Source organism: Bubalus bubalis, chromosome 16, assembly GCF_019923935.1.
Source record: "Bubalus bubalis isolate 160015118507 breed Murrah chromosome 16, NDDB_SH_1, whole genome shotgun sequence".
NCBI classification, from domain to species: Eukaryota; Metazoa; Chordata; class Mammalia; order Artiodactyla; family Bovidae; genus Bubalus; species Bubalus bubalis.
In genome coordinates this window covers 6534267-6678445 of record NC_059172.1, presented here as the reverse complement: position 1 = coordinate 6678445, position 144179 = coordinate 6534267, and the positions used below count along the sequence as shown (strand labels likewise).

General features: G+C 37.2%; 4 protein-coding genes, 1 non-coding gene and 8 pseudogenes across 5 annotated transcripts; 12 read left to right on the top strand and 1 right to left on the bottom strand.

Annotated features, from left to right (window-relative positions):
* The first annotated feature begins 13410 nt into the window (after window positions 1–13410).
* LOC102391653 (olfactory receptor 4A47-like) lies at window positions 13411–14358 on the top strand. The gene has a single exon (XM_006057418.4). It carries the CDS (start codon window positions 13411–13413, stop codon window positions 14356–14358), a length of 948 nt encoding a protein of 315 aa, XP_006057480.3.
* A 3447-nt stretch (window positions 14359–17805) lies between these two features.
* LOC102414112 lies at window positions 17806–23452 on the top strand (annotated as a pseudogene).
* Window positions 23453–33119: 9667 nt separating this feature from the next.
* Window positions 33120–34049, top strand: LOC123464971 (olfactory receptor 4A47-like). The gene has a single exon (XM_045162858.1). It carries the CDS (start codon window positions 33120–33122, stop codon window positions 34047–34049), a length of 930 nt encoding a protein of 309 aa, XP_045018793.1.
* A 9716-nt stretch (window positions 34050–43765) lies between these two features.
* LOC102414444 lies at window positions 43766–44694 on the top strand (annotated as a pseudogene).
* Window positions 44695–56620: 11926 nt separating this feature from the next.
* LOC112579436 lies at window positions 56621–57586 on the top strand (annotated as a pseudogene).
* An 11085-nt stretch (window positions 57587–68671) lies between these two features.
* Window positions 68672–69600, top strand: LOC123464970 (annotated as a pseudogene).
* Window positions 69601–75744: 6144 nt separating this feature from the next.
* Window positions 75745–76673, top strand: LOC112579435 (annotated as a pseudogene).
* Window positions 76674–83566: 6893 nt separating this feature from the next.
* On the top strand, window positions 83567–84415 carry LOC102392317 (annotated as a pseudogene).
* Window positions 84416–96173: 11758 nt separating this feature from the next.
* LOC102392631 lies at window positions 96174–96948 on the top strand (annotated as a pseudogene).
* A 5584-nt stretch (window positions 96949–102532) lies between these two features.
* Window positions 102533–103439, top strand: LOC102392957 (annotated as a pseudogene).
* Window positions 103440–116781: 13342 nt separating this feature from the next.
* On the top strand, window positions 116782–117855 carry LOC102393271 (olfactory receptor 4A47-like). The gene has a single exon (XM_045162857.1). It carries the CDS (start codon window positions 116782–116784, stop codon window positions 117697–117699), a length of 918 nt encoding a protein of 305 aa, XP_045018792.1. The 3' UTR covers window positions 117700–117855.
* Window positions 117856–122090: 4235 nt separating this feature from the next.
* Window positions 122091–122197, bottom strand: LOC112579769. The gene has a single exon (XR_003104103.1). It is a non-coding gene; the product is annotated as a U6 spliceosomal RNA (small nuclear RNA).
* A 10512-nt stretch (window positions 122198–132709) lies between these two features.
* Window positions 132710–133633, top strand: LOC102393598 (olfactory receptor 4A15-like). The gene has a single exon (XM_006057421.4). The coding sequence runs from the start codon at window positions 132710–132712 to the stop codon at window positions 133631–133633; it is 924 nt and encodes a 307-aa protein (XP_006057483.3).
* The last annotated feature ends 10546 nt before the right edge of the window (window positions 133634–144179 follow it).

The window sequence follows — 144179 nt, the reverse complement described above, 5'->3', positions numbered from 1 at the left end:
TCCTTCTGGCCACCTCTGTCTCCTTCCTCCTTCTTCTCTTCTCTGTATAACTCCGTGAACATCTCTGAGCGGTCCAGTTGTGGAGTGCACATAAGGAAGTGATTACTGGCTAGCCCACTCTCTCCTCTATTGATTCCACCTCATCTAATTCGGGTCACCTCTAACTCCCTCCTCCCTCTTTTCTTTTCCATGTAACGCTGTGAACCTCTCTGGGTGACCCTCACGGTTGAGAAACTTTTCATCTTTAATGTAGATGTTTTATCAATTGTGCTGTATAGAAGGAGAAGTTTTGAAACTACTGTAAAAATAAGACCAATAACTGGAAGCAGGAAGCTTAAGTACAAACCCTGACTCCAGGGAACTCCTGACTCCAGGGATCATTAATTGACAGGAGCTCATCAAACGCCTCCATACCTACACTGAAACCAAGCACCACACAAGAGCCAACAAGTTCCAGGGCAAGACATACCAAGCAAATTCTCCAGCAACACAGGAACACAGCCCTGAGCTCCAAGACACAGGCTGCCCAAAGTCACCCCAAAACCATAGACATGTCATAACTCACTACTGGACACTTCATTGCACTCCAGAGAGAAGAAATCCAGCTCCACCCACCAGAACACCGACACAAGCTTCCCTAACCAAGAAACCTTGACAAGCCACCTGTACAAACCCGCACACACCAAGGAAATGCCACAATAAAGAGAACTCCACAAACTGCCAGAATACAGAAAGGACACCCCAAACTCAGCAATTTAAACAACATGAAGAGACAGAGGAATACCCAGCAGATAAAGGAACAGGATAAATGCCCACCAAATCAAACAAAAGAGGAAGAGATAGGGAATCTACCTGATAAAGAATTCTGAATAATGATAGTGAAATTGATCCAAAATCTTGAAATCAAAATGGAATCACAGATAAATAGCCTGGAGACAAGGATTGAGAAGATGCAAGAAAGGTTTAACAAGGACCTAGAAGAAATAAAAAAGAGTCAATATATAATGAATAATGCAATAAATGAGATCAAAAACACTCTGGAGGCAACAAATAGTAGAATAACAGAGGCAGAAGATAGGATTAGTGAATTAGAAGATAGAATGTTGGAAATAAATGAATCAGAGAGGAAAAAAGAAAAATGAATTAAAAGAAATGAGGACAATCTCAGAGACCTCCAGGACAATATTAAACGCTACAACATTCGAATAATAGGGGTCCCAGAAGAAGAAGACAAAAAGAAAGACCATGACAAAATACTTGAGGAGATAATAGTTGAAGACTTCCCTAAAATAGGGAAGGAAAAAATCCTCAAGTCCAAGAAACCCAGAGAGTCCCAAACAGGATAAACCCAAGGCGAAACACCCAAGACACATATTAATCAAATTAACAAAGATCAAACACAAAGAACAAATATTAAAAGCAGCAAGGGAAAAACAACAAATAACACACAAGGGAATACCCATAAAGATAACAGCTGATCTTTCAATAGAAACTCTTCAAGCCAGGAGGGAATAGCAAGACATACTTAAAGTGATGAAAGAAAATAACCTACAGCCCAGATTATTGTACCCAGGAAGGATCTCATTCAAATATGAAGGAGAAATCAAAAGCTTTACAGAGAAGCAAAAGCTGAGAGAATTCAGCACCACCAAACCAGCTCTCCAACAAATACTAAAGGATATTCTCTAGACAGGAAACACAAAAAGAGTATATAAATTCGAACCCAAAACAATAAAGTAAATGGCAATGGGATCATATTTATCAATAATTACATTAAACGTAAATGTGTTGAATGCCCCAACCAAAAGTCAAAGACTGGCTGAGTGGATACAAAAACAAGACCCCTACCTATGCTGTCTACAAGAGACCCACCTCAAAACAGGGGACACATACAGACTGAAAGTGAAGGGCTAGAAAAAGTTTTTCCATGCAAATAGGGACCAAAAGAAAGCAGGAGTAGCAACACTCATATCAGATAAAATAGACTTTAAAACAAAGGCTGTGAAAAGAGACAAAGAAGGTAACTACATAATGATCAAAGGATCAATCCAAGAAGAAGATATAACCATTATAAATATATATGCACCCAACAGGGGAGCACCGCAATATGTAAGACAATGCTAACAAGTATGAAAGGAGAAATTAACAATAACACAGTAATAGTGGGAGACTTTAATACTCCACTCACACCTATGGATAGATCAACTAAACAGAAAATTAACAAGGAAACACAAACTTTAAACCATACAATAACCAGTTAGACCTAATTGATATCTATAGGACATTTCATCCCAAAACAATGAATTTCACCTTTTCTAAAGTGCACATGGAACCTGCTCCAGGATAGATCACATTCTGGGCCATAAATCTAGCCTTGGTAAATTCAAAAAAATAGAAATCATTCCAAGCATCTTTTCTGACCACAATGCAGTAAGATTAGATTTCAATTACAGAAGAAAAACTGTTAAAAATTCCAACATATGGAGGCTGAACAACACGCTGCTGAATAACCAACAAATCACAGAAGAAATCAAAAAAGAAATCAAAATTTGCATAGAAACGAATGAAAATGAAAACACAACAACCCAAAACCTGTGGGACAGTGTAAAAGCAGTCCTAAGGGGAAAGTTCATAGCAATACAGGCACGCCTCAAGAAACTAGAAAAAAGTCAAATAAATAACCTAACTCTACACCTAAAGCAACTAGAAAAGAAAGAAATGAAGAACCCCAGGGTTAGTAGAAGGAAAGAAAGCTTAAAAATTAGGGCAGAAATAAATGCAAAAGAAACAAAAGAGACCATAGCAAAAATCAACAAAGCCAAAAGCTGGTTCTTTGAAAGGATAAATAAAATTGACAAACCATTAGCCAAACTCATCAAGAAACAAAGGGAGAAAAATCAAATCCATAAAATTAGAAATGAAAATGGAGAGATCACAACAGACAACACAGAAATACAAAGGATCATAAGAGACTACTATCAACAATTAGATGCCAATAAAATGGACAACGTGGAAGAAATGGACAAATTCTTAGAAAAGTACAACTTTCCAAAACTCGACCAGGGAGAAATAGAAAATCTTAACAGACCCATCACAAGCACGGAAATTGAAACTGTAATCAAAAATCTTCCAGCAAACAAAAGCCCAGGTCCAGACAGCTTCACAGCTGAATTCTACCAAAAATTTAGAGAAGAGCTAACACCTATCCTGCTCAAACTCTTCCAGAAAATTACAGAGGAAGGTAAACTTCCAAACTCATTCTATGAGGCCACCATCACCCTAATACCAAAACCTGACAAAGATCCCACAAAAAAAGAGAAAACTACAGGCCAATATCACTGATGAACACAGATGCAAAAGTCCTTAACAAAATTCTAGCAATCAGAATCCAACAACACATTAGAAAGATCATACACCATGACCAAGTGGGCTTTATCCCAGGGATGCAAGGATTCTTCAATATCCGCAAATCAATCAATGTAATACACCACATTAACAAATTGAAAAATAAAAACCATATGATTATCTCAATAGATGCAGAGAAAGCCTTTGACAAAATTCAACATCCATTTATGATAAAAACTCTCCAGAAAGCAGGAATAGAAGGAACATACCTCAACATAATCAAAGCTATATATGACAAACCCACAGCAAACATTATTCTCAATGCTGAAAAATTGAAAGCATTTCCTCTAAAGTCAGGAACAAGACAAGGGTGCCCACTTTCACCATTGTTATTCAACATAGTTTTGGAAGTTTTGGCCACAGCAATCAGAGCAGAAAAAGAAATAAAAGGAATCCAAATTGGAAAAGAAGAAGTAAAACTCTCACTGTTTGCAGATGACACGATCCTCTACATAGAAAACCCTAAAGACTCCACCAGAAATTTACTAGAACTAATCAATGACTATAGTAAAGTTGCAGGATATAAAATCAACACACAGAAATCCCTTGCATTCCTATACACTAATAATGAGAAAACAGAAAGAGAAATTAAGGAAACAATTCCATTCACCATTGCAACGGAAAGAATACATTTCTTATGAATATATCTGCCTAATGAAACTAACGAGCTATATATAGAAAACTATAAAACACTGGTGAAAGAAATCAAAGAGGATATTAATAGATGGAGAAATATACCATGTTCATGGATTGGAAGAATCAATATAGTGAAAATGAGTATACTACCCAAAGCAATTTATAGATTCAATGTAATCCCTATCAAGCTACCAACGGTATTCTTCACAGAGCCAGAACAAATAATTTCACAATTTGTATGGAAATACAAAAAACCTCGAATAGCCAAAGCTATCTTGAGAAAGAAGAATGGAACTGGAGGAATCAACCTACCTGATTTCAGGCTCTACTACAAAGCCACTATGGTACTGGCACAAAGACAGAAATATAGATCAATGGAACAAAATAGAAAGCCCAGAGATAAATCTACGCACCTATGGACACCTTATCTTTGACAAAGGAGGCAAGATTATACAATGGATTAAAGACAATCTCTTTAACAAGTGGTGCTGGGAAAACTGGTCAACCACTTGTAAAAGAATGAAACTAGAGCACTTTCTAACACCATACACAAAAATAAACTGAACATGGATTAAAGATCTAAATGTAAGACCAGAAACTCTAAAACTCCTAGAGGAGAACATAGGCAAAACACTCTCCGACATACATCACAGCAGGATCCTCTATGACCCACCTCCCAGAATATTGGAAATAAAAGCAAAAATAAACAAATGGGACCTAATTAAACTTAAAAGCTTCTGCACAACAAAGGAAACTATAAGGAGGTGAAAAGACACCCTTCAGAATGGGAGAAAATAATAGCAAATGAAGCAACTGACAAACAACTAATCTCAAAAATATACAAGCAACTCCTACAGCTCAATTCCAGAAAAATAAACGACCCAATCAAAAAATGGGCCAAAGAACTAAATAGACATTTCTCCAAAGAACATACAGAAGGCTAACAAACACATGAAAAGAGGCTCAACATCACTCATTATCAGAGAAATGCAAATCAAAACCACAATGAGGTACCATTTCATGCCAGTCAGAATGGCTGCGATCCAAAAGTCTACAAGCAATAAATGCTGGAGAGGGTGTGTAGAAAAGGGAACCCTCTTACACTGTTGGTGGGAATGCAAACTAGTACAGCCACTATGGAGAACAGTGTGGAGATTCCTTAAAAAACTGGAAATAGAACTGCCTTATGGTCCAGCAATCCCACTGCTGGGCATACACACTGAGGAAACCAGAATTGAAAGAGATACGTGTACCCCAATGTTCATCGCAGCATTGTTTATAATAGCCAGGACATGGAAGCAAGCTAGATGTCCATCAACAGATGAATGTATAAGAAAGCTGTGATACATATACACAATGGAGTACTACTCAGCCATTAAAAAGGATATATTTGAATCAGTTTTAATGAGGTGGATGAAACTGCAGCCTATTATACAGAGTGAAGTAAGCCAGAAAGAAAAACACCAATACAGTACACTAACGCATATATATGGAATTTAGAAAGATGGTAACAATAACCCTGTGTACGAGACAGCAAAAGAGACACTGATGTATAGAACATTCTTTTGGACTCTGTGGGAGAAGGAGAGGGTGGGATGATTTGGGAGAATGGCATTGAAATACGTAAAATATTATGTATGAAAGGAGTCACCAGTCCAGGTTCGATGCACAATACTGGATGCTTGGGGCTGGTGCGCTGGGATGACCCAGAGGGATGGTATGGGGAGGGAGGAGGGTTCAGGATGGGGAACACATGTATACCTGTGGCGGATTTATTTTAAATTTTTAAAAATAAAATAATAATAATAAAAAAAGAAGAGAAAAGCAAAGATGAAAAGTAAAGATATAAACAACTGAATGCAGAGTTCCAACGAATAGCCAGAAGAGATAAGAAAGCCTTCTTTAGCAATCAGTGCAAAGAAATAGAGGAAAACAACAGAATGGGAAAGACTAGGGATCTCTTCAAGAAATTCAGAGATACCAAAGGAAAATTTCATGCAAAGATGGGCTCGATAAAGGACAGAAATGGTATGGACCTAACAGAAGCAGAAGACATTAAGAAGAGATGGCAAGAACACAGAAGAACTGTACAAAAAAGATCTTCACGACTCAGATAATCACGATGGTGTGATCACTGACCTAGAGCCAGACATCCTGGAATGTGAAGTCAAGTGGGCCTTAGAAAGCATCTCTATGAACAAAGCTAGTGGAGGTGATGGAATTGAAGTTGAGCTATTCCAAATTCTGAAAGATGATGCTGTGAAAGTGCTGCACTCAATATGCCAGCAAATTTGAAAAACTCAGCAGTGGCCACAGGACTGGAAAAGGTCAGTTTTCATTCCAATCCCTAAAAAGGCAATGCCAAAAAATGCACAAACTACTGCACAATTGCACTCATCTCACATGCTAGTAAAGTAATGCTCAAAAATCTCCAAGCCAGGCTTCAGCAATATGTGAACCGGGAACTTCCTGATGTTCAGGCTGGTTTTTCCAAAAGACAGAGGAACCAGAGTTCAAATTGCCAACATTCGCTGGATCATGGAAAAAGCAAGAGAGTTTCAGAAAAACATCTATTTCTGCTTTATTGACTATGCCAAAGCATTTGACCGTGTGGATCACAAAAAACTGTGGAAAAATCTGAAAGAGATGGGAATACCAGACCACCTGACCTGCCTCTTGAGAAATTTGTATGCAGGTCAGGAAGCAACAGTTAGAACTGGACATGGAACAACAGACTGGTTCCAAATAGTAAAAGGAGTACGTCAAGGCTGTATATTGTCATCCTGTTTATTTAACTTCTATGCAGAGTACATCATGAGAAATGCTGGACTGGAAGAAACAAAAACTGGAATCAAGATTGCCAGGAGAAATATCAATAACCTCAGATATGCAGATGACACCACCCTTATGGCAGAAAGTGAAGTGGAACTCAAAAGCCTCTTGATGAAAGTGAAAGTGGAGACTGAAAAATTTGGCTTAAAGCTCAACATTCAGAAAACGAAGATCATGGCATCTTGTCCCATCACCTCATGGGAAATAGATGGGGAAACAGTGGAAACAGTGTCAGACTTTATTTTTTTGGGCTCCCAGATCACTGCAGATGGTGACTGCAGCCATGAAATTAAAAGACGCTTACTCCTTGGAAGGAAGGTTATTACCAACCTAGATAGCATATTCAAAAGCAGAGGCATTACTTTGCCAACAAAGGTTTGTCTAGTCAAGGCTATGGTTTTTCCAGTGGTCATATATGGATGTGAAAGTTGGACTGTGAAGAAGGCTGAGCGCTGAATAATTGATGCTTTTGAACTGTGGTGTTGGAGATGACTCTCGAGAGTCCCTTGGAGTGCCAGGAGATGCAACCAGTCCATTCTGAGGGAGATCAGCCCTGGGATTTCTTTGGAAGGAATGATGCTAAAGCTGAAACTCCAGTACTTTGCCTACCTCATGTGAAGTGTTGACTCATTGGAAAAGACTCTATGCTGGGAAGGATTGGGGGGCAGGAGGAGAAGTGGATGACAGAGGATGAGATAGCTGGATGACATCACTGACTTGATGGACATGATTTGAGTGAATTCCGGGAGTTGGTGATGGACAGGGAGGTCTGGCGTGCTGTGATTCATGTGGTTGCAAAGAGTCGGACACGAGTGAGCGACTGATCTGATCTGGTCTGATCAGCCTCTGCCCAATTTGAATCCTTCCACTCCCTTCAAACACACATCTCTTTGAACTTGTCCTGTATCATTCTTTACCTTGTTCACTAGCTCCAGCTGCAATGGCCTTGCTTTTGCCCATGAACCTTTGAACTAAATCTCTTTATTCTCCCAATACTCTTCCTCAAGACCTCCATCTGGTTGCATCATGGACCCCACTCAGACTGCAGTTCACCTGTCACCTCCTTAGAAGTATTCTTCAGCCCCCACTATAAAATAATTGTCTATCTCCCCAAATTGGTGTCTATCACATCAGTCTATTACCTTTTCTCTACAGCATCTTCATCATCTGATTACTTCATTTACTTGTTTATTATCTCTCTCTTCTAATTAGTATGTAAACTCCATGTAGTAGAGGTATTGGCTGTTTTAGTCACTACTGGATTTCCAGTACATAGAATAGACTTGGAATACAGTAAATGCTTAATAAATATTTCCCGAATAAAAGGCTATCACTTCTAGTTACCCCTTTTAAGAGTAAATGCAGGACTTCCCTGATGGTACAGTGGATAAGAATCTGCCTGCCAATGCAGGGGACATAGGTTTGATCCCAGGTCTGGGAAGGTGCCACATCTACTGAGCCTGTGCCCTAGAGCCTGCAACCCGCCACGACTGAGCTTGCATGCTGCCATCATTGATGCCCCCATGTGCCTAGAGCATGTGCTCTACAACAGGAGACGCCACTGCAATGAGAAGCTGTGCACCGCAGCGATGTGTAGCCTTCGCTCCTCACAGCTAGAGAAAGCCTGCAAGCAGCAAGGAACACCCAGCACAGCCTAAACAAATAAATAAAGAGTAAATGCATTTTTAAAAGGGACACTTGTTAACTGGTTGCTTCTGAAATTGATGATGGTGACTTTTATTCTTATTGATAAATTGAAATGGAGAAGTTTAGATCAGTTTAGTATATCAGTTAGGATTCCTAGCTGATGATGGAATCTCCATAGGGAGTTTAAGTAGAAAAGGTACATGATACTGTACAAAGAATCTTTGAAAGGGTTAGCTCCTGCTTGGAAGAATGTGTATCCTGCTGTTGTTGGATGAAGTAGTCTATAGATGTCAATTATATCCAGTCGATTGAAGCTGTTGAGTTTAGCTATGCCCTTACTGGTTTTATGCCTACAGGATCTGTCCATTTCTAATAGTGGATTTTTTATAGTTAGAAGTCTCAAACTCTAATTACCTTCCTAAGTTGTTCCATTTTTTGTTGTCTGACTTTATTATTAGAGTTTTATGTGAATGCAAGCTGAGTTTATCCTGCTTTTTTTTGTTTTATTAACTATTATATCCATAGCTCATAGAATAAAACCTGGAAAAAATAGATGTTTAATTTTTTAAAAAATAATGAATGATTAGATAGCTATTGCAACTACATTGGAGGTAAGAATTTCATGTGTTCAACTTCACACTTCTACAGAAAAAAGTTGATTAGGTAAAAGAAAACAAAAAGTCTTGCTATGGCAAAGTAGAGAAAGTGTCAAACTCATCTTCACTGGAACAAAATGATAGGCCAATATTTCATTTTCAGCTGGCAATATTTCCATAATGGTTCTGAGGTTGTTTGTTTGCTTGTTTGTTTTTCTCTTGTTACATATTCCTTGCCCTAGTTATGTGATGCGATTGGTTTAACAGGGTTTTGTTTGTTTTTAATATGTAGATGTTCTTTTAAGATTTGGTGGAAAATCCCATTGAATTTAATTAAACACCAATCAGATTTGGATACATTCCAATTGCAGGACTCCATGATTAACATCATGAGAAGGTACAGTACCATCATGACATTTTCTTGTTTAAGTAGACGATGTTGTCCTTTTAAGAGCTAATGAATGAAGGAGATGCTTTAGTAGGCTTCAACCATGATATAAAAAAGAACACAAGAATGCCATCTCCAAATCTAAAGTAGAACTATTTGGCCATACCAATACAATAGAACGAGACTGGTTAAACATCGGAAAGGTAGTTATTCTTTATTGATATTACTAGAACAGAATGAATAAGATAAAAAGCTCCCTGGTAGAATAGCTACTGTTATCTTCATATGTAGACACAGGATGACTCAGGAATTTTTTTTTAGTTTCTGAGAAACTTTTCTAATGGGAAATTTTTAGTTTTTCTTGTATCATGATTCCTCTGAAATGAAGCTACAATGTAGGTAATAATTTTCTGAGATACTTGGAAGACCATGGAGAAAATGAACAGACAAAGGCATATGCAATCAAATATGCTTTCAAAGAACAATGCAGCTTTTTGCCCTCGATGAGTAAAGCAGATGGCCCAGAGACTTCTAGGTCTTCATGAGTGGGAAAAAAATCCTCCTTCAAATTGTGAGCAAGTTTCCAAAAGGTAAGACTTAAGTTAATAGTGGAAACCAGGCTTTGCATTTGTATAAATTTCTGTATTACAGTATATAGGAAATCATATCGCTTGAGTTTCTAAGAACTGAAATTAAAAAAATAAAAACCAACTGCTGACCATAGAGAAAATGAAATAAATTAGAGTTAGATTCCAATTCCAGGCCTGTCATTTAAAAGCAGGTAACTTTGGGAAAGTTAATTTAAAATTCTGAGCCTCAATTTTTTTAAAACTCTAAATTGGAGATTTTTTTTTTTTTCATTGTGAACATAAAGTGTGATACTTTACATTACATTACATTACATAGGAAATCACATGGCTTGAGTTTCTAAGACCTGAGAATGAAAAAAATAAAACTGCTGGCCATAGACACAATGAAATATAATTATATATTACATAAATATAATTATATATACTTACATGAGTATACTTGGGCTTCCCCAGTGGCTCAGTGGTAAAGAATCCACCTGCAATGAAGGAGAAACAGGACACATAGGTTTGATCCCTAGGTCAGGAAGATCCCCTGAAGGAGGGTATAGCAACCCACTCCAGTATTCTTGCCTGGGAAATCCTATGGACAAAGGAGCTTGGCAGGCTACAGTCCATAGGGTCACAAAGAGTTGGACATGACTAAAGTGACTGAGCGCATGTTTATATATATGCATGTGTATATCTGATGTTGTAAATATATATGGATGTAACATTTGAACATACTTTTGCATAACAAGTGAAATTATAGATGTTCTTCTAGTCTTGGTATTTCTTTTCATTAAGATATTTTGGTCTATATTAATGAAAACAGTTGAATAAAAATGATTGTTTTCTCATCATGTTTTACATTTAAGAGAGGTATAAGCTTGCTGATATGCTTAAATTGAATTTCTGATATTTTGGAAAAAAAAAGTGAAGATTGATTATCCATATTGGTTCAAGAACTCTGTTACATACATACATGTAGCCCACTAGATACTCACAAAAACTCAGTTAAGTATTTATGACTCAGAGTGGTTACCCACTTACTTAAAGTATTACACCTAGATTTATAAAAGTATATATTACAGGCTTTGAAATATCTTTCATGATAAAAATGATATATATTTTCCAAAAGAAGAGTTGTACAGACATTTGATTTACACATATTAATGATGAAGTTTATCTAAAACCCAGTTTCATAAGGCTTTTGGCTCTCATGTCATATAAACTGGCCTCTGGAGTAGAAAGAGACATTTATGATCAAATATAATAGTCAGTTTGCTAAATGGAAACCTCCTCAAGGGATGTTCAATATCACTGAGTATCAAGTGGAACAAGATTAGAACGTGGCTGGTTAAGACTTATATGCTATTTGTCATGAAAAGGTTGAAAAATGAAGTCAGGAGCCATCTTTGAACCTCAAGAGATATCCTTTTTTTTTTTTTTAATTTTATTTTATTTTTAAACTTTACATAACTGTATTAGTTTTGCCAAATATCAAAATGAATCCGCCACAGGTATACATGTGTTCCCCATCCTGATCCCTCCTCCCTCCTCCCTCCCCATTCCATCCCTCTGGGTCGTCCCAGTGCACCAGCCCCAAGCATCCAGTATCGTGCATCGAACCTGGACTGGCAACTCATTTCATACATGATATTTTACATGTTTCAATGCCATTCTCCCAAATCTTCCCACCCTCTCCCTCTCCCACAGAGTCCATAAGACTCAAGAGATATCCTTATCTGGAAAAGAAGGAGAGTGTTAATGAAAAGATGCTTCCACATTTACACTCCTATTTTCATCCTCTGATAGCATCACTCCTGGTATAGGGCCTGACCATTAATGAATTAGTAGACACTATGAGATGTCTCTGAGTTTACGTTACCTGAAAAATGTGACTCAAGGTTAAGTAGCCGGTAAACGGTAAATAGTTGTACCGTTCTACAATATGTTCCATCATTTTAGAGGTAAAATGTTTCTGATCTCTGAAATTACATTCTACAAAAGAATAAATGGAACTATAGAGATGGAAAAGCACTTTGCCTATGTGAGGGCTAATGTAAAGTCTTAGCCGAGTGAACATAGAGAATTGTAATACATAGGCTTGGGGAGGCAATATCTGGAACAGTGATTATTATGGCTTATATGATATAGCTGGATTGAAGACATTTCTATGTCTTTACGAGATAGTTGAAAAGGCTACTTGCTGGCTGTGAACAGGAATCCAAAAGGTAAATTTATAATAGTTAATAGTAGATGCAGATGTTTCAGTTGTGTAAATTTATTTACTATGTATGAAATTGCAAACTTGGATTTATAAGAGTTGAAAAGTTGAAAACCTTTTCCTGGAATCACAAGATTTTTGAAGTGAACTAGTTTAAAATTCAATTTCTCTCACTGAAAAATGTATGATTTTGAGAAAATCAAACATTATAAGCCTGTTTCTTTAAAAAATTAAGTTAATATTTCTTACTGTGAAGACTAAATTTTATACATTAATGTGATTTTATAGGAGACGGCAACGGCACCCCACTCTAGTACTCTTGCTTGGGAAACCCCATGGATGGAGGAGCCTGGTAGGCTGCAGTCCATGGGGTCGCTAAGAGTTGGGCACGACTGAACGATTTCACTTTCACTTTTCACTTTCCTGCATTGGAGAAGGAAATGGCAACCCGGTCCAGTGTTCTTGCTTGGAGAATCCCAGGGACAGAGGAGCCTAGTGGGCTGCCGTCTATGGGGTCGTACAGAGTCGGACACGACTGAAGCGACTTAGCAGCAGTAGCAGCAGTGATTTTATAAGTGCAGAGAGTACATGCATTTATATATATGGAGATATGAAACATCAGTGTAAGCATGGAGATTTGTGTATCCCTACTGCTACTGCTAGGGCTATGGATGGAGGAGCCTGGTAGGCTGTAATCCATGGGGTCGCTCAGAGTCGGACATGACTGAGCGACTTCACTTTCACTTTTCCACATCCGTGGAATTCCCTATTTATTTCCTATAAAACTCAGCTGAAGTATTGTTTTCGTTGAGAAACCTTCCCAGATCCAGAGTTGACTATAGATATTCTGGCAATGTGAGCCCTTATCCATGAATATATGTAGTGACACTTATAAAATGAGTTGGTGTGGCCTGACCCCTCATTATACGTCTAATCACTGAGAATAGGGGAACATTCTGGTTTGACTTCATGATCCTAATGTCAGGTTTAACACACTGAATGAATAAAGTACATTAAGCTTATAAGCCATGTAAAGGTGTTTTTAATTTTTTGATTTGATTGATAGGTAAACTGTTCCTCATATCTGAAGTCAGCACCTATAAGGAATAGATGGAACCAAGAAGCAATGTGACTCACTTTGTCCTCCTGGGCCTCACACAGAATCCCAAGGAGCAGAAAGTCCTTTTGGTTCTGTTCTTGTTCTTCTACATTTTGACCATGTTGGGCAACATGCTTATTGTGGTGACTGTAACATTTAGTAAGACCCTGAACTCACCGATGTACTTTTTCCTTGCTAGCTTATCATTTATGGATGTCATTTATTCCTCATCTATTTCTCCCAAACTGATTTCAAGCTTGTTCGTGGGGAAAAATACCATATCCTTCGAATCCTGTATGACCCAGCTGTTTACAGAGCATTTCTTTGGTGGATCAGAGGTCTTCCTTCTGCTGGTGATGGCCTATGACCGCTATGTGGCCATCTGCAAGCCCTTGCATTACTTGCTGATCATGAGGCAATGGGTGTGTGTTGTGCTGCTGGTGCTGTCCTGGGTTGGAGGTTTTCTGCACTCAATTGTTCAACTTAGCACTATTTTTGGGCTCCCATTTTGTGGCCCCAATATCATTGATCACTATATGTGTGACATGTACCCCTTATTGGAACTCGTCTGTACTGACACTTATGTCATTGGCCTCTTAGTAGCAGCGAATGGAGGACTGATCTGCACTATAGTGTTTCTGCTCTTGCTCGTCTCCTATGGAGTCATCCTGCACTCTCTGAAGAACCTGAGTCAGGAAGGGAGGCGGAAAGCCCTCCAGACCTGTGGTTCCCACATCACTGTGGTTGTCTGCTTCTTCGTTCCCTGCATTTTCATGTATGTGAGACCTGCTAAGACCTTCCCTATTGACAAATCATTAAGTGTGTTTTATACAGTCATAACCCCCATGCTGAATCCATTAATCTACACTCTGAGAAACTCAGAGATGACAAATGCCATGAATAAGCTTTGGAGAAGGAACATGGCATTTTATGGTAAAAAAGTGCATCATCCACCATGAAGGGGGTCATTTGACATCAGAGACCACTTCCTCGGAATTCAGTAGCTTTCTCAAATCTGCAGCTGATTTCTTTTTCTTCAAAGAATTTATAATTATAATATAAAAAGTTATACTATAACTATGCAACTGTGCTGTTAATAACATGAATAGTTCTTCTCCATAGTCGAATGTAAGGTCAGTAATATTTTGTTATCACTATACCTAGAAAGATGTAAAAGGCTTATATTGAAGGAGCCAATATCATGTAACAGATTAGTGAGGAAATTTTATATAGTTACACCGATTTTTAACCAATTTATGCATTTTTTCTTTTTAATTTTTCCAGACAGTATTTATTTTTAGTTAGATTCTTGTCTTTTAAGTTATTTTTATTATGCTGTTTAAAGTATTTAATGCTCTATACTCTGTGTTCTTTATAAAATTTCAGTTGCATTATACACAAAACTTTTCATGTAACCCTAAGTTTTTTAAACAATTGAAGTGAAATAGATAATAATAAATAGTAAAAGTGCAAATCATACAACATGGGAGAAAGTGTAGAATACATTTCCTATTTATCTCTCAATATATTTTCTAGTCCACTTCTGCAGGGACACTCTATTTCTTAAGATCCATCTGGTAATAATCTATGTAAAAGCAATTATATTTAAAGACATGTATTTTTTTTCCTGTGTAGGTAAACTTTGCTTTTTTAGTAACATCTGTGAAGTATTTTCCTAGCAGTCCATTTAGATCTAATCCTTAATTTTTCCCATACTACATCATACTCCTTTATAGAGACACACTGAAATAGTTTCCATTCTTTTTCATGTTGTTCCTAAACTTTTTCTATGAAAAGTAATTTTGCAATAAAAATATGTTTTTGAATGTGTGCAAGTATGAGCTCCTGGAAGTGAAGTTGTTGATATATGTGTTGTGTCTGAATCAATGCTCAGGTAATACATTTATTTAAAATATTGATGGTCATAGCTACTGCCATCTTTGAAGTTGTACAAAGAGCTACACTCCTGTCCACAGTCTGTGAGAATATTTTTGTCCACATTCTCAAAATCAGTCCTGATAAATACTGATGGCATATGATAATCAGATGAAATTTAATTGAAATTTGGTTTTATAATTTACCACAAGTCCTTTTGATATAATTGGGTTTGGACATCTTTTCACTTCTTTGATATAATTTGTATTTTTTTCCCCCTAGAATTGTCTGTTACTCTCTTTTATCTATTCATTTAATTGTTGATCCTTTCCATGCTGATTTTTATGAAATAATTGTCTAATAAAGAAATGACACTTTTGGCTATTGTACACATAATTGATATCTTTCTGGCTAGTCACAGAGCAAGGTGTCCTGGAGCTGGTGTCATTTTGCTGGTTGGTAGAATGGTCAGGCCAGGGTGTCCTGGGTGGAGCTGGCCTGCTGGTGAGTGGGCTGGGATTGACTGGGCTGGCATCAGGGCCATGGTCTGGTGGGTGGGGCTTTGGCTCAGTGGGTCCTGGGCTGATGCTTGCCCACTGGTGGGTGAGACCAGGATCTCGGGCTAGGGCTAGCCCACTGGTGGTAGAGCCAAGTCCCAGCGTCCCTGGCTGCGGGCCCAGGGGCCCCAGAGCTTGTGTTGTCTGAGTGGTTAAAGGTCCCAGAGTTTCTGGGCTGGTGTCCTTGTTACTACCCAGGGTTCTTGACCTCCTTAATCAATAGAAATTGATTAGAGACCAGACAAGAAATTCAGGCAAGACTTTGTTGGGGTCCCCACTGCAGCGGCGGGTAGGAAGGACAAACAACTCCTTTGGTGGTATTGTGTGCAGGGGGCATGCACAGTACCCTACTTTTCTCCAGACTCTGCTTTTTTGCTCCAGGATCCTCAGAAGTGGTGTATGTTCATGCCAAGTCTCTTCAGTGTAGTCTGAGTCTTTGTGGACAGTTGCCCACCAGACTCTTCTGTCCATGGGGTTCTCCAGGCAAGAATACTGGAGTAGGTTGCCACGCCCTCCTCCAGGGGATCTTCCCAACCCAGAAATTGAGCCCGTGTCTCCTGAGTCTCCTGCATTGCAGGCAGATTCTTTACCACCGAGCCACCGGGAAATCTCCTATTACCTTAGTTCTTAAACTTATTTTAAAAATTGTGGTCAAATATACATAACAAAATTTTTAATTTTAACCATATTAAAGTGGCATTAATTCACCCTGTTATGCAAATGATATCACTGTCTATCATTGGCAGAACATTTCCAGCTTCCCAAACTGAAATTCCACAGCTATTAAATAAGATTTCCCTTTTCCACGCAGTGAGCCCCAGGCAATCACCATTCTACTTTCTGTGAACTTGACTACTTTAAGTGCCTCATGTAAAGTGGAATCATTTTTTTTTTTTTTGATTGCCTTTTTTCACTCAGTGTAATATCCTTTCCCCATTAAATGCCATTGGCACCCTTGTTGAAAATTATCTAAGCACATATAAAAGGTGTACTTCTAGACTCTCTTAATTCCATTGGTTTGTTGTCTGTCTTTATTCCAAAACTGGTGCTGTGACTACCATTGTTTTGTGTAATATTGCAGAATCAGGAAATACCAGACTGACCACTTTTTCTTTTCTTTTCAAGATTGACTTGGAAAATCCTTGAGATTCCATATGAGTCTTGGCATGAATTTTTCTATTTCTGCCAAAAACATTTTAGGGTTTTGATAAGGATTGCACTGAATCTGTAGGTCACTTACAGTCATATTAACATCTTAATGCTATTAAATAACCCAATTCATAAAATTCTTTCCATATATGGGTGTGTGTTCTCTGAGTAACATATTGCAATTTTCAGTTTACACGATTTTTGTCTCTTTGGTTATGTTTTTTCTTAACTATTTTATTCTTTATGACATGCTTGTAGGTGGAATTATTTTCTTTATTTCTCCTGGGTTGTTCATGATGGTATAGATATTTGACACCATTTCACATAAAATCTCAACAAATTGGAAATAGAAGGAGTGTACCTTGACATAATAAAGTTCATATATTTAAAGATCACAGCTAACATCATCCTCAACTTTGAAAGATTGAAAACTTCCCCATTAAAATATGGATGAAGAGGGCACTCTCACAAGCCCCTTTTACCATAGTATTGCCATACAAATTCTTGTGAAAATTGTAGAGTTTTCTAAGTATAGCTCCTGTCAACTCTGAGAGTAAGATAATATTATTATCTCACTTTTTAAATTTAGTTTTACTTTCTGTAATAGTGCTTCTTTATGAAAACCTTTCTATTTTATATTGGTGTATAGCCAATTAATGAGTGTCACCAGTGACTCAGTGGTAAAGAATGCACCTGCAATGCAGGGGACTCAGAAGACAAGGGTTCAATGCCTGGGTTAGGAAGATTCCTTGACGACATGGCAACCCATTCTAGTATCTTGCCTGGATAATGCCGTGGACAGAGGAGCCTGGTGGGCTATAGTCCATGGTTCTTAAGAAACTGGACGTGACTGAAGTGACTGAAAATGAAGGCACAGCCGTGAGCAGTGCTGTGATGGCTTCAGGTGGACAGCAAGCGGACCCCCTCATGGAACCACGCATCCATTCTCCCCTAACTCCTTTCCCTTTTGGGCTGCCACATAACACTGAACAGAGCTTCCCGTGCTGTACAGTGGGACCCTGTTGGTTATCCACTTTAAATGAAGTGGTTTGAACATGTAGATCTCAGTCTTCCCAACTATCTCTCCCACATTGTTCTCCACTGACAACCATAAGTTTGTTCTCTGTGTCTCTGAATCTGTTCTGCTTTGTTCCTTGGTATCATTTCTGTAACAGTGCTTCTGATGGTATTTGTTTTCTATCCTTTCAATCTCATCTTAAACATATCCTTTTAAGAAAAATCATCTCTGGTTGCATTATCCATAGTAGAATTTTCCCTCTTATTTTCTGTCACACTACCCTACTTCTTAACTTATAAGTAGTGAAAAGAATAAAACTACTTTATTAAACCGTTTCTTTCTTTATTATCTGAATCATAAATAAATAACATCCATGCAGGAGAAAAATTTTGCATGATTTTCCAACCGATTTTAGAAATTGCTGGGCCCTCACTCAATGTACAATGCTGGCATAATACAGGTGTACTAACCTTTTAAAAATTAATAATTGGATAAATAATTAGCTGTTATCTCTAAAATGCTAACACATTTAGTTGTGTTTTCTGATATAATTTTATATCTCTAACAAAATTTTAAGCTGAGAATAAGTTCAGTTCAGTTCAGTTATTCAGTCATGTCCAACTCATTGCCACCCCGTGGACTGTAGCAATCCAGCCTTCATTGTCCATCAACATATCCCAAAGCTCACTCAAATTCATGTCTGTCAAGTTGGTGATACCATTCAACCATCTCATCCTCTGTCCCCTTCTCCTCCCGCCTTGAATATTTCCCAGCATCAGGATCATTTCAAATGAGTCAGTTCTTCACATCAGGTGGCCAAAGTACTGGAGCTTCAGCCTCAGTCCTTCCAATTAATATTCAGGATTTATTTCCTTTAGGATGGACTGGATCTCTGTGCAGTTCAAGGAACTCTCAAGAGTCTTCTCTAACACCATAGTTCAAAGGCATCAGTTCTTCTGCGCTCAGCTTTCTTTATAGTCCAACTCTCACATCCATATATGACTATTGGAAAAACCATAGCTTTGACTGGGTGGACCTTTGCAAAGTAATGTCTCTGCTTTTTAATATGCTGTCTAGGTTGGTCATAGTTTTTCTTCCAAGAAGCAAGTGTCTTTTGATTTCATGGCTGCAGTCACCATCTGCAGTGATTTTGGAGCCCAGGAAAATAAAGTCTGTCATTGTTTCCATTGTTTCCTAATATATTTGCCATGAAGTGATGTGACCGAATGCCATGACCTTTGTTTTCTGAATGTTGAGCTATAGCCAGCTTTTTCCCTTTTCTCTTTCACTATCATCAAGAGGCTCTTTAATTTTTTGCTTTCTGCCATAAGGGTGGTGTCATCTACATATCTGAGGTTACTGATATTTCTCCCGGCAATCTTGATTCCAGCTTGTGCTTCATCCAACCCAGCATTTCGCATGGTGTACTCTGCATTTAAGGTAAATAAACAGAGTGACAATATACAGCCTTGACTCACTACTTTTGCAGTTTGACCCAGTTCATTGTTCCGTGTCCGGTTTCAGCTGTTACTTCTTGAGCTGCATACAGATTTCTAAGGAGACCCGTAAGATGGTCTGGCATTCCCATCTGTTAAGAATTTCCCACAGTTTGTTGTGCCCACTTGACTTCGCATTCCAGGATGTCTGGCTCTAGGTGAGTGATCACAAAATCATCATGATTATCTGGGTCATGAAGATCATTTTTGTATAGTTCTTCTGTGTATTCTTGCCACCTCTTCTTAATCTCTTCTGACTCTGTTAGGTCCATACCATTTCTGTCCTTTATTGTGCCCATCTTTGCATGAAATACTCCCTTGGTATCTCTAATTTTCTTGAAGAGATCTCTAGTCTTTCCCATTCTATTGCTTTCTTCTACTTCTTTGCTTTGATCACTGAAGAAGGCTTTCTTATCTCTCCTTGCTATCCTTTGGAACTCTGCATTCTAATAGGTATATCTTTCCTTTTCTCCTTTGCTTTTAGCTGCTCTTCTTTACTCAGTTATTTGTAAGGCCTCCTTAGACAACCATTTTGCCTTTTTTTTTTTTTGCATTTCTTTTTCTTGGGGATGGTCTTGATCACTGCCTCCTGTACAGTGTCATGAACCTCTGTCCATAATTCTTCAGGCACTCTATCAGATCTAATCCTTTGAATCTATTTTTCATGTCCACTGTATAATCATAAGCGATTTGATTTAGGTCATAACTGAGTGATCCTGTGGTTTCCTTACCTTCTTCTATTTAAGAATTTTTAAAATTAAAATTTAATTTAAATTTAAAATTTAAGAATTTTTTTTTCTCTATACAGTCAGAAAAAGCAAGACTGGGAGCTTAATGTGGCTTGGATCATGAAGTACTTATTTCCAAGCTGAGAATATTGAGTAGTAAATAGAAGAATGGAAAATCTTCCTCTGAGAGGTGCAGGAAATATATAACAAAGAAGTTCACTGGGACAAAATGATTGGGGTGATTTTATTCTTGATTGGCAGTTGTCTCATAATGATTCTAAAGCTATTTTTCCATGTTGCACCATTATGATATTTAGTATGAAATTTGGTCTAATAATATCTTTACCTATAGATGTTCTTTAACAACTTTGTGGAAAATTCCAGTGTATTAATTAAAGCAAGAATCAGTCTTGGACACATTCCAATTCCAAGACTCCATGATAAATTCAGCTGGAAGGGATGAAATATTCCATAATCTCACCCTTAACAGGGAGAAGATGCTATCCACTTAGTGACTGTCATGCATTTTTCAGGAGGTCATTTCTTACACTTAAAGCATGACAGAAAAATCGCATCAGTCTTTCGAAATCTGAAGTCAACTAGTCTGTCCATGTTAACATGAGGGTGAGAAGAGCTAAACATCCAAATGCTATTTTTCGTTTTTATGTTAGTAGGAAATAAGTTGTGAAAAACTTCCCTAGGAAATGGCTAGTTGATATCTATGTTTTCTATGAATACGGAGGATTTGCTGGTCATTTTGATACATTTCCTGATAAACTATTTTTTTCTGTGTGCCATGGAACTCCTTTCAAATAATCTATATTTTATATAAAAATGAACTTCTGAATAATCAGAAGACTCAGTGGAGAAAAAGGACAGACTGCCAAATGAAATAAACTCAAGTAATAAGGCAGCATTTGGCCTCTGTCATCAAACTGGATGAAAAACAATTTCAAGTGCTTATGAATAACTTCAAATCATCCTTAGATTCTGAACAAACCTCCACAAGGTAAGACTAACAGAAAATAATGAGAACCAGGCTCACAGTTGTATGACTTTCTTTATGTAAGAAACCAAATTACTTTGAAGTCAAACAAATGTACATTCAGTTCTAGATATATCACTTAGAAATGTGTGATTTTGGGAAAATAAATGATATGTTCTGAGTATTAGATTCTTCAATTATAAAATGGCAATTGCATTTCTTATTATTGTAAATATTAAATGTGATACATTAGACTATGAGTGCATAATTGGAATATACTGTAGCAGTTTTGAGCAATAGAGTGATATCATCAGAATAAAACTTAAAAAGACAATTTGAGCTGCTTTAGGAGAATCAATTTTTGGAGAATAAACACAAACAAACTTGGTAGGAGGGTACTGCAGCAGACCAGGAAAAAATTAAGAAGGGAATGAAAAATTAGTGATATATTTTGAAAGTAGAGACAACAGGATTTAATAAAGCTTTATGACAGTATCAAGTGCAGAGGACGGCAATTTTTTTGTCAGGACAATAGCATGGAAAATGATAGTATTTAATGAGATAAATAGGGAACGCCTCTTTAAATTTTGTATAGGAACTGCTTATGTTTTTCATGGAAAATTTAAAAGCTAGTTTTATAAATACTAAATTGCCAGTCAACTGGATGTCAAAAACTAGAGATGTTGCACATACAAATTTGAAAATTAAGCGAGAGAGAAGGGCTGGAGACACAAAATTAGACTGCTGCAGCATTTATTGGTCGGGAAAAGGGAAATATCCACCTGAAGACCTAAGACGTATCAATGAGGTCTGAGACAATTCAAGACAGGGATCTTGTATTCATAGTTTTGTCTACTCACATTGATTATGCAAATTACCTTAAGAGGTGTTACACATTTGTGACTTTATAAACGATGCTCCTTTTCATACAATTCTCTTCCCATCTTTTTTTATCCTCTCATTAAAACAAAAAACAAAAAAACAAAACTCAGCTGAAGCATTGACTCCGTTGGGAAGTCTTCTCTGATTCTAGTTTGATATGCACCTATGCTGTGACTCTTAGCACTGTGTGAATATTCACGCAATGGCTGGAATTGCCTGATTCCTTATTATGTGTCACATCACTGAGGGTAGGGTTCTATGGCTTTTTCAAGCTGGTAATTAGAATGTCCTTGACATATTGGACCCAAAATGTATGCCATTCACATTCTTCTCTTGAATGGATAAATTTAAAAATTAAACATTTAATTCTCCCTGCCCCCCACCTTGTTTTATATGCAAACTGCTTCTAATACACAAACTCAGCTCTTGTAAGGACTAGATGGAACCAAGGAGCAATATGTCCTCTTGGGCCTCACAAAGAATCCAAAGGAGAAAAAGACCTTTTTGTTATGTTCCTGGTCTTTCACATTTTGACTGAACTGGGCAACTTTCTCATTATCATTACTGTGACTGTCATTAAGACCCTGAACTCACCGACGTACTTTTTTCTTGCTAGCTTATCATTTATGGATGTCACTTATTCTTCTTCTATTACCCCCAGATTGATTTCAGACTTATTCTTTGGGGCAGGGGGGGAAACATATCCTTTGAATCTTGCATGACCCAGCTGTTTGCAGAGCACCTTTTTGCTGGATCAGGGGTCTTCCTTCTGCTGGTGATGGCCTATGACTGCTATGTGGCCATCTGTAAGTCCTTGCATTACTTGGTGATCATGAGGCAGAGGGTGTGTGTTGTGCTGCTGGTGATGTCCTGGTTTGGAGGTTTTCTGCACTCAATAATTCCACTTAGCACTATTTATGGGCTCCCATTCTGTGGCCCAAATGTCATTGATTACTATACGTGTGACATGTACCCTTTATTGAAACTCGCCTGTACTGACACCTGTGTCACTGACCTCTTAGTTGCATCCAATGGGGGGCTGATCTGCACTATAGTGTTTCTGTTCTTGCTTGTCTCCTATGGAGTCATCCTGCACTCTCTGAAGAACCTGAGTCAGGAAGGGAGGCGGAAAGCCCTCCAGACCTGTGGTTCCCACATCACTGTGGTTGTCTGCTTCTTTGTTCCCTGTATTTTCATTAAGGCAAGACCTGCTAAGACCTTCCCCATTGACAAATCTGTGAGTGTGTTCTATACAGTCATAGCCCCCATGATGAACCCATTAATCTACAGTCTAAGAAATTCTGAGTTGACTACTGCTATGAAGAAGCTCTGGAAAAGGAACACCATATCTGATAGTAAATAAGTGCATCATCTACCATGAAGGGAGCCATTTGACATTGGGGTTCATTTACTTAGATTACAAAAGTAATTTTAAAATTTGATTCTGATTTTCCTTTCTTCAGAGACTTTATGATAATTATATGAATGTTTGCAATTAATACAGCCATGCTGTTATTAACAGTTTACCTACCTATTAGGATATAAGGTCTATAATTTCTTGTTTATTACTGTACCTAGAAAGAGGTAATGCCTATATATCTAGGAATTAGTAATATATATTAAAAAATAGAGACATCACTTTGCCAAAAGAAGTCCATAGGTCAATGCATAGTTTTTCCGATAGTCATATCTGGATGTGAGACATGGACCATACAGAAGGCTGAACACAGAAGAATTGATGCTTTTAAACTGTGGTGCTGCAGAAGACTCTTGAGAGTCCTTTGAAATGGGAGGAGGTCATACTAGTCAATCCTAAGAGAAGTCAACCCTGACTATTCATTGGAATGACTGATGCTAAAGCTGAAGCTCCAATAGTTTGGCCACCTGATGGGAAGAGTTGACTCATTGGAAAAATCCCTGATGCTGGGAAAGATTGAGCACAGGTGGAGAAGGGGGTGACAGAGGATGAGATGGCTGGATGGCATCACCAGCTCAATGGCCATGAATTTGAGCAAAGTCTGGGAGATAGTGAAGGACAAGGAAGCTTGGTGCACTGCAGTGCATGGGTTCATGAAGAGCTGGATATGACTAAATATCAAGAACAGTATTTAACAGAAAAGCTTTGTTATACAGTAGAAATTAATACAATATTGTAAATAAGTAATATTTCAATAAAATAATTTTTAGAAAAAAATAAAAGTTAAAAAATTTATTAAATTATATCATTAAAAAATGAATTAAGAAATTATTATGAGTTTTACTGATTTTTAGGTTTATATATAGTTAACTTTTAAACTTTTTATATAGAATTTTAACTATTATATAGTCACTCTGAAATTTAATAAATTCATGTATTTATCTTTTTTAGTCTCTTTTAGAGACAGGATACTTTTTATATAGATTTGTGTCATTTAATTGGAACATTTTTATGTATACAATTTTTTATATTTAATTCTATATAAGTTGCTTTCTTTACTATATTTAAGTTGAATTATTTACAAAATGTTTAACTTAATGCTTTAACTTTATAAGAAAAATTGAAATTGAAAAAAGATATTAATAAATAGTATAAAGGAAAACCAAGTAAACTGGGATGCAATGTCAAATAAATTTCCTATTTTTCTCTCAGTATTTTCTAGTCCTCATGCTCAGAATTTAGCCCTAAATTTGTTTCTTAATTGATGGCTTAATTGTTGGCTCAGTCAGTAAAGAACCTGCCTGCAACATGGGAGACCTGGTTTCGATCTCTGATTCCGATCCCTGATTCAAGATCTCCTGCAGGAGGAAATGGCAACCCACTCTAGTATTCTTGCTTGGGAAATCACATGGAGAGAGGAACCTGGTGGGTTATAGTTCATGGGGTTGCACAGAGTCAGATAAGACTTAGCGACTAAACCACTACCACCAATAATCTTTGAAACACAATATATTAACCAATGTATATTTGCTTCTTTCTATATATGTAACACTTGCTTTTGGTATCTGACATATGAAAAATATTTCTATTATCAATTCATAATATCTCTTAACTTTTCTTAAGCTACACAATACTCTGTATAGATTTATACTAAAATTGACATGTCCATTCCTCTTCATTTGGTTCCTAAACATCTCTATGAGAAATAGTTTTCCAATAAATATGCTTTTGAATTGTGCAATTATGAGTTCCTAGGCATAGAATTTTTTTTTGCTATTTCTTTTTTTAATTTTAATTATTTTATTTTTTTTACTTGACTATATTGTATTGGTTTGCCATACATCAACATGAATCTGCCACAGGTGTACATGTGTTCCCAATCCTCCCCATACCATCCCTCTGGGTCATCCCAGTGCACCAGCCCCAAGCATCCTATATCCTGCATCAAACCTGGACTGGCGATTCATTTCTTATATGATATTATACATATTTCAATGCTATTCTCCCAAATCATCCCCCCCCAACAGAGTCCAAAAGACTGTTCTATGTGTCTCTTTTGCTGTCTCGCATACAGGGTTGTTGTTACCATCTTTCTAAATTCCATATATATATGTGTTAGTATACTGTATTGGTGTTTTTCTTTCTGGCTTACTTCACTCTGTATAATAGGCTCCAGTTTCATCACCCAGAGGGATGGTATTGGAGGGAGTTCAGGATGGGGAAACACGTGCACACCTGTGGCGGATGCATGTTGATGTATGGCAAAACCAATACAATATTGTAAAGTAAAAATAATAATAATAATAAATAAAAAAATATATAAAAAAGAAATCAAGCAGATAATATCCATCCCAGGAAGGGAGTCTTAAAAAGAGAAAAGTTTCCAAACACCAGGAAACACTCTCACTGCCGAGTCTGTGGCGAGCCTTGGAAGCATAGAGGGCAACATAATAGGGAGGAAAAATAAGTAAATAATTAAAAGCCACAGATTACGAGCCCAATGGTAACTCCTCCAGCGGAGAAGCAGCTTAGTGGCTGGCCATTGGAAGTTGACAGAGATCAATTGAAAGCAATCATCAAAGCTGATCCTCTTATAATTACACAAGAAGTTGTGGAAGAATCAAAATCAACCATTCTGTTGTCATTCAGTGTTTAAAGCAAACTGGAAAGGTGAAAAACTTCAATACTTGGGTGCTTTATCAACTGACCAATAATAAAAAATTGTTGCTTCAAAGTGTCATCTTCTCTTACTCTGTACAACAACAATGAACCATTTCTCCATCAAATTGTGACCTGTGACAAAAAGTGAATTTTATATGACAACTGGCAACAACCAGCTCAGTGGCTGGACTAAAAAGAAGCTCCAAAGCACTTCCCAAAGCCAAACTTGCACCAAAAAAAAAAAAAAAAAAAAAAAAAAAAAATCATGGTCACTGTTGGTCTGCTTCTGCTCTGATTCACTACAGCTTTCTGAATCCCAGTGAAATCATTACATCTGAGAAGTATGCTCAGCAAATCAATGAAGTGAAGTGAAATGAAATGAAAGTCGCTCAGCTCTGTCCAACTCTGCAATCCCAAGGACTGTAGCCTGCCAGGTTCCCCTGTCCATGGGATTCTTGAGGCAAGAATACTGGAGTGGGTTGCTATTCCCTTCTCCAGGGTATCTTCTCAACCCAGGGATTGAACCTGGGTCTTCTGCATTGCAGGCAGATTCTTTACTGTCTGAACCACTAGAGAAGTCCCAGCAAATCAATGGGATGCACCAAAAACTGCAATGCCTACAGCTGGTATTGGTCAACAGAAGGGTCCCAGTTCTTCTCCAGGATAATGACCGAGTGCACCTCACACATACAATTTTTCAAAAGTTGAATGAACTGGTCTAAGTTTTACCTCATCTGCCATATTCAGCCTGACCTCTTGCCAACTGACTACCACTTCTTCAAGCATATCCCTTCAACGACTTTTGCAGGAAAAACACTTCCACAACCAGTAGGAGGCAGAAAATGCTTTCCAAGAGTTTATGGACTCCCCAAGTCCAGATTTTTACATACAGGAATAAATAAATGTATTTCTCATTGGCAAAAATGTGTTGATTGCAATGGTTCCTATTTTGATTAATAAAGATGTTTGAGCCTACTTATTAATATGTTGATTTAATAGTCACAGTCTGAAACCACAATAATGTTTGCACCAACCTGTTTTATTATGACTCACTGCAACTTCTATTTAAGATATCGCTGATCCATGTAGCATAAATTATTTCCTGTCACTTTGAGGGTAAACCCATCCCACTCAGTGTTTCATCAGTAACTTTGGTACCTCTATTTGCAAGGTGGAGTTTTGGTCTAATCTGTAGTGCAAATTCTCATTGCTTTGTAGGCAAGGAAGTTTCCTATTGTAAAATCTCATCTTTCCTCTGCAAAACCAGACAATCTGAAGTCCGGAGGAGCACAAAATCCTTCAACAGTGTTTGCTAACTTGCTTTTAAAATCTGAGTTTGAAACTCCAAAATAAAGAGTTTGTGTTTTTGTTCCTTCTTTCTCCTTCTTTCTTTCTTTTTCTTCTTTTTTGTCTACTTTCTTTATTGATTCATCCTGAGAACTTAAACAATGCCTGGCCCACAGGAGGTACTCAATATTTGTTGCATTAATCAGATAAAACTTCAGAATTAGCATATACAGACTACTATATTTAAAATTGACATCAAGCAAGGACCTACTGTGTAGTACAGGAAGCTCTGCTCAACATCCTGTAGTAACCTAAACGGGAAAAGAATTTGGAAAAGGATAGATACATATACGTGTATACCTGAATCACCTTGCTGTACACCTGAACTAACACATTGTTAATCAACTATATTCCAATACAAAGTAAATATTAAAAATAGAGATTTTAATTTAGTAGTTTTACTATTGATTGACTATTTGTCAATTTGCTATTGATTAGAAAGATTACCTTGGTTTATTTGAAGCCAATGATCTTTGCATATACTTTGGGCTATTGTGCTATAGTTTATGTTCACATCATAAACCAGTTAATGAGGTCACCTTAATTCTTATATTTACTTTAAAAATTGTGGTGAAATATGCATAACAAAATTTACAATTTTTACCATTTCAGAGTAGCACTAAGTTAATTTGCATTGTTATGCAAACATCACCACCATCCATCTCCAAAACTTTTTCAACTTTCCAAACTGAAATTCCACAGCCATTAAACAAAATCCTTCATTTTCGCTCACTGCTATTTTCTGCCTATGAATTTTACTGCTTTAAGTGCCTCATGTAAGTGGAATCATACCATTTCTGTTTTTTGGTGATTGCCTTTTAAACACTTATTATAATTTCTTTTCCCCATAAAATGCTTGGGACACTTGTTGAAAATTATCTAAATACATATAGGAAGATTTATTTCTAAACTATCTGTTTTACTCCATTAGTCCATCATCCATCTTTATTTCAATGCTGGGGCTGTCATTACCATAGATTTGCATAATATTTTTTATAATCAGGAGGTATGAGACTCCCAATCTTCTTTTCTAGATTGTTTTGACAATTTAGAGTCCTTGAGATTCCTTATGAATTTTAGCATGGATTTTTCTGTTACTGCAAAAAAGATTTTTTGGTTATGATAGGAATTGCACTGAATCACGAGGTATTATTAAGTAATGCTCAAAATATTCCAAGTCAGGCTTCAGCAATACATGACCTATGAACCAGATGTTCAAGCTGGTTTCAGAAAAGGCAGAGGAACAAGAGATCAAATTGCCAGCATCTACTGGATCATTGAAAAAGCAAGAGAGTGTCAGAAAAGCATCTATTTCTGCTTTATTGACTATGCCAAAGCCTTTGACTGTATGGATCACAATAAATTGTGGAAAATTCTATAAGAGATGGGAATACCAGACCACCTGACCTGCCTCTTGAGAAACCTATATGCAAGTCAGGAAGCAACAGTTAGAACTGGACATGAAACAACAGACTGGTTCCAAATAGGAAAAGGAGTATGTCAAGGCTGTATATTGTCACCCTGCTTATTGAACTTATATGCAGAGTACATCATGAGAAATGCTGGGCTGGAAGAAGCACAAGCTGGAATCAAGATTTCTGGGAGAAATATCAATAATCTAAGATATTCAGATGACACTACCCTTATGGCAGAAAATAAAGAAGAACTAAAAAGCCTATTGATGAAAATAAAGAGAGTGAAAAAGTTGGCTTAAAGCTCAAATTCAGAAAACTAAGATCATGGCATCTGGTCCCATCCCTTCATGGCAAATAGATGGCGAAACAGTGGAAAGAGTGGCTGACTTTATTTTTGGGGGCTCCCAAATCACTGCAGATGGTGATTGCAGCCATGAAATTAAAAGACGCTTACTCCTTGGAAGGAAAGTTATGACCAACATAGACAACATATTAAAAAGTAGAGGAATTACTTTGTCAACAAAGGTCTGTCTAGTCAAGGCTATGGTTTTTCCAGTAGTCATGTATGGATGTGAGAGTTGGATGTGAAGAAAGCTGAGCACCGAAAAATTGATGCTTTTGAACTGTGGTGTTGGAGAAGACTCGTGAGAGTTTCTTGGACTGCAGGAGATCCAACCAGTCCATCCTAAAGGAGATCAGTTCTGGGTGTTCATTGAAAGGACTGATGTTGAAGCTGAAACTCCAATCCTTTGGCGCCTGATGTGAAGAGCTGACTCATTTGAGAAGACCCTGATGCTGGGAGGGATTAGGAGCAGGAGGAGAAGGGGATGACAGAGGATGAGATGGCTGGATGGCATCACCAACTCAATGAACATGGGTTTGGGTAGACTCCGGCAGTTGTTGATGGACAGGGAGGCCTGGCGTGCTGCGATTCATGGGGTTGCAAAGAGTTGGACACGACTGAGTGACTGAACTGAACTGAATTGTTGAATAGCCCAGCTTATAAACGTCTTCTCGTATATGTGTGTTCTCGTATATGTGTGTGTGTTCTATATATCTCTCAGCAATATTTTGTAGTTTTCAGAGTGTAAGACTTTATTTTATTCTTTTTTTGATACTTTTGTAAGTGAAATTATTTTCTTAAAGTCTCCTTGGGTTGTCCATGATCAGATAGAAATTCAGTTATCATTTCATAGAAATCTCTCAACAAGTTGGAAATAGAAAGTACCTTGACTTAATAAAATCCATATATTACAGATCCACGGCTGATACCTTTCTCTACATGAAAGGTTGAAAGCTTTTCCATTATAATATGGAATAAGACAAGAGGGCATATATTCTCTGGTCCTTTTTAACATAGTACTGCCATAAAAATTCCTGTGAAAATTTTAGAGTTTTCTAAGTATAGCTCTTGTTTTCTCTGAAGTGAGATAGTTTTATTCATTAATTTCATTTAGTTTTAGTTTCTGTAACAGTGCTTCTGATGGTAGCCACTCGCTATCCTTTTAATCTCAGCTTAAACATCACCTTTGAAGAAAGGTCATCTGTACGCTTTCCACAGTAGAACTCTACCTCTTATCTTTTTTCACAGTATTCTATTTCTTATAAGCAGTGAATAAGACTGCAGCTACTTTGTCAAGTTGTCTCATTCTTTATTGTCTGGCTCTAAGAAAGAAGATCCAGGCAGGAAGAAACCTTCATGTGCTCTCCCAGGTTTCACTCATCCCTGTGTCCTCACTCAGAGGACAGTTGCTGACATGACAGAGGTGCCCAGACTTCAAAAAAAATGATAATAATTGAATAATTAGCTATTATATCTAAAATTTTAATACATTTAATTGTGTTTTTTTTGATATGATTTTCATATATCTAACCAAATTAAGGTGATTAAATTGAGTACTAAACAAAAGGAAAGAAAATCTTGCAATGGCAGGTGGGGAAAGAAATAACAAAAAAGTTCACTGGGACAGATTTTTTATTATTTTTGATTGACTTAAGCCTCTTAAAGATTCTAAAGCTGTTTTGTTTTGGGTATTGTACTTTTTTGATATTATTTTTGTGACTTTGCCTATAGATTAAAAAAAAAAAACTCTAGGGGAAATCCAAGTGATTAATTAAACAAGAATCAGTCTTGGACACATTCCAATTCTAAGACTCAATGATGATTGTGGCTGAAAGGGATGAAATATCCCATGATCTTCCCCCCTAATAAGAAGAAGAGGTTATCTACTTAGTAACTGGAATCAATTTTTCAGGTGGCCCTTTTATAGACTTAAAGCATGACAAAAAAAATAAAAATATGAGAATGTCTTTCAAAATCTCAGTCAACGAGTCTGATCATGTTAATATGACAGAATGAAAAGGGCTAGACAGTCAAATATTATTTTTCTTGTTGAAGTTAGTAGGAAAGATGTTACTTGTGACAAACTTCCTTGCCAAATAACCAGTTGATTTATTCTATGTATATGTAAGATTTGCTGGTCATTTTGATAAATTTCCTAATGTGGTAAGCTTTTGTTTTTCTAGGTGTGCACCATGGAATTCTTTTGCAAAAATCAACACAGCACATAAAAATGTGCCTCTGAATAATCAGAAGACTCCATGGAGAAAATGGACTGAGAGTCAAATAAAATGAAATGCATCCTCAAGTAATAAGGTGGCCTTTTGTCCTCTGTTGTTAAATTGGATGAAAAATAATTTCAAGTGTTTGTGTGTAATTTTAAGTCACCCTTAGATTCTGAACAAGCCTCCACAAGGTAAGATCAGCAGTAAATAGTGGGAACCAGGCTCACAATTGGGGACTGTCTTTATTATGTAAGAAATTTAATTACTTTGAAATCAATCAAACTTAGATTCAGTTCTAGGTATGTCCCTTAGAAATGTGTGATTTCGGGAAAATGAATGAGATCTTCTAGCATTAGTTTGTTCAACTATAAAAAGAGGATTACAGTTCTTGTTACTTTCAAAATTAAAAGGAGGAGAAAGTACTTTTGTTTATGTTCCTGTTTGTCTACGTTTTGACTGTGGTGGGCAATTTTCTAATTATAGTCACTGTAGCTGTCAGTAAGACCCTGAACACACCAATGTACTTTTTTCTTGCTTGCTTATCATGTATGGATATTGCTTATTCCTCTTCTATGAGTATGATTAGATTATAGTCTAGGATTTTTGAGCAGTAGCGTGATGTCATTTGGGCTGCTTCAGGAGAACTGATTCTTGGAGGCTAGAATAAACATGGAGAGACTTGATAGGCGTCTATTGCAGTGGACCAGGAAGAAATTAAGAAGTAGGGCATGATCAAATTTCTGATATATTTTCATAGTAGAGTGAATAGCATTTATTAAAGTTTTATGAGAGTAACAAATGAATGAAGAGTACAGCAATTTTTTGTCTGAAGGGTAGTATGATAAAAGATAGCACTTAATGAGATAAATAGGGAACACCTCTTTAAATTTTGTATAGAAAATGCTTATGGTTATTACAGACATTTTAAAAGTTTTTAAATACTAAATTGCCATTCACTTGGATGTCAAAATTAGAGATGTTGCATATCCAAGTTTTCAAATTAAGAGGAGGAGTAGGGGTTGGGGACACAAAATTACTGCTGTAGAATTTAATTGTCAGGAAAAGGGAAATAACCATCTAAAAACCTAAGAAGTGTCAGTGAGGTCTGAGACAGTTCAGTACAGGGAACTTCCTCACAGTTTGATCTACCCACATTGATTATGTAAATTACCTCAAGTGGGCCTCAAGTATTAGACTTTTGTGGCTTTATAAATGTACTTTTTGGATTTCTCCTCCTTATTTTCTTTATTCATTCATTTCTTTTTTACACTCAGCTGAAGCTTTGCTTCCTCTGGAAAGTCTTCTGTTATACCTGTTTAATATACTCCTGTACTATGACTCTTAGCACTGTTTGAATGTTCATTTAATGGCACTAATAGGGTGGGTCTGGAGTTGGTTGATTTCTCGTTATGTCATAGCACTGAAGGAAAGAAACTCTGCCTTCAACCCGATAATAAAAATGTCCATGACACATTAGACACAGATAGTTGTTCTATACTCATTCTTCCAACAAATGGAAAATAAAAAATTCTCATACATTTTAGCATTTTACCCCTTTAACTTCCCCTCCTTGTTTTGTAGGTAAGTTGCTTCTACTGTATGAAGTCAGCTCCTGTTCAGATTAGATGGAATCAAGAAACAATGTAACCTACTTTGTTCTCCTGGGACTCACACAGAATCCAAAGGAGGAGAAAGTACTTTTGTTTATGTTCCTGTTTGTCTACCTTTTGACCGTGGTGGGCAATTTTCTAATTATAGTCACTGTAACTGTCAGTAAGACCCTGAACACACCAATGTACTTTTTTCTTGCTTGCTTATCATGTATGGATATTGCTTATTCCTCTTCTATTACCCCCAGATTGATCTCAGACTTGTTCTTTGGAGAAAAAACCATAACCTTTAAATCTTGCATGACCCAGCTATTTATAGAGCACCTTTTTTCTGGATCAGGGGTTTTCCTTCTGCTGGTGATGGCCTATGACCGCTATGTGGCCATCTGTAAGCCCTTGCATTACTTGGTGATCATGAAGCAGAGGGTGTGTGTTGGGTTGCTAGTGGTGGCCTGGGTTGGAGGTTTTCTGCACTCAGTAATTCAACTTAGCACTATTTATTGGCTCCCATTCTGTGGCCCAAATGTCATTGATCACTATATGTGTGACATGTACCCCTTATTGAAACTCGTCTGTACTGACATCTATGTCACTGGCATCTTAGTTGTGGCCAATGGGGGACTGATCTGCACTATAGTGTTTCTGCTCTTGCTCGTCTCCTATGGAGTCGTCCTGCACTCTCTGAAGAACCTGAGTCAGGAAGGGAGGCGGAAAGCCCTCCAGACCTGTGGTTCCCACATCACTGTGGTTGTCTGCTTCTTTGTTCCCTGTATTTTCATATATGTAAGACCTGCTAAGACCTTCGACATTGATAAATCATTGAGCGTGTTCTATACAGTCATAACCCCCATGCTGAACCCATTAATCTACAGTCTAAGAAATTCTGAGTTAATTTATGCTATGAAGAAGCTCTGGAAAAGAAACATCATATCCCATATTAAATAAATGCATCATCCATCATGAAGGGAGTCATTTGACATCAAGGTTCATTTTCTTGGAACGCAGAAGTCATATTAAAATTTGTTCTGATTTCTCTTTCTTCGAAGAGTTTATGGTAATTATAATTAAAGATTACAATTAAACAACCAGGGTATAATAACAGTTTACCTACCTACTAGAATTAATTATCTTGTTTATCAGTGTACCTAGAATGGTGTAATGCCTATATAGCAAGGAATTAATATGTAATGAATTAGCGAGTAAATTGTTCATAGTTATACTGAGTTTTCACCAACTTATGCATTTATATTTTTTATTCTTTTTCAGAGACAGTGTAATTTTTATTTAGCATCTTGTCATTTAAGCTAACATTTTTACTTATACAGTTTAAAGTACATAATTATATATGGCTTGCCTTTACTGTATTTCATTTGTATTATACAGCACTTTTACTTTTGTACTTTCAGTGTTTACAATGAAGCTGAAGTAAAATAGATAATAATAAATAGCATAAGTGAAAACTAAATGCTACGAAAGTGTAGTCACTCAGTAGTGTCTGACTCTTTGCAACCCCATGGACTCTAGTCCACCAGGCTCTTCTGCCCATGGAATTCTATAGGCAAGAATACTGGAGTGGATTGCCACTCCCTTTTCCAGGGGATCCTCCCAACCCACGGGTGAAACCCCGGTCTCCCGTATTGCAGGCAGTTTCTTTACCATCTGAGCCACAAGGAAATCCAAACAATATGAGGTGAAATGTAAAATGAATTTTCTATTTTTCTCTCAGCTTCTTTCAGTCCTCATTCTCAGAGGCTGACCCTAAATTTGTTTCTTAATTTTCATCTAGTAATAATCTTTGCAGATGCAAGTGTATTCTCTATATGTATATGTATTTGTTTCTTTCTATATATGTATCACTTGCTTTTGCTATGCAATATCTTGAAGATATTTCCATGCCAGTCCCTATATATTTCTTAAATTTTCTCATTTTGCAAAACACTCTTCATAAATTTATATCAAAATTAATATGTCCATTCCTTTCATGAGATTCCCAAACTTTTCTATGACAGTTATATTTCCAATAAATGTATGTTTTAGAATATGTGCAAATATAAGTTCCTAGGTGTAGAATTGTTGATATTACATTTGATTCAATGGTCAAGTAGTATATGCATTTAAAATGCTGATATTGATATTTATTGCCAAACTATAATCCTCTTTTTTAAAATTAATTTTTAATTGGAGGAAAATTGCTTTGTAATATTGTGTTGGTTTCTGCCATACAACAGCCCAAATCAGATTTAATTATACATATGTCACCTTCCCTCCTAGCTCAGTCAGTAAAGAATCTGCCTGCAATGCAGGAGACCTGGGTTTGATTCCTGGGTTGGGAAGATCCCCTGGAGAAGGAAATGGCAACCCACTCCAGAATTCTTGCCTGGAGAGTCCCATGAACAGAGGAGCCTGACAGGCTACAGACCATGGAGTCGCAAGAGTCGGACATGACTTAGTGGCTGAACCAGCACCACCTCCATCTTGAGCCTCCCTCTCCTTCCCCAACTCAGCCCCTGTAGATCACCACAGAGTGCCAAGCTAGGCTCCCTGTGTTATATAGAAACTTCTCACATTATCTCTTTTACACAAGGAAGTGTATATATGCCGATGCTACTTTCTCTGTTTATCTCACTCTTTCCTTCCCCTACTGTGTCCACGACTCCCATCTCTATATCTGCGTCTCCATTTCTTTCCTGCAAATAGGTTCATCAACACCATTTTTCTAGATTCCATATAGATACATTAATATACTATATTTGTTTTTCTCTTTCTGACTTACTTCACTCCGAACTACTGCTCTTGAGGTTGTACTAACAGCTACTGTGTCTGTGCTTAGCTGTGTCCTTCTCTTTGTGACTCCATGGACTGTATGTAGCCTGCCAGGCTTCTCTGTTCTTGGGATTTTTCAGGCAAGAATACTGGAATGGGTTGCCATTGCCTCCTCCAGAGGATCTTCACTCAGGAATCGAACCTGTATCCTTTGTGTCTTCTTTATTCACTGAACCATCGAGAAAGCAGCACTAACAACTACTGTCCTGCCCATGCTGCTGCTGCTGCTAAGTCGCTTCAGTCGTGTCCGACTCTGCGACCCCATAGTCCATGTAATGACCAGTACTTGATAAACATTTATCACATCTGATTAAAGTTACTTTTTACTTTAACTGCAAATCTTTTGATATAATTGAGTTTGAGTATCTTCCTACATTTTTAATTTGATTTGTATTTATTTGTGTTATATATATATATATGTTTTTAATCTGATTCAATTTTTGATTTTTATGAGAGAATTTTAATTAAAAAAAATTATCTCTTTACATTGTATATACAGTTAATGTTTTCTGGCTATATGTTTTTAACTTTTTATCCTATGTAGAATTATTTTTGCATGTAAAATTTTTTGTAGCTTACATTAAATTAAAAAAATTATATCTTGCTTAGGAAGAATTTTCTCATTTCATTTGCACCAAAAGTTCTTCAATTTTTTTTGCATTTAATTTTTCAAGCATTTTTCATATCTTACATCTTATAACATTTGATTCATCTTGAATTTATTTAGGAGTTTAAATAGGGGTTGATTTTATTTGTTCTGTAAATTTTAGAATTTTTAAAAAATATTCACATATTATCTTTTTGCCATTGATTTGAAATTCTGACTATTGTATTTTGAACTCCCAATGTATTTGGGTCCAATTCAAAACTTTAATCTTTTTCACTGATCTCTTTATTCATGTACACACTGGCACATAATTGTTATGATATCTAAGATATTTTGACGTGAAGACTCTAGCAGTCACTTATTAGTATTCTTTCTCAGAATTTTGCCTTAGCCTGTATATTTCTATTTCAAAATTATTAAAACTTAAATAATAAATTAAGTATAGCTAAGATAAAGCTGTTTAAATTAAAGTTAGCTTAAAATTGTGAAAATAAATTTAAAATATGTTCAAAACTATTATTTTCATTAAGATTCCCATTAAGAAGGTTAAGAAGAGCTTATGCCTTTAGAGTATAAAAAAACTGTTATCCAGATAAGAATTGGTGTCTTCAGTTAACAAGCCACCTATTGTAACGTTGGGTTGAACTTGCAGTTCCTGCCCGTGTTTCTAATCCCTTGTAGACAGCTGCTGTGCTTTAGCTATGACACCTAAAATGCTACCTGACACTTGCTTTAGGAAAAAATCATCTCTTTCAAGGAAGTTCAGGACTTAAATCACTGCTGAGCATCTTGTGCTGCTGAGATCTTTTTTCTATGTGCTGTGCTGTCACCTCAGTCCTGTCTGACTCTTTGCAACTGTGTGGATCGTGGCCCGCCAGGATTCTCTGTCCATGGGCTTTGCCAGGAAGAATATAGCCACAAAAAAAATAAAGAAGGAAAGAAAGAATAAGAAAAATAAACTAAAAAAAATGTGTTAGGATGCAGTTTTAGAGATTTTTTTTCTGAAATGAGACCATGTTTATTTTATTATGACTTATTACAACCCCAGGTGGCGCTAGTGGTAAGAAATCCACCTGCCAATGCAAGAGATGCAAGAGACTTGGGTTTGCTCCCTGGATTGGGAAGATTCTCTGGAGCAGAAAGTGGCAACCCACTCCAGTATTCTTGGCTGAAAAATTCCATGGACAGAGGAGCCTGGCAGGCTACTCAAGTAGATTACATAATCCTTGGATATTGACAATACACACTAGTATATTTAAAATAGATAATCAACAAGGACCTACTCTATAACACAGGTAACTCAATATTTTGTAATAACCTAAATGGAAAAAGAATTTGATAAAATAGATACATATATATGTATAACTCAGACCCTTTGAATTAGACCTGACACTAACACATTGTTGATCAACTGTACTCTACTATAAAATAAAAATAAAAAATAAAGAATTTAATTTACTGGTTTTGCCATTGGATTGACATATTTACCTCTTAAATAAGTTACCCAAGTTTATCTGAAGCCAATGATATTTGCATATACTTTGGGCTATCGAGGTACAGTTTATGTTCCCCTCATATTTCAACTAATGAAGTCACCTTAGATTTTTTTTCTTTTCTTTTTCCTTTTAAGAAACCAACTTCATTTTTTTTTTTTTTGACATGGAATGCAACCCACTCCAGTATTCTTGCCTGGGAAATCCCATGGACAGAGGAGCCCGGCGGCCTACAGTCCATGGGGATGCAAAGAGTTGGACATGACTGAGCAACTAACACATACACTGTTTTATTTATTTATTGGTTGCACTGGGTCTTCGTTGCTGCACACGGGATTTCTATAGTTGTGGAGAGTGGCGGCTGCTCTCTAGTTGTGGTGCGTGGGCTTCTCATTTCTGTGGCTTCTCTTGTTGAGGAGCACAGGCTGTTGGTGCACGGGCTTCAATAGTTGCAGCATGAAGCCTCAGTAGTTGTGACTTGCTGCCTCTAGGGTGCCTGGGCTTCAGTAATTGCAGCACCGGGGCTCATTCGTTGTGGCTAGAGGACCCTGGAGTATGCAGACTTCGGTAGTTGTGGCGTGCGGGCTCTCTAGTTGTACCTCTCAGGCTCTAGAGCGTGTGCTCAGTGGTTACGGAGCATGGGCTTAATCGTTCTGCAGCATGTGGAATCTTCCCGGACCAGGGATTGAACCTATGTCCCCTTCACTGGCAGGTGGATTCCCATCACTGCACCACCAGGGAAGTCCCTTAGTTCTTACATTTATTTGGAAAATTGTGCTCATATATACATAAAGAAGGCTGAGTGTCAAAGAATTGATGCTTTTGAATTGTGTTGCTGGAGAAGACTCTTGGGAGTCCCTTGGGCAGCAAAGAGATCAAACTAACCAATCTGAAAGGAAATCAACCCTGACTATTCATTGGAAGGGCTGATGCTGAAGCTGAAGCTCCAATACTTTGGCCACCTGATACAAAGAGCCAACCCATTAGAAAAGACCCTGATTTTGGGAAAGATTGAAGGCAGGAGAAGGGGACGACAGAGGATGAGACAGTTAGATAGAAGCACGAACTCAGTGAGCATGCCTTTGAGCAGACTCTGGGAGATTAACAAAGGACAGGGAAGCCCAGTGTGCTGCAGTCCATGGGGTCAGCAAAGAGTTGGACATGGCTTAGTAAAACATACATAACAAAATTTACAATTTTAATCATTTTAAAGTGACACCTACTTGTTATGCAAACATTACTGCTGTCCATCTGTAAACTTTTGCAACTTCCCAAACTAAAATTTCAGTCATTAAACAAAGTTCTCCATATAAGCTCATGGAGCCCCAGGCAACCCACCATTCTACTTTCTGTTTATGAATTTGACTGCTTTAAGTGCTTCATGTAAGTGAAATCATATGATAATTGCTTTTTTGTGATTGCCTTTTTATAACTTGTTATATTTTCCCCACTCTTGGTACCAAGAGTTACCCAAATACTCTTGATGCCCTTTTTGAAAATTATCTAAAGACATATACAAAGGTTTATTTCTAGGCTTTCTATTTTATTCCATTAGTCCATCATCCATCTTTATTTGAATACTGGTGCTATGATTACCATCGCTTTGTATAATATGTTTTAGAGTCAAGAAGTATGAGACCCCCAGCTTTCTTTCTTTTCAAGATTGTTTTGGCAATTTCGAGTCCCTGAGATTTCATATGAATTTTAGCATGAATTTTTCTGTTTCTGCAAAATCAGTTTTGCTATTTCAATCTGTAGATCACTTGAAGTAGTATTAACAACTTAATACTTTTAAGTGTCCCACATCATAAATGTCCTTTCACATTTGTGTGTGTTCCATAATATCTCTCAGTAACCTTTTGTAATTTTCAGTTTACAGGACTTATCTCTTTGGTTAAGTTTATTTAAATATTTTATTCTTTTTTGATGTTTTTGTACATGGAATTACTGTCTTAATTTTTCCTTGAGTTGCTAATTACACATAGAAATTCAACATCATTTCATAAAAAAACTCTCAACAATTGGAAATAGAAGGAAGGCACCTTGGCATAAAAAAGTCCATATATAACAGATCTATAGCTAACATCATCCCCAACATAGAAAGGTTGAAATCTGCCCAAATAAAATCTAGAATAAGACAAGTCCTTTTATAACAAGTCCTTTTATAACAGCACTGCTATAAAAATTCCTTTGAAAAGTTTATATTTTTCTAGATACAGGTCTTGTCATCTCTGATGACAGGAGATAATTTTATTAATTTTTATTTAGTATTACTTTCTGGAACAGTGCTTCTAATGGCAGTCACTTCATACCTTTCAATCACAGCTTAAATATAACCTTTTAAGGGTCTTCTTTGATTATATTATCCACAGTAGAATTCTCCCTCTTCTCTTCTGTCTCATTATTCTATTTCTTACCTTATAAGCCCTGATTAAGACTATAACTACTTTATTAAATGTCTCCTTCTTTATTGTCTGACCTATTATAATATCCATGCAGGAAAAAAATTTTTTTTACGTGATTTTCCCTCTGGTTTTATTAAGTGCTGTGTCCTAGCTCATAGCACAGTTGCTGGCATAAAAGATATGCCCTAACTTTTAAAAACAACTAAAAATTGGATAAATCATTAGTTGTTACATCTAAAACTGCCAGAAAGAAAAACACCAATACAGTATACTAACACATATATATGGAATTTAGAAAGATGGTAATGATAACCCTGTATGCGAGACAGCAAAAGAGACACAGATGTATAGAACAGTCTTTTGGACTCTGTGGGAGAGGGAGAGGGTGGGATGATTTGGGAGAATGGCATTGAAACATGTATAATATCATATATGAAATGAATCGCCAGTCCAGGCTCGATGCATGATACAGGATGCTTGGGGCTGGTGCACTGGGATGGCCCAGAGGGATGGTATGGGGAGGGAGGTGGGAGGGGGGTTCAGGATGGGGAACACGTGTACACCCGTGGCAGATTCATGTTGATGTATGGCAAAACCAATACAATATTGTAAAGTAATTAGCCTCCAATTAAAATAAATGAATTTATATTAATAATAAAATAAAACAAAACATTTTGAAAAAAAATAAAACATTTAATTTTATTTTTAGTATAGTTTTATTTATTTAAAGGGAACGACAGAGGATGAAATGGCTGGATGGCATCACCGACTCGATGGACGTGAGTTTGAGTGAACTCTGGGAGTTGGTGATGGACAGGGAGGCCTGGCGTGCTGCAATTCATGGGGTTGTAAAGAGTTGGACACGACTGAGCGACTGAACTGAACTGACTGAACTGAACCAAATTATAAGGTGATTAAATCTAGTATTGAATAACAGGAAAGATATTCTTTTTATGGCAGGGGAGAATATATTAATAAGTCCAGTATATCAAAATGAGTGCATCTATATTTTATCTCATTGGCAGCAGCCTCATAATGATTCTAAAGCTACTTTTTTTGCATGTTATACCTTTCTAATATTAATTATGTGATTTGCCCTAGTAATATCTTCACATATTTTTCATTGTTGTTTAGTTCCTAGGTCATGTCCAATTCTTTTGCCACCCCACGGACTGTAGCTTGCCAGGCTCCTCTGTCCATGAGATTTCCCAGGCAAGGATACTGGAATGGTTTGCTATTTCCTTTTCCAAGGGATCTTCCCAACCCAGGGCTCAAACCTGCATCTTATGCATTGGCAAGTGAATTCTTTACCACTGAGCCATCAGGAAAGCCCCTACAGATGTTCCTTAAAACCTTTGTGGAAAATCCCAGTGAATTAATTAAACAAGAATTAGCCTTGGACACATTCCAAGATTCAGTGATAATTGCAGCTGGAAGGGATGAAATAGCCCACGATCTTCACCCCTAATAGAAAGAACATGCTATTTGCTTAGTACCTGGCATAACAATTTCAGGAGGTCCATTCTTAGACTTATAGCATGATTTAAAAAGTATCATGGGAATGTCTTTCAAAATTTCAGTCAACAAGTCTAGTTATGTTAATATGACAGAGTGAAAAGAACTGAACAGTCAAATGCTATTTTTCTTTTTGCAGTTAGTAGGAAAGAAGTTGCTTGTGAAAAATTTCCCTGCCAAATAACTAGTTAATTTCTCCTATGTATATGTAGGATTTGCTTGGCATTTCAATATATTTCCTAATGCAATAAACGTGTTTTTCAGTGTGTGCACCATGGTATTCCTTTCAAATAATCTACACTGCACATAAAAATCTGAATAATCAGAAGACTCCATGAAGCAAATGGACAGACAGTCAAATAAACTATATGCTCAAGTCATAAGGTGGCCTTTTGCCCTCTTTGTCAAACTGGATGAAAAATAATTCCAAGTGTTTATAAGTAACTTCAAGTTATTCTTCAGGTTCTGAACAAGCGTCCAGAAGGTAAGACTGATATTAAGTACTGGGAACCAGGCTCATAGTTGTGAGACTTTCTTTGTTATATGAGAGAGTAAATTACTTAGTGTAAATCAAATTTAGATTCAATTCTAGGTATATGACTTAAAAATGTGTACTTGAGAAAATGAATTAGGTATTCTGAGCCTTAATTTCTTCACTTCTGAAACAAGGATTACAGTTCTTTCTACTGTAAATATTAAGTGGGTTGCATCAAACTATGAGTGAGTTATTGGAATATACTGTAGGAGTTTGGAGAAGTAGAGTGATGCTATCAGAATAAGATTAAAAAGGACAGTTTGGGCTGCTTTAGGAGAACCAGCTTTTGAGGCCGATATCAATGTGAAGAGACGTAGTAGGAGGCTATTATGGTGGACCTGGAAGAAATTAAGTAGGGAATGATCAAATCTGTGATATATTTTGAAAGTAGAGTTAGTAGGATTTATTTAAATTTTATGAGAGTAACAAATGAGTAAAGAACACTAAAATTTTGTCTCTGAACAATAACATGGAAAATTATAGTATTTAATGAGATAAATAAGGAATGCCTCTTTAAATTTTGTTTAGAAAACGCTCATGTTTATTGTGGAAAATTCAGAAGTTAGTTTTACAAATAGTAAATTGCTATTCGATTTGATATCAAAATTAGAGATCTTGCAAATAAACGTTTGAAATTTAGGGGTTGGAGATGCAAAATTAGACTGCTGCAGTCTAACTTATTGGTCAGAAAAGGGAAATATGCACCTAAAGACCTAAGACGTGTCAGTGAGGTTAGAGACAATTCAGGACAAGGATCTTCTTTTCACACATTCATCTACCCATTGATTACGTGTATTACCTTAAGTGTGTCTCATATATTATACTTTGTGTCTATAAATGCTGCACCTTTTCATGGCTTTCTCTTCCTATTTCTTTATACTTTCAATTATTTTATACACTCAGCTCAAGTACTGCTTCCTCTTGAAAGTCTTCTGTGATACTCATTTGATATATTCCTATATTATGACTCTTCAGCACTGTGTGAATTTAATGGAACTTAATACATGTGTCTGGAATTGCTTGCTTTTTCATTCTGTGTGATATCACTGAGGTTAAAACAAACAAACAAACAAAAAACAGAAAACAAAAAAACTATGCCTTATTCAATTTGGTAATCAAAATGTCTATGACACATTAGACACAAATACATGTTCTTCCAATGAATGGATAAATTAAAAGTTATTTTTATACATTTGAGCACCTTTTTACCTTTAAGTGTTCCCCTCCTTGTTTTTCTTAGGTAAACTGCTTTAATATGTGAAGTCAGCTCCTGTCTGGATCAGATGGAATCAAGAAATAATGTAACCTACTTTGTCCTTCTGGGCCTCACACAGAATCCAAAGGAGCAGAAAGTGCTTTCTCTTTTGTTCCTGTTCATCTACCTTTTGACTCTGGTGGGCGACCTTCTTATTATAGTGACTATAGCTGTCAGTGAGACCCTGAACTCACCATGTACGTTTTTCTTGCTAGCTTATCCTGTATGGATGTCACTTACTCCACTTCTATCACCCCCAGATTGATTTCAGAGCTGTTATTTGGGGGAAAAAACACATCCTTTGAATCTTGCATGACCCAGCTGTTTACAGAGCACTTTTTAGGTGGTTCAGAGATCATCCTTCTGCTGGTGATGGCCTATGACCACTTTGTGGCCATCTGTAAGCCCTTGCATTACTTGGTGATCATGAGGCAGAGAGTGTGTGTTGTGTTGCTGGTGCTGTCCTGGGTTGGAGGTTTTCTGCACTCAATTATTCAACTTAGCACTATTTATTGGCTCCCATTCTGTGGCCCCAATATCATTGATCACTATATGTGTGACATGTACCCCTTATTGGAACTCGTCTGCACTGACACCTATGTCACTGGCATCTTAGTGCTGGCCAATGGAGGACTGATCTGCACTATAGTGTTTCTGCTCTTGCTCGTCTCCTATGGAGTCATCCTGCACTTTCTGAAGAACCTGAGTCAGGAAGGGAGGCGGAAAGCCCTGCAGACCTGTGGTTCCCACATCACTGTGGTTGTCTGCTTCTTTGTTCCCTGTATTTTCATGTATGCAAGACCTGCTAAAACATTCCCCATAGACAAATCTGTGAGTGTGTTTTGTACAGTCATAAGCCCCATGCTGAACCCATTTATCTAGAGTCTAAGAAATTCTGAGTTGACTAATGCTATGAAGAAGCTCTGGAGAAGAAACATCATATCTCATAATAAATAAGTGCATCATCTACCATGAAGGGAGCCATTTGACAGCAGGTTCCATTGCAGAAATCATTTTAAAATTTGATTCTGATTAAAAAATTTTTCTTTAAAAAGAAAATTTCTCTGTCTTCAAAGATATTAAGATAATTGTGATTAAAGATTACAATTATACACCTGTGCTATTAATAACACTTTCATCCATACTAGGATGTAAGGTCCATAATTACTTCTTTATCACTGTACCTGGAAATGTATAATGCCTGTATGGTAAGGAGTTAATAATAAATAATGATTAAGTGGGAAAACTATTATATAGTAACACTGATTTTTATTCATTTTATGCATTTAGCTTTTTTACTCTTTTTCAGAGACAGTAATTTTTATTTAGTTTCTTGTAATTTAAGTAAACTTTTTAATTTTTACAATGTAAAATATTCAATTCTATATAAGTCCCTTTGTTAGTATATTTCAGTTGCATTATTCACAAAATTTTTACTTTAATACTGTTAGTGTTCACAAGAAAATTGAAGCAAAATAGATAATAATAAACAACACAAATAAAACCAAATAATATGGGGTGAAGTGTCAAACAAATTTCTCCCTTTTCTCTCAATATTTTCCAATCTTCATGCTAAGAGGTAGAATCTAATTTTTTTTCTTAATTTTCATCTAGTAAAAATCTTTGCAAATGCCAGTGTATTTGCCCTATATATATTTGCTTTTTCTATATATATCACACTTGCTTTTACTATGCCACATCTTAAAGCTATTTCAATGCCAGCTCAAACATATCCCTTAACTTTTCTCATGTTTCACAATACTTCTTATAAATTTATATTAAAATTCATATGCCCATTTCTTTTCATGTGCTTTTAAACTTTTTTATGACAGTTTTCAAATAAGTATATGTTTTTGACTATGTGCAAATATGATTTCCTAGGCATAAAATTGTTGATTTGATATTTGAATCAATGACCAGGTAACATATGCATTTAAAGTGTTGATATTGATAGTTATTGACAAACTATTTTTCTGGAGGTTGTGTAACAACTACAGTCTTGTCCACTGTCAGTGAGAATTCATTTGTCCATATATTCAAGACCAGTACCTAATAAATATTTATAACAACTGATTAAAGTTATTTTTATACTTTGCTACCCCTTTGATATAATTTAGCTGGGCATCATTCAATACATTTAACTTGTGTTGTATTTATTTTTTGGTGGATATGTTATATGTATTTCTTTATTGCATTCAATTTTTGATTTTTATGAGATTATATATTAAAGAAATGATCTCTTTTACATTGTATATATAATTAATATTTTTTGGTTATATGTTCTTAAATTTTTATCCAATGTGGAGTGCTTTTTGCATGTAATATTTTTATACTTTATATTCAGGTTTTTTGTATATTGCTTATGAAGAATTTTTTCATTTCACTTGTGACAATTTTTCAATTCTTTTTTAGTATTTAATTTTTAAAACATTTTTGATATCATATGGAAACTTTTGATTTGTCTTGATTAATTTTTCTATAGGAGATAAATATGGATTGAATTTTTAGTTGTTTCTCTAAATTTTGGGTTTCTTTCAAATGGTCATGCAAAGATCTTTTTGCCATTGATTTTTAAAAATTATTTTTAAAATTTAAATTTATTTTTTTAATTGGAGGTTAATTTCTTTACAATATTATATTGGTTTTGCCATACATCAACATGAATCCTCCACAGGTGTACACATGCTTCCCATCCTGAACCCCTCTCCCACCTCCCTCCCTGCACCATCCCTCTGGGTCAAACAGTGCACCAGCCCCAAGCATCCTGTATCCTGCATCGAACCTGGACTGGTGATTCGTTTCTTATATGGTATTATATGTTTCAATGCCATTCTCCCAAATCATCCCACCCTCTCCCTCTCCCACAGAGTCCAAAAGACTGTTCTATACATCTGTGTCTTTTTTGCTGTCTTGTATACAGGGTTATCATTACCATCTTTCTAAATTCCATATATATACGTTAGTATACTGTATTGGTGTTTTTCTTTCTGGCTTACTTCACTCTGTATAATCAGCTCCAGTTTCATCCACCTCATTAGAACTGATTTAAATGTATTCTTTTTAATGGCTGAGTAATACTCCATTGTGTATATGTACCACAGCTTTCTTATCCATTCATCTGCTGATGGACATCTAGGTTGCTTCCATGTCCTGGCTATTATAAACAGTGCTGCGGTGAACATTGGGGTACACGTGTCTCTTTCAGTTCTGGTTTCCTTGGTGTGTATGCCCAGCAGTGGGATTGCTGGGTCATAAGGCAGGAACAGAAAAAGAAATAAAAGGAATCCAGATTGGAAAAGAAGAAGTAAAACTCTCACTGTTTGCAGATGACATGATCCTCTACATAGAAAACCCTAAAGACTCCACCAGAAAATCACTAGAGCTAATCAATGAATATAGTAAAGTTGCAGGATATAAAATCAACACACAGAAATCCCTTGCATTCCTATACACTAATAATGAGAAAATAGAAAGAGAAATTAAGGAAACAATTCCATTCACCATTGCAATGAAAAGGATAAACTACTTAGGAATATATCTACCTAAAGAAACTAAAGAGCTCTATATAGAAAACTATAAAACACTGGTGAAAGAAAACAAAGAGGACACTAATAGATGGAGTAATATACCATGTTCATGGATTGGAAATGAATTTCAATATAGTGAAAATGAGTATACTACCCAAAGCAATCTGTAGATTCAATGTAATCCCTATCAAGCTACCAAGGGTATTTTTCACAGAGCTAGAACAAATAATTTCACAATTTGTATGGAAATACAAAAACCTTGAATAGCCAAAGCAATCTTGAGAAAGAAGAATGGAACTGGAGGAATCAACCTGCCTGACTTCAGTCTCTATTACAAAGCCACAGTCATCAAGACAATATGGTACTGGCACAGAGACAGAAATATAGATCAATGGAACAAAATAGAAAGCCCAGAGATAAAATCCACGCATTTATGGACACCTTATCTTTGACAAAGGAGGCAAGAATATACAATCTTTATAGATTGTATAAGAAAAGACAATCTTTATGGATTGTAAAAGAAAAGACAACCTCTTTAACAAGTGGTGCTGGGAAAACTGGTCAACCACTTGTAAAAGAATGAAACTAGAACACTTTCTAACACCATATACCAAAATAAACTCAAAATGGATTAAAGATCTAAACATAAGACCAGAAACTATAAAACTCTTAGAGGAGAACATAGGCAAAACACCCTCTGACATAAATCACAGCAGGATCCTCTATGACCCACCTCCCAGAATATTGGAAATAAAAGCAAAAATAAACAAATGGGACCTAATTAAACTTAAAAGCTTCTGCACATCAAAGCAAACTATAAGCAAGGTGAAAAGGCAGCCTTCAGAATAGGAAAAAATAATAGCAAATGAAGCAACTGACAAACAACTAATCTCAAAATATACAAGCAACTCCTACAGCTCAATTCCAGAAAAATAAAAGACCCAATCAAAAAATGGGCCAAAGAACTAAATAGACATTTCTCCAAAGAAGACATACAGATGGCTAACAAACACATGAAAAGATGCTCAACATCACTCATTATCAGAGAAATGCAAATCAAAACCACAATGAGGTACATTTCACGCCAGTCAGAATGGCTGCATTCCAAAAGTCTACAAGCAATAAATGCTGGAGAGGGTGTGGAGAAAAGGGAACCCTCTTACACTGTTGGTGGGAATGCAAACTAGTACAGCCACTATGGAGAACAGTGTGGAGATTCCTTAAAAAACTGGAAATAGAACTGCCATTGACTTAAAATCCTGACTATTGTGTCCTGAAGTCCAATGTATTTGGATCTAATTCAAGACTCTATTCTTTTTCATTGATCTCTTTATTCATGTGCAGATTGGCACATAATATAATTGCTATCATATATTACAGATTTTGATAAGTAAAGAGACTAGCAGTCCCTTGTTACTATACTTTCTCAGAGGTATGCCTAGGCTTGTATATCTCTGTTCCAAATCATTGCAAATAAAATAATAAATTGAATATAAATAAAATAAATAATATAGTTTAAAATGCTGCTGCTACTAAGTTGCTTCGGTCGTGTCCGACTCTGTGCCACCCCCTAGACGGCAGCCCACCAGGCTTCCCCTTCTCTGGGATTCTCCAGGCAAGAACACTGGAGTGGGTTGCCATTCCCTTCTTCAATGCATGAAAGTGAGAAGTGAAAGTGAAGTCACTTAGTCGTGTCTGACTCCTAGCGACTCCATGGACTGCAGCCTACCAGGTTCCTGGTCCATGGGATTTTTCCAGGCAAGAGTACTGGAGTGGGTTGCCATTGCCTCCTCCAAGTTTAAAATGAAGTTAAAATAAATTTAAAATAGTTTAGTCACAAAATAATATTCAGTTATTATTTTCAATAAGATTCATTTTAAGAACAGTCATTTTAGAGGAGTTGATGTCTTTAGAGTTTTAAACTTGACTCAGTTATGAAGAAGGTACGGAGAAGGCTATGGCACCCCACTCCAGTACTCTTGCTTGGAAAATCCCATGGATGGAGGAGCCTGGTGGGCTGCAGTCCATGGGGTCTCTAAGAGCTGGACACGACTGAGCGAGTTCACTTTCAGGTATGAAAAGATGTTTTCAGTTAAAAGTCACCTTTTGTAAATTTGGGTAAAGCAGGAATTACAGTTCCTGCTTGTGTTTCTGTCCTTGTGGACATCTGCTGTTCTTCATCTATGACTCTGAAATACCAACTGACACCTGCTGTAAGAAAACAATCATCTCCTTCAGGAAGTCCAGGACTCACTTCTTTGCTGAGCATTTTTGCTGCTCTGATCTTCCCACCCATAGTGGTTGCCAATGAACACTATGTGGCCATCTGCAAAGCCCTGGACTCTGAAACCATCATGAGTGACAGGGATGTGGCTTTCTCTTTCAAGTAATAGGAACAGAAGGGTTGTACTTGCAACCACACAGATCTTCATAGTGTGGCTACCTGTCTGTGGTTCAATGTCAAAGACCATTCTTGTGTGCCTTAACCCTTTGTTGAAACTTGTCTGCATGGAATTCACATCCTTGGTCTCTGTTGCTGCCAATCATTGGTTCATTTATCCATTAAAATATTTTCCCTTGTTGGTCTCCTATGTGGTCATCTTGTCCTCCCTAGAGACATAGCTTGGAGGGGAGATGCAAAGTTCTCTTCACCTGTGTCTCTCACATCACTGTGGTCATCTTAGTTTTTCTGCCCTGCTTATTTGTGCATTTGTATCCAAGGCTTGGGTACATTTTATATCATGATAAGGCCTTTGTTAAACTTCTTAGACTTCAAGCTCAGAAATTTAGACATGAAAATGCTATGAGGAAGTTCTGGGATGATAAAGTGTCTTTGGGAAATAATCATAACAATAAAAAGTGAGTTTGTCTTTAAAATGGAAAAGAGAAAATACAATTTTTATTTTATTTTTAATATATTTATTTATTTTAATTGATAGCTAATTACTTTACAATATAGTAAATTACTATACAATATAGTAGTGGTTTTTGCCATACCTTGACACGAATCAGCCAAGGGTGTACATGTGTTCCCCATCCTGAACCCTGCTGCCACCTCCCTTCCCATCCCATCCCTCGGGGTTCTCCCAGGGCACCAGCCCTGAGCACCCTGTCTCATGCATCGGCACTGGACTGGTGATCTATTTCACATATGGTAATGTACATGTTTCAATGCAATTCTCTCAAATCATCCCACCCTCACCTTGTCTCACAGAGTCCAAAAGTCTGTTCTTTACATCTGTGTCTCTTTTGCTGTCTTGCATATAGGGTCATTGTTACCATCTTTCGAAATTCCATATATATATATATATATATATATCTATATATATATATCTTGTATTAGTGTTTTTCTTTCTGGCTTACTTCACTCTGTATATTAGCCTCCAGTTTCATCCACCCTCATTAGAACTGATTCAAATGCATTCTTTTTCATAGCTGAGTAATATTCCATTGTGTATATGTACCACGGCTTTCTTATCCATTTGTCTGCCAATGGACATCTAGGTTGCTTCTATGTCCTAGCTATTGTAAACAGTGCTGTGATGAATCTTGATGTATATGTGTCTCTTTCAATTCTGATTTCCTCGGTGTGTATGCCCGGCCGTGGGGTTGCTGGGTCATATGGCAGTTCTATTTCGAGTTTTGTAAGGAATCTCCACACTGTTCTCCATAGTGGCTCTACTAGTTGGCATTCCCACCAACAGTGTAAGAGGGTTCACTTTTCTCCACACCCTCTCCAGCATTTATTGTTTGTAGACATTTTGATAGCAGCTATTATGACTGGTGTGAAATGGTACCTCATTGTGGTTTTGATTTGCATTTCTCTGGCAATAGTGATGCTGAACATCTTTTCATGTGTTTGTTAGCCATCTGTATGTCTTCTTTGGAGAAACGTCTGCTTAGTTCTTTGGCCCATTTTTTGATAGGGCCATTTATTTTTCTGGTATGGAGCTGCATGAAATGCTTGTATGTTTTTGAGATTAGTTGTTTGTCAGTTGCTTCATTTGCTATTAATTTTTTCCCATTCTGAAGGCTGTCCTTTTACCTTGCTTATAGTTTCCTTCATTGTGCAAAAGCTTTTAAGTTTAGTTAGGTCCCATTTGTTAATTTTTGCCTTTATTTCCATTACTCTGGGAGGTGGGTCATAGAGGATCCTGCTGTGATTTATGTCAGAGAGTGTTTTGCCTATGTTTTCGTCTAGGAGTCTTATAGTTTCTGGTCTTACATTTAGATCTTTAATCCATTTTGAGTTTATTTTTTTGCATGGTGTTAGAAAGTGTTCTAGTTTCATTCTTTTACAAGAGGTTGACCAGTTTTCCCAGCACCACTTGTTAAAGTGATTGTCTTTTCTCCATCGCATAGTCTTGCCTCTTTTGTCAAAGATAATGTGTCCATAGGTGTGTGGATTTATCTCTGGGCTTTCTATTTTATTCCACTGCTCTATATGAGAAAATAAACTTTTATGATTGAAGACAACTGTACACTACTTAACAAAAGCATGCTGTTTTTGACATATAGCCACACAGAGGCAAGTTCCAGGTAGAGAGTGATTTACCATTATAAAAATATATTTAGGTTTATGTATTTCCCAGTTGGTAGTTAACATTTATTTACTGTCAGAATTAGTTAGGATTTGGAAATTCCCTGCCAGTCCAGAGGTTGGGACTACACATTTTCATTGCCAAGGGCCTATGTTCAGCCTCTGGTAGAAAAACTAGAATCCCACAAGGTACACCACACAGCCACACACATAAAAAAGCCACACAAAACAGAATAATGGACAGACAACAACGTAGGCATGGAATATTGAAAAAAAGTTTGTTATAGTACAGTTCTAAAGATTTTTTGAAATGCAAATGTTTATTTTACTATGACTCATTGCAGTTTCTATTTCAGTTTCTAGTTAAGTCATCACGTTTCCATGTAGCATAATTTAGTCCCTGTCACTCTGAGGGTAAACCCACCCCACTCAGTGTTTCATCAGTCACTTTGGTGTCTCTGCAGAGTGGAGTCAAAGTCCAATCTGTGGTGTGTAATCTGGGTGTATGTTCCCACTGCTTTGTAGGGAGGAAGTTTCATATTATAAAATGCCCTCCTCCCCTGAATAACCAGGCAATCTGAGCTAGTCTGGAGGAGCACAAAATACTTCAAAAATGTTTGCTCTCTTGCACCTAAAATCTGATTTTCAGACTCCAAACTTATTTCAGGTCTGCTTTGTTTATTGATGAATCCTGAGTACTTAGAACAAAGCCTGGCCTATGGTAGATACTCAATGTTGATTGAGTTGATTATATAATACTTGGGTATTGACAATACACCCTAGTATATTTAAAATTGATAACCAACAAGGATCTACCATATATAGCACAGGGAACTCTATTCAACATCCTATAATAACCTAAATGGGAAAAGAATTTGAAAAATATTAGGTACGTGTATATGTACAACTCACTCACTTTGCTGAACACCTGAAGCTAATGTTAGTCAGCTATAATCCAATATAAAATAAATATTGAATATTAAAAAATAGAAATTTTAATTTAGCAATTATGTCATTGGATTCCTAGATGTTAATTGGCAGATGAATGGATAAGAACGTTGTAGTATACATATCCAATGGAATAATTACTCAGTTATAAAAAAGAATGCATTTAAGTCAGTTCTAATGAGGTGGATTAAGCTAGAGCCTATTATAAATGTGAAGTAAGTCAGAAATATATATTGTGTATTAAAGTGTATATATGGAATTTAGAAAGATAGTACTGATGATCCTATGTGAAGGGCAGCAAAAGAGACAGGCATAAAGAACAGCTGTTTGGACTCAGTGGAAGAAGGAGAGAGTGGGATGATTTGAGAGAGTAGCATTGAAACACACACCTTACCATGTATAAAACAGACAACCAGAGGGAGTTTGATGTAAGACACAGGGCACCCAAGCCAGCGTTCTGTGCCAACCTGGAGGGGTGGGATGGGAGGCGAGAGGGTGGAGGTTCAGGAGGGAGGGGACACAAGTATGCAGCAGAGGCTATCGTCCTCCAATTGAAGTAATAAATAAATTAAAAATAAAATTATTAAAAAATAGAAATTTTAATTTAGTTTTGTCATTAGATTGACATATTTATGTCTTAAATCCAGGTGTATCTAAAGCCAGACACGGTGGCTATCATGCTATAGTTCATGTTCATATCATAAACCAAACTAGGGGACAAACTTGCATCTTATGCATTGGCAAGTGAATTCTTCGTCACTGAGTCACCAGGAAAGCCCCTATCAGTTCAGTTCCATTCAGTCACTCAGTCGTGTCCGACTCCTGGTGACCCCATGAACTGCAGCACGCCAGGCCTCCCTGTCCATCACCAACTCCCAGAGTCCACCCAAACCCATGTCTGTCGAGTTGGTGATGCCATCCAGCCATCTCATGCTCTGTCATCCCCTGCTCCTCCTGTTCTCAATCTTTCCCAGCATCAGGGTCTTTTCAAATGAGTCAGCTCTTCGCATCAGGTGGCCAAAGGACTGGAGTTTCAGCTTCAACATCAGTCCTTCCAGGGAACACCCAGGACCGATCTCCTTTAGGATGGACTGGTTGGATCTCCATGCAGTCCAAGGGACTCTCAAGAGTCTTCCACAACACCACAATTCAAAAGCATCAATTCTTCGGTGCTCAGCATTCTTTATAGTCCAACTCTCACATCCGTACACGACTACTGGAAAAACCATAGCCTTGACTAGACGGACCTCTGTTGACAAAGTCATGTCTTTGCTTTTTAATATGCTGTCTAGGTTGGTCATAACTTTTCTTCCAAGGAGTAAGTGTCTTTTAATTTCATGGCTGCAATCATCATCTGCAGTAATTTTGGAGCCCCCAAAATAAAGTCTGACACTGTTTCCACTGTTTCCCCATCTATTTGCCATGAACTGATGGGACCAGATGCCATAGTCTTAGTTTTCTGAATGTTGAACTTTAAGCCAACTTTTTCACTCTCCTCTTTCACTTTCATCAAGAGGCTCTTCAGTTCTTCTTCACTTTCTGCCATAAGGGTGCTGTCATCTGCATATCTGAGGTTATAGATATTTCTCTTGACAATCTTGATTCCAGCTTGTGCTTCTTCCAGCCCAGCATTTCTCATGATGTACTCTGCATATAAGTTAAATAAGCAGAGTGACAATATACAGCCTCGACATTCTCCTTTTCCTGTTTGGAACCAGTCTGTTGTTCTATATTCTATATCCAGTTCTAACTGTTGCTTCCTGACATGCATATATATTTCTCAAGAGGCAAGTCAGGTGGTCTGATATTCCCATCTCTTTCAGAATTATCCCCAGTTTATTGTTATCCACACAGTCAAAGGCTTTGGCATAGTCAATAAAGCAGAAATAGATATTTCGCTGGAACTCTCTTGCTTTTTCGATGGAGTCCCTATGGATGTTCTTTAAAAACTTTATGGAAAATCCCAGTGAATTAATTACACAAGAATCAGCCTTGGACACATTCCAAGACCCAGTAATAATTGCAGCTGGAAGGGATGAAATAGCCTGTGATTTTCACCCCTGAAAGGAAGAAGATGCTATTCGCTTAGTAACTGCCATAAAATTTTAAGAAGGCCCATTCTTAGACTTATAGCATGACTTATAAAGAATCACAGGAATGTCTTTCAAAATCTCAACTAGTTTGGTCATGTTAATATGACAGAGTGAAAAGAAGTGGACAGTCAAAGGTTATTTATATTTTTGAAGTTAGGAAGAAAGAAGTTACTTGTGAACAATTTCCCTGCCAAATAACTAGTTGATTTTGTCTATGTATTGTAGTATATGCTGGACATTTTGATATATTTCCTAAAGCAATAAACTTGTTTTTCAGTGTGTGCACCGTGGAATTGCTTTCAAATAATCTACACTGCACTTAAAATGACCTGAATAATCAGAAGACTCCATGAAGCAAATGGATGGACAGTCAAATAAACTATATGCTTAAGTAATAAAGTGGCTTTTTGTCCTCTTTGTCAAACTGGATGAAAAATAATTCCAAGTGTTTATGAGTAGCTTCAAGTTATTCTTCAGGTTCTGAACAAGCCTCCAGAAGGTAAGACTAACATTAAATAGTGGGAACCAAGCTCACAGTTGTTAGACCTTATTTCTTATATAGGAAAATAAATAACTTTAAAATCCATCATAAAAAATAAAAAAAATCAATCAAACAAATTCAATTCTAGGTATATGACTTAAAAAAGTGTACTTGAGAAAATGAATTAGATATTCTGAACCTTAGGTTCTTCACTTATGAAATAAAGATTATAGTTCTTGCTAGTGTAAATATTAAATGTGTTATATTAAACTATGAGTGAGTGATTGGAGTATACTGTAGGAGTTTGGAGAAGTAGAGTGATGTTATCAGAAGAAGGTTAAAAAGGACATTTTGGGCTGTAGCAGGAGAACCAGCTTTTGAGGCCAATATAAATGTGGAGAGACTTAGCAGGAGGCTGTTACCGTGGAACAGGAAAAAATTAAAAGTACGGAATGATCAATTTTGTGATATATTCTGAAAGTAGAGTTAGTACGATTTAAATTTCATGAAAGTGACAAATTTAAGTAAAGAGCACTGAAATTTTGTTTCTGAACACTAACATGAAAATTATAGTATTTAATGAGATAAATAAGGAATGCTCTTTATATTTAGAAAATGCTCATGTTTATTGTGGAAAATTTAGAAGATATGTTTTATAAATATTAAATTGCTATTGATTTGGATTTCAAAATTAGAGATGTTGCAAATAACCTTGTTATTGTTGCAGTCTAATTTATTGGTCAAAAAAGGGAAATAACCACCTACACAGACCAAAGAAATGTCAGTGAGGTTAGAGACAATTTAGGATAAGGAATTCATCTATTCACACATTCATCTACCCACACTGATTATGTGTATTACCTTGAGTGTGTTTCATGTATTATACTTTGTGTCTTTATAAATGCTGCACCTTTTCATGGCTTTATTTCTTTATGCTTTTGATTGTTTTTTACACTCAGCTGAAGCATTACTTCCTCTTGAAAGACTTCTGTGACACTCACTTGATGTACTCCTATATTCTGACTCCTCAGCACTGTGCAAATTTAATGGAACTTCATACACGTGTCAGGAATTTTTTGTTGTTGTTGTTCCGTGTCATATCACTGAGGTTAACAACAAACAAAAAACAACTATGCCTTATTCCACTTGGTAATCAAAATTTCTATGACACATTAGACACAAATAGATGTTCTATTTACATTCTTCCAATGAATGAATAAATAAATAAAAATTCTTATACATTTGAGCATTTTCCCCCTTTAAGTGTTTCCCTCCTTGTTTTTCTTAGGTAAACTGCTTTAATATGTGAAGTCAGCTCCTGTCCAGATTAGATGGAATCAAGAAATAATGTAACCTACTTTGTCCTTCTGGGCCTCACACAGAATCCAAAGGAGCAGAAAGTGCTTTCTGTTTTGTTCCTGTTCATCTACCTTTTGACTCTGGTGGGCACCCTTCTTATTACAGTGACTATAGCTGTCAGTGAGACCCTGAACTCACCATGTACTTTTTTCTTGCTAGCTTATCATGTATGGATGTCACTTACTCCACTTCTATCACTCCCAGATTGATTTCAGAGTTGTTATTTGGGGAAAAAAACATATCCTTTGAATCTTGCATGACCCAACTGTTTGCAGAGCACCTTTTTGCTGGATCAGGGGTTTTCCTTCTGCTGGTGATGGCCTATGACCGCTATGTGGCCATCTGTAAGCCCTTGCATTACTTGGTGATCATGAGGCAGAGGGTGTGTGTTGTGTTGCTGGTGCTGTCCTGGGTTGGAGGTTTTCTGCACTCAGTAATTCAACTTAGTACTGTTTATGGGCTCCCATTCTGTGGCCCAAATGTCATTGATCACTATATTTGTGACATGTACCCCTTATTGGAACTTGTCTGTACTGACACCTATGTCACTGGCATCTTAGTGCTGGCCAATGGAGGACTGATCTGCACTATAGTGTTTCTGCTCTTGCTCGTCTCCTATGGAGTCATCCTGCACTCTCTGAAGAACCTGAGTCAGGAAGGGAGGCGGAAAGCCCTCCAGACCTGTGGTTCCCACATCACTGTGGTTGTCTGCTTCTTTGTTCCCTGCATTTTCATGTATGTGAGACCTGCTAAAACATTCCCCATTGACAAATCTGTGAGTGTATTTTATACAGTCATAACTCCCATGCTGAATCCATTTATCTACAGTCTAAGAAATTCTGAGTTGACTAATGCTATGAAGAAGCTCTGGAGAAGAAACATCATATCTCATAATAAATAAGTGCATCATCTACCATGAAGGGAGCCATTTGACAGTAGGTTCCATTTCCTTAGAATGCAGAAGTCATTTTAAAATTTGATTCTGATTTAAAATTTTTTCTTTAAAAAGAAAATATCTCTCTCTTCAAAAAGTTTGTGATAATTGCGATTAAAGATTCTAATTATACAGCTGTGCTATTAATAACAGTTTCCTCCATACTAGAATGTAAGGTTCATAGTTACTTCTTTATCACGGTACCTAGAAATATGTAATGCCTGTATGGTAAGGACTTAATAATAAATAATGATTAAGTGGGAAAGCATTATAGAGTAACACTGATTTTTAGTCAATTTATGCATTTACCTTTTTTACTCTTTTTCAGAGACAAGATAAATTTTATTTAGTTGCTCTTAATTTACATAAACTTTTTAATTTTTACAATGTAAAATATTTAATTGTATATAGGCCCCTTTGTTAGTATATTTCAGTTGCATTATACACAAATGTTTTACTTTAATACTGTTAGTGTTCATAAGTAAATTGAAGTAAAATAGATAATAATAAGGGAGAAGGCAATGGCACCCCACTGCAGAACTCTTGCCTGGAAAATCCCCTGGATGGAGGAGCCTGGTAGGCTGAAGTCCATGTGGTCTCTAAGAGTCAGACATGACTGAGCGACTTCACTTTCACTTTTCTATGTCATGCATTGGAGAAGGAAATGGCAACCCACTCCAGTGTTCTTGCCTGGAGAATCCCAGGGACGGGGGAGCCTGGTAGCCTGCCATCCATGGGGTCACACAGAGTCGAACACGACTAAAGTGACTTAGCAGTAGTAGCAGTAGCAGATAATAATAAACAACATAAATAAAACCAAATATTATGGGGTGAAGTGTCAAACAAATTTCTCCCTTTTCTCTCAATATTTTCCAATCTTCATGCTAAGAGGTAGAATCTATTTTTTTCCCCTTAATTTTCATCTACTAAAAATCTTTGTGAATGCCAGTGTATTTGCCTTATACATATTTGCTTTTTCTATATACATCACACTTGCTTTTACTATGCCACATCTTAAAGCTATTTCAATGTCAGCTCAAACATATCCCTTAACTTTTCTCATGTTTCACAATACTTCTTATAAATTTATATTAAAATTCATATGCCCATTCCTTTTCATGTGCTTTTAAACTTTTTTATGATAAGCAGTTTTCAAATAAATATATGGTTTGGAATATGTGCAAATATGAATACCAAGGCATAAAATTGTTGATTTGATATTTGAATCAATGATCAGGTAACATATGCATTTAAAGTGTTGATATTGATAGTTATTGACAAACTATTTTTCTGGAGGTTGTATAACAACTACAGTCTTGTCTACTGTCAGTGAGAATTCGTTTGTCCATATTTTCAAGACCAGTACCTGAAAAATATTTATAACAACTGATTAAAGTTATTATTTTTTTTAAATTTTATTTTATTTTTAAACTTTACAATATTGTATTGGTTTTGCCAAATATAGAAATGAATCCACCACAGGTATACATGTGTTTCCCATCCTGAACCCTCCTTCCTCCTCCCTCCCCACACCATCCCTCTGGGTCGTCCCAGTGCATCAGGCCCAAGCATCCAGCATCGCGCATTGAACCTGGACTGGCGACTGGTTTCATATATGATATTATACGTATTTCAATGCCATTTCCCCAAATCATCCCACCCTCTCCCTCTCCCACAGAGTCCAAAAGACTGTTCTATACATCATTGTCTCTTTTGCTGTCTCGTATACAGGGTTATTGTTACCATCTTTCTAAATTCTATATATATGTGTTAGTATACTGTATTGGTGTTTTTCTTTCTGGCTTAATTCACTCTGTATAATAGGCTCCAGTTTCATCCACCTCATTAGAACTGACTCAAATGTATTCTTTTTAATGGCTGAGTTATACTCCATTGTGTATATGTACCACAGCTTTCTTATCCATTCATCTGCTGATGGACATCTAGGTTGCTTCCATGTCCTGGCTATTATAAACAGTGGTGAGATGAACATTGGGGTAGACATGTCTCTTTCAGTTCTGGTTTCCTCCGTGTGTATGCCCAGCAGTGGGATTGCTGGGTCGTATGTCTGTTCTATTTCCAGTTTTTTAAGGAATCTCCACACTGTTCTCCATAGTGGCTGTCTAGTTTGCATTCCCACCAACAGTGTAAGAGGGTTCCCTTTTCTCCACACCGTCTCCTGCATTTATTGCTTGTAGACTTTTGGATCGCAGCCATTCTGACTGGCGTGAAATGGTACCTCATTGTGGTTTTGATTTGCATTTCTCTGATAATGAGTGATGTTGAGCATCTTTTCATGTGTTTGTTAGCCATCTGTATGTCTTTTTGGAGAAATGTCTATTTAGTTCTTTGGCCCATTTTTTGATTGGGTCGTTTATTTTTCTGGAATTGAGCTGCAGGAGTTGCTTGTGTATTTTTGAGATTAGTTGTTTGTCAGTTGCTTCATTCGCTATTATTTTCTCCTGTTCTAAATGCTGTCTTTTCACCTTGCTTATAGTTTTGTTGTGCAGAAGCTTTTAATTTTAATTAGACCCCATTTGTTTATTTTTGCTTTTATTTCCAGTATTCTGGGAGGTGGATCATAGAGGATTCTGCTATGATGTATGTTGGAGAGTGTTTTGCCTATGTTAATTTTTAAAACATTTTTGATATCATATGGAAACTTTTGATTTGTATTGAATTAATTTTGCTATTGGAGGTAAATATGGATTGAATTTTTAGTTGTTTCTCTAAATTTTAGGTTTCTTTTAATGGTCACGTAAATATATTTTTGCCATTGATTTAAAATCCTGACTATTGTATCCTGAAGTCCAATGTATTTGAATCTGATTCAAGACTCTATCCTTTTTCATTGATCTCTTTATTCATGTGCAGATTTGCACATAATATAATTGCTATGATATATAACACATTTTGGTGAGTAAAGAGACTAGCAGTCCCTCATTACTATTCTTTTTCAGAGGTATGCCTAAGCTTGTATATCTCTGTTCCAATTTATTACAAATAAAATAATAAATTGAATATAAATAAGATAAATAATATAGTTTAAAAGGCTGCTGCTGCTAAGTCACTTCAGTCGTGTCCAACTCTGTGCACCCCATAGACGGCAGCCCACCAGGCTCTCTCGTCCCTGGAATTCTCCAGGCAAGAACACTGGAGTGGGCTGCCATTTCCTTCTCCAATGCATGGAAGTGAAAAGTGAAAGTGAAGTTGCTCAGTCGTGCTCGACTCTTAGCGACCCCATGGACTGCAGCCTACCAGGCTCCTTAGTCCATAGGATTTTCAGGCAAGAGTACTGGAGTGGGTTTCCATTGCCTCCTCCGAGTTTAAAATGAAGTTAAAATAAATTTAAAATAGTTTATTCACAAAATAATATTCCGTTGTTATTGTCAATAAAATTATTTTTGCTGCTGCTGCTGCTAAGTCGCTTCAGTTGTGTCCGCCTCTGTGCGACCCCATAGACAGTAGCCCATCAGGGTCTGCCATCCCTGGGATTCTCCAGGCAAGAACACTGGAGTGGGTTGCCATTTCCTTCTCCGTTGTGTGAAAGTGAAAAGTGAAAGTGAAGTCGCTCAGTCGTGTCCGATTCTTAGCGACCCCATGGACTGCAGCCTACCAGGCTCCTCCTTCCATGCGATTTTCTAGGCAAGAGTACTGGAGTGGCTTGCCATTGCCTTCTCACAAGATTCTTTTTAAGAAGGGTCATTTTAGAGGAGTTATGTCTTTAGATTTTAAAACTGTGACCCAGGTATGAAAAGATGTTTTCAGTTAAAAGTCACCTTTTGTAAATTTGGGTAAAGCAGGAATTACAGTTCTTGCTTGTGTTTCTGTCCTTGTGGACATGTGCTGTTCTTCATCTATGATACCTGAAATACCAACTGACACCTGCTGTAAGAAAGCAATCATCTCCTTCAGGAAGTCCAGGACTCACGTCTTTGCTGAGCATCTTTTGCTGCTCTGATCTTCCCACCCATAGTGGTTGCCAATGAACACTATGTGGCCATCTGCAAAGCCCTGGACTCTGAAACCATCATGAGTGACAGGGTTGTGGCTTCCTCTTTCAAGTAATAGGAACAGAAGGGTTGTACTTGCAACCACACAGATCTTCACAGTGTGGCTGCCTGTCTGTGGTTCAATGTCAAAGACCATTCTTGTGTGCCTTAACCCTTTGTTGAAACTTGTCTGAATGGAATTCACATCCTTGGTTTCTGTTGCTGCCAATCATTGGTTCATTTATCCATTAAAATATTTTCCCTTGTTGGTCTCCTATGTGGTCATCTTGTCCTCCCTAGAGACATAGCTTGGAGGGGAGATGCAAAGTTCTCTTCACCTGTGTCTCTCACATCACTGTGGTCATCTTAGTTTTTCTGCCCTGCTTATTTGTGCATTGGTATCCAAGGCTTGGGTACATTTTATATCATGATAAGGCCTTTGTTAAACTTCTTAGACTTCAAGCTCAGAAATTTAGACGTGAAAATGCTATGAGGAAGTTCTGGGATGATAAAGTGTCTTTGGGAAATAATCATAACAATAAAAAGTGAGTTTGTCTTTAAAATGGAAAAGAGAAAATACAATTTTTATTTTATTTTTAATATATTTATTTATTTTATTGATAGCTAATTACTTTACAATATAGTAAATTGCTATACAATATAGTAGTGGTTTTTGCCATACCTTGACACGAATCAGCCAAGGGTGTACATGTGTTCCCCATCCTGAACCCCGCTGCCACCTCCCTTCCCATCCCATCCCTCAGGGTTCTTCCAGGGCACCAGCCCTGAGCACCCTGTCTCATGCATTGCAACTGGACTGGCGATCTATTTCACATTTGGTAATGTACATGTTTCAATGCAATTCTCTCAAATCATCCCACCCTCACCTTGTCTCACAGAGTCCAAAAGTCTGTTCTTTACATCTGTGTCTCTTTTGCAGTCTTGCATATAGGGTCATTGTTACTATCTTTCTAAATTCCAATATATATATCAATATCTTTTATTAGTGTTTTTCTTTCTGGCTTACTTCACTCTGTATAATAGCCTCCAGTTTCATCCACCCTCATTAGAACTGATTCAAGTGCATTCTTTTTCATAGCTGAGTAATATTCCATTGTGTATATGTACCACAGCTTTCTTATCCATTTGTCTGCCAGTGGAGATCTAGGTTGCTTCTATGTCCTAGCTATTGTAAACAGTGCTGTGATGAATCTTGGTGTATATGCATCTCTTTCAATTCTGATTTCCTCGGTGTATATGCCCAGCACTGGGGTTGCTGGGTCATATGGCAGTTCTGTTTCCAGTTTTGTAAGGAATCTCCACACTGTTCTCCATAGTGGCTGTATTAGTTGGCATTCCAACCAACAGTGTAAGAGGGTTCTCTTTTCTCCACATCCTCTCCAGCATTTATTGTTTGTAGACATTTTGATAGCAGCTATTATGACTGGTGTGAAATGGTACCTCATTGTGGTTTTGATTTGCATTTCTCTGGCAATAGTGATGCTGAACATCTTTTCATGTGTTTGTTAGCCATCTGTATGTCTTCTTTGGAGAAATGTCTGCTTAGTTCTTTGGCCCATTTTTTGATAGGGCCATTTATTTTTCTGGTATGGAGCTGCATGAAATGCTTGTATGTTTTTGAGATTAGTTGTTTGTCAGTTGCTTCATTTGCTATTAATTTTTTCCCATTCTGAAGGCTGTCCTTTTACCTTGCTTATAGTTTCCTTCATTGTGCAAAAGCTTTTAAGTTTAGTTAGGTCCCATTTGTTAATTTTTGCCTTTATTTCCATTACTCTGGGAGGTGGGTCATAGAGGATCCTGCTGTGATTTATGTCAGAGAGTGTTTTGCCTATGTTTTCGTCTAGGAGTCTTATAGTTTCTGGTCTTACATTTAGATCTTTAATCCATTTTGAGTTGATTTTTTTGCATGGTGTTAGAAAGTGTTCTAGTTTCATTCTTTTACAAGAGGTTGACCAGTTTTCCCAGCACCACTTGTTAAAGAGATTGTCTTTTCTCCATCGCATAGTCTTTCCTCCTTTGTCAAAGATAATGTGTCCATAGGTGTGTGGATTTATCTCTGGGCTTTCTATTTTATTCCATTGATTTATATGAGAAAATAAACTTTTATGATTGAAGACAACTGTACACTATTTATCAAAAGCACGCTGATTTTGACATATAGCCACACAGAGGCAAGTTCCAGGTAGAGAATGATTTACCATTATAAAAATATATTTAGGTTTATGTATTACCCAGTTGGTAGTTAATGTTTATTTACTGTCAAAATTAGTTAGGATTTGGAAATTCCCTGCCAGTCCAGAGGTTGGGACTACATACTTTCATTGCCAAGGGCCTATGTTCAGCCCCTGGTAGAAGGACTAGAATCCCACAAGGTACACCACACAGCCACACACATAAAAAAGCCACACCAAACAGACAAACGGACAGACAAAAACGTAGGCATGGAATATTGAAAAAAAGAGTTTGTTATAGTACAGTTCTAAAGATTTTTTGAAATGCAAATGTTTATTTTACTATGACTCATTGCAGTTTCTAGTTAAGTCATCACGTTTCCATGTAGCATAATTTATTCCCTGTCACTCTGAGGGTAAACTCACCCCACTCAGTGTTTCATCAGTCACTTTGGTGTCTCTGCAGAGTGGAGTCGAAGTCCAATCTGTGGTGTGTAATCTGGGTGTATATTCCTACTGCTTTGTGGGGAGGAAGTTTCATTATATAAAATGCCCTCCTCCCCTGAATAACCAGGCAATCTGAGCTAGTCTGGAGGAGCACAAAATTCTTCAAAAATGTTTGCTCTCTTGCACCTAAAATCTGATTTTCAGACTCCAAACTTATTTCAGGTCTGCTTTGTTTATTGATGAATCCTTAGTACTTAGAACAATGCCTGGCCTATGGTAGATACTCAATATTGATTGAGTTGACTATGTAACACTTGGGCATGACAATACACACTAGTATATTTATAATTGATAACCAACAAGGATCTACCATATATAGCACTAGGAACTCTATTCAACATCCTATAATAACCTAAATGGGAAAAGAATTTGAAAAATAATAGGTACGTGTATATGTACAACTCATTCACTTGCTGAACACCTGAAGCTAATGTTGTTAGTCAGCTATAATCCAATATAAAATAAATATTGAATATTAAAAAATAGAAATTTTATTTTAGTAATTATGTCATTGGATTCCTAGATGTTCATTGGCAGATGAATGGATAAGAATGTTGTAGTATATATACCCAATAGAATAATTAGTCAGTTATAAAAAGGAAAACAATTATGTCAGTTCTAATGAGGTGGATTAAGTTTGAGCCTATTATACGCATGAAGTAAGTCAGAAATAGATATTTTGTATTAAAGTATATATATGGAATCTAGAAGGATAGTACTGATGATCCTATGTGAAGGGCACAAAAGAGACAGTCATAAAGAACAGATGTTTGGACTCAGTGGAAGAAGGAGAGAGTGGGACGATTTGAGAGAATACCATTGAAACACACACCTTACCATGTATAAAACAGACAACCAGAGGGAGTTTGATGTAAGACACAGGGCACCCAAGCCAGTGCTCTGTGAAAACCTGGAGGGGTGGATTCGGGGGGAGAGGGTGGGGGGTTCGGGAGGAAGGGGACACAAGTATGCAGCAGAGGCTATCACAATATTGCAAAAGAATTATCCTCCAATTGAAGTAATAAATAAATTAAAAATACAATTATTAAAAAATAGAAATTTTAATTCAGTTGTTTTGTCATTAGATTGACATATTTACCTCTTAAACCCTGGTGTAGCTAAAGCCAGACACGGTGGCTATCATGCTATAGCTCATGTTCATATCATAAACCAAACTAGGGGACAAACTTGCATCTTATGCATTGGCCAGTGAATTCTTCGTCACTGAGCCACCAGGAAAGCCCCTATCAGTTCAGTTCCATTCAGTCACTCAGTTGTCTGACTCCTGGTGACCCCATGAAACTCAGCACGCCAGGCCTCCCTGTCCATCACCAACTCCCGGAGCCCACCCATATCCATGTCTGTCGAGTTGGTGATGCCATCCAACCATCTCATCCTCGTCTTCCCTTCTCCAGCTGCCCCCAATCCTTCCCAGCATCAGAGCCTTTTCCAAAAAGTCAGCTCTTCGCATCAGGTGGCCAAAGGATTGAAGTTTCAGTTTCAACATCAGTCCTTCCAGGGAACACCCAGGACTGATCTCCTTTAGGATGGACTGGTTGGATCTCCATGCAGTCTAAGGGACTCTGAAGTCTGCCATAACACCACAGTTCAAAATCATCAATTCTTTGGTGCTCAGATTCCTTTATAGTCCAACTCTCACATCCGTACACGACTACTGGAAAAACCATAGCCTTGACTAGACGGACCTCTGTTGACAAAGTCATGTCTTTGCTTTTTAATATGCTGTCTAGGTTGGTCACAACTTTTCTTTCAAGGAGTAAGCATCTTTTAATTTCATGGCTGCAATCACCATCTGCAGTGATTTTGGAGCCCCCCAAAATAAAGTCTGACCCTATTTCCACTGTTTTCCCATCTATTTGCCATGAAGTGATGGGACCAGATGCCATGATCTTCGTTTTCTGAATGTTGGGCTTTAAGCCAACTTTTTCACTCTCCTCTTTCACTTTCGTCAAGAGGCTTCTCTGTTCTTCTTCGCTTTCTGCCATATGGATGCTGTCATCTGTATATCGGATGCTATAGATATTTCTCTTGGCAATCTTGATTCCAGCTTGTACTTCTTCCAGCCCAGCATTTCTCATGATGTACTCTGCATATAAGTTAAATAAGCAGGGTGACAATATACAGCCTCGATGTTCTCCTTTTCCTATTTGAAACCAGTCTGTTGTTCCATGTCCAGTTCTAACTGTTGCTTCCTGACCTGGATGCAGGTTTCTCAAGAGGCAGGTCAGGTGGTCTGGTATTCCCATCTTTTCAGAATTTTCTATAGTTTATTGTGATCCACACAGTCAAAGGCTTTGGCATAGTCAATAGCAGAAATAGATGTTTTTCTGGAACTCTCTTGCTTTTTCGATGAACCCCCTATAGATGTTCTTTAAAACCTTTGAGGAAAATCCCAGTGAATTAATTACACAAGAATCATCCTTGGACACATTCCAAGACCCAGTGATAATAGTAGCTGGAAGGGATGAAATAGCCCGTGATCTTCACCTCTAAAAGGAAGAAGATGCTATTCGCTTAGTAACTGCCATAAAATTTTAAGGAGGTCCATTCTTAGACTTATAGCATGACTTAAAAAGAATCACAGGAATGTCTTTCAAAATCTCAACTAGTTTGGTCATGTTAATATGACAGAGTGAAAAGAAGTGGACAGTCAAATGCTATTTATATTTTTGAAGTTAGGAGGAAAGAAGTTGCTTGTGAACAATTTCTCTGCCAAATAACTAGTTGATTTCTTCTATGTCTATGTAATATATGCTGGACATTTTGATATATTTCCTAAAGCAATAAACTTGTTTTTCAGTGTGTGCACCATGGAATTGCTTTCAAATAATCTACACTGCACTTAAAATGACCTGAATAATCAGAAGACTCCATGAAGCAAATGGATGGACAGTCAAATAAACTATATGCTCAAGTAATAAAGTGGCCTTTTGTCCTCTTTGTCAAACTGGATGAAAAATAATTCCAAGTGTTTATGAGTAGCTTCAAGTTATTCTTCAGGTTCTGAACAAGCCTTCAGAGGGTAAGACTAACATTAAATAGTGGGAACCAAGCTGACAGTTGTGAGACCTTATTTCTTATATAAGAAAATAAATTACTTTAAAATCAAACAGATTCAATTCTAGGTATATGACTTAAAAATGTGTACTTGAGAAAATGAATTAGATATCTTGAACCTTAAGTTCTTCACTTATGAAATAAGTGTTACAGTTCTTGCTACTGTAAATATTAAATGTGTTCTATTAAACTATGAGTGAGTGATTGGAATATATTGTAGGAGTTTGGAGGAGTAGAGTGATGTTATCAGAAGAAGGTTAAAAAGGACATTTTGGGCTGCAGCAGGAGAACTGACTTTTGAGGCCAGTATAAATGTGGAGAGACTTAGCAGGAGGAATTAAGAAGTAGGGAATGATCAAATTTGTGATATATTCTGAAAGTAATGTTAGTACGATTTAAGCTTCATGAGAGTTACAAATGAGTAAAGAGCACTGAAATTTTGCTTATGAACACTAACATGAAAATTATAATATTTAATGAGATAAATAAGGAATGCTCTTTAAATTATATTTATAAATGCTCATGTTTATTTTGGAAAATTTAGAAGTTATGTTTTATAAATATTAAATTGCTATTCAGTTGGATTTCAAAATTAGAGATGTTGCAAATAAACATTTGAAATTTAGGGGAAAGGTAAGCCCTGGAGATACAAAATTAGACTGCTGCAGTCTAATTTATTGATCAAAAAAGGGAAATAACCACCTACAGACCAAAGAAGTGTCAGTGAAGTTAGAGAAAATTCAGGACAAGGAATTCATCTATTCACACATTCATCTACCTACACTGATTATGTGTATTACCTTGAGTGTGTTTCATGTATTATACTTTGTGTCTTTATAAATGCTGCACCTTTTATGACTTTCTTTATTTCTTTATATTTTCAATTATTTTTTACACTCAGCTGAAACATTACTTCCTCTTGTAAGACTTCTGTGACACTCACTCGATATACTCCTATATTCGGACTCCTCAACACTGTGTGAATTTAATGGAACTTCATACATGTGTCAGGAATTTTTTTTTGTTGTTGTTCTGTGTCTTATCACTGAGGTTAAACAACAAACAAACAAAAACAACTATGCCTTATTCCACTTGGTAATCAAATTTTCTATGACACATTAGACACAAATATATGTTCTATTGATATTCTTCCAATGAATGAATAAATAAATAAAAATTCTTATACATTTGAGCATTTTCCCCCTTTAAGTGTTATCCCTCTTGTTTTTTTTTTTTTTAAGTAAACTGCTTTAATATGTGAAGTCAGCTCCTGTCCAGATTAGATGGAATCAAGAAATAACGTAACCTACTTTGTCCTTCTGGGCCTCACACAGAATCCAAAGGAGCAGAAAGTGCTTTCTGTTTTGTTCCTGTTCCTCTACCTTTTGACTCTGGTGGGCACCCTTCTTATTACAGTGACTATAGCTGTCAGTGAGACCCTGAACTCACCATGTACTTTTTTCTTGCTAGCTTATCATGTATGGATGTCACTTACTCCACTTCTATCACTCCCAGATTGATTTCTGAGTTGTTATTTGGGGAAAAAAACATATCCTTTGAATCTTGCATGACCCAACTGTTTGCAGAGCACCTTTTTGCTGGATCAGGGGTTTTCCTTCTGCTGGTGATGGCCTGTGACCGCTATGTGGCCATCTGTAAGCCCTTGCATTACTTGGTGATCATGAGGCAGAGAGTGTGTGTTGTGTTGCTGGTGCTGTCCTGGGTTGGAGGTTTTCTGCACTCAATAATTCAACTTAGCACTGTTTATTGGCTCCCATTCTGTGGCCCGAATGTCATTGATCACTATATGTGTGACATGTACCCCTTATTGGAACTTGTCTGTACTGACACCTATGTCATTGGCCTCTTCGTGCTGGCCAATGGGGGACTGATCTGTACTATAGTGTTTCTGCTCTTGCTCGTCTCCTATGGAGTCATCCTGCACTCTCTGAAGAACCTGAGTCAGGAAGGGAGGCGGAAAGCCCTCCAGACCTGTGGTTCCCACATCACTGTGGTTGTCTGCTTCTTTGTTCCCTGTATTTTCATGTATGTGAGACCTGCTAAGACGTTCCCTGTTGACAAATTATTGAGCATGTTTTTCACAGTCATAACCCCCATTCTGAACCCATTAATCTACAGTCTAAGAAGTTCTGAGCTAACTCATGCTATGAAGAAGCTCTGGAGAAGAAATATCATATCTCATATTAAATAAGTGCATGATCTACCATGAAGGGAGTCATTTGCCAGCGGGTTTCATTTCCTTAGAATACAGAAGTCATTTTAAAATTTGATTCTGATATAAATTTTTTCTTTAAAAAGGAAAAAATCCTCTGTCTTCAAAGAGTTTATGATCATTCCAATTAAAGGTCATTGTTATACAGCTTTGGTATTAATAACAATTTGCTCCATACAAAGCCCTCTCCAACTGTTACTCTCACATCACTGTGGTCACCTTAGTTTTTGTGTCTTGCTTATTTGTGCATTTGTACCTGAATTTTGGATACATTTTATATCATAATAAGTCCTTTGTTAAAGTTACAGTTCACCCTCAGAAATTTAAACGTGAAAATGCTATGAGGAAGTTCTGGGATGAAAAAGTGAATTTGGGAAAAGGTCACAGTAATAAAAAGTGAGTTTGTCTTTAAAATGGAAAAGAGAAAAGAGAATTTTATGATTGACAACTGTACACTACTTAACAAAAGCTTGCTGATTTTGACATATAGCCACACAGAGGCAAGTTCCAGATAGAGAATTATTTACCATTATAAAATTATACTTAGTTTTATGTATTACTCAGTTGGGAGTTAAATTTTATTTACCTGCAGAATTAGTTATAATTTGGAAATTCCCTGCCAGTCCAGAAGTTGGGACTACATACTTTCATTGCCAAGGGCCTGTGTTCAGTCCTTGCTAGGTGAACTAGAATCCCACAGGCTACACCACACAGCCACACACATAAAAAAGCCACACCAAAAATAAATAAACAACAAACAAACAAACAAAAAATCTAGGCAATGGATATTGCAAAAAAGAGTTTTCTATTATACTGTTCTAAAGTTTTTTTGAAATGCAAATGTTTGTTTTACTATGACTCATTGCAGTTTCTATTTCAGTCATCACGCTTCCACGTAGCATAATTTATTCCCTGCCACTCTGAGGGTAAACCCACCCCACTCAGTGTTTCATCAGTCACTTTGGTGTCTCTGCAGAGTGGAGACAAAGTCTAATCTGTGGTGTGTAATCTGGGTGTATATTCCAATTGCTTTGTAGGGAAGGAAGTTTCATATGCATTTCAAAATGCCCTCCTCCCCTGAATAATCAGGGAATCAGTGCTAGTCTGGAGGAGCACAAAATTCTTCAAAAATTTTGGCTATCTTGCACCTAAAATCTGATTTTCAGACTCCAAACTTTCTTCTTTCAGGTCTACTTTGTTTATTGATGAATCCTGAGTGCTGAGAACAATGCCTGGCCTATGGTAGATATTCAATGTTGATTGAGTTGATTACATAATACTTGGGTATTAACAATACACCCCGGTGTATTTAAAATTGATAACCAACAAGGATCTACCATATGTAGCACAGGGAAATCTATTCAACACCCTATAATAACCTAAATGGGAAAAGAATTTGAAAAATAATAGGTATGTGTATATGTACAGCTTACTCACTTTTCTGAACACCTGAAGCTAATGTTAGTCAGCTATAATCCAATATAAAATAAATATTGAATATTAAAAAATAGAAATTTTAATTTAGTAATTATGTCATTGGATTCCTAGATGTTAATTGGCAGATGAATGGATAAGAAAGTTGTAGTATATATATCCAATGGAATAATTACTCAGTTATAAAAAGGAACGCATTTAAGTCAGTTCTAATGAGGTGGATTAAGCTAGAGTCTATTATAAGTGTGAAGTAAGTCAGAAATAGATATTGTGTATTAAAGTATATATATGGAATCTAGAAGGATAGTACTGATGATCCTATGTGAAGGGCAGCAAAGGAGACAGTCATAAGAACAGCTGTTTGGACTCAGTGGAAGCAGGAGAGTGTGGGATGATTTGATAGAGTAGCATTGAAACACACACCTTACCGTGTGTAAAACAGACAACCAGAGGGAGTTTGATGTAAGACACAGGGCACCCAAGCCAGTGCTCTGTGCCAACCTGGAGGGGTGGATCGGGAGAGAGGGGTGGGGGTTCAGGAGGGAGGGGACACAAATATGCAGCAGAAGCTATCACAATATTGCAAAAGAATTATCCTCCATATGAAATAAATTAATACAAATAAAATTATTAAAAAATAGAGATTTTAATTTAGTTGTTTTGTCATTGATTGACATATGTACCTCTTAAACCCAGATGTATCTAAGCCAGACACGTTGGCTATCATGCTATAGTTCATGTTCATATCATAAACCAAACTAGGGGACAAACTTGCATCTTATGCATTGGCAAGTGAATTTTTCATCACTGACCCACCAGGAAAGCCCCTATCAAGTTCATTTCCATTCAGTTGTGTCCGACTCCTGGTGACCCCATGAACTGCAGCACGCCAGGCCTCCCTGTCCATCACCAACTCCTGAAGTCCACCAAACCCATGCCTGTCAAGTTGGTGATGCCATCCAGCCATCTCCTCCTCTGTCATCCCCTTCTCCTCCTGCCACCAATCCCTCCCAGCATCAGAGTCTTTTGAAATGAGTCAGCTCTTTGCATCAGGTGGCCAAAGGATTGGAATTTCAGCTTCAACATCAGTCCTTCCAGGGAACACCCAGGACTGATCTCCTTTAGGATGGACTGATTGGATGTCCATGCAGTCCAAAGGACTCTCAAGTCTTCTGCAACACCACAGTTCAAAAACATCAATTCTTCGGCGCTCAGCTTTCTTACAGTCCAACTCTCACATCTGTACATGACTACTGGAAAAACCATTGAAGTAAGCCAAAAGAAAAACACCAATACAGTATACTAATGCATATATATGGAATTTAGAAAGATGGTAACAATAACCCTGTGTACGAGACAGCAAAAGAGACACTGATGTATAGAACAGTCTTATGGACTCTGTGGGAGAGGAAGAGGGTGGGAAGATTTGGGAGAATGGCATTGAAACATGTAAAATATCATGTATGAAACGAGTTGCCAGTCCAGGTTCGATGCACAATACTGGATGCTTGGGGCTAGTGCACTGGGACGACCCAGAGGGATGGAATGGGGATGGAGGAGGGAGGAGGGTTCAGGACGGGGAACACATGTATACCTGTGGTGGATTAATTTTGAAAATTGGCAAAACTAATACAATTATGTAAAGATTAAAAAAAAAAAAAAAGAACCAACAACAACAAAAAAAGAAAGAAAAACCATAGCCTTGACTAGATGGACCTTTGTTGATAAAGTCATGTCTTTGCTTTTTAATATGCTGTTTAATTTGGTCACAACTTTCCTTCCAAGGAGTAAGCATCTTTTAATTTCATGGCTGCAATCACCATCTGCAGTGATATTGGAGCCCCCCCAAATATAAAGTCTGACACTGTTTCCACTGTTTCCCCATCCATTTGCCATGAAATGATGGGACCAGATGCCATGATCTTCGTTTTCTGAATGTTGAGATTTAAGCCAACTTTTTCACTCTCCTCTTTCACTTTCATCTAGAGACTCTTCAGTTCTTCTTCACTTTCTGCCATAAGGGTGCTGTCATCTGCATATCTGAGGTTATAGATATTTCTCTTGGCAATCTTGATTCCAGCTTGTGCTTCGTCCAGCCCAGCATTTCTCATGATGTACTCTGCATATAAGTTAAATAAGCAGGGTGACAATATACAGCCTTGATATACTCCTTTTCCTATTTGGAACCAGTCTGTTGTTCCATGTCCAGTTCTAACTGTTGCTTCCTGATCTGCATACAGGTTTCTCAAGAGGCAGGTCAGACGGTCTGGTATTCCCATCTCTCTCAGAATTTTCCCTAGTTCATTGTGATCCACACTGTCAAAGGCTTTAGTATAGTCAATAAAGCAGAAATAGATGTTTTTCTGGAACTCTCTTGTTTTTTCAATGAAGCCCCGATAGATGTTCTTTAAAACCTTTAAGGAAAATCCCAGTGAATTAATTACATAAGAATCAGCCTTGGACACATTCCAAGACCCAGTGATAATTGCAGCTGGAAGGGGTGAAATAGCCTATGATCTTCACCCCTGAAAGGAAGAAGATGCTATTCGCTTAGTAACTGCCATAAAATTTTAAGGAGGTCCATTCTTAGACTTATAGCATGACTTAAAAAGAATCACAGGAATGTCTTTCAAAATCTCAACTAGTTTGGTCATGTTAATATGACAGAGTGAAAAGAAGTGGACAGTCAAATGCTATTTATATTTTTGAAGTTAGGAGGAAAGAAGTTACTTTTGAACAATTTCCCTGCCAAGTAACTAGTTGATTTCTTCTATGTGTATGTAGTATATGCTGGATATTTTGATATATTTCCTAAAGCAATAAACTTGTTTTTCAGTGTGTGCACTGTAGAATTGCTTTCAAATAATCTACACTGCACTTAAAATGACCTGAATAATCAGAAGACTCCATGAAGCAAATGGATGGACAGTCATATAAACTGTATGCTCAAGTAATAATGCAGCCTTTTGTGCTCTTTGTCAAACTGGATGAAAAATAATTCCAAGTGTTTATGAGTAGATTCAAGTTATTCTTCAGGTTTTGAACAAGCCTCCAGAAGGTAAGACTAACATTAAATAGTGGGAACCAAGCTGACAGTTGTGAGACCTTATTTATTATATAAGAAAATATTACTTTAAAATCAAACGAATTGAATTCTAGGTATATGATTTAAAAATGTGTACTTGAGAAAATGAATTAGATATTCTGAACCTTAAGTTCTTCATTTATGAAATAAGGATTACAGTTCTTGCTACTGTAAATATTAAATGTGTTCTATTAAACTATGAGTGAGTGATTGGAATATACTGTAGGAGTTTGGAGAAGTAGAGTGATGTTATCAGAAGAAGGTTAAAAAGGACATTTTGGGCTGCAGCAGGAGAACTGACTTTTGAGGCTCGTATAAATGTGAAGGGAGAAGACAATGGCACCCCACTCCAGTACTCTTGCCTGGAAAATCCCATGGACGGAGGAGCCTGGTAGGCTGCAGTCCATGGGGTCACTAAGAGTCAGACACAACTGAGCAACTTCACTTTATCTTTTCACTTTCATGCATTGGAGAAGGAAATGGCAACCCACTCCAGTGTTCTTGCTGGAGAATCCCAGAGACAGGGAAGCCTGGTGGGCTGCCGTCTATGGGGTCACACAGAGGCGGACTCGACTGAAGTGACTTAGCATAGCATAGCATATAAATGTGGAGAGACTTAGCAGGAGGCTGTTACCATGGAACAGGAAGCAATTAAGAAGTAGGGAATGATCAAATTTGTGATATATTCTGAAAGTAGAGTTTGTACAATTTATTTAAGTTTAATGAGAGTGACAAATGAGTAAAGAGAACTGAAATTTTGTTTCTGAACACTAACATGAAAATTATAATATTTAATGAGATAAATAAGGAATGCTCTTTAAATTATATTTCAAAAATAGTCATGTTTATTGTGGAGAATTTAGAAGTTATGTGTTATAAATATTAAAATGCCATTCAGTTGGATTTCAAAATTAGAGATGTTGCAAATAAACATTTGAAATTTAGGGGAAAGGTAAGCCCTGGAGATACAAAATTAGACTGCTGCAGTCTAATTTATTGATCAAAAAAGGGAAATAACCACCTACAGACCAAAGAAGTGTCAGTGAAATTAGAGAAAATTCAGGACAAGGAATTCATCTATTCACACATTCATCTACCCACACTGATTATGTGTATTACCTTGAATGTGTTTCATGTATTATACTTTGTGTCTTTATAAATGCTGCACCTTTTCATGGCTTTCTTTATTTCTTTATATTTTCAATTATTTTTTACACTCAGCTGAAACATTACTTCCTCTTGTAAGACTTCTGTGACACTCACTCGATATACTCCTATATTCTGACACTCAGCACTGTGTGAATTTAATGGAACTTCATACATGTGTCAGGAATTTTTTGTTGTTGTTGTTCTGTGTCTTATCACTGAGGTTAAACAACAAACAAACAAAAAACAACTATGCCTTATTCCACTTGGTAATCAAATTTTCTATGACACATTAGACACAAATATATGTTCTATTGACATTCTTCCAATGAATGAATAAATAAATAAAAATGCTTTTACATTTGAGCATTTTCCCCTTTTAAGTGTTATCCCTCTCTCTTTTTTTTTTTTTAAAGTAAACTGCTTTAATATGTGAAGTCAGCTCCTGTCCAGATTAGATGGAATCAAGAAATAATGTAACCTACTTTGTCCTTCTGGGCCTCACACAGAATCCAAAGGAGCAGAAAGTGCTTTCTGTTTTGTTCCTGTTCATCTACCTTTTGACTCTGGTGGGCACCCTTCTTATTACAGTGACTATAGCTGTCAGTGAGACCCTGAACTCACCATGTACTTTTTTCTTGCTAGCTTATCTTGTATGGATGTCACTTACTCCACTTCTATCACTCCCAGATTGATTTCAGAGTTGTTATTTGGGGAAAAAAACATATCCTTTGAATCTTGCATGACCCAACTGTTTGCAGAGCACCTTTTTGCTGGATCAGGGGTTTTCCTTCTGCTGGTGATGGCCTATGACCGCTATGTGGCCATCTGTAAGCCCTTGCATTATTTGGTGATCATGAGGCAGAGGGTGTGTGTTGTACTGCTGGTGATGTCCTGGTTTGGAGGTTTTCTGCACTCAATAATTCAACTTAGTACTGTTTGTGGGCTCCCATTCTGTGGCCCGAATGTCATTGATCACTATACGTGTGACATGTATGCCTTATTGGAACTTGTCTGTACTGACACCTATGTCATTGGCCTCTTAGTGCTGGCCAATGGGGGACTGATCTGTACTATAGTGTTTCTGCTCTTGCTCGTCTCCTATGGAGTCATCCTGCACTCTCTGAAGAACCTGAGTCAGGAAGGGAGGCGGAAAGCCCTCCAGACCTGTGGTTCCCACATCACTGTGGTTGTCTGCTTCTTTGTTCCCTGTATTTTCATGTATGTGAGACCTGCTAAGACGTTCCCTGTTGACAAATTATTGAGCATGTTTTTCACAGTCATAACCCCCATTCTGAACCCATTAATCTACAGTCTAAGAAGCTCTGAGCTAACTCATGCTATGAAGCAGCTCTGGAGAAGAAACATCATATATCATATTAAGTAAGTGCATGATCTACCATGAATGGAGTCATTTGCCAGCAGGTTCCACTTCCTTAGAATGCAGAAGTCATTTTAAAATTTGATTCTGATTTAAAGTTTTTTCTTTAAAAAGACGTTTGAAGTTTTCTCATCTTATACTATAAACCTTTCCCACTTCACTGCTGACTTTGAGAATCTGCCAAATGCTAGTGATGATGGTTGATTCTTTTCACTTCAACAAGCTCTGAATAAATAGCTTCTGTTTTTCTCAAAAAAAAAAAAAAAGAAAGAAAAGAATCCTCTTTCTTCAAAGAGTTTATGATAATTCCAATTAAAGATCATTATTATACAGCTGTGCTGTTAATAACAGTTCGCTCCATACAAAGCCCTCTCCACCTGTAACTCTCACATCACTGTGGTCACCTTAGTTTTTGTGTCTTGCTTATTTGTGCATTTGTACCCAAGCCTTGGGTACATTTTATATCATAATAAGTCCTTTGTTAAACTTACACTTCACCCTCAGAGATTTAGATGTGAAAATGCTATGAGGAAGTTCTGGGATGAAAAAGTGAATTTGGGAAAAGATCACAGTAATAAAAAGTGAGTTTGTCTTTAAAATGGAAAAGTGAAAAGAGAATTTTATGATTGACGACAATTGTACACTACTTAACAAAAGCTTGCTGATTTTGACATATAGCCACACAGAGGCAAGTTTCAGATAGAGAATTATTTACCATTATAAAATTATACTTAGTTTTATGTATTACTCAGTTGGGAGTTAAATTTTGTTTACTGTCAGAATGAGTTATAATTTGGAAATTCCCTGCCAGTCCGGAAGTTGGGACTACACACTTTCATTGCCAAGGGCCTGTGTTCAGTCCTTGCTAGGAGAACTAGAATCCCACAGGCTATACCACACAGCCACACACATAAAAAAGCCACACCAAAAATAAATAAACAAACAAACAAAAAACCTAGGCAATGAATATTGCAAAAAAGAGTTTGCTATAATACAGTTCTAAAATTTTTTTGAAATGCAAATGTTTATTTTACTATGACTCATTGCAGTTTCTTTTTTTTTTATTGTTTTAAAATTTTATTTTATTTTTTAATGTTACAATATTGTATTGGTTTTGCCATACATCAAAATGAATCCACCACAGCAGTTTCTGTTTAAGTCATCACGCTTCCACATAGCATAATTTATTCCCTGCCACTCTGAGGGTAAACCCACCCGACTTAGTGTTTCATCAGTCACTTTAGTGTCTCTGCAGAGTGGAGTCGAAGTCCAATCTGTGGTGTGTAATCCGGGTTTATATTCCCACTGCTTTGTAGGGAAGGAAGTTTCATATTATAAAATGTCCTCCTCCCCTGAATAACCAGGCAATCTGAGCTAATCTGGAAGAGCACAAATACTTCAAAAATGTTTGCTATCTTGACCTAAAATCTGATTTTCAGACTACAAACTCTCCTTTTTTCTGGTCTGCTTTGTTTATTGGTGAATCCTGAGTACTTAGAACAATGCCTGGCCTATGGTAGATACTCAATGTTGGTTGAGTTGACTATGTAACACTTGGGCATTGACAATACACACTAGTATATTTATAATTGATAACCAACAAGGATCTACCATATGTAGCACAGGGAACTCTATTCAACATCCTATAATAACCTAAACGGGAAAATAATTAGAAAAAGAATAGGTTCACATATATGTAAAACTCACTCACTTTGCTGAACACCTGAAGCTAATACTTTTAGTCAACTATAATCCAATATAAAATAGATATTGAATATTAAAAAACAGAAATTTTAATTTACTAGTTTTGTCATTGTATTCCTAGATGTCCATTGGCAGATGAATGGATAAGAAAGTTGTAGTATGTATGCCCAATGGAATAATTACTCAGTTATAAAAAGGCTCACATTAAGTCAGTTCTAATGAGGTGGCTTAACCTAGAGCCTATTATAGGCGTGAGGTAAGTCAGAAATAGATATTGTGTATTAAAGTATGTATATGGAATCTAGAAAGATAGTATTGATGATCCTATGTGAAGGGCAGCAAAGGAGACAGGCATAAAGAACAGATGTTTGGACTCAGTGGAAGAAAGAGAGAGTGGGATGATTTGAGAGAGTAGCATTGACACACACACCTTACCGTGTGTAAAACAGACAACCAGAGGGAGTTTGATGTAAGACACAGGGCACCCAAGCCAGCGCTCTGTGAAAACCTGGAGGGGTGGATCAGGGGGGAGAGGGTGGGGGTTCAGGAGGGAGCGGACACATGTATGCAGCAGAGACTATTATCCTCCAATTGAAGTAAATAAATAAATTAAAGAATGCAATTATTAAAAAATAGAGATTTTAATTTAGTTGTTTTGTCATGAGATTGACATATTTACCTCTTAAACCCAGGTGTATCTAAAGCCAATGATATTTGCAGACAGTTTGGGCTTTCGTGCTATAGTTTATGTTCATATCATAAAGCAATTAATGAGGTCACCTGAGTTCTTCAATTTATTTTTAAAATTGTGGTCAAATATACATAACAAAATATACAGTTTTAACCATTTTAAAGTGTCACTACCTTAATTCATAGTGTTGTGCCAACATTATGGTTGTCATCTCCAAAATGTTTCCAACTTGTCAAACTGTAATTTCACAACCATCTAACAAAATTTCCCATTTCCACTTACTGAGCACCATCCAACTACCATTCTATCTTCTGTCTATAAACTTGACTAATTAAGTGTCTCAGTCAAATGTAGTCACACAATATTAGTTTTTCTGTGTGATTTCCTTTTTCACTTTGCATCAATATACTACCCTTTCTCCATTAAACGCTCTTGACACTCTTGTTGAATATTATCTAGGATGTATATAAAGCTTTATTTCTAGACCATCTATTTTATTCCATTTGCATGTTGTCCATCTTTATTTCAATGGTCGTGCTGGGATTCCCATAACTTTGTATTATATATTTTAGGATCAGGTAGCATGAGACCTACAACTTTCTACTTCCTTTCAAAAAATTGTTTCGGCAATTTGGAGTCCTTGAGATTCTGTATGAATTTTTCTGCTTCTATAAAAACTATTTTGGGATTTTGATAAGGATTGCACTGAATCTGAAGGTATTATTAACATCTTAATAATTTGTAGGGGTATTATTAACATCTTAATACTGTTAAATATCCCAGATCATAAATATCTTTCCATGTATGTGTGTATTTGATAATATCACTGAGATATATTTTGTAGTTTTCAGTTTACAAGACTGTCTCCTTGGTTAAGGTTATTCCTAAATATTTTATTCTTCATGGTGCTTTTGTAAGTGTACTTATTTTCTTAATTTATTCTTGGGTTTTTCATGATCGTGTAGAAGTTCAGCATCACTTCATAAAAATCTCTCAACAAACTGGAAATAGAAAGAATGTAGCTTGACATGATATCCATATATGACAGATGCACAGCTCAACATGGAAAGGTTAAAAGCTGCCCCATTAAAATCCGGAATAAGACAAGAAGGCACAAGTCCTTTTTAACATAGTACTGCCATAAAAATTCCTGTGAAAATTTTAAAGTTGTGTTAGGTATAGCTCCTGTCATCTATGAAGTGAAATAATTTTATTAATTTTTATATACTTTCAATTGCTGTAACAGGGCTTATTAAAAAAAACTTATTTTTATATTGGAGGGTAGCCAATAAGCAATGTTGTGATAATTTCATGCGGATAGCAAATGAAAGAACTCAGCCTATATATACAAGCATCCATTCTCCACCAAACCCCCCTTTCATCCAGGTTACCATATAATACTGTGCAGAGTCCCCTGTGCTATATAGTAGGACCTTGTTGATTATTTAATTTAAATGTTGCGGGGTGTACATGTCAACTCCAAAATCCCTAACTGTCTCTTCCCAAGTTCTTCCACTCTAACAAGCGTAAGTTTATTCTCTGAGTCTGTGGGTATGTTGTGTGTGTGTGTGTGTGTGCTGAGTCATGTCCCATGGCCTGCAGCCGTCCACACTCCTCTGTCCATGGAATTGTCCAGGCTCCGTTTCATAAATAAGGTCATTTGTATAATTTCTGTAACAGTGTCTCTGATGGAAGTCACTTCCTACACTTTCAAACTCAGCTTGAGCATCACCTTTAAGAAAGCTCGCCTTGGATTACTTTATCCCCAGTAGAATTTTCCCTCTTATTTTCTGTCACTATACCCTATTTCTTGTCTTTTAAGCAGTGAATAAAACTTCAACTTCTTTAAAATTGTCTCCTTTTTTTTTGTATGACTTTATTATAACAAAATTAGATCCACGCAGGAGAAAATTTTACATGATTTTCCCCCTGGCTTTATTAATTCTTGTCCTCACTTAGAGCAAGGTTGCCGGTAAAATGCAGGTATCATCAACTTTTTGAAAATTAATAATTGGATTATTTACTATATATAAAATTTTAATACATTTAATTGTGTTTTTGGATATTATATATATATATATATATAAAAGCAACATTTAAGATAATTAAATTGGATATTATGTAAAAGGAAACAATCTTGCTATGGCTGGTGGGGAAATACATAACAAATAATTTCACTAAAACTAAATGACTGGGTTGATATTTCCTTCTTGATTTGCAGGAATCTCATGATTCTGGAGCTCTTTGTCCATGCTGCACCTTTCTGACATTAATTTTGTGATTTGGCTTATTAATAACTTTACATATAGATGTTCCTTTAAAAAACTTTGGGGAAAATCACAGTGAATTAATTAAGCAAGAATTATCCCCGGACACATGCCAATTCCAAGACTCAATGATAATTGCAGCTGGAAGGGATGAAATATCTTGTGATCTTCATCCCTAACAGGAAGAAGATGCTACCCACTTAGTAACTGACAGAAATTTTTCAGAAGGTCCTTTCTTAGACTTAAAGCATGGCTTAAAAAAAGTTAGGAAATTTTTTCAAAATTTCGATCAACTACTCTGTCCATGCTAACATGACACAGTGAAAAATGATAAAGAATAAAATGCAAGTTTTTTTTTTTTTTTACATTAGCAGGAATAAGTTACTTGTGAAAAATTTCCCTCCCAAATGACTATTTGATATCTTCTATGTATATATAGAATTTCCTGGTCATTTTGATAAATTTCCCAACATAATAAACTTTTCTTTTCTGTGTGCACCATGGAATTCCATTAAGGTAATATATACTGCACATAAAAATAACCTTCTGAATAATCAGAAGACTCCGTGAAGTTAATGAACAGACAGTCAAACAAAATAAACTATATCTTCAAGTAATAAGGCAGCTTTTTGCCCTTTGTTGCCAAACTGGATGAAAAATAATTTCAGTGTGTTTATGAGTAATTTAAGGTCATTCTTCAGATTCTGAACAAGCCTCCACAAGGTAAAACTAACAGTAAATAGTGGGAACCAGTCTCCCAATTGTGAGAAATTATTATGTAGAAATTAAATTACTTTGAAATCAAACTTAGACTCAATTCTAGGTATATCACTTTAAAATGTGACTTGAGAAACTGAATTAGTTGTTCTGAGCTTTAGCTTCTTCAGTTATGAAATGAGGATTGCAGTTCTTATTACAGTAAATATTAAATGTGTTACATTAAGATATGAGTATGTGTTTGGAATATATTGCAGGAGCTTTGAGCAAAAGAGAGATGCTATCAAAATAAGATTAAAAAGGACAATTTGGGCAGCTTCAGGAGAACCAATTATTTGGAGGCCAGAATAAACTTGGAGAGACTTGGTAGAAAGCTATTTCAGTGGAGCAGGAAGAAATTAAGAAGTTGGGGATGATCATATTTGTAATATATTTTGAAAGTAGATTTGATAGGATTTATTAAGATTTTATGAAATTAATAAATGAGAAGAGTACTGAGATTTTTTTTGTCTGAACAACAACATGGAAAATGATTGTATTTAATGAGATAAATGCAGAGCACCTCTTTAAATTTATACATTATGTTTATTGTGGACAATTTAAAAGCTTAATAAGTACTAAATTGCCAATCAATCGGATGTCCAAAATTAGAGATGTTGCATATAGGCAGCTTAGTGGTAAAGTATCCGCCTGCCAGTGGAGGAGAGGCAGAAGATAAGGGTTAGATCCCTGGATTGGGAAGATCTCTCGGAGGTGGAAATGGCAACCACTCCAGTATTCTTGCCTGGGAAATACCATGCATGGCACATATCTAAGTTTGAGAAATAGAGGAGAGTTAGGGACTGGGGACACAATTTTCATTGTTGCAGTATTTATCAGTCGTGTCTGACTCTTAGTGGCCCCATGGGCCTCAGCCTACCAGGCTCCTTCGTCCATGGGATTTTCCAGCCAAGAGTACTGGAGTGGGTTGCCATTGCCTTCTGTGTTACATGGGTCTGGAATTGCCTGATTCCTCATTATGTGTCTAGCACTAGAGTGAAGGGAACTATGCCTTATTCAAGTTGGTAATAAAAATGTCCATGACATATTGGACACAAATAGATGCTCCATGCATATCTTCTGCTGCTGCTGAGTCGCTTCAGTTGTGTCCGACTCTGTGCGACCCCATAGACGGCAGCCCACCAGGCTCCCCCGTCCCTGGGATTCTCCAGGCAAGAACACTGGAGTGGGTTGCCATTTCCTCCTCCAATGCATGAAAGTGAAAAGTTAAAGTGAAGTCGTTCAGTCGTGTCCGACTATTAGCAACCCCATGGACTGCAGCCTACCAGGCTCCTCCATCCATGGGATTTTCCAGGCAAGAGTACTGGAGTGGGTTGCCGTTGCCTTCTCCGATGCATATCTTCTAATAAATGGATAAATAAAAAATTAAACATTTAAGTCTTTTCTGTCTTTAAGGGTTTTCCCCTTTTTTTGTAGGTAAACTACTTCTCAGATGTGAAGTCAGCTTCTGTACAGATGAAATGGAACCAAGGAGCAATGTAACTTACTTTGTCCTCCTAGGCCGCATACAGAATCCAAAGGAGCAGAAAGTCCTTTCAGTTATGTTCTTGCTCGTCTATATTTTGACTGTGGTGGGAAACCTGCTCATTGTTGTGACTATAACTGTCAGTAAGACCCTGAACTCACCGATGTACTTTTTTCTTACTAGCTTATCATTTATCGATGTCACTTATTCCTCTTCTATTACCCCCAGGTTGATTTCATACTTGTTCTTTGGGGAAAAAATCATATCCTTTGAATCTTGCATGACCCAGCTGTTTGCAGAGCACCTTTTTTTTTTTCCTGGAAGCAGGGGTCTTCCTTCTGCTGGTGATGGCCTGGTTTGGAAGTTTTCTGCACTCAGTAATTCAACTTGGCACTGTTTATGGGCTCCCATTCTGTGACCCCAACGTCATTGATCACTATATGTGTGACATGTACCCCTTATTGAAACTCTCCTGTACTGACACCTATGTCATTGGCATCTTAGTTGTGGCCAGTGGAGGACCGATCTGCACTATAGCGTTTTTGCTCTTGCTCGTCTCCTATGGAGTCATCCTGCACTCTCTGAAGAACCTGAGTCAGGAAGGGAGGTGGAAAGCCCTCCAGACCTGTGGCTCCCACATCACTGTGGTTGTCTGCTTCTTTGTTCCCTGTATTTTCATAAATGCAAGACCTGCTAAGACTTCACCATTGACAAATTATTGAGTGTGTTATATACAGTCATAACCCCCATGCTGAACCCATTAATCTACAGTCTAAGAAATTCTGAGTTGACTAATGCTATGAAGAAGCTCTGGAGAAGAAACATCATATCTCATATTAAATAAGTACATCATCCACCATGAAGGGAGTCTTTTGACATTAGGGTCCATTTCCTTACAATGCAGAAGTCATTTTAAAATTTGATGCTGATTTCTCTTTTTTGAAAAACTTTACTCTGATTATAATTAAAGATAATTATACAACTGTGCTGTTAAGACAGTTTTCCTCTCTATTAGAGTATAAAGCCTATAAATACCTATTTATCACTGTAGCTAGCAAGATTTAATGCCTATGCAGCAAGATATTAATAATACATAATTAACTTGCAAGGTTACTATTATATAGTTACACTGATTTTTGATCATTTATGCTTTCATCTTTTTTTTCTCTTGTTCAGAAACAGAGTAATTTTTATTTAAATTCTTGTCATTTAAGTGAGCTTGTTTATTTATATAACCTAAAAATTGTAATTTTATATAGATTGTCTTCTTTGCTATATTTCCATCACATTATGCCCAAATTTTAACTGAAATATTTTACTGTTTACAAGAAAATTCAAAGTAAAACAGGGATTAATTAACAGCATATATGAAAACCAAACAATATAGGATTGAAATAAAGTGAAATTTGCTCAGTCATGATGGACTTTTTGCAACACCATGGACTGTATAGTCCATGGAATTCACCAGGCCAGAATACTGGAGTGGATAGCCTTTCCCTTCTCCAGGGGATCTTCCCAACCCAGGAAACAAACCCAGCTCTCCCGCATTGCGGGCAGATTCTTTACCAGCTGAGACACAAGGATAGCCCAAGAATATTGGAGTGGGTAGCCTATCCCTTCTCCAGTGGATCTTCCCACCCCAGAAATTGAACTGAGATCTCCTGCATTGCAGGCAGATTCTTTACCAACTGAGCTATCAGGGAAGCCAAAACAATTAGGATTAAGTCTCAAATAAATTTCAAAATTTTTTATTTTTGTCTCAGCATTTTCTAGTCCTCATAAATGTAAACCCTAATTTTGTTTCTTTTTTTTTTAAACTTTACATAATTGTATTAGTTTTGCCAAATATAAAAATTAATAATTTTGTTTCTTAATTTTCATTTGGAAATAATCTTTGCAAATGCAAGTGTGTTTAACATATGGATGTTTGTTACTTTCTTTGTATATAATCCTTGCTTTTACTATGCAATGTCTTGAAAAAATGTTTTTGTAGGAGTCGATATATATATCTCAAAGATATACATATATAAAGGTATATATATATCTTATATATATATCTATAAAGGTTATAAATCTCATAACCTTTCTTATGCTGCACAATACTCATCATATTGGCCACCTCATTTGAAGAGCTGACTCAGTTGAAAAGACCCTGATGCTGGGAAAGATTGAGGGTAGGAGGATAAGGGGACAACAGAAGATGAGTTGGTTGGATGACATCACTGACTCAATGGACATGGGTTTGGGTGGACTCTGGGAGTTGGTGATGGACAGGGAGTCCTGGCGTGCTGCGGTTCATGGGGTCACAAAGAGTCGGACATGACTGAGTGACTGAACTGAGCTAAGCATTTATATTTTTGTTGCTTTTGAGGAGGCAATTTTTTTTGTTATATTTTCCTTAAAATTTTTTTTTTAATGTGGATCATTTTTAAAGTCTTCATTGAATTTCATACAACATTTTTACAATATTGCATCTGTTGTATGTTTTGGTTTTTTGGCTGCGAGTCATGTGGGATCTTAACTCCCCAACCAGGGATTGAACTTGCATCCCATGCTTTGGAAGGTGAAGTTTCAACTACTGTACCACCTGGGAATTCCTTATACTAAATAAGGTCTATTTACTTACTGCATGTGTATGGATTGGCTGGGAGCTTCCCAGGTGACTCAGTAGAAAGGAATCCACCTGCCCATGCAGGAGAAATAAGAGGAGTGGGTTCGATTTCTGGGTTGGGAAGATCCCCTGGAGAAGGGAATGGCAACTCCCTCCAACATTGTTGCCTGGAATATCCCACGGGCAGATGAACATGGTGGGTTGCAGTCCATGTGGTCATGAAGAGTTGAACATGACTGAACACACACACACACGGACTGGATATGGATTTTTTATTTATCATGTGGCTGAGGTACTCCTGAATTCTTTTAATAATTTAACAGTTTTTTTTTTTAATTGGAGGATAATTTCTTTACAATGTAGTGTTGGTTTCTGCCATACATCAGCATGAATCAGCCATAGGTATATGTACGTCCCCTCCCTCATGAACCTCCTTCCTACTGCCCGCCCCATTCCACCCCTCTAGGCTGTCACAGAGCACCAGGTTGAGCTCCCTGTATTACACAACAATTTTCCATTAGCAATCTATTTTATATATGGTAATGTATATGCTTCAATGTTATTCTCTCAATTCCTCCCACCCTCTTCGTCCTCCACTGTATCCACCTCTATTGCAGTCTTGCAGATAGGTTCGACAGTACTATTTTTCTAGGTTCCATATATATGCATTATTATTATAGAATATTTTTCTCTTTCTGACTTACTTCATGTTGTATAACGGGCTCTAGGTTAATCCACCTGAAGTGAGATAATTTTATCTATGAATTTTTATTTAGTTTTGCTTTCTGTAACAGTGCTTCTAATGGCAGCTTCTTCCTACCCTTTCAATCACAGCTTAAACATCACCTTTTCAGTTCATTTCAGTTCAGTCACTCAGTCATGTATGACTCTTTGTGATCCCATGGACTGCAGCACGCCAGGCTTCCCTGACCATCACCACCACCCAGAGCGTACTCAAACTCATGTCCATTGAGTCAGTAATGCCATCCAACCATCTCATCCTCTGTCGTCCCCTTCTCCTCCCACCTTCAATCTTTCCCAGCATCAGGGTCTTTTGAAGGTAGTCAATTCTTCCCATAAGGTGGCCAAAGTATTGGAGCTTCAGCTTCAGCATCAGTCCTTCCAGTGTATATTCAGGACCAATTTCCTTTAGGATGGACTGGTTGGATCTCCTTGCAGTCCCATGGGCTCAAGAGTCTTCTCCAACACCACAGTTCAAAAGCATCAATTCTTTGGTGCCCAGCTTTCTTTATAGTCCAACTCTTACATCCATACATGACTACTGGAAAAACCATAGCTTTTACTAGATGGGCTGGTTTGCTGGCAAAGTTATGTTTCTGATTTTTAATGTGCTGTGTAGGTTGGCCATGGCTTTTATTTTAAGGAGCAAGCATCTTTTAATTTCATGGCTGCAGTCACCATCTGCAGTGATTCTGGAGCCCCCAAAATACAGCCTTGTCTAACTAAATGAAACCATGAGCCATGCTGTGTAGGGCTACCCAAGATGGACAGGTCATGGTGGAGAGTTCTGACAAAATGTGGTCTACTTGAGAAGGGAATGGCAAACCACTTCAGTATTCTTGCCTTGAGAACCCCATGAACAGTATGGAGTTTTAGGTCCATGAATCAAGGTAAATTGGGTGTGGCCATGCAGGAGATGACAAGAGTGAACATTGACATCTTACGAATCATTGAACTAAAATGGATGAGAATGGGCACATTTACTTAAGATGACCATTATACCTGCTACGTTGGGCGAAAATTCCTTAGAAAAAATGGAGTAGCCCTCATAGCCATCAAAAGGGTCTGAAATGCAGTATTTTGGTGCAATCTCAAAAAAGACACAATGATCTCAGTTCATTTCCAAGGCAAACCATTCAACATCACAGTAATCAAAACCTATGCGCCAACCACTAATGCTGAAGACGTTGAGGTCAAATGGATCTATGAAGACCTACAAGAACATCTGGAATTAACACCAAATTTTTTTTTTTCCTTTTTATTATAGGGGATTGGAATGCAAAAGTAGGAAGTCATGAGATACCTGGAGAAACAGGAAAGTTTGGTCTTGGAGTACAAAATGAAGCAGGGCAAAGGGCAACAGAGTTTTGCCAAGAGAACCAACTGGTAATAGCAAACACCCTCTTCAACAGCACAAGAGAAGACTCTACATATGGACATCATCAGATAGTCAACACCAAAATCAGATTGATTATATTCTTTGCAGCCAAAGATGGAAATGTTCTATACAGTCAGCAAAAAGAGCAGGAGCTGACTGTGGCTCAGATTATAAGCTCCTTCTAGCAAAGTTCATACTTACATTGAAGAAAGTAGGAAAAACCACTAGACCATTCAGGTTGGACCTAATCAAATCATTTATGATTATACAGTGGAAGTGGCAAATACATTCAAGGGATTAAATCTGATAGAGTGTCTGAAGAACTATCAACAGAGCTTTGTAACACTACCCAGGAGGTGGTGACTGAAACCACCCCCAAGAAAAAGAAATGCAACAATGCAAATTGGTTATCTGAGGAGGCCTTACAAATAGCGGAGAGAAGAAGAAACATGTAAGTAAAAGGAGAAAGGGAAAGATATACCCAACTGAATACAGAGTTTGAAAGAATAGCAAGGAGAGATAAAAAAGCTTTCTTAAGTGGACAATGCAAATAAATAGATGAAAACAATAGAGTAGGAAAGACTAGATATTTATTCTAAAAAATTGAAGATACCAAAGGAACTTTGCATGCAAGGACAGGCACAATAAACGACAGAAATGGTATTGACCTAAAAGAAGCAGCAGATATTAAGAAGAGATGGCAAAAATATGCAGAAAAACTGTACAAAAAAGGGTTTTCATGACCCAGATATCCATGATGGTCTGGTCACTCACCTGAAGCAGATATCCTGGAGTATGAATTCAAGTGGTCCTTAGGAAGCATTACTATGGACAGAGCTGAGGGGGAGGGAGTGAAAAAATTCCAGCTGAGCTACTTCAAATCCTAAAAGATGATGGTGTTTAAGTTGCTGTATTTAATAAGCCAACAAATTTGGAAAACTTAGCAATGGCCACAGGACTGGAAAAGGTCAGTTTTTGTTCCATTTCCAAAGAAGGGCAATCCCAAAGAATGTTCAAACTATTGTAAAACTGTGCTCATTTCACATGTTAGCAAGGTAGTGCTCAAAATCCTTCACTAGGCTTCAACAGTATGGGAACAAAGAAATTTCAGAAATACAGTGTGGATTTAGAAAAGCCTGAGGAACTAGTGATCAAATTGCCAACATCCATTGGATCATAGAAAAGGTAAGAAATTCATAAAAACATCGGCTTCATTGACTATGCTTGAGCCTTTCACTGCATAGATCACAACAAGCTGTGGAAAATTCTTAAAGAGATGGGAATACCAGACCACCTTACACAGCTTCTGAGAAACCTGTATGCAGGTCTAGAAGCAGCAGTTAGAATTCAACATGGAACAATAGACTGGTTCCAGATGGGAAAGGAGTATGCCAAGGCTGTATATTGTCATCCTGCAATTTAACTTCTTTGCAGAGTGTTGTTGTGGTTTTCAGTCACCCAGTCATGTCCGACTTTTTGTGACTCCATGGAATGCAGCATGACAAGCCTCCCCATCCCTCACATTCTCTTGGAGTTTCCCCAAGTTCATATTCATTGCATCTGTGATGCCATGCAGCCATCTCATCCTCTGACATCCTCTTCTACTTCTGCCCTCTCTCTTTCCAGCATCAGGGACTTTTCCAGTGAGTCATCTGTTTGTGTCAGATGATGAAACTCCTGGAGCTTCAGCTTCAGCATTAGTCCTTCTAGTGAATATTCAGGGTTGATCTTCCTTAAGATAGACTGGTTTGATCTTCTTGCTGTTCAGGGGACTTTCAAGGGTCTTATCCAGCACCACAGTTTGAAGGCATCAATTCTTTGGTGTTCTGCCTTCTGTATGATCCAGTGGTCCAGCTCTCACAATGGTACGTGACCAGTGGAAAGACCATAGCCTTGACTATCTGGGCCTTTGTCAGCAGAGTAATGTCTCTGCTCTTCAACACACTAGCTAGGTTTGTCATCGCTTTCCTGCCAAAAAGCAGTCATTGTTTGATTTCATGGCAGCAGTCACCAACCACAATGATTTTGGAGTCCAAGAAGAGGAAATCTGTCACTGCTTCCACCTTCTACCCATCTGTTTGCCATGCCGTAATGGAGCCAGATGACATGATCTTAGTTTTTTAATATTTAGTCTGAAGCTGACTCTTTCACTCTCCTGCTTCACTATGCAGAGTTCAGTTCAGTCGCTCAGGCGTGTCCGACTCTTTGCAACCCCATGGAATGCAGCATGCCAGGCTTCCCTGTCCATCACCAACTCTGGGAGCTTACTCAAACTCATGTCCATTGAGTTGGTGATGGCTTCAAACATCTTATCCTGTTTCATCTCCATCTCCTCCCATCTTCAATCTTTCCCAGCAACAGTGTCTTTTCCAATGAGTCAGTTTGTCACATCAGGTGGCCAGAGTATTGGAGTTTCAGCTTTAGCATCAGTCCTTCCAATGAATATTTAGGACTGATTTCCTTTAAGATTGACTGGTTGGATCTCCTTGCAGTCCAAGGGACTCTCAAGAGTCTTCTCCAACACCACAGTTCAAAAACATCAATTCTTTGGCTTGCAGCTCTCTTTATAGTCCAATTCTCACATTGATACATGACTACTGGAAAAACCATATCTTTGACTAGATGGACTTCTGTCTGCAAAATAATGTCTCTGCTTTTTAATATGCTGTCTAGATTGGTTATAGCTTCTTCCAAGGAGTAAGTGTCTTTTAATTTCATGGCTGCAGTCACCATCTGCAGTGATTTGGGAGACCAAGAAAATAAAGTCTCTCAATAATTCCATTGTTTTCCCATCTATTTGCCATGAATTGATGGGGCTGGATCCCAAGATCTTAGTTTTATGAATGTTGAGTTTTAAGCCAGCTTTTTCACTCTCCTCTTTCACTTTCGTCAACAGGCTCTTCAGTTTCTCTTCTCTTTCTTCCATAAAGATGGAGTCATCTGTATGTCTGAGGTTATATATTTCTCCTGGCAATCTTGATTCTACCTTGTGCTTCATCCAGCCAGGCATTTTGCATGATGTACTCTGCATAGAAGTTAAACAAGCAGGGTTACAGTATACAGCCTTGATGTACTCCTCTCCCAAATTTGAAACAGTCTGTTGTTCCATGTCCGGTTCTAACTGTTGCTTCTTGACCTGCATACAGATTTCTCAGGAGGCAAGAAAGGTGGCCTGCTATTCCCGTCTCTTGAAGAATTTTCCACAGTTTTTTGTGATCCAGACAGTCAAAGTCTTTGGCATAGTCAATAAAGCAGAAGTATATGTTTTTCTGGAACTCTCTTGGTTTTTTGATGATCCAACAGATGTAGTCAATTTGATCTCTGGTTCCTCTGCCTTTTCTAAATCCAGCTTGAACATCTGGAAGTTCACAGTTCACGTATTGTTGAAGCCTGGCTTGGAGAATTTTGAGCATTACTTTGTTAGTGTGTGAGATGAGTCCAAGTGTGTGGTAGTTTGGACATTCTTTGGTATTGCCTTTCTTTGGGATTGGAATGAAAACAGCTTTTCCAGTCCTGTGGCCACTGCTGAATATTCCAAATTTGCTGGCATATTGAGTGCAGCACTTTAACAGCTCTTTAACAGTCATCTTTTGGGTCTTGAAATAGCTCAACTGGCATTCCATCACCTCCACTAGGTTTTTAGTGATGCTCTTTAAGGCCCACTTGACTTTGGACTCCAGGACGTTTGGCTATAGCTGAGTGATCACACCATTGTAATTATCTGGGTCATAAAAATCTTTTTGTATAGTTCTGTGTATTCTTGACATATTTCTTAATTCCAAAGGAAATAGCTAGTTCCAAAGAATAGCAAGGAGAGATGAGAAAGCCTTCCTAAGTGATCAATGCAAAGAAATAAAGGAAAATAGTAGTATGAAAATGACTAGAGATCTCTTCAAAAAAAAAAATTAGATATACCAAGGGAATATTTCTTGAAAAGATGGGCGCAATAAAGGACAGAAATGTTATGGACCTAACAGAAGCAGAAGATATTAAGAAAATGTGGCAAGAATGCACATAAGATCTATACAAAAAAGATCTTAACAAACAAGATAACCACGATGGTGAATTTAAAATTAGCTACTATATATTTTATTTTAAGGCATTTAACTGTGTTTTCTGATGTAACTTTCATATATCTAACCAAAATTTAAGGTGATTAAATTACATCTGAAATAAAAGGACAGAAAATCGTGCTATGGCAGGTGGGGAAGTACATAACATATCTGTTCACTGGAGTAAAATGACTGGGTTTTTATATTAATCTTGATTGTCTTTAGTCTCATGATGATTCTTTTTTTCTCATGAACTTCTCATTCTCATGAAGTTTTTTTCCCCATGTTGGACATTTCTGACATGAATTATGTGACTTGTCCTATTAAAATCTTGACATATAGATGATCTTTAAAAACTTTGGGGAAAGTCCCAGTGAATTAATTAAATAAAAATCAGTCTTGGACATATTCCAGTTCCAAGACTCAATGATAATTGCAGCTGGAAGGGATGAAATATCCCATGATCTTCACCCCTAAGGGTAAGAAGATGCTATCCACTTAGTAACTGGCATCAATTTTTCCTGAGGTCTTTTCTTAGACTTAAAGTACAACTTAAAAAGAAAAAAAATCACAGGAATATCTTTCAAAATCTTAGGTCAACTAATCTGGCCATGCTAGCATGACAGAATGAGAAGGGCTAAACAGCCAAATGCTACTTTTCTTTTTCAAGTTGGTAGAAAGAAGTACTTGTGAAAAAATTTCCTGGGAAATGGCTACTTGATATCTCCTATGTATATATAGGATTTCCTTGTCATTTTGATAAATTTCTAATCTGATAAACTTTTGTTTTTCTGTACGCACCCTGGAATTCCTTTCAAATAATCTACACTGCACATAAAAATGACTTGAATAATCATGAGACTCCATGAAGAAATTGGACAGACAGACAAATGAAATCAGATTTATCCTCAAATAATAAGGCAGCCTTTTGCCCTCTGTTATCAAACTGGATGAAAAATAATTCTTAGTGTATACGAGTAACTTAAAGGCATCGTTCAGATTCTGAAGAAGCCTCTAAAGGTAAGACTAATGGTAAATCATGGGAACCAGACTCACAAGTGTGGAATGTTCTTTATTGTAAAAAAAATTATATTGCTTTGGAATCAATCAAACTTAGATTCAGTTCTAGATGTAACCCTTAAAAATATGTGATTGTGGAAAATGAATGAGATATTCTGAGCATTAGTTTCTTCCATTATAAAATGGGAATTCCAGTTCTTGTTACTCTAAACATAAAAAGTGATACATTAAACTATGAATCTGTGATTGGAATATACGGTTAAGACTTTTCAGGAGCAGGATGATGTCATCAGAATAAAATTTAAAAGGACAATTTGGGCTGCTTCAGGAGAATCATCTTTTGGAGGCCAGAATAAACATGGAGAGATTTGGCTACTGTAGTAGACCAGGAAGAAATAAAGAAGTAGGGTATGATCAAACTTGTGATATATTTTGAAAATAGAATAAACAGGAATTATTAAATTTTTATGAGAGTATCAATGAGTGAAGAGTATTGAAATTTTTGTCTGAACAATAACATGGAAAATAATAAGACAAATAGGGAGCACCTGTTTAAATTTTGTATAGGGAATTCTTATATTTATAGTAGAACTTTTAAAAGTTAGCTTTATAAATACTACATTGCCATTAAACTATGCTAAAATTAGAGATGTTGCATATCAGTTCAGCCGCTCAGTCATATCCCACACTGCGATCCCATGGACTGCAACATGCCAGGCCTCCCTGTCCATCACCAAATCCCAGAGTTTATTCAAACTGATGTCCATTCAGTTGGTGATACCAACAAACCATCTCATCCTCTGTCATCCCCTTCTCCTCCACCTTCAATCTTTCCCAGCATCAGGGTCTTTTCCAGTGAGTCAGTTCTTCACATCAGGTGGCCAAAGTATTGGAGTTTCAGCTTCAGCATCAGTCCTCCAGTGTATATTCAGGACCAATTTCCTTTAGGATGGACTGGTTGGATCTCCTTGCAGTCCCATGGACTCAAGAGTCTTCTCCAACACCACAGTTCAAAAGCATCAGTTCTTCAGTGCTCACCTTTCTTTATAGTCCAACTCTCACATCCATACATGACTACTGGAAAAACCACACCTTTGACTAGACAGATCGGTTTGTTGGCAAATTTATGTCTCTACTTTTTAATATGCTGTCTAGGTTGGTCACAATTTTTCTTCCAAGGAGCAAATGTCTTTTAATTTCATGGCTGCAGTCACCATCTACAGTGATTTGGGAGCCCCCAAATAAAGTTTCTCACTGTTTCCCCCTCTACTTGCCATGAACTTATGGGACTGGATGCCATGATCTTAGTTTTCTGAATGTTGAGTTTTAAGCCAACTTTTTCACTCTACTCTTTCATTTTCATCAGGAGGCTCTATAATTCTTCTCTTTCTGCTTTAAGGGTGGTATCATCTGCATATCTGAGGTTATTGATATTTCTCCCAGCAATCTTGATTCCAGCTTGTGCTTCATTCAATCTGGTGTTTCTCATGATGTACTGTGCATATAAGTTAAATAATCAGGGTGAATTCAGCCTTATTGTGTACACATGTTTGAAAATTAGGGGAGAAACAGGGGCTGACCCAAAATTAGACTGTTGCAGCATTTACTGGTCAGAAAAAGGGAAATATCCACCTAAAGAACTAAGTGTCAGTGAGGTTTGAGACAATTCAGGACAAGGATCTTCTGTTCACAGTTTGATCTACCTACACTGTAAATTACCTAAAGTGGGTCTATTTTATTATACTTTCTGACTCTATAAATGATGCACTTTTTCATGGAATTCTCTCCCATCCATTTTATGCTTTCAATTTTTTTTTAAACTCAACCAAAGCATTGCTTCCTCCAGGAAGCCTTCTTTGATTACAGTTTGATATACTCCTAAAGTGAAGGAAAGTGAAAGTGAAGTTTCAGTCGTGTCCGACTCTTTGCGACCCCATGGACTGTAGTCTACAAGGCTCCTCCATCCATGGGGTTTTCCAGGGAAGAGTACTGGAGTGGGTTGCTATTTCTTTCTCCAGGGGATCTTCCTGACCCAGAGATCAAACCCGGGTCTCCCTCACTGTAGACAGATGCTTTTACCATCTGAGGCACCTATGATCCTAAGCACTGGGTGATATTCATTAAAAAAAAAAAAAAAAGTTGCTCAGTCATGTCTGAGTCTTTGTGACTGCTTGGACTATACTTTGCCAGGCTCCTCTCTCCATGGAATTTTCCAGGCAAGATAATGGAGTGCATTACCATTTCCTTCTCCAGTGGATGTTAACAATCCTGGGATCAAACCTAGGTTTCCCGCACTGTGAGCAGATTCTTTACCATCTGGGCACCAGAGAAGCCAAATATTGATGGCATATATAACTTGGGTCTGGAATTGCCTGATCCCTTGTTATGTACCATATCACTGAGGGAAAGAAACCATGCCTTACTCAACTTGTAATCAAAATGTCCATGACATATTAGACACAAATAGATGTTCTATATACATTCTTCAAGAGAATGTGTAAATAAACAATTGTACATTTAAGTGTTTTCCCCTTTAAGTGCTTTTTTTCCCCCCAGTATAAGTGTGATTATGTTTTTGTTTTTTTTTTCCATTGTCTTTTAGACCAACTGCTTCTAATACCTGAACTCAGCTTCTGTCCAGACTGGATGGAACCAAAGGAACAATGTAACTTACTTTGTCCTCCTGGGCCTCACACAGAATCCAAAGGAACAGAAAGTACTTTCTGTTATGTTCTTGTTCTTCTATATTTTGAGTCTGATGGGCAACCTGGTCATTATTGTGACTATAACTGTCAGTAAGACCCTGAGCTCACCGATGTACTTTTTTGTTGCTAGCTTATCATTTATTGATGTCACTTATTCTTGTATTACCCCTAGAATGATTTCAGACTTGTTCTTAGGGGAAAAGATCATCTCATTTGAATCTTGCATGACTCAGCTCTTTACAGAGCACTTTTTTGGTGGATCAGAGATCATCCTTCTGTTGGTGAATGGCCTATGACCGCTACGTGGCCGTCTGTAAGCCGTTGCATTATTTGGTGATCATGAGGCAGAGGGTGTGTGTTGTGTTGCTAGTGGTGTCCTGGGTTGGGGGTTTTCTGCACTCAGCAATTCAGCTTAGCACTGTTTATGGGCTCCCATTCTGTGGCCTGAATGTCATTGATCACTTTATGTGTGACATGTTCCCTTTACTGAGACTCATCTGTACTGACACCTATCTCATTGGCATCTTAGTGCTGGCCAATGGAGGGCTGATCTGCACTCTTGGCTTTCTGCTCTTACTTGTCTCCTATGGAGTCATCCTGCACTCTCTGAAGAACCTGAGTCAGGAAGGGAGGCGGAAAGCCCTCCAGACCTGTGGTTCCCACATCACTGTGGTTATCTGCTCCTTTGTTCCCTCTATATTTGTAAATGCAAGACCTGCTAAGACCTTCCCCATTGACAAATCATTGAGCATGTTTTATACAGTCATAAGTCCCATGCTGAACCCATTAATCTACAGTCTAAGAAACTCTGAGTTAACTAATGCTATGAATAAGGTCTGGAGAAGGAACATCATAGCTCATTTTAACTAAGTGCATTAATTACTATGAAAGGAATCATTTGACATCAGGGGACATTTCCTTGAATGCAGAAGTCATTTTGTGCTTAGTCACTCAGTCATGTCCAGCTGTTTGCAACTGCATGGACTGTACCCTGCCAGGCTCCTCTGTCCATGGGGATTCTCCAGACAAGGATATTGGAGTGAATTGCCTTGCTCTCCTCCATGTGATCTTCTGAACCCAGCGATCGAACCCAGGTCTCCCCCACTGCAGGCAGATTCTTTACAATATTAGCCACCTGGGAAGCCATTTTACAATTTGATTCTGATTTCTCTTTCTTCAACAAGTTTATGATAATCATAATTAAAGATTGCAATTATACATCTGTGCTATTAATAACAGTTTTCCTCCTTACTAGAATGTAAAGTCTAAAATTACTTGTTTATAACTGTACCCAGAATTGTATAAAGCCTATATAGCAAAAAAAAAATGTATAATGAATTCATGAGAAAATTATTGCACTGATTTTTAACTAATTTATGTATGCTCAGTCGCTTCAGTCGTGTCTGAATCTATGTGACCCTAGGGACTGTAGCTCATCAGGCTCCTCTGTTCATGGAATTCTCCAGGCAAAAATGCTGGAGTGGGTTGCCATGCCCTCCTCCATGAGATCTTCCTGACCCAGGGATTGAACAGGCATCTCTTATGTCTCCTGCATTGGCTGCTGAGTTCTTTACCACTAGAGCCACCTGGGAAGCCCAACCAGTTTATGGACTTATATTTTTCACTAACCCTAACTCTTTTTCATGAAAAAGAAAAAGAGCGAAAAAGATATTGCAGTTCATGGAGTAGCAATGAGTTGGACTTAGTGATTGAACAACAATAACAACTCTTTTTCAGGACAGGATGATTTTTATTTAGATTCTTATTTAAATGAACTTCTTTATTGATAAAATTTAAAATATTTATTTATATATACATTGTCTTTTTTTTTTCTATACTTCCATGGCATTATGCACAAAATCTTTAACTTAATACTTTCCTATTTACAATAAGATTTGAAGTAAAACAGATATCAATAAACAGCATAAATGGAAACCAAACAATATGGTATGCAGTGTCACATGAATTTCCTACTTTTTTCTCAGCATTTTCCAGCCCTAATTGTTGGCCCTAAATTTGTTTCTTTTCATCTGGTAATAATCTTTACAAATGCAAGTGTAATTAACATACATATATTTGCTTCTTTCTATGTATTAGACGACAGATGATGAGATGGCTGGATGGCATCACTGACTCGATGGACGTGAGTCTCAGTGAACTCCAGGAGTTGGTGATGGACAGGCAGGCCTGGCGTGCTGTGATTCATGGGGTCGCAAAGAGTCAGACTCGACTGAGCGACTGATCTGATCTGATATATGTAACACTTGCTTTTACTATACAACATCTTGAAGATGTTTCCATACAAGTCCGTATATTTTGTATATGCATGATCAGTTGCTTGTAGTTTCTGACTCTTTGAGATCCCATGGAGTATAGCCTGCCAGTCTCCTCCATCCATGGAATTTCCCAGGCAAGAATACTGGAGTGGGTTGCCATTTCATACTCCAGGGGATCTTCTTGACCCAGGATTGAGCTCGTGTCTTCTTCATCTCCTGCACTGGCTGGAAGATTCTTTACCACTGGGCCACCTGGGAAGCCTAGTCATATATATATATATACACACACACATATATATATATATATATAATTTTTCATGGTGCACAGTTCTCCTTATAAATTTATAGTAAATTAATATGTAAATGTCTATTAATGTGGTTGCTAAACTTTTCTATGGTAAATAATATTCTAATTAATATATGTTTTATGTATATGCAAATATAATTTTATAGGGATAGCATTGTTCCTATGATATTTGAATGAATGGTCAGGTAATATATGCATTTAAATGTTGATATTGATAGTTATTGCCAAATTACCATACTTGAGGTTAAGTAGTTACAGTCCTGCCCACTCTATGAGAATTCTTTTGTCTACATCTCAATCATCAGTACCTGATAAATATTTATGACATCTGATTAAAGTTACTCTTATTCTTTAACCACAACCCTTTTGATATAATTGAATTCGATCATCTTTCCACACATTTAATTTGATTTGTATTAATTTTCTGTGAGTTTATATGTATATATTTATATAAACACATCTATATGTATATATTCATTCAAATTTTACCTATTTAATTCAATGGTTACTCTTTTCCATACTGATTTTTATGAGATATTTATATGCTAAGAAATGATTACTTTTATCACTGCACGAGTAGTTTTTATTTTCTGGTTGTGTGAAAGTGTCTCAGCTGTGTCCTACTTGTTGTGACCCCAAGGACTGCAACCTGCCATGCTCCTCTGTCCATGGAATTCTCCAGGCCAGAATATTGAGGTGGGTAGCCGTGCCCTTCTCCAGGGGATCTTCCCATCCCAGCGACTGAACCAAGGTCTCCTGCATTGCAGGTGGATTCTTTACCATCTGAGCCACCAGCTGCTAAACAAATAGAATAAGAAGACTGAGGACTATGGTTCCACTCACTGTAGTGAAAAGCAAAAACCTAAACAACCAAAAATATTTGACAAGTAAATGAATACAATCTATTCATAAGATGGGTTATCATGCAGCTGTTAAAATTTGTGTTTTCAAAGAAAATTTGAAGATGTGAGAAAAAGTGCATGATGTGTTAGTTAAAAAGGGATGATTAAAAATACACACACAATATGTCATTAAATTAGGTTTAAAAATTAGATTTCTTGTTGTTGTTTAATTGCTAAGTTGTGTCTGACTCTTTTGCTACCCTATGGACTGTAGCCCACCAGGCTTCTCTGTCCATGGGATTTCCCAGGCAAGAATACTGGAGTGGGTTGACATTTCCTTCTCCATTTCCTGGTTCCATGTTTTTAACTTTTTTTTTCTTTTTTTAAATTTTATTTTATTTTTAAACTTTACAATATTGTATTGGTTTTGCCAAATATCGAAATGAATCTGCCACAGGTATACATATGTTCCCCATCCTGAACACTCCTCCCTCCTCCCTCCCCATACCATCCCTCTGGATCGTCCCAGTGCACCAGCCCCAAGCATCCAGTATCCTGCATTAAACTATGTAGAATGATTTTTGCATGTACTTTTTTTTTTTACATTTTATATTCAATTTTTTTTCATTTGTGTATCTTGCTTAGAAAGATACACTTTCCCATTCCACTTGTGCCAGTCTTCAGTTCTTTTCCAGTGTTTATTTTTTAAAGCATTTTTATATCTTATATTAAAACTTTTGATTAATCTTGAATTTATTTTGCTATAGGAGTTAAATAGGTATTGAAATTTTAGTGGTTTCTCTGTATTTTATGGTTTTTAAAAATAGTTGCATAACTGTCTTTTTGCCATTAACTTGAAATCCTGATTTTTGTTTCCTGAAATCCCAGTTTATTTTGATCCAATTCAAGACACTCTTCTGTTTCACTCATCTCTTTTTTCATGTGCAGGCTGACACATAATTGCCATAATATGTAACACATTTTGATCTGTGAGGAGACTAGCAGTGTCTCATTCCTATTGTCTCTCACAAATATACCTAGGCTTGAGGGTTGCCATGCCCTCCTCCAGGGATCTTCTCAACCCAGTGATGGAACCCAGGTCTCTGGTGTCTTCTGCATTACAGGTGGATTCTTTACCAGTGAACCACCAGAGAAGCCCCAAATACACACTAATATATTTAAAATAGATTATAGCAAGGCCTATTCCATAGCGTAAGGAACTCTACTCAATATTTTGTAATACACTAAATGGGAAAAGAATTTGAAAAAGAGTAGATACATGTATATGTATAACTCAATCACTTTGCTGTAGTTATTTTTTAGCAATGTAGATAATTATAGCAATGTAGACATTGCTAATCACTATATCCTAATATGGGATTTCCTGGTGTCTCTGTGGTAAAGAATCCGCCTGCAAAGCAAGAGCTAATGGAGATGTGGGCTGGATCCCTGGGTCAGGAAGATCTCGTGGAGGAGGGCATGGCACCCCTCTCCAGTAACCTTGCCAGGAAAATCCCATGGACAGAGGATCGTAGTGGGCTGCAGTCCATGGTATCGCAAGAGTCGGACATGACTTAAGACTAAACCACCACATATTTAACATAGATTATGGCAAGTCCTACTGTATAGAACAGGGAACTCTACTCAATATTTTGTAATAAACTAAATGGGAAAATTGGTTCCAAATAGGAAAAGGAGTACGTCAAGGCTGTATATTGTCATACTGCTTATTTAACTTATATGCAGAGTACATCATGAGAAACACTGGGGTGGAGGAAGCACAAGCTGGAATCAAGATTGCTGGGAGAAATATCAATAACCTCAGATATGCAGATGACACCACCCTTATGGTAGAAAGTGATGAGGAACTAAAAAACCTCTTGATGAAAGTGAAAGAGGAGAGTGAAAAAGTTGGCTCACAGCTCAACATTCAGAAAACGAAGATCATGGCATCTGGTCCCATCACTTCATGGGAAATAGATGGGGAAACAGTGGAAACAGTGTCAGACTTTATTTTTTTGGGCTCCAAAATCACTGCAGATGGTGATTGCAGCCATGAAATTAAGACGCTTACTCCTTGGAAAGAAAGTTATGACCAACCTAGATAGCATATTCAAAAGCAGAGACATTACTTTGCCAACAAAGGTTTGTCTAGTCAAGGCTATGGTTTTTCCAGTGTTCATGTACGGATGTGAGAGTTGGACTGTGAAGAAAGCTGAGTGCCAAAGAATTGATGCTTTTGAACTGTGGTGTTGGAGAAGACTCTTGAGAGTCCCTTGGACTGCAAGGCCATCCAACCAGTCCATTCTGAAGGAGATCAGCCCTGGGATTTCTTTGGAAGGAATGATGCTAAAGCTGAAACTCCAGTACATTGGCCACCTCATGCGAAGAGTTGACTCACTGGAAAAGACTCTGATGCTGGGAGGGATTGGGGGCAAGAGGAGAAGGGGAAGACAGAGGATGAGATGGCTGGATGGCATCACTGACTCGATGGACGTGAGTCTGGGTGAACTCCGGGAGTTGGTGATGGACAGGGAGGCCTGGCGTGCTTCGATTCATGGGGTTGCAAAGAGTCGGACACGACTGAGCGACTGAACTGAACTGAACTGAATCTCTTGTTATGTACCATATCATTGAGGGAAAGAAACTACCTTATTCTACTTGGTAATCAAATGGCCATGACATATTAGACACAAATACATGTTCTATATACATTCTTCTAATGAATGGTTAAATAAAAATTGTACATTGAAGTGTTTTCCTCTTTAAGTGTTTTTTTTTTCTTTTTCAATTTAAGTGTTTTTTCCCCTTGTCTTTTTATTTTAAATATAAATTTATTTATTTTAATTGGAGTCTAATTACTTTACAATATTGTATTGGTTTTGCTGTACAACAACATGAATCTGCTATGGGTGTACATGTGTTCCCCATCCTGAACACCCTTTCCACCTCCCACCCCATACTATCCCTCCCCTTGTCTTTTAGACCAACTGCTTCTAATACCTGAACTCTGCTTCTGTCCAGACTGGATGGAACCAAGGAACAATGTAACTTACTTTGTCCTCCTGGGCCTCACACAGAATCCAAAGGAACAGAAAGTACTTTCTGTTATGTTCTTGTTCTTCTACATTTTGACCCTGGTAGGCAACCTGGTCATTATCATGACTATACCTGTGAGTAAGACCCTGAACTCACCGATGTACTTTTTTGTTGCTAGCTTCTCTTTTATGGATGTCACTTATTCTTCTTGTATTACCCCTGGAATGATTTCAGACTTGTTCTCAGGGAAAAAAATCATATCATTTGAATCTTGCATGACCCAGCTATTTACAGAGCACTTTTTTGGTGGATCAGAGATCATCCTTCTGCTGGTGATGGCCTGTGACTGCTATGTGGCCATCTGTGAGCCCTGCATTACTTGGTGATCATGAGGCAGAGGGTGTGTGTTGTGTTGCTAGTGGTGTCCTGGGTTGGAGGTTTTCTGCACTCAGCAATTCAACTTAGCACTGTTTATGGGCTCCCATTCTGTGGCCCAAATGTCATTGATCACTTTATGTGTGACACGTTCCCTTTACTGAGACTCGTCTGTACTGACACCTATCTCATTGGCATCTTAGTGCTGGCCAATGGAGGGCTGATCTGCACTGTCGTGTTTCTGCTCTTGCTCATCTCCTATGGAGTCATCCTGCACTCTCTGAAGAACCTGACTCAGGAAGGGAGGCAGAAAGCCCTCCAGACCTGTGGTTCCCACATTACTGTGGTTGTCTGCTTCTTTGTTCCCTCTATATTTGTAAAGGCAAGACCTGCTAAGACCTTCCCCATTGACAAATCATTGAGTGTGTGATGGACCCATTAATATACATTCTAATAAATTCTGAGTTAAGTAAGTCTATGAAGAAGGTCTGTAGAAGGAACATCATAGCTCATTTTAACTAAGTGCTTTAGTTTCTATGAAAGGAGTCATTTGACATCAGGTTCCATTTCCTTTGAATGCTAAAGTCATTTTGTGCTTAGTCCCTCAGTTGTGTCCAACTCTGTGCGACCCCGTGAACTGTAGCCTGCTAAGCTTCTCTGTCCATGGGGATTCTCCAGAGAAGAATACTAGAGTGGGCTGCCGTGTCCTCCTCCAGGGGATCTTCCCAACCCATGGATCAAAACCAGGTCTACTGCATTGCTGGCAGATTCTTTACCATATGAGCCACCAGGGAAGCCATTTTGCAATTTGATTCTTGTTTCTCTTTCTTCAACAAGTTTATGATAATTATAAATAAAAATTAAAATTGTACAACTCTGGCATTAATAACAGCTTTTCTCCCTACTAGAATGTAAAGTCTATAATTACTTGTTCAGCCCTGTACCCAGAATAGTATAATGCATATATAGCAAAGAATTATTAATATGTAATGAAATCATTTTTTTGGGCTCCAAAATCACTGCAGATGGTGACTGCAGCCATGAAATTAAAAGACACTTACTCCTTGGAAGGAAAGTTATGACCAACCTAGACAGCATATTCAAAAGCAGAGACATTACTTTGCCAACAAAGGTCCATCTAGTCAAGGCTATGGTTTTCCCTGTGGTCATGTATGGATGTGAGAGTTGGACTGTGAAGAATGCTGAGCGCTTAAAAATTGGTGCTTTTGAACTGTGGAGAAGACTCTTGAGAGTCCCTTGGACTGCAAGGAGATCCAACCAGTCATTCCAAAGGAGATAAGCCCTGGGATTTTTTGGAGGGAATGATGCTAAAGCTGAAACTCCAGTACTTTAGCCACCTCATGTGAAGAGTTGACTCACTGGAAAAGACTGATGCTGGGAGGGATTGGGGGCAGGAGAAGAAGGGGACGACAGAGGATGAGATGGCTGGATGGCATCACTGACTCGATGGACGTGAGTCTGGGTGAACTCCAGGAGTTGGTGATGGACAGGGAGGCCTGGCATGCTGCGATTCATGGGGCCGCAAAGAGTCGGACACGACTGAGTGACTGAACTGAACTGAACTGAACTGAACTGAATGAAATCATGAGAAAGTGCACTGATTTTAAACCAGTTTATGTGTTCTAAGTCGCTTCGGTCGTGTCTGACTCTGTGTGACCCCATGAATTGTAACTTGTCAGGCTCTTCTGCCCATGGGATTCTCCAGTCAAGAATCCTGGAGTGGGTTGCTGTGCCCTCCTCCATGGGATCTTCCCAAACCAGGGATCTAACTGGCATCTCTTATGTCTCCTGCATTGGCTACTGGGTTCTTTACCACTAGAGCCACCTGGGAAGCCCAACCAATTTATGGATTTATATTTTTTACTCTTTTTCATGGAAAAAAAAAATGATGCTGCAGTTCATGGGGTTACAAAGAGTTGGACCCACTTAGAGACTGAAAGCAACAGCAACTCTTTTTCAGGACAGATTCATTTTTATTTAGATTATCATGTAAATGAACTTTTAATTTATATAATTTAAAGTATTTAATTCTATATATATTGCCTTCTTTGCTATATTTCAGTTGCATTATACACAAAATTTTTAACTTAATGCTTTTCCTGTTTACAAGAAATGAAGTAAAACAGATATTAGTAAACAGCAGTAATGGAAACCAAGCAATATGGTAGAAGTGTCAAATGAATTTGCTATTTTTTTCTCAGCATTTTCCAGCCCTAATTGTTGGCCCTAAATTTGTTTCTTTTCATCTGGTAATAATCTTTGCAAATGCAAATGTAATTAACATACATGTGTTTGTTTATTTCAATATATATAACACTTGCTTTTACTATTCAACATCTTGAATTTGTTTCCATACCAGTCCATATATTTCGTGCATGTGTGCTCAGTCACTTATAGTTTCTGACTCTTTGAGATACCATGGACTGTAGACTGCCAGGTCCCTCTGTGCATGAAATTTCCCAGGCAAGAATACTGAAGTGGGTTGCCATTTCCTACTGCCAGTGATCTTCCCAATCCAGGATCAAGCTTGTGTCTTCTGCCTCCTGCATTGGCAGATGGATTCTTTACCACTGTGCCACCTGGGAAGCCCAAGTCCATATCTATATATCTATATCTATATATCTTATCTTAACATATATATATATATCTTAATTTTTCTTATGGTACAAAGTTCTTCTTATAAATGTATACAAAATTAATATGCACATTTCTCTTCATGTGGTTGCTAAACTTTTTTATAACAAATAATATTCCAATAAATACATATTTTATATATGTGCAAATATGAATTCATAAGCATAGGATTATTCCTATGATATTTAATCAGGTAATATAGGCATTAAAAATGTTGATATTGATAGCTATTGCCAAGCTACCATACTTGAGGTTGTTTAAATAGTTATAGTCCTGTCCACTCTATGAGAATTCTTTTGTCCACATCTCAATGACCAGTACCTGATAAGTATTTAGGACATGATTAAAGTAACTCATACTTTAACCACAACTCCTTTGATATAATTGAATTTGATTATCTTTCCATATGTTTATGTATTTATTTTAAATTTAAATTTATTTATTTTAATTAGAGGCTAAGATTCATGTTGATGTATGGCAAAACCAATACAATATTGTAAAGTAATTAGCCATATGTTTATTTTGATTTGTATTATTTTTGTGTGAATTTATGGGTATATAAATATAAAAAACTATATACATATATTCATTCAACTTTTATCTATTTCATTCAATGGTTAATCTTCCATACTGAATTTTATGAGATATTTATATACTAAAGAAAAGATCACTTTTACCACTGTATGTGTAGTGAATATTTTCTGGTTATATGTTTTTAACTTTTTAAACTATGTAGAATGCTTTTTGCATGTAATTGTTTTACATTTGGTATTCAAATTAAAAAAAAACTTTTTACCTTGCTTAGAAAGATTTTTCCCATTCCACTTGTGTCAAATATTCTTAAATTTTTTTTCAATGTTTAATTTTTAAAGCATTTTTATATCTTATATTAAAAATTTTGATTCATCTCAAATTTATTTTGGTATAAGAGTTAAATGGGGATTGAAATTCTAGTGGTTTCTCTATATTTTATGGTTTTTAAAAATAGTTAGATGATTATCTTTGGCCATTATTTTGAAATCATGATTATTATATCCTGAAATCCCAATGTATTTGGACCCAATTTGACACTTCTGTTTCACTAATCTCTTTATTCATGTGCAGGTTGACACATAATTGCCATAATATGTAACATATTTTGATCTGTGAGGAGACTAGCAGTCTCTCATTTCTATTGTTTCTCACAAATATGCCTAGACTTACATATTTCTATTTCAAAATTATTAAAAATTAATGATAAATTTAATGTAAATAAAATAAATGATATAGTTTAAAACTAAAGTTAAAATTAAGTTAAAAGAAATTTAAAAGCGGCTGGTCACAAAACAATGTTCAGGCAGTTCTTTCAATAAGATTCACCTTAGGACGGTGAAATTAGGAAGAGTTTAAAAAGCTGTTATTTAGGTGCCAAAATACACATCTTAGTCAACAAGTCACCTCTTGTAAGCTTGGGTAGAGTTTAGAGTTCCTGTTTGTGTTTCTTTTTTTTTTTCCCCACAACTTTTTATTATGAAAATGTTCCAATATACAGAAAAGTTAAATAATAAAATGCACTATATATTCATATACATTTAAAAATTAACATTTTGCCATATTTTTTACTGAACAATTGGAGAGTAACTTAGATATTTCACCCCTAAACACTAAGCATGCACCTCATAAAAACAACCACTATACACTAATAATCAGAAAATAGAAAGAGAAATTAAGGAAACAATTCCATTCACCATTGCAACGAAAATAATAAAATACCTGTTTGTGTTTCTTGTAGATCGCTTTCTTATCCCTTGTAGATCACTGTTGTTTTCCAGCTATGACACCTAAAATGCTGGCTGACACTGCTGTAAAAACAAAACAAAACAAAAACAAAAAGCAAAAAAACCCTTCTCTTTCAGTCAGTTCAGAACTCAAATCTTTGCTGAAGATCTTTTTTCTCTGCTGAGATCATTCTGCCCATCGTGATTACGATAAGCACTGTGTGGCCATCTGCAAAACCCTGTGCTGTGAAGCCATCATGAGTGAAAGAGATGTGGCTTCCTCTTTCCAGTAACATGAGCTAGAGGGTTTGTCCTTGGAACCACTCAGATTCTCTTCATAGTGCAGCTGCCTAGTCTGTGGTTCCAGTGTCATGGACAACTAATGTGTGACAAATTCTTTATTGAAACTTGTCTGCATGGACGCTCACACACTTGGTCTCTGTTGCTACCAGCAGTGGGTTCATTTGCCTGTTAAATACTTTCCCTTGAAGGCCTCCTGTGTGGGTATCTTGTGCTCCCTAGAGACGTATCTGTTGGAGGGGAGAGGCAAAGTCCTCTCCGCCTGTGTCTCTCACATCACTCTGGTCATCTTAGTCTTTGTATTTGCTTATTTGTGTATCTGTTCCCAAGTCCTGGCTACATTTCATATCAGAACTTCTTTGCTAAATTTCTTAAGCTTGCATACTCAGTAATTTAGAGGTGAAATTGTTATGAGGAATTTCTGGAATGAAAAAGTGAGTCCATAACAATATACAATGAGTTTTTCTTTAAAATGGAAAAGAGAAAATACAAGTTCATGACTGGGGACAACTGAACACTACTTATCAAAATTATGTTGATTTTGAAATATAGGCACTCAGAGGAAAGATCCAGGCTGAGCATTATTTACCATTATAAAGACTATTTAGATTTCTGTATTGCTCAGCTGTCAGTTGAACTTTAATTTCTATCAGAATTAGTATTCGGGAATTTCCTGCAGTCCAGTGGTCGTGACTACCTGGTTTCATTGGCAAGGGTCAGGGTTTCAGTCCCCCCTGGTAAAGGAACTAGGATCCCATAAGCCACATGGCACAACCAGAAACAATAAACAAACAAACAAAACAACAAATAAAATCTAGTTAACAATCAAAAAAGAGATAAGCCATTAAGATACAATTCTAGAGATTTTGTTCTTTTGAAATGCAAATATATTTATTTATTTCAAGTCATTAAAATGTCTATTTAAGTCATCACTCTTCCATGCAGCATAAATTATTCCCTGTTACTCGGAGGGTAAACTCATTCCAATCAGTGTTTCATCGGTCACTTTGGCATCTCTGTTTGCAGCATGGAATTGAAATACAATCTGTAGTGTGTATTCCCACTGCTTTGTAGGGAGGGAAGTTTCATGTCATAAAATCCTCTCTTTCCCCTGCAAAAGCAGGCAATCTGCACTAGTCTGGAGGAGCACAAAAATCCTTGAAATATGTTTGCTAACTTGCATCTAAAATCTGATTTTGAAACTCCAAAATAGTTTGGGTTTCATTTCCTTCTTGCTCCCCGCCTTCTTCTTTTTTGTCTTTGTTTTGTGATGCATCTTGAGTACTTAGAACAATGCCTAGCCTATGGTGAAAGTGAAAGTGTTAGCTCATGTAGGTACTCAATATTTGTTGAATTGATTACAAAAAAATTTAAAGTTGACAAATACACACTCCTGCTCATGCTCAGTCGCGTCTGTCATGTCCGACTCTATGACCCTATGGACTGTAGCCCACCAGGCTCCTCTGTCCATAGAATTTTCCAGGCAATATTGGAGTGAGTTGCCATGCCCTTCTCCAGGGGATCTTCTCACTCAGTGATGGAACCCGTGTTTCCTGTGTCTTCTGCATTGCAGGTGGTTTCTTTACCACCAAGCCACCAGAGAAGCCCCAAATACATCTGGTAGCTCAGTCTGTAAAGAATCTGCCTACAGTACAGGAGATCCAGGTTCCCTCCCTGAGTTGGGAAGATCCTTTGGAGAAGGAAATGGCAAACCACTCCAGTATTCTTGCCTGGGAAATCCCATGGACAGAGGAGCCTAGTGAGCTGCAGTCCATGGTATCTCAAGAGTCAGACACAACTTAGCAACTAAATCACCACATATTTAACGTAGATTATGACAAGCCCTACTGGACAGCCCAGGGAACTCTACTCAATATTTTGATAAACTAAATGGGAAAAGAAATTGAAAAAGAGTGGATACATGTATATGTGTAACTCTCACTTTGCTGTACGCCTGAAACTAGGACATTGCTAAACACTGTACTCTAATGTGGGCTTCCCCAGTGGCTCTGTGCTAAAGAATCCGCCTGCAATGCAAGAGCTACAGGAGATGAGGGTTGGATCTCTGGACTGGGAATATCCCATGGAGGAGGGCACGACATCCCCAATCCAGTATCCTTATCAGGAAAACCTCATGGACAGAGGAGTCTGGCGGGCAACAGTCCACAGGTTTACAAAGAGTGGGACACGACTGAAACCACCAAGCATGCAAGCATGATTGCTTCAAATTAAAATAAAAATTTAAATATAACAATTTTCCTTCAGTAGTTTTGTCACTGTATTGACATATTTACCTCTTAAATTACTCAGATGTATCTGAGGCCAATGATATTTGCCTTTACTTTGGGCTATCATGCTATACTCTATGTTCATATCATAAATCAAGTAATGAGGTCACCTTAGTTCATAAATTTACTTCTTAAATTATGGCTGAATATACATAATCAAATTCATAACTTTAATCATTTTAAAGTGGCCATTAAGTTAGTTCTCATTGTTATGCAAATATTACCACTGTCTATATCCAGAACTTTTCCAATTACTCAAACTAAAATTCTAAAACCATTAAACAAAATTCTCCATTTTCCATCACTGACCTGTAGGCCACCACCATTCTACTTTTGGTCTATGATTTGATTCTTTGGTGGCTCAGAGGTTAAAGTGTCTGCCTGCAATGTGGGAGACTTGGATTTGATCCCTGGGTCAGGAAGATCCCCTGGAGAAGGGAATGGCAACCCACCCCAGTATTCTTGCCTGGAGAATCCCATGGACAGAGGAGCCTGGTGGGCTACAGTCCACGGGGTCGCAAAGAGTCGGATATGACTGAGTGACTTCACTTTCACTTTCATGTGGAATCATACAATATTTGTTTTTTTGTGACTGCCTGTTCGTCTAGTCAAGGCTATGGTTTTTCTTGTGGTCATATATGGGTGTGAGAGTTGAACTGTGAAGAAGGCTGAGTGCTGAAGAATTGATGTTTTTGAACTGTGATGTTGGAGAAGACTCTTGAGAGTCCTTTGGACTGCAAGGAGATCCAACCAGTCCATTCTGAAGGAGATCAGCCCTGGGATTTCCTTGGAAGGAATGATGCTAAAGCTGAAACTCCAGTACTTTGGCCACCTCATGTGAAGAGTTGACTCATTGGAAAAGACTCTGATGCTGGGAGGGATTGGGGGCGAGAGGAGAAGGGGACGACAGAGGATGAGATGGCTGGATGGTATCACTGACTCGATGGACGTGAGTCTGAGCGAACTCCGGGAGTTGGTGATGGACAGGGAGGCCTGGCGTGCTGCGATTCATGGGGTTGCAAAGAGTTGGACACGACTGAGCGACTCATCTGATCTGATGTGATCTGATCTTTTTTCACTCAATGTCATATTATATCCTTTTCCCATAAAATACTCTCGACAATTGAAAATTATCTGGGACATATACAAAAGTTTATTTCTAGACTCTTTTTACTCATTAGTCTGTTGTCCATCTTTATCCCAACACTAGTGCTGTGATTACCTTAGCTTTGTAGCATGTTTTAGAATCAAGAATTATGAGACCTCCAACTTTCTCCCTTTCCAAACTGTTTTGGCAATTTTAAAGTCCTTAATATTTCATATGAATTTTATCATGAATTTTTTTACTTCTGCAAAAAACATTTTTGGTTTTGATAGGGAGTGTCCTGAATCTTTAGATCACTTGAAGTAATATTAACATCTAAATACTATTAATATTATAGTTCATAAATATTTTCCCATATATGTGTGTGTTCTACAAATACTTTGAGTAACATTTTGTGATTTTCAGTTTGCAAGACTTTTGTCTCATTGTTTAAGTTTGCTCTTAATATTTTGTTCTCCTTGGTGCTTTGTAAGTGAAATTATTTAATTTCTCCTTGGTTTGATCATGATCATATAAAAATTAAACATCTTTTCATACAACTCTCACCAGTTGGAAATAGAAGGAATGTCAGTTTAGTCCATTTCAGGTGCTCAGTCATGATCCCATGGACTGCAGTATGCCAGATTTCCCTGACCATCACCAACTCCCAGAGCTTACTCAAACTCATGTCCATTGAGTCGGTGATGCCATCCAACCATCTCATCCTCTGCCGTCCCCTTCTCCTCCGACCTTCAATCTTTCCCAGCATCAGGGTCTTCTCCAATGACTCAGTTCTTCGCATCAGGTGGCCAAAATATTGGAGTTTCAGCTTCAACATCAGTCCTTCCAATGAACACCCAGGACTGATCTCCTTTAGGATGGACTGGTTGGATTTCCTTGCAGTCCAAGAGACTCTTGAGAGTCTTCTCCAACACCACAGTTCAAAAGCCTCAATTTTTCTGCACTCAGCTTTCTTTATAGTCCAACACTCACATCCATACATGACTACTGGAAAAACCATAGCTTTGACTAGAAGGACCTTTGTTGGCAAAGTAATGTCTCTGCATTTTAATACGTTTTCTAGGTTGGTCATAACTTTTCTTCCAAGGAGTAAGAGCCTTTTAATTTCATGGCTGCGGTCACCATCTGCAGTGATTTTGGAGCCCAAAAAACTAAAGTCTTCCATTGTTTCCACTGTTTCCCCATCTATTTGCCATGAAGTGATGGGATCAGATGCTTATTTTTCTGAATGTTGAGCTTTAAGCCAACTTTTTCACTCTCCTCTTTCACTTTCATCAGGAGGCTCCTTAGTTCTTCTCTTTCTGCCATAGAGTAGTGTCATCTGTGTATCTGAGGTTTTTGATATTTCTCACGGCAATCTTGATTCCAGCTTGTGCTTCATCCAGCCCAGCATTTCTCATGGTGTACTCTGCATATAAGTTAGCTAAGCAGGGTGACAATATACATCCTTGACATACTCCTTTCCCTTTTTGGAACCAGTCTGTTGTTCCATGTCCAGTTCTAACTGTTGCTTCCTGACCTGCATACAGATTTCTCAAGAGGCAGGTCAGGTGCTCTTGTATTCCCATCTCTTTCAGAATTTTCCCCAGTTTATTGTGATCCACACAGTCAAAGGCTTTGGCATAGTCAATAAGGCAGAAATAGATATTTTTCTGAAACTCACTTGCTTTTTTGATGATCCAGCATATGTTGACAATTTGATCTCTGTTTCGTCTACCCTTTCAAAAACCAGCTTGAACATCTGGAAGTTTACGGTTCACTTATTGCTGAAGCCTGGCTTGGAGAATTTTGAGCATTACTTTACTAGGATGTGAGATGAGTGCAATTGTGCAGTAGTTTGAACATTCTTTGGCATTGCCTTTCTTTGGGATTGGAATGAAAACTGACATTTTCCAGTCCTGTGACCACTGCTGAGTTTTCCAAATTTTCTGGCATATGGAGTGCAGCAATTTCACAGCATCATCTTTCAGGATTTGACATAGCTCCACTGGAATTCCATCACCTCCACTAGCTTTGTTCGTAATGATGCTTTCTAAGGCCCACTTGACTTCACATTCCAGGATGTCTGGCTCTAGGTGAGTGATCACACCATCGTGATTATCCGGGTCATGAAGATCTTTTTTGTATAGTTCTTCTGTGTATTCTTGCCACCTCTTCTTAATATCTTCTGCTTCTTTTAGGTCCATATCATTTCTGTCCTTTATTGAGCCCATCTTTGCATGAAATGTTCCCTTGGTATCTCTAATTTTCTTGAAGAGATCTCTAGTCTTTCCCATTCTATTGTGTTCCTCTATTTCTTTGCACTGACCACTGAGGAAGGCTTTCTTATCTTTCCTTGCTATTCTTTGGAACTCTGCATTCAGATGGGTATATCTTTCCTTTTCTCCTTTGCCTTTTGTTTCACTTCTTTTCACAGCTATTCGTAAGGCTTCCTCAGACAGCCATTTTTTTTTTTTTTTGTATTTCTTTTTCTTGTGGATGATCTTTATCATTGTCTCCTGTACGATGCCACGAGAAGGAATGTACCTCGACATAGTAAGTCCACATGTGACAGATCCATTGTTAACATCTTCTTCAACATTAAAGCTTTAAAACTTCCACATTAAAATCTTGAAGAAGACAAATGGTCATGCTCTCACAAGTCCTTTGTAACATAGTACTGACATAGTACTGACATGGAAATTTTAGATTTTTCTAAGTATAGCTTCTGTTGTCTGAAGTGAGATAATTTTGTTATTAATTTTTATTAAATTTTGCTTTCTGTAACAGTGCTTCTAACAGTAGCCATTTCCTTTCCTTTTAATCTCAGTTCAAGCATCACTTTTATAAAAAGACCGTCTCTGATTACATTACCCACAGTAGAATTCTTCCTCTTATTTTCTATCCAGTACTCTATTTCTTATATTACAAACCATGAATTAACTCTTTTTCTTTATTGTGTAATTTTATTATGAGAAAATAATAAAGGAATGCAGGAAAAAGAAACTTTTACATGATTTTAGCCCAGTTTTATTAATTGCTGTGTACAGTTGCTGGCATTACAGAGGTGCCCTACTTTTAAAAAAACTACTAATTGTTGAAATTATTAGCTTTATATCTACAATTTTAATATATTTAATTGTGTCTTTTGATGTAATTTTCACATTTGTAACCAAATTTTATGGTGATTAAATTGAGTATTAAACAAAAGTAAAGAAAATCTTGCTACTGCAGGTGGGGAAATACACAACAAGTAAGCTCACTGAAGCAAAATGACTGGGTTGATATTTTATTCTTGATTGGCAGCAGTCTGATAGAGATCTAAAACACTATTTTTTCCCATGTTGCACTTTTCTGACATGAATTATGTGATTTGGCTTATTAATATCTTTACATATAGATGTTCTTTAAAAACTTTGTGGAAAATCCCACTGGATTAATTAAGCAAGAATCAGTCTTGCACACATTCCAAATCTAAGATTCAATAATAATTGCAACTGGAAGGGATGGAATGTTTCATGATCATCATTCTTAAGTTGAAGAAAAGGCTATCCACTTAGTAACCGGCATCAATTCTTCAGGAGGTCCTTCTTAGACTTAAAAAATACAGTCTGGCCATGTCAATGTGACAGAGTGAGAAGGGCTAAACAATCAAATGCTATTTTTCTTTTAATGTTATTAGGAAAGAGGTTACTTATGAAAAATTTCCCTGAGAAATGACTAGTTGCTATTTTCCTATCTTTATATAGGATTTGTTGGCCATTCTGATAAATTTCCTAATGTGATAAACCTTTGTTTTTCTGTGTACTCATGGAATTCTTTTCAAACAATCTACACTTCATATAAAAATGACCCTCTGAATAATGAGAAGAATCCATTTAGAAAATGAACAGTCAAATGACATAATTTTATCCTCAAGTAATAAGGCATTCTTTGCCCTCTACTGTCATACTTGATGAAAGAATTTCAGGGCTTACATTGAGTTAAAACTCATTCTTTGCGATTTTGATTCTTTTGATTGTGAACAAGCCTCCACAAAGTAAGACTAATGGAAAACACTGGGAGACAGCTTAACAATTGAGTGACTTTATTTATTATGAAAAAAATTAACTTACTTTGAAATAAATGAAACTTAGATTCAATTTCAGGTATAGCACTTAAAAATGTATGACTTTGGGAAAATGCAATAGATGTTCTGAGCCTTAGTTTTTTCAGTTATGAAACAGGGATTGTAGTCTATGTTACTATAAATATTAAATGTGATACATTAAATTATGACTGTATGATTGGGATATACTGCAATACTTTTGAGCAGCAGAGTGATATCATCAGAATAAGACTGAAAAGGACAATTTGGACTGCTTCAGGAGAACCAATTTTTGGAGGCCAGAATAAACATGGAGAGACTTGGTAGGAGGCTATCACAGTGGACCAGGAATAATAATAATAATAAAAAAGTATGGTAGAAAAAAAATAGAAGGGATTGCAATTTGTGATATATTTTGAAAGTAGAGTCAATAGGATTTGTTTAATTTTTATGAGAGTGAAAAATAAGTGCAGAGAACTAAAATTTTTTATCTGCAATAACATGGAAAATTATACCATTTAGCAAGATAAACAGGTAACAATTCTTTAAATTTTGTGTAGAAATGCCTACATTTATTGTGGAAAATGAAAAAGTTTGTTTTATAAATATTAGTTCAGTTCAGTTCAGTTGCTCAGTCGTGTCCGACTCTTGGCGACCCTATGTACCTCAGCATGCCAGGCTTCCCTGTCCATCACCAACTCCAGAGTTTACAAATATTAAATTGCATTCAATTGGATATCCACAATTAGAGATATATAATTTGAAAATTAGGGGAAACACAGGGTCTGGAGGCACAAAATTAGACTGTTGCAGTATTTATTGGTCAGTAAAAGGGAAATATTCACTTAAAGACCTGAGAAGTATCAGTGAGATCTGGGACAATTCAGGACAGAAACCTTTTCATGATTTGATCTACTCACATTGATTATGTAAATTAGCTTAAATGCGTCTCACTTTTACACTTTGTGACTTCCCTGAAGTCCATTCCTGTCCTTTCTTGCTAATTCACTTTAAAAAAATTCAGCTAAAGCATTAATTCTTCTGGAAATTCTTCTCTGATTCTAATTTTGATTGATATATCCTTGTACTGTGACTCTTTTTTTATTTTATTTTATTTTTTAACTTTACAATACTGTATTGGTTTTGCCATATATCAAAATGAATCCGCCACAGGTATACATATGTTCCCCATCCTGAACCCTCCTCCCTCCTCCCTCTCCGTACCATCCTTCTGGGTCGTTCCAGTGCACCAGCCCCAGGCATCCAGTATCGTGCATCGAACCTGGACTGGCGACTCGTTTCATATATGATATTATACATATTTCAATGCCATTCTCCCAAATCATCCCACCCTCTCCCTCTCCCACAGAGTCCAAAAGACTGTTCTATACATCAGTGTCTCTTTTGCTGTACTGTGACTCTTAACTTCTGTGAATATCCTTATAACTTAATACATGGGTCTGGAATTATCTGATCCCTAGTCGTGTGTTATATCATGAGGGCAAGCAACTCTACCTTATTCAACTTGGCAATTAAAGTGTCAGTAACACATTGGATATGAAAAGATTCTCCACACACATTCTTTTAATTGAATTTATAACAAAGGATGAAAATTATAATTCATTAAAAAATTTCCCCTTGTTTTGTAGGCACACTGTTTCTAACATTTGAACACAGCACCTATACAGACTAGATGGAACCAAGGAACAATGTAAGTTTTTTCATCCTCTTGGGCCTCACACAGAATCCAAAGGAGCAGAAAGTCCTTTTTGTTACGTTCTTGTTCTTCTACGTTTTGACTGCAGTGGGCAACCCGCTTATTGTTGTGACTGTAGCTGTCAGTAAGACCCTGAACTCACCAATGTACTTTTTTCTTGCTAGTTTATCATTTATAGATCTAGTTTATTCCTCTTCTGCTTCCCCCAGATTGATTTCAGACTTGTTCTCTGGGGAAAATACCATATCCTTTGAATCCTGTATGACCCAGCTGTTTACAGAGCACTATTTTGGTGGATCTGAGGTGTCCCTTCTGCTGGTGATGGCCTATGACCGCTATGTGGCCCTCTGTAAGCCCCTGCATTATCTGGTTGTCATGAGGAAAAGGGTGTGTGTTGTGCTGCTGCTGGTGTCCTGTGTTGGAGGTTTTCTGCACTCAATTATTCAACTTAGTACTGTTTATGGGCTCCCATTCTGTGGTCCCAATATCATTGATCACTTTATGTGTGACATGTTCCCCTTATTGAAACTCGTCTGTACTGACACCTATGTCATTGGCATCTTAGTGCTGGCCAATGGAGGACTGGTGTGCACTCTGTTCTTTCTGCTCTTGCTCATCTCCTATGGAGTCATCCTGCACTCTCTGAAGAACCTGAGTCAGGAAGGGAGGCGGAAAGCCCTCCAGACCTGTGGTTCCCACATCACTGTGGTTGTCTGCTTCTTTGTTCCCTGCATTTTCATGTATGCAAGACCTGCTAAGACCTTTCCCATTGACAAATCATTGAGTGTGTTTTATACAGTCATAAGCCCCATGCTGAACCCATTGATTTATAGTCTAAGAAGTTCTGAGATCATGAATGCTATAAAGAAGCTCTGGACCAAAAAAGCGAGGTGAAGTAGCAAATAAGTGCATTATGCATTACAGAGAAAGTAGTTTAACACTAGGAATTTACTTCAAATATCAGTCTATTGCTCTGATGAAAACTTTTCTTTTCTCTGAAGAATTTATCATGAGTTTTATTAAAGAAAAGATATTTGTTTATGCTATTAATAGTAGTTTCCCTCTTTGAATGTAAACATTAATGTCTAGTTTATCACTGCAACTGGAAATTTGAAATGCATTTAAAATAGAGTCAATAAGTCATATGTAACATGTTGGTCAGAATTACAAAAATAATTAACTAATATGCATTACTTTTATTAGTTTCTCATTTTTTATAACCAGATTCTTGCCTTTTATCCTCACTTTTTATTGTACTAATTAAAATATTTTATACTATATATTCTGTCCTCTTCATTCACTTTTATTTGCCTACATATGAAAATTTAGTGTAACATTTTCCATTTTATAGGAAATTGAAAGTATGATGCATAATAGTAAATGTTAAAAAATAGAATCCCTACAGAAATAGAATCATGTAAAATGTACCTCCTGTCCAACCAGTATCAGAATTTCCCAGTTTTCCCAGATGCAGTCACTATACTGTTTGTAAGATTACTCAAACAATAATTTTTTCAAAAAGAAGCATATTTTCACGGGTGTTTGCCTGTATGTCTCTGTGTATGAATTTTGCATTTTGCAACTCAGTTTTCTGAAGATCTTTCCATACAGTCTTTACAGATCTAACTCATTCTAATTTTCTCATATGCTCAGCTTCTTTAAAAGTCTCTAAAATTTATGTATCCAGTTTTCTTCAAGTGTGTTCTCTTTTTTTACAATAAATAATTCTGCAAATAAGCCTTTTTAAAATTTTCTAAGCATGAATTTCTAGAAGTGCAATTGTTGAGTTAAGTGGTATATGTATTTAAAATGTTGATATTCATAGTTATTGCAAAAACGCCATTATGAGCTTGAACAAACTTACTATTCTCCTCACTTCGGAAAATACATTTGACAACATGCTGAACCACTAGTGCTTGATAAACTTTTATGGTATATGCAAATGTGATTAAACAAATTGTTTCATTTGTATACTTGAATTGATATTCAATAAACATAATTAAATTTGAGTATCATCCATGTTTAAATGATTTGTAGTCCTTTTTCATGAATTGCCTATTAATGAATTTTTGTGTGTATTTGATTGCCAACACTTTTCCATACTGATTTTAATGATTGAATGACACACTAATTATCCCTATTACCCTGTACTTGGATTATTATTTTTCCTGCTTGTGATTTCTTTAAAAATTTTTTTTAATACAGTGAAGAATATTTTTGGGCATGTACCAATATTTATACATTTACATAATTAATTCTATCAATATTTTTTTACCTCTATATCTTGAATTTGTCTAACTAAATGTTGTCAAAATATTCTTCACAGTTTTCAACATTAAATTTTTTGTCTTTACATTTTATGCTTACATTTTCCTTTGATATAAGGAGATAAGTAGGGATTGTATTTTAATTATTTTTCTAGATTGTCATAATTATAGATGCATAATTATTTTTCCCATGGCTTTGATATCCTAACTTTGTATTCCAAAATATGGCATGTGTTTGCATCAAATTCATTTCTCCATTAGCTTCCATTGACGTCTATTCATGTGTCATTTAATACACAATGTAATTGTGAACATTTGATTTAGAATATACTTTACTATCTGAAAAACCTAGGATTCCTTCACTGATATTTTTTTAATCAGAACTATGTCTATTTTTGCATATTTTCATTTTAAAATTGAGTTTCAATAAGCTAGTCTGGTAAAAACTAGATTGAGTTCATATTTTTGAGTAATATTTGATTGAGAAAGCATTTGTATCTTCAGAGAATTGAGAATTCCTATACACAAACTAAATGGTATCAGATCCATCAGAGAAAGGCTGGAATGAAGATTTATGCCACCCATTTGTGGTCATATTGCATACATTTTATTCAAGATGAATTCAAAAATCTCTGGGTTTGAAAAACATTTGCATCTGGCATCTGGTAATTGGATGAAGGAACATGACTTTCCTGAGTTGAATTCTGGTTGTTCAGTTCAGACCTCTGTTCACCAGACCTAGATTTTTTTTTTTTAATCATTTTCATTGTCACCTTAGTCTGCATGGGTTGCCATAAATACTACAGACTGCAGAGCTTAGACAACAGACATTTATTTTCCCATAGTCCTGCAGGCTGATATCCAAGGTCAAGGTGATTGCTAGGTTGGTTTCTGGTGAATCCTCTCTTCCTACCTTGCGTTGGGCACCTTCTCACTCTGTCTTTGCATGGCCTTTCTTCTGTGCACTTGTGCAAGAGAAAGCTCTTTGCCCCTTCCACTTCTTATAAGGATGCCAGTTCTATCAGATTAGGAACCACCCTTATGATCTCAAGGAGTACAAGCTATTTCAGTCCCCTATCCAAGCCTGGGTACAAGATGTAGGAGTGAAAAAACTTTTTAGATGACCTCAGTCTGACAGTTTCTAACTGCAATCATGAGAGAGGTGGAGACAGAAGTATTCAGCTGAATGGATCAAATTCTTGACTCACTGAAATACTCTAATATAATAGAGTGAATATTGGTGCTTTTTTTTTTAAATTTATTTATTTTAATTGGAGGCTAATTACTTTACAATATTGTAGTGGTTTTGCCATACATTGACATGAGTCAGCCATGGGTTTACATGTGTCCCCCATCCTGAACGCCCACCCCCACCCCCCGCACCTCCCTCCCCAGCCCATCCTTCTGGGTCATCCCAGTGCACCAGCCCTGAGCACCCTGTCTCATGCATCAAACCTGGACTGGTGATCTGTTTCACATATGATAATATACATGTTTCAATGCTATTTTCTCAAATCTTCCAACTCTTGCCTTCCCCACAGAGTCCAAAAGACTGTTCTATACATCTGTGTCTCTTTTTCTGTCTCGCATTAGGGTCATTGTTACCATCTTTCTAAATTCCATATATATGCATTAGTGTACTGTATTGGTGTTTTTCTTTCTGGCTTACTTTGTATAATAGGCTCCAGTTTCATCCACCTCATTAGAACTGATTCAAATGTATTCTTTTTTAATGGATGAGTAATATTCCATTGTGTATATGTACCACAGATTTCTTATCCATTCATCTGCTGATGGACATCTAGGTTGCTTCCATGTCCTGGCTATTATAAACAGTGCTGCAATGAACATTGGGGTACACATGTCTCTTTCAATTCTGGTTTCCTCAGTGTGTATGCCCAGCAGTGGGATTGCTGGGTCATAAGGCAGTTCTATTTCCAGTTTTTTAAGGAATCTCCACACTGTTCTCCATAGTGGTTGTACTAGTTTGCATTCCTACCACCAGTGTAAGAGGGTTGCCTTTTCTCCACACCTTCTCCAGCATTTATTGTTTGTAGATTTTTGGATAGCCATTCTGACCGGCGTGAAATGGTACCTCACTGTGGTTTTGATATGCATTTCTCTGATAATGAATGATGTTGAACATCTTTTCATGTGTTTGTTAGCCATCTGTGGTCATGTATGGATGTGAGAGTTGGATTATAAAGAAAGCTGAGCACCGAAGAATTGATGCTTTTGAACTGTGGTTTTGGAGAAGACTCTTGAGAGTTCCTTGGACTGCAAGGAGATCCAACTAGTCCATCCTAAAGCAGATCAGTCCTGGGCGTTCATTGGAAGGACTGATGTTGAGCTGAAACTCCAATACTTTGGCCACCTGATGCGAAGAGCCGACTCATTTGAAAAGTCCCTGATGCTGGGAAAGATTGAGGGCAGGAAGACAAGGGGACGACAGAGGATGAGATGGTTGGATGGCATCACTGACTCAATGGACATGGGTTTGGGTGAACTCCAGGTATTGGTGATGGACAGGGAGGCCTGGCGTGCTGCAGTTCATGGGGTCGTAATGAGTCGGACACGACTGAGCGGCTGAACTAGCCATCTTCTTTGGAGAAATGTCTGTTTAGTTCTTTGGCCCATTTTTTGATTGGGTCGTTTATTTTTTCTGGGATTGAGCTTCAGGAGTTGCTTGTATATTTTTGAGATTAATTCTTTGTCAGTTGCTTCGTTTGCCATTATTTTCTCCCATTCTGAAGGCTGTCTTTTCACTTTGCTTATAGTTTCCTTCATTGTGCAAAAGCTTTTAAGTTTAATTAGGTCCCATTTGTTTATTTTTGCTTTTACTTTTTATTTTTACTCTTTATTTTTATTTTACTGTTTATTTTTACTTTTGCTTTCCATTACTCTGGGAGGTGGGTCATAGAGGATCCTGGTATGATTTATGTCAGAGAGTGTTTTGCTTATGTTTTCCTCTGGGAGGTTTATAGTTTCTGGTCTTATGTTTAGATCTTTATCCATTTTAAAAATACGGAACGCTTCACAAATTTGCATGTCATCCTTGTGCAGGAGCCATACTAATCTTCTCTGTATCATTCCAATATTAGTATATGTGCTGCTGAAGCGAGCACTATTGGTGCTTTAAATAGTGAATTTTTTTCAGATATCACAATAATATCTGAAACACTGTAGTAATTTAAACACTATGGTACTGGCTCATGGATATGTACGCTGATTGAACAAAAGAGAAAGCTAAGAAATGCAATAGTAAATATACAGATTTTTGTATCTGGGAATAATGCTGTTGCAAGGTATTGGGAGACACAATTGTTATTCAATATATGTACTGGGAAAATTTCTTTATCATTTTTTTAATCACGATTTAAATTTTTTTTTATTTTTTGTCTGTGCCACAAGGCACATGGGGTTTTAGTTCCTCATCCAGGGGTCGAACCTGCACCCCTGCCCCCTGCATTGGAAGCAGAGTCTTAACCACTAGACTGCCAGAGAAGCCCCTATTTATTCTTATGATAGGACAGTGTATTTTCATGTCACTCTATACTTTAAAGAGTATAGTCTATGTGGATTATATATGTAAATGTGAAATAAATAACTTTAAAATGTTTAAAGATAATTATCTTTATAAACTTGAGGCAGGGAAGGACTTTGAGAAGTACATGCAGAGAACTTTCATCCTGAATCTAGCTTCCATATTTCTACATGATAGAACAGGTGGTTAATCCTTGATCCCAACCACATTCACTGCAGCATCCAGGTGCTAGCTCCCCTATTTTCATAATTTGAAAGTGTGTAATACAGTGAATTTTGGACTCTTTTGTTGACCATGATGGCTATTCCATTTCCTCTGAGGGATTCCTGCCCACAGTAGTAAATATAATGGTCATCTGAGTTAAATTCACCCATTCCAGTCCATTTTAGTTCGCTGATTCCTAGAATGTCAACGTTCACTCTTGCCATCTCCTGTTTGACTACTTCCAATATGCCTTGATTCATGGACCTGACATTCCAGGTTCCTATGCAATATTGCTCTTTACAGCCTCGGACCTTGCTTCTATCACCAGTTACATCCACAGCTGGGTATTGTTTTTGCTTTGACTCCATCCCTTCATTCTTTCTGGAGTTATTTCTCCACTGATCTCCAGTAGCATACTGGGCACTTACTGATCTGGGGAGTTCCTCTTTCAGTATCCTATCATTTTGCCTTTTCATACTGTGCATGGGGTTCTCATGGCAAGAATACTGAAGTGGTTTGCCATTCCCTTCTCCAGTGGACCACATTCTGTCAGACCTCTCTACCATGACCCGCCCGTCTTGGGTGGCCCCACGAGCATGGCTTAGTTTCATTGAGTTAGACAAGCTGTGGTCCATGTGATCAGATTGGCTAGTTTTCTGTGATTACGGTTTCAGTGTGTCTGCCCTCTGATGCCCTCTTGCAACATCTACTTTCTCACTTGGGTTTCTCTTACTCTGGACGTGGGGTATCTCTTTACATCTGTGCCAGCAAAGTGCAGCCGCTACTCCTTACCTTGGACGAGGTCACCCTTCCTGATCTTGAACATGGAGTAGCTCCTCTCGGCCCTCCTGAACCCGGGCAGCTGCCACACCTTGGACATGGGGTTTGTAGTACTTGGATGTAATCTCAAAAATGACAGAATGATCTCTGTTTGTTTCCAAGGCAAACCATTCAATATCACGGTGATCCAAGCCTATGACCCAACCAGTAATGCTGAAGAAGCTGAAGTTGAATGGTTCTATGAAGACCTACAAGACCTTTTAGAACTAACACCCAAAAAAGATGTCCTTTTCATTATAGGGGACTGGAATGCAAAAGTAGGAACTCAAGAAACACCTGGAGTAACATGCAAATTTGGCCTTGGAATACGGAATGAAGCAGGGCAAAGGCTAATAGAGTTTTGCCAAGAGAACACACTGGTCATAGCAAACACCCTCTTCCAACAGCACAAGAGAAGACTCTACACATGGACATCACCAGATGGTCAACACCGAAATCAGATTGATTATATTCTTTGCAGCCAAAGATGGAGAAGCTCTATACAGTCAGCAAAATTAAGACCGGGAGCTGACTGTGGCTCAGATCATGAGCTCCTTATTGCCAAATTCAGACTGAAATTGAAGAAAGCAGGGAAATCCACCAGACCATTCAGGTATGACCTAAATCAAATCCCTTATGATTATACAGTGGAAGTGAGAAATATATTTAAGGGAATAGATCTGATAGACAGAGTACCTGATGAACTATGGAAGGAGGTTTGTGACCTTGTACAGGAGACAGGAATGAAGACCATCCCCATGGAAAAGAAATCCAAAGAAGCAATATGGCTGTCTGGGAAGGCCTTACAAATAGCTGTGAAGAGAAGAGAAGTGAAAAGCAAAGGAGAAAAGGAAAGATATAAGCATCTGAATGCAGAGTTTCAAAGAATAGCAAGGAGAGATAAGAAAGCCTTCCTCAGCGATGAATGCAAAGAAATAGAGGAAAACAGCAGAATGGGAAAGACTAGAGATCTCTTCAAGGAAATTAGAGACACCAAAGGAACATTTCATGCAAAGATGGGCTCAATAAAGGACAGAAATGGTATGGACCTAACAGAAGCAGAAGATATTAAGAAGAGGTGGCAAGAACACACAAGAACTGTACAAAAAAGAGCTTCACAACCCAGATAATCACTATGCTGTGATCACTCACCTAGAGCCAGACATCCTGGAATGTGAAGTCAAGTGGGCCTTAGAAAGCATCACTATGAACAAAGCTAGTGGAGGTGATGGAATTCCAGTTGAGATATTCCAAATCCTGAAAGATGATGTTGTGAAAGTGCTGCACTCAATATGCCAGCAAATTTGGAAAACTCAGCAGTGGCCACAGGACTGGAAAAGGTCAGTTTTCATTCCAATCCCAAAGAAAGGCAATGCCAAAGAATGCTCAAACTACTGCACAATTGCACTCATCTCACACACTTGTAAAGTAATGCTCAAAATTCTCCAAGCCAGGTTAACAATATGTGAACCATGAAGTACCAGATGTTCAAGCTGGTTTTAGAAAAGGCAGAGGAACCAGAGATCAAATTGCCAACATCTGCTGCCGCTGCTGCTGCTAAGTCACTTCAGTCAGGTCCGACTCTGTGCGACCCCATAGATGGCAGCCCACCAGGATCCTCCATCCCTGGGATTCTCCAGGCAAGAACACTGGAGTGGATTGTGATTTCCTTCTCCAATGAATGAAAGTGAAAAGTGAAAGTGAAGTCGCTCAGTCATGTCCAACTCTTTGCAACCCCATGGACTGCAGCCTACCAGGCTCCTTCATCCATGGGATTTTCCAGGCAAGAGTACTGGACTGGGGTGCCATTGCCTTCTCCCCAACATCTGCTGGTATTCCCATTTCTTTCAGAATTTTCCCCAGATCATTGTGATGATCCAAGCTAGTTTTAGAAAAGGCAGAGGAACATTAGATCAAATGGCCAACGTCTGCTGGATCATGGAAAAAGCAAGAGAGTTCCAGAAAAACATCTATTTCTGCTTTATTGACTATGCCAAAGCCTTACTGTGTGGATCACAATAAACTGTGGAAAATTCTGAAAGAGATGGGAATACCAGACCACCTGACTTGCCTTTTGAGAAATCTGTATGCAGGTCAGGAAGCAACAGTTAGAACTGGACATGGAACAACAGACTGGTTCCAAATAGGAAAAGGAGTCTGTCAAGGCTGTATATTGTCACCCTGCTTATTTAACTTATATGCAGAGTACATCATGAGAAACACTGGGCTGGAAGAAGCAAAAACTGGCATCAAGATTGCTGGGAGAAATATCAATAACCTCAGATATGCAGATGACACCACCCTTATGGCAGAAAGTGAAGAGGAACTCAAAAGCCTCTTGATGAAAGTGAAAGAGGAGAGTGAAAAAGCTGGCTTAAAGCTCAACATTCAGAAAACGAAGATCATGGCATCCGGTCCCATCACTTTATGGAAAATAGATGGGGAAACAGTGGAAACAGTGTCAGACTTTATTTTGGGGGGCTCCTAAATCACTGCAGATGGTGATTGCAGCCATGAAATTAAAAGACGCTTACTCCTTGGAAGGAAAGTTATGACCAACCTTGATAGCATATTCAAAAGCAGAGACATTACTTTGCCAACAAAGGTCCGTCTAGTCAAAGCTAGGGTTTTTCCAGTGGTCATGTATGGATGTAAGAGTTGGACTGTAAAGAAAGCTGAACATTGAAGAATTGATGCTTTTGAACTGTGGTGTTGGAGAAGATTCTTGAGAGTCCCTTGGACTGCAAGAAGATCCAACCAGTCCATTGTAAAGGAGATCAGTCCTGGGTGTTCTTTGGAAGGAATGATGCTAAAGCTGAAACTTCAGTACTTTGGCCACCTGATGCGAAGAGTTGACTCATTGAAAAAGAGCTTGATGATGGGAAGGATTGGGGGCAGGAGGAGAAGGGGACGACAGAGGACGAGATGGCTGGATGGCATCACCGACTCGATGGACGTGAGTCTGAGTGAACTCCGTGAGTTGGTGATGGACAGGGAGGCCTGGCGTCCTGTGATTCATGGGGTCGCAAAGAGTCGGACATGCCTGAGTGACTGAACTGAACTGAAGTATAGAAATCAGAGCTGGGGACACGACATTGGATGGCATTAGTGTTTATAGGTCAGGAAACAGGGAATATCCAACTAAAGACCCTCAGAAAGATGCCTCGGTGAGTCCTGAGACAATCCAGCACATGACCTTCTATTCATTGTTTCAGCTACTCTCACTGAATACGTGAAGTAGTTTCAATGGGTCTCAAGAATTACACCTTGGAATTAGTGTATTATCCATCATGAAGTTAGTAATTCAGCATTAGGACCAAGCCTCTTGGAATGTAAAAGTTTTTGTAAATTTGATGCAAACTTTCCATTTCTTTAAAGGATAATTATAGTTAAAGAATAATTCTATTTCAAGCTATTGATATCAATTTTCTACTAAAATATAAACTGTGTAATGTCTGGTTTATCACTGTACCTGGAAAACTAGGATGCATTTATAGTAAGGAGTCAATAAATGACAGCAATGCATTTGTCAATGAAATTTTATAAAGTTAACTGATGTTAAATTAATGTATGCTTTTACTTTTACTATTTTCTCATTTTTTTCTTTTATTTTTAATTGTATCTTACTTTTGCCTTCATTCTATTTACTGTACTAGTTAAAATATTTAGTTCTGTAAGAATATCCTTTTTATGCAGTTTCATTTATCTTGCATAGGAAAGTTAATATATTTCAATTTCTTAAAATAAAAATTGAAAGCATGATGCTTAGTATAAGTGCTGAAAAACAACAATAACAACAACAACGCACACAGAAAATGAAGTAACGTAGAATAAAACCTTTCCCCGTCCCATACCAGATTCTCCCAGTCCCTCCCGTGAAGTCATTACACTCTGCTGTTAGGATTCTTCAAGAAAAATATGCAAATACAGGAAGTTTTCATATACTTATCTGTGCTTATGTTTCAGTGTATAAATTCTGGGCTTTCCTGGTGGCTCAGAGGTGAAGAATCTGCCTGCAGTGCAGGAGACTTGAATTTGATCCCTGGGTTGGGAAGAACCTCTGGAGAAGGGAATGATAACTCACTCCACCACTCTTGCCTGGAGAATTCCATGGACAGAGATGCCTGGCAGGCTGTAGTTCATAGGGTTACAAAGAGTTCGACACAACTGAGTGACTTTCACTTTCAAATTCAACACACGGTATTTTCATATATTTGTATTTCTGTTTCAGCATATAAATTGTGCCTTTTACTGTTCAACCTCCTGAATATTTTTAGATACTAATTTCTATAGGTCTAACTCATTCTAGTTTCCTCCTACTGCTTAACTTCTTTTTTTTTTTAATTTTATTTTATTTTTAAACTTTACTTAATTGTATTAGTTTTGCCAAATATCAAAATGAATCCACCAGATGCTTAACTTCTTTAAAAAAACTACACTACAATTAATTCACCTGGCCTTCTTCATGTTTTCCCTAGTCTTTTTCAAATTTAAATAATTCTGCAATGAAATTTTGAAGTTTTCTGCATATGAACCCCTAGAAATTGAATTGCTGATTCAACTGTTTTATGTATCTAAAATGTTGATGTTCATTGTTATTGCCAGAATGTCATCCATTTAGGCATTTTTTCACACATTTCAAATTATTTGTATTCCTTTTCCATAAACTGCTTATGAGTGAATTTTACATGTTTTCTTGGATTGCTGATCTCTTCCACACTGATTTGGTAAAAGTGACCATTTTGCCAATGTTTATTCTTCCAATTCTTGAAAATGAAATATGTTAACTTGTGTCTTTAATTTCTTTCATCAAGTCATATATTTTTCAGTGCATCATACTTTCACCTCCTTGCTTATATTTATTCTTATGTATTTTATTCTTTTTGATGCTGCTATAAATTGGATTATTTTCTTAATTTTTAAAATATTTTGTTATTATATGTAAATGCAACTTGTTTCTGTATGTTGATTTTGTGTTCTGAAATACTGTCAGATTTGCTCAGCAATTCTAACACTCTTGGGGCAATTATTTGAATTTTCTGTTTGTATGATTATGTCTACTGTGTACTTACTCTTCAATATGGCTTCTCAATCTTAGTATCATGCATATGGGATTTATGTATATCAGTGTGTTAATCTGCAGTTTATTTATTTTATTGATAACTAGTATTTCATTTTATGGATGTATCACAGCTCTGTATCCTTTTCTTTATTCTTTTCTCAATATTTTGGCTATTTCTAGCTATTTGGAATTATGGTTAAAACTGATCAAAGTATCCATGTAGAATTTTGACAAACAAGGAAACAAACCAGAAAAAAAATGACATCATAATTTTCAAGACACTAGATTTGAAAAATAAGTGACTGTGATTATTGAGAGATAGGAAACAAAGTGACCTGCAAGACTTTTTCCAGTTTATTACCTTTAAAAAATTTCCATATTGTGCTACAGAGAGAGATACTGCAAAATATCCATGTAGACTGTATGAGTTGAGGAGATGAAGTTAGGGATCTGAGGAGACCAAGGCAGTCAAAATTCGGAGAGTAGAATACTATAGATGATTCACCTGTAATCCGGGATGGAGGGGAGGATGAGAGAGAGAGAATTCTGGACAACAACAAAAGAGGATCCCTTTCAACTATTCATCAGAGTACAGGTCAGTGCATACATTTAAGAATACCTAAGGATGGGGAAAAATTTACCCAGATGGTTAGCGAGACGAGGGCTGGTGTTCAGGCTGGGCCAGGAAGACAGCCTATTCTAACCAGCTGGAAAGCCTCATGGTTCACTGGGGCAGTGTTCTTGGTTGAATACTTAGGAAGATTTTACATTGGTAGTGGGGCATGATTAGCCCTAGACTGAGCACTTCTCAAGACTTTCTTCAAACACCATATGAAGATTTTTTTTTTTTACCTTTATTTACATTGTCTTTATTTATTTATTTTCTTTTTTTAATTTATTTTATTTTTTAACTTTACAATATTGTATTGGTTTTGCCATATACCAACACGAATCCACCACAGGTATACACGTGTTCCCCATCCTGAAGGAATGATCCAAAAGAATCAAAGTAAATATCCTGTTCAGAATTTTGTATCTTTGTTACTGTGAGATATTCATGTAAATATTTTCCTTGTGATATCCTTGTGTTATGACAGTATAACAGTTATACTAGGCACATAAAGTGTATTAGGAAGTATATTACTTTCCTCCCTTCTGAGAAAGTGTGTACTATTTCTAGATTAGCTTTTATAAGATTGGTTGATCAAATCTATATGGGAATGAACTTTTTTGGGGGTTGAAAGATAGAATTCTAGTCATGTAAATTTATTTAAGTATTAGATTATCCCAGTTTTTAATTATTTTTTCTCTGAGTTTATAAAGTTGTATTTTATGGCAGTGGCCTATTTTCTTTAAATTGGCAAGTATACTGTCAAAAATTAATTAATCATATCACATGATTATCTTTTTAATGTCTATAGAATTTGTAGTGATGACCCTATCCTCAATCTTGATTCTAATAATTTATTTTTCTTATTTTTTATAATCCATTTTTCTAGGAATGTATTAATTTTATTTAACATTCAAAGAATACATTGAAATCAGCTCAGATATCTTCAAAGATAAAACTTAAATTTGAACAGATTTCCTGTTTTGAAAGTCAAGATTTACACAAGAAAATTTTTATATATTTTATTTCTGCCCAGACTGGACATTTCCATTTCTGTGAGATGACCTCAAGTTGTTTTTCATGATTTTCTCCCAGAGGACAGGATTCTATAAGTCATGTACTACACAGTGATTATCCTGGTGGCATCTCTGGAGATAAAGAGTCTACCTCAAATTCATGATTATGGTCCCAGTGAATTTAATTAGACAACAGTCATGTTTGGAGATGAAGCAGTTGAATGACTCAATAATATGAGACACAATTAAATGTAGACAAAGTGTTTACGACCCTGTGCCCTTACCTCAGAGAGTATTTGTCTGTAGCAGTAATCACATGACAGGCTTCTTCTCGAATTGAAATGAAGGATCCAAAACATAAAAAGTGTGTATAAGAAGTTATTCTTCAGGAAATTCAAAGTTCAGCTATATGAAGACAGGACAGTATAAGTGGCTGAGAATCAAAATGTTGCAAAAGCTCTTTCACTATTTCATGTTCACTGGTATAAACAAAAAGAGCAAAATTTTTGTTGTAAACAATTCTTACAGAATTTGAAATTTTCTCTCACTCTCCTCAATCAAAATGCTGATTGAACATTTGTTATCAGAACAAGTCCTGCCAACTAGGAATATTCTGTGTTTCTGTTGACAATCAAGATTCAAATTCCTTAGGTTATAGGACATTGATGTTCATCTTTGAACCCCAACAATTTGAAAAAGTAATTTTCTCTGAATGACAGAGATGAATTAGGTTTCCTGCAAGCTTGAAAAGAGTTGATCACGTGGAAGCAGTTCAAGGTCCAGTGATGGTGCATGTATATTGCTCTCTGTTCCCAGAGATGGAGTGCGTTCATGAAGGACGAGGAAGAGGGCATCGGAGTCCAGACACGGATTGGAAGACTTTCTCTTTATGCTGGTGACTCAGGAAGTATACTTACACATAAAATTCTGAACTAGGATTTACATTTTGCAAGAGTACATTGGTGGTTTGACAACTAAGTTTTTTAAGGGTTCTCCTTTGTGACTTTCATAATCAGCTATGTTAGGAATCCTTTGTAATTTCTGAAAAATCTGCAGATTAAGTCTATTCTGTAATTCTTTCCTTGAATACTTTCATATTGTAATGATCTGGAGTAAATTAACTTTCTCAAAACTATTCTTAGAAATTAATTTTAAATGCAACTATTTGGAGATATTTTTCTGGGAAAATATTTTTTAAATCTGATAATATGCTTAATTAATATGTGCTCTAAATATAATATGTTAATCTGTTAAAATTAAAAGATGAGGTAGCATCTGTAGACTTTGATTCACAGACTTTCAAGAACAAAAATTAAGAGTGTAGGAAGCAAACCGTGACCACAATTCCTACTTGTTTGTTCACAGGTGAGGGTCAACAACCTACCATATATCTGATGACCATTTAGAGGTATTCTTCCTTTAACTGTTTGTTTATATATTTTATGCACAATTTTATTTATATCTATTATAATTTAATAGTTTGAATTTTTTTTATCTATTTTAGATTTAGCTGTGTATATCCTCTAAAATGTAAATAATTTCCACAAACTACATTTGTCTATTGTTTTAATACTTTTCCTAAACCCATAAAAAATTAATATTGTCAAATATATCTATTTGGGATTTTGATCATTTGTTAAGAAGATTCTTCTACTCCTAAAATGTGCAAGGTAACCTCCATTAACTGGAAAGTAAAGAAAAAGTAACTCTGGCTTTCAGTTTATTTCAGTTGCTCAGTCGTGTTTGACTCTTTGCAGCACCCCAGGCTTCTCTGTCCATCACCAGCTCCTGGAGCTTACTCAAACTCATGTCCATTGAGTTGGTGATGCCATCCAACCATCTCATCCTCTGTCGTCACCTTCTCCTCCCACCTTCAATCTTTCCCAGCATCAGGGTCTTTTCAAATGAGTCAGTTCTTCAACATCAGGTAGCCAAAGTATTGGAGTTTCAGCTTCAGCATCAATCCTTTTAATGAATATTCAAGACCAATTTCCTTTAGGATGGACTGGTTGGATCTCTTTGCAGTCTAAGAGACTCTCAAGGGTCTTCTCCAACACCACAGTTCAAAAGATATCTACATTATACAATTTGAGGAGCTCCCAAATGGAAAGCTAGTTGTGACAACTCATGTATTTAATATTGTGGCTTTTCCCCACACATGTCTCTAATCACTCACCTCTCCATTCGACTATATGATTGTTGAGATTAGAAATAATATTTTAATCAGTCTTATAACATCTGAAAATATGGGCACATTATAAACTTTACTGCCTAATTGTTGAATAAACAAATTAGCTTAAGCTTTTGGGAAGTCACTATTAATAATATGTATTTACAGGTAATTTTCTCCAGAACTCTGAAATATGACATACAGAAGAACCCATGGAACATAGGATCAATGTAACTGAGTTTGTCCTCTTGGGGCTCACTCAGAGCCTCCAGGGTCAGAAAATACTATTTGTCACCTTCTTGCTCATCTACCTTGTGACCATGGTGGGCAACCTACTCATTGTCCTGACTGTGGCGGTCAGTCCAACCCTGGATGCCCCTATATACTTCTTTCTTGGCAACTTATCATTTATGGATGCTGTTTATTCTACTACATTCACCCCAAATATGATTATAAACTTACTCTATGAGAAAAGAACCATTTCCTTCCAAGCTTGCATGACCCAGATTTTTATAGGGCACTTATTTGGTGGTGCTGAGATTTTACTCCTGATGTTCATGGCCTATGACCGCTACGTGGCCATCTGCAAACCCTTGCATTATTTGACAATCATGAATCCACGAGTGTGTGTTCTGCTGCTGCTTTTGGCCTGGGCTGGTGGGTTTTTACACGCTGTCCTTCACCCTCTCTTTGTTTACAACCTCCCGTTCTGTGGTCCCAATGTCATGGACCACTTTGTGTGTGACATGTACCCCTTGTTAAAACTTGCCTGCACTGACACCCAATTTATTGCCCTCACAGTCCTGGCCAACGACGGGGCCATCTGTGTGGTCATCTTCACACTCTTACTTATCTCCTATGGGGTCATCCTGCGCTCCCTGAAGAATCGTAATCAAGAAGGCAAGCACAAAGCCTTGTCCACCTGTGGGTCCCACATCACTGTGGTGGTCCTCTTCTTTGTGCCCTGTGTTTTTATGTATGTGAGACCACTTTCTACTTTACCCATTGATAAATACTTGACTGTGTTTTACACCATTATCACTCCTGTGCTGAACCCTCTAATCTATACTTTGAGAAGTGGTGAGATGAAAAACGCCATGAAAAAGCTCTGGAACAGAGGCAAAAGAAGAAGATGAAGCAGCATGAATATATATAATCATTTTTTCTTTTTTTAAGAAGCATTGCTCCTCCGAGGAAAGCCATGTGTGATTATTTAACTGGAAAAAATATCTTCTCTGCTTTAATAACTTGAGCATAATGAAAAGATTTATCTGGTAAGAGTCTTAATGATCAAAATATGCTTTTAATATTTTCATTTTTTTTTAGTTCAAAGTATATATTATGTTCAAAACACATTTTTAAAAAGATTTCCACAATTTCTTCAGAAAATATTTATAGTTTATGGTTGTAAAAGGTCTCTTGAGACTACAAATTTATCTTCTATATGATGAGTTAAGCTATAGTTAATATTTTAAATTTATTTAATTAGTGGAAGATTTTATGTTTCTCTCTTAAAAAGTGACCTTTTAGAATTAATAGGGCTCATTACAAATTTCAAAAAAAATAATACAAGAAATATGACATAAAATCTTGGTTCACTGCTCTTCACACAAAGACAGCACATATTAATATTTGAGGCACATGTGTTACTCTTGCATCTGTAAGGTACTCTTCATATACTATTTTGCTTATGTTACTTATAATGTTAAAGTCAAAGAATGTTTCAGAGTTGTAATATTTATCATGAAAAAGCTATACAAATAATCTGAATAATCATGATGTAAATGCAGAAACATAACCAAATCTTAGTTATTTTTCCAATTGGACAATCATATTATCTCCTGAAGCTTACCAGCTTTGTTCGGAGTTAAATTTTCATAAAGATGATTGTTTCACCTTCCCTGATACTTTCGAATTTCTGGTAAAACCTCCACTATTTTTCAATATCCCTGTCTCTTTGTTTATAGTGTTTTATAACCTCTATAGAGATGCAGGCTCTGTCTTTTATGCATAAATTTAGCATAATTCATCATTCATGAGCTTCAAATATGGATTATGGAAATTGACAACAGATATTTTAAGTGATATCACTGTTAAGAAAGATTCTGATAATATATACCATTTTTGTTTGTCTTATTAATGGAACACAGATTCACTTAAGACAAGTCAAATCATTTATGAGACCAACATGCATGTGCTTAGTCGCTCAGTCATATCTAACTCTTTGTGACCTCATAGACTACATCTCAGCAGATTCCTCTGTCCATGGAATTTTGCAGGCTAGAATACTGGAGTGGGTTGCCATTTCCTTCTCCAGGGGATCTTCCTGACCCAAGGATGAAACCTGTATTTCCTGTGCCTCCTGCATTGGAGGAGAATACTTTACCTCCCTGAGTCATCAGGACATAACTAACACAGACTACCAGGTAATGAAGAGTCCAGACTATATTGTTTTATTTTACAGAGACATCATTCATAAAATCCTCCCTCCTTCTCTGAAACAGGCTTGAAATAAAATATTAACTGCCTCTAATATGGTTAGAAGCACGTGATTGAAGAAACTTATTATTTTGTTTCCCTTATTCAGCCTGGATTCGTGTGGGGCTACGGATATGGGGCAATGGATGCGTTTCACTTGTAAATCACACTAAATGAGAAATCTCATATCCTGATTTTTATACCTTTTACATAGAGTTCTTATATTCAAATTTCTTTTATCTCTTGTATTTCTCAAACACAATACTATTCACCAAATAATGGCAAACTTTTGGTTTACCGAATCTTAAATAATTTGTTCCTTGACTTTTGGATGCTGCTATAGAAACAAAATTTTGTGTCCCTCTCTAGAATCATAACTTAATTCCTTTCTAATGTGGTAGTATTTGGAGGGGCCCTTTGGGAAGTGACTAAGTCATGAAGGTGGCATTCTGATGATTGGGGTTATAGTGTGTGTGTGACAGTCACTGTGTCTGACTCTTTGCAACCCTGTGGACTATTCAGTCCATGGAATTCTCCAAACCAGAACACTGGAGTGGGTAGCCTTTCCTTTCTCTAGGGGATCTTCCCAACTCAGAGATCGAACCCAGGTCTACTGCATTGCAGACAGATTCTTTACCAGCTGAGCCACAAGAGAAGCCCAAGAATACTGGAGTGGGGAGCCAATCCCTTCTTCAGTGGATCTTCCTGACCCAGGAATCAAACCATGGTCTCCTGCATTGCAGGCAGATTCTTTACCAACTGAGCTGTGAGGGAATCCCTGATTGGGATTAATGCCATTATGAAGAGACATCAGAGAGACCACATGACCCTTTTGCTATGTAAGGACATAGGAAAAAAGATGGCTGTCTATGAACTAGAGAGGGGGACTCATCAGATACGGAAAATCTGTTTCGGTCCCTTAGTTTTCTAGCCACCAAACTTGTGAAAAATAATTGTTTGTTATTTAGTTTATCTAAGTTGGTGGTATTCTTTAACAATAGCCCAAAAAACCAGAGAAGTTTAGTTAATTTTCAAATTTGTTTTTTTATTTCAAGTGATGAGATAAATATCTTTGTGAATTGTCTGTGTTCATTTATCTATTCCTTGAAGTCAGGAAAAGTTTTTTAATTGACTTTGTGTTTTCTATTCCTTGCCTAATGTAGGGGATGTAACACCCACTTTATAGCCTTTTTCTATATATATATATATATGGAATTTAGAAAGATGGTAACAATTTTTTGAATTCTTGATCTATTGGAGTGAGAATATTTACTGATACATTTTGAATAACACTTTTTACAGAAAAAAAATACATATATTTATTATAGATATGTACTCTTCTTTGACATTTGCTAACTTATTTCCTATGTATTTATATATAATTAGAAAAATATATAAGCATGCTATTTTAATATTTTTGCACTTTTAAAATTTTTTCTAACACATTCTTTTGGAAAATTCCATTTCCTTGCAATGATGTTATAAATTTTAACTTCTTGTTTGTTTTTTAAAACAACTTTTGAAACACTATTTCCACCCCATTAGCATTTATTTTGTTTTCGATGAAGAAATGTCTAAGCCTCTTTTCCTCTGCAGATAATATATTCTACTAACATAATTATTAATTTCAGTTAACTTGATATTATTCTATTTAGTATGTCAGATTTTACTCTACCTAGAATATTGAATTTCGGAGTACTTTCTCCTCTTCTTTGTCCTCAATCTTCCCCTCCTTCACTACAAACTGTCAGTCACCCAGTCGTGTCCGACTCTTTGTGACCCCATGGACTGTAACCTGCCAGGCTCCTCTGTCCATGGAATTCTTCAGGCAAGAGTATTGGAGTGTTTTGCCATTCCCTCCTCCAGGGAATCTTCCCAACCCAGGGATTGAACTCAGGTCTTCTTCATGTCAGGCAGATTCTTTACCGTCTGAGACACCAAAATTTGGGGTAATTTGCAAAGCTTGAAATCTTCCCATAAAGATAAATTTATAGTGTCATGACTCTACATATTTATTTCAAGGGAAATGACATGTTTAAATATTTTGTTTTTCCATCCAGAATAAGACACATACTATGAAAGACTGATTAATGTCTCAATAAACATATGCAATCATCTCCAAAACGTGTTTATGGACCTTTCCTTTGTTTTCCTTTTTGAAAAAGAAGACTCTCTTATTTACACTTGATTCACATTTTCAATGAGCTACTCAGAAAGAATCAGTATCCTTTGCTGGCATGAATAACAGCTCAGTTCTCAAAGCCACAGGCATATGTCTGTATTCCAACATTCATAGGCCTATATTTAACAACAAAAGTATGTATCCTACTACACTCTCAAATTTGTATCCAACCTCATATAAATCACTATGATCACCTGTACATACGTATTCAATGTTATGTAGGCTTCTACCCAATTGGATGTTTGTGTCTGTAAGTGAACACACCCATGTCTGTATCTGACAACACATGGATCAGTATCTGACTACTGATATGGATGCATTTGTATATGTATATGCATATGTATTTAATGTGATCACACACTGGCTTATATCTGTCCACACATAGGGTTATAGCTTTCCATTCACTGCTCTGTATCTGACCATAATGAATTCAGGCAGGAGTTGATTTAAAAAGTCTTCCATGTGGCAAAGAGTGATGTCACTCTCTAGTAATCAATATATTGCTTGGTTTTTAAGGAGGGTCCAAAATGACTTCAGGTATATGAATGATGCCTTGGCAGGGATAGATAGAAAACAAAGCCCTCTGGGTCTCTTTTCCTTCTCCATATAGATACAGAGCTATGTAGACATTGTCTGTCCAGTGAGGTTGTCAGACTTGTAAAATGTCAGCTCAGGGCTCCTAAAGGGAGTAGGTAAAACTATCAGGTCAGTTAAGTCTCATCCCAGCTTAAAGTCCAGGATCTCAAGTTCTAGATTCAGACTGGTTTTCCATAAGGAAGGAAACAAAATGAAAATATAACCTATAAAGTCAGAGAAAATATTTGCAAATCATATACTCATAAGGAGTGAATATCTAAAATATATAAGGAACATCTATTAAATACCATAAGAAGAAATAGCCCAATTAAAAATGAGCAAATAACCTGAACATATATATTTCCAGAAAAAATCTACAAATGCCAATAAGAACATGATAAGTTCCTCAATATCACTAATCAAAGAGGAAATTCAAATGAAAACCTAACCTCATGCCTGTTAGGATGGCTATATGACATATATAGAAGACAATGAATTTTGGTTAGGACAGACAAAAATGGAACCCTTCTATACTGTTTGTGAGAATCTAAATTTGTTCAGCCACAATGGACGTTATGGATGTTTCTCAAAAAAATAAAAGTACCATGTGAATAAGCAATCCTACTATGTGTATGTATCAAGAATATGAAGTCAGGAATCTGAAGGGATCTTTGCACTTGCATGTTTATTGCAGCATTATTCACTATAGCCAAGACATGGGAATAACCAGAATGTGCATTGGCAGATGAATGGATTGAGAAAAATATATCTATCAGAATATTATCCATCCATATAAAATAAGGAACACCTGCCATTTGTGACAACATAAAGGGGCTTTAAAGGCATCAGGCTAGGTGAAACAGATTTAAAAAAAAGGTATATGGTATCACTCAAATGTGCATTTTAAGACAAAACTCAGAGGAGAGAGTACAATATTGATTACTGGGGCCTGTGGATAAGTGAAAGTGGGTGATGCTGATCAAAGAGTTCACACTTCCAGTTTTAAGATGAGCAACTTCTATGGATCAAATGTACGGCACGATGACAACAATTAACAATATTGATTATATGCTGAGCGTTGCTAACAGAAGATCTTAAATGTTCTCACCTCATAAACACAAACTATAATTATGTGAGGTGATGAATGTGATAGCTAATGTTACTATGGTAATCTTTTTGCTATATATACATATATATATATATGTATCAAATAATCTTTATTGTACACCTTACATTAGGTTGGGTGAATGGAAATCAGTACTGAATGACCAGAATTCAATTCAGAAAAATCGTGGCTCCTCATCAAGTCAACTCCAAACCCAGAGATTTTTGAAGGGAGACATTAAGCATCTTTAAAATAAGACCTCTGTAATATCACCTCAAATAGGTGCTGTAGACCTTCAACCTAATTTTTCAATGTGGGTCTGAGACTATTTACCAGTTAATCATGCTCTGAGCAAATCAGATCAGATCAGATCAGTCGCTCAGACGTGTCAGACTCTTTGTGACCCCATGAACTGCAGCACGCCAGGCCTCCTTGTTCATTACCAACTCCCGGAGTTCACCCAGACTCACATCCATCGAGTCAGTGATGCCATCCAGCCATCTCATCCTCTGTTGTCCCCTTCTCCTCCTGCCCCCAATCCCTCCCAGCATCAGAGTCTTTTCCAATGAGTCAACTCTTCACATGAGGTGGCCAAAGTACTGGAGTTTCAGCTTTAGCATCATTCCTTCCAAAGAAATCCCAGGGCTGATCTCCTTTAGAATGGACTGGTTGGATCTCCTTGCAGTCCAAGGGACTCTCAAGAGTCTTCTCCAACACCACACTTCAAAAGCATAAATTCTTCGGCGCTCAGCCTTCTTCACAGTCCAACTCTCACATCCATAGTTGACCACAGGAAAAACCATAGCCTTGACTAGACGGACCTTTGTTGGCAAAGTAATGTCTCTGCTTTTGAATATGCTATCTAGGTTGGTCATAACTTTCCTTCCAAGGAGTAAGCATCTTTTAATTTCATGGCTGCAGTCACCATCTGTAGTGATTTTGGAGCCCCCAAAAATAAAGTCTGACACTGTTTCCACTATTTCCCCATCTATTTCCCGTGAAGTGATGGGACCAGATGCCATTATCTTGGTTTTCTGAATGTTGAGCTTTAAGCCAACTTTGTCACTCTCCAATTTCACTTTCATCAAGAGGCTTTTGAGTTCCTCTTCACTTTCTGCCATAAGGGTGGTGTCATCTGCATATCTGAGGTTATTGATATTTCTCCTGGCAATTTTGATTCCAGCTTGTGTTTCTTGTAGTCCAGCGTTTCTTATGATGTATTCTGGGAAATCGGCAAAAATTGCAACTTGAGGCTTGCAATCATGGAAGAAAATGTGCAGTCACCCCTGAGAGAAAGGAAGAGCAATGCTTTTATGGAAGGGAAAAGAAAGTTGAGGGGGAAGTTGGGCTCTTGTAATTAAAGAGCTCACGATTTTTCATTGTCTTAGGCCCTTGACAGGAAAGCAGAGTCTTTCGTCTTCCTGTTGGGCTCTGCTATGTGGCAGGGTTTAGGTGTTCTCTTTTCTAGTCTTCCAACCCCATTTCATTTTCTGCTTCTTAACATTTACAAAGTGAAAAAACATTGACCTGACGCTCTTACACTGGGCCAGTGCTGATATCTAGTAGCGTTTGCGTGTTCTGCGAAGGGCATACATTTCCATATTGGGTCCCTGATGCTTGAGTAATGTCATTATAATAAAGGACTGAGTAAACTTTTCTTTGGGAAAAAAATCTCCTTTCCCTAAATAGTTGACACAAAGAAGCACCATATTCTTGTGCTCCTAAAGAAATTTGATAGATGCAGGGAATAAATCTTATCCCATTCCCATGTACTTTAGTTTTTTGGTTTAGGAACAAATGGAGAGCCATATTAAATCAATGTGGAAAATGGAAACTTAAAAAATACCATATCATTAATTTTTGAAAGTGTTAGTCTCTCAGTTGGGTCAGACTCTTTGTGACCCCGTGGACTGTAGCCCATCAGGCTCCTCTGTCCATGGAATTTTCCAGGCAAGAATACTGGAGTGGGTGGCCATTCCCTTCTTCAAGGGATCTTCCTGACCCAGTGATCCAACCCGCATTTCCTGCATTCCAGGCTGATTCTCTATAGGCTGAGCCACAGAGAAAACACATAATATAAATTGATTTATATTTATATGGTAACACCCTATAGGATTGAGGCAAAGGATATATTTGCCTATAGTCTCTTAACATCTTCATTTCCCTAGGCAGGTCTCACTGGAAACAGTGAGGCTCATTGAAGTAGTTACATACATCAGTTAGACATACAAAACAAGTCCTACTGTTTTCACTACTCTCTAACAAGTGAGAGTATCAGCTATGCCATATAAGGCAAAGATAAAACAGACTGGGATTTAAGTAACCTGAATTCTTATCTTTAATCTGCCAGTATCAGAATGTGCAATGTTAGAAATATTACTTTCATTTTCTGAGTCTCAGATTCTTTGTGTGCACAATAAAAAATAAATTAGATTCTCTTTAAGGCAAGAGTTTGAGCAAACTCGGAGATAGTGAAGGACAGGAGCCTGGTGTGCTACAGTCTGTGGGATCACAAAGAGTTCAACAGGACTCCACAACTGAACAACAGCAACAACAACAATAAACTATTATTTTCAGAGCCAAAATGTATTATGTTTACTTATTTATAGACAAAATTTTGGTCTCCATGTGTTTGAATTCTCAGAGAGTTCATTTTCAATATAATATGAAATCCAGGATAATTGTACTGCTATGGTGACATGTGTCCAACATTTTCCAGAGATTGCTGATTTCAGAGAGCTCTTAAATTGGACAGTTAATAACTCAAAAATGAAACAACAGTAATAGGCTTTTAATTCTATTGATTACTGGTTACACTATCCTAGACAAGTGAAAGTAATTTGCTAGCCTCAGATTTCCTATGTATGAATGAGAAAATGCATCAGTGTATCTCATACATTCTGTATATGAGAATATTTTCAACTCGTGGTTATTTTTAAATATGAAAGATTATTGCCAATAATAAGTGCTCAATGCATGATACTTCCTTTTAATAGCAAGTTTAGAGCAGATTAGAAATGCAGTGTTCATAATGTCTTATTAACTGATTTATCAGAGTAAGGAAAATACCTATATAATTCTAAATCCTCCCTGAGAGAGGAGATGGGAAATTCTCAGAGGATGAAACTGACACCTTTCAAATTCCCCAGTGATCTATGTTCTCCATGAAAAACAGTCTTCTGAAAGTCTTTGTTCACAGATGGATGTTAAAGAAGACTCCTGCTTACTACTTGGCCAGTTTTTACATGAGAGGTATGCATGCATGCATGCTAAGTCACTTCAGTCGTGTCTGACTCTGTGTGACCCTATGGACAGCAGCCCACCAGGCTCCTCCATCCACAGGATTCTCTAGTCAAGAATACTGGAGTGGGTTGCCATTTCCTTCTCCACATGAGAGGTAACGTGGGGTCAAAACCAAGATCAAGACTTGGGATTAGGACTTTCCTGGTGGCACGATGGATATGAATCTGCCTGACAATTCAGGGAACAAGGGTTGCATCCCTGGTCTGAGAGTATTCCTCATGCCGAGGAACAGCTGCATCCATGTGCCACAAATACTGAGCCAGAGCTCTGGGATCTGCAAGACACAGCTACTGAGCCTGTGTGCTGCAGTTACTGAAGCCTGCATGTCCTAGAGGCTGCACGCTGAAACTGCTGAGCCCACGTGCTGCAACCATTGAAGATGTTGAGGCTAGAGCCTGTGCTCCATGACAGAAGAAGCCACCGCAATGAGAAACCCATGCACCACAACTAGAGAGTAGTCTCCACTCTCTGAATCTAGAGAAAGCCCAAGCACAGCAGCAAAAGGCCCAGCACAATCATAATTCAGTAAGGTTTTTAAGAAAAACTTGAGATCAGTTAGTCTTGAACTCTATCTTTAAGTCTGCTCCACACTCACTCTGTACACTTGGGGCACATTGCTGACCTTCCCTATCTCAATTTTTCTATCTTTCAACAACATATAACTTGTTTTAAACATAATCAATGAAATCATTTAAATACAGTTCTTTGCACAATGCCTAGTATATATGAAGCAGTCAATATTAGGTTTCGATATTTTTTTTATAATAATGATCCCTGATGTAGTTTTTTTGACAACAAAAAACCCTCTTTGTAATTTACTAAATAATAACATCTCTCAAGAGAAAAGTCCTTAATCATCTCAGAATTATAATCTTTGGATATCACAAATGATGAAAACAGAAGTGAGAAAGTTCTATAAGAACATTTGACTTCAAAACAAGTTATAAAGGAGATTTTTTACAAATTGATTAGATGGAAAAAAAATCCCAAACAAAATAGAACAGAAAAACCATGGTGAAATAGCACACAGGATAAAAAGAGAGTAAATGCTATTTGGGGAGTTAGGGGGAGGGAAAAGGAAAATATCAGGGAATGAAAAGTCTTCCAAGTTATTTATTCAGCTAATTGTATTGAACACCAGTATGAGTCAGACACTGAACCAAGTGCTGGTGATAAAGGGGTGAAGACAGACACAGACCTATGTCTCAGACTTATTTAAATGTTTTTTATGTGGAAGAGGACAGTGGATTAGACAATCTGTGTATTAACAAATATAGAATCAGAATCAATAGTTTTACAGTTTTTTTTTTAATATTTAAGGAAGTGTCCTTAATATTTCTTATTGGCTGAAAATCAGTCAAGTTTATTAAATGATGAACTCAGCTCCCTGTGCCTGGTTGTGCTCCAGCAAAGACCCAGGGACCACTTTTCAGAAGATGTGGAAGAATTTGAGCATCCTTGTAATAAGCTGAGGGCTTCCCAAGTGGCGCTAGTGGTAAAGAACCTGCTGCCAGTGCAGGAGACATAAGAGACGTGGGTTGGATCCCTAGGTTGGGAAGATCCCCTGAAGGAAGGAATGGCAACCCACTTCAGTTTTCTTGCCTGGAGTATCCCATGGACAGAGGATGCTGACAGACTACAGTCTGTAGGGTTGCAAAGATTCAGACACAACTGAAGACACTTAGCATGCATGCATATGTAATCTGAATAAAACAGCTTCAGAAATTTGCTCTTTTCAGAAACTAGAAAATATAGTATGTTTCTGATCCTCCCACGTATCATGGAAAAAATGGCATCTATTACTAAAATGTTTTGAGCTTACCTAAAACCCATATTATAACTTTCTTATCACTTTGGTATTAAAAATACTGTCTTTACAGGATAATTCTCCACCTCTGAATTCATAATGAGCATTGACATGAAAGAAGACAGAACGACTGTGACTGAATTCATTCTAATGGGAGTTACACAGAATCCCCTGTTGCAGAGAGATCTATTTTTGTTGCTACTTATCCCCTACATTGTCATTGTCATGGGT

Excerpts from the sequence above, each read along its gene's own strand:
- LOC102391653 (XM_006057418.4), top strand. The coding sequence starts at position 13,411 with ATGGAACCAAGAAGCAATGTGACTCACTTTGTCCTCCTGGGCCTCACA.
- LOC102393598 (XM_006057421.4), top strand. The coding sequence starts at position 132,710 with ATGGAACATAGGATCAATGTAACTGAGTTTGTCCTCTTGGGGCTCACT.
- LOC123464971 (XM_045162858.1), top strand. The coding sequence starts at position 33,120 with ATGGAATCAAGAAACAATGTAACCTACTTTGTTCTCCTGGGACTCACA.
- LOC102393271 (XM_045162857.1), top strand. The coding sequence starts at position 116,782 with ATGGAACCAAGGAACAATGTAAGTTTTTTCATCCTCTTGGGCCTCACA.